The sequence below is a fragment of the Pezoporus wallicus genome, unplaced genomic scaffold (genome assembly GCF_028554395.1).
Source record: "Pezoporus wallicus isolate ANWC-B61680 ecotype Strahan unplaced genomic scaffold, APGP_CSIRO_Pwel_v1 contig_3952, whole genome shotgun sequence".
NCBI classification, from domain to species: domain Eukaryota; kingdom Metazoa; phylum Chordata; class Aves; order Psittaciformes; family Psittacidae; genus Pezoporus; species Pezoporus wallicus.
Genome location: NW_026635034.1, coordinates 472,933 through 610,727, shown reverse-complemented (window position 1 = coordinate 610,727; position 137,795 = coordinate 472,933). Strand labels below are relative to the sequence as shown.

Here is a 137,795-nt window from a genome sequence, read left to right as displayed (position 1 = left end):
TCTGAGCCAGCAAGCTGAGCCATGCTTCATGCTGCAATCAGAAAAATTAAAGGCAGCAAAAGGTTACATCATCCAGGTCTTAATCCAGAGATACATGGACTAAAAAACTGTGGCACATGGTTAAATGCTTTGCTGGGTCAGAGACCTAATTTGCTCCCTGTCACTGGGGCTGTCCTCTATCATGGACATTCTTTGGGCTAATTAAGACTCTGCTCCTAGCCACTGCACGAGTAGAACCCAGAGCATGAATCCTTTGGCACTTCTAAGTGCTGTCAGCGCTTTGCAGATAACAACAAATAATAATGATAACAACCTTTGTGTTTGAGGTTTGTGCTCAGGGTGGTTTCAGGGGTGATCAGATGTGGCAGAGAGATTGCCAAGCCAATCAGGACAGCCCCAAACAGTGCGAAAGATGCCCCAGATACAAATCTGGATAAGGAGTTATTTTTGTGCACTTTTTTACCTCCCCCCCCCGCCTCCAACTTCGAAGTGTTCTTGTGGATCATCCCTCTCCTGTTCTTGCACTTTAGATGCTAAACTGTGTCTTTGCTGGGTCTGATTTTATGCTTGCAAAGTACATTTGCTATTTATGACTGATCTGCATGCACAGTTAACTTGCATGCACCTACATGGTGGCTCATGGCCATTAAGGTGCTCTCTTGCTCCTGGATTCACCTTCTCAATGCAGCTCACTTGCAAACTTACAAGGAAGGGACCATCCATCCTGCAGTGCTCCATGTGCAGTGCATGATCCCACTTCCCTCAGGAGCATGCAGAAACACCACTGCCACATAAATAACATTAATTATGCCACAGTGCTCACTGCATGTGCAAATCTGACACATCGTTGGGCATACATTTTGTGCATGAAATTCCACAATTGCTTTTCCAGTAACATGCTCTGCTTTGTTTTATGAGATCCAGATTGATTTTTGAACCCAGTTGAAACATCTCCTATTCCATCACATAGTAAAGAAGCTTCATTTACCTAAGTTACTACAAACATGTATTAAAGATCAGTAACATCTGGTTATTAGCAATTAAAGTTTATTTGCTTGTCTGCCTTCCCTTTAGTGCTCTTTTAAGCCTGCCAGGACGGTACCTCGCTGGCAGGCTATGGCTGTGAACACTAGATGGCACTTTGCAGCAAGAAAGGTTAAGAGCTTATGCAACTAAATTAAGACCTCATTTATTGCCCTTATTCACAGGGCAAGACTTCTTGCTCACCATGTCCTCGCCACCTCGTTGGTGCTAATTTAGTGTTTAGTCCACAGAGAAAATTCTGATCAGCTCCCAGACAAATTCTCGTCTTCACCAAGAGATAAATCTCTGCTGATGTGATTATTCCATGATGAGTTCTAGCTTGTATTAATATCAAACTACTTTGTGCTGTGCCTCAAGTTGGAGCATATACATGCAGCATCTGTATGATAATGACTAGGCCAAATACTCCAAAAGCTGTAACTCTTCCTCCTGATTAAAACACAAAAACGGACCCTGCAGTGACCTTGTTGCAATTTACCAAACTGCAGCATCAGAAAACAAGGGTGGGGCTTCAAGTTTATAGATTCCTCCTGCCTGTGTCTGGTACTTACTGGATCAGTTCAAAGGGCCAGATGTTGTCCTGTGTCAGTGCCTGGAATTCCCTGGCCCAAGGGGAGCTGAGCGATGCTGTTACTCACAACCATGCCATGACGGAGCAAAGAGAAAATAGTCCAGCCCAGCAGAAAGGAATCCTCCTGAAGTAGTAACAGGGAGACACGCAGGTTTCCCTTTGGAAAAGCTGAGGACAAGAAGCTGTCCTTTTACCTGCTGACACCTGGAGCTTGCACGAGGGCCAGCATTCATGTGAACGTGTCTCTTTTTATTTATCCCTGAGGCTGCACTGGAACAGTAACCCACAGCCAGCCTCAGCCTGCCTTGCAGAGCAGGTACGTGAACATGGTCTGGAGCATCCTCCTCTTCCTCTCCTGGAAGCTGAGGTTTCACCCCATCCTCTCCCAAGCCTGGCCTCCAGGCAGCACCCTGCCCTGCAAGCAGGGCAGGAAAACAGGCTGAGGCCACAGTAAACAACTTGCTGCTATCTATTTAGGTGCAAGAGTAAATGGCCATCAATTACACAGTAAATGTGATACGTAGAAGGCTTAAGGCTGCCCTCAAGACACAGGAAGAGCTGCAAGCACCCACCCTCCCAACATGTGGGCTCCTTTGCACAGAGCTCAGTCCCCACAGCATGTTCCAGGGTGCCACACCAATGCCAGATCACCACTTACACGGCAGTAATGGCAGAGCTGGCAAGTGCCAGCTCTACACCCAGAAGAGCAGAAAGGTTGTGTTCTGCTGTGCAGCGTACAGCCACACCACGGCCTTTCCTGGCCCTTCTTCACCTCTTCCTCCAGCCATCTCCCAGAGAACATCCAAGGTAAATCTCCCACTAGTGCTACTTCACCTGTTCTGGAAACCTTTTCATTCATTTTATAGCTGTTATTCCTTTAAGATGGAGCGCCCACCTTGGCTGTCATCTGTTGCTACTCCCTTAGAGCAGCAGTGCTCCTGTCCAGCCTGGTCTTTCCCAAGATCACAGCTACTTTCAGCACACACCATGACCTTCCCACCTTTCACAGTTTTAGCTTTCTCTTTTAAATAAAAGATTTCTACATTTTTAAAGTCCTTACATGGATTATGTATTTGTCCTCTTACCTGCACAGCTTCCCCTTATTCCAGAAAGAGCTGGATGATTCTCAAAAACAATTACAGTTTCTGATGCTACCACAAATACTGTCTTTCTCTAATTCAGTAGTTTGAGTTCACATTAGTCTCTATCTCTTTGTTCTGCTTTAATATCGTTTTCTAGCTCCTCAGACAAATTCCAGACAAATTCAAGAGGACTTTTGTCTAAGGACTGAATAAATATCTTAAATTGTACCCTAGCCCCACAGCCATGGCTGAACAGCACCAGTAACTAGCAGCACGCTGCTGCTGGCCTCCACTGTTGGTGTTGGCTTCATCAGAGATGGCTGAGACAATGAAACAGAGCAGGCTGATAACAAAAAGGCGCTGGCCTGGAGCCTGGATGGGGCCACACATCATTGGCACCAGTCCAACATGGGACCAGCCTGGCTAACCAGCTGGAAGCAGGACGCAGCGGATGGGGGCTGGCTTGGCAAGGGGCTCATTGCTGACACCTAACGCTCACAGCCTCCCATAAAACACCCAAATAGGGCCTCATCCAGCACAGTCTCTGATTAAAGAACCCTTCCAAACCAACCAACAGATCATAGCATATTCTTCCTCTCTTCCTCCTCACAGACTATAGCCTTATTAACCTAATAAAGACACTTCAGTCTCCTTTCAGTTCAGGAGAATTCTCCCCATTGTTTCCACAGAAATCTCTTGGGATATGCTGCCAAGAGCATGTTTGCTGTCGCATTCCAAGTTGCTTGAAATAACAAAGAATTATCTGTACAATTAAGATCAGGCTGTACAATTTAGATATCTGCTTTAAAAGAGTTATTATTCTCTGCCAGAGATGTATTGTTCTTCCCCATTTAATTTTATTTACTTTTTTAGTGGATGCAACAGTTATGCTGTCATTTATCGGAGAAGAAGGAAACAGCAGCTGCAGAGCTGCGTATATAAAATAAACATGATGTGGATGAAGCTATTGGAAGCTCAGATTTCAAGGACAGGAAGGGGGAGGATTGCTTTTAATAAGATCTCGTGTCAGTAAAGTTGTGAGATGGAACGGCAGGGTCTTACCCTATTAAAAATCAGAGTGGTAACAAATTCCTTTCTTTAATGGAAGCACAGTGTTAGCCCATAGACAGAGGCCTTAATTTGAAAAGTAAAAAGCAATTTGGTCATTCATGTTCAGACATCGTTGGGCGCTCCGCAGAGCATGCCGAACACACTCAGTTCTTCTTAACCCTTTGGCTGTGAGACCCATACAGCACAGGGGAGGCAAAGCCAGGCTCTATTTATCCTGTTGAAGAGGACTCTCTTCCTCTATCTGATCCCAGGAAGGCCTCCCAGGTGGGAGGCCAACGTCCCGCTCCCACCTCTGACGCTGCTTTGTTGTGTTAGCTCGGGTGAAGCGTTTCACTCGCCGTCAGTACAAACACAGATGCTGTTGCTATCAACGGCTGCTACTTGTTTGTTTATTCATCTGTATTAAGCTGGTGAGTAGGAACCCCCCGAGTACAACAGCACCACAGCCAGAGCCAGCTGCAGTGGTGTTCCCCAATAGGACATCACATGCTGTGACACGTATCTGCCCTATCCCTCACACACACCTGGCAGGATGCCTGGAGTGCTCTGAGCATGTGCAGGCAGTGAAAGGTCTGTCCTAAGCTAAGCAGAGGCAAATGCATACTGGGGCGTGGTGGCCTGACCCCCACAGCCCAGTGTGAGGGGCAGACAGTGGCTGTCAGATGCCCATACCTCCCACCTGCGTGCACCTCACACCGTGCATCACAACCGAGGGGCACGGGAAGCCAGGGCAGCCAAGCACAAAATCAGGCTGGATGAACAACCTTATCGCAGGTGGTTTATAATAAAGCCAAAACCATTTTGCAGTGGAGCTAGATTCACCCACAGGTGATAACAGTAATAACACACATGCTCCTGTGGTATATCACTGTCTGCTCAAGCAGCACCTCACTTGAGACGGAGCTGCATGAGCTCAGGACGACTCCAAAACAACCAACCACCATGCACACACACACAGGCAGTTCTATTGCAGGCATTATTTCAGTAATAGCATAATTGTGCAAAATATGTATTTTCAATAATTGCATAATCAGCATGTAATTATATAGAGTAGAAAATATAAACATATATTAACCAGGTGAATGCATTTATTATTCAAATATAAATTTCAGTGGTAACTGCAGTAGCATCAGTCTGTATGTGTGTGTGCAATTAATAGAGGATTAGAATGAAATCCGTTGCATTTGGATAAATACCTGATACAGGTCAAGCCACCTCTGCAGTAGGACTGAGGGATCACAGTGACAACACTGTAAAGGCACCAGAAGACTTCAGCGTTACATCTGCATTAGAGGCCTGCCACCAGTTTGAAGGATCTCTCATTCATTCTGCTGAAAGCCACAGCAGAAACAAAAGGAAACAGTAGGAACTTCCTTTGCAGAGCTGCAGCTGCACCATGAGACCGCCTCGTACAAGGAGCCCAGCGACCACCACATCTGACACTAAAGCTCACAAAATCACTATCTAGCCCTCCTTAGACCCAACAATCTGACCTGATAAAAAGTAGTACAGAAATTCTGAAGGAAAAGTGTTCGATCTTTGACCTTTCACTCCTGCTCCTCCTGACGTCAGCTGTAGTTGGCCACTGGAAGCAAAACTAGGCCTTTAAGGGTTTATGTCTCATCTAGAAGAGCCATATTCCAGCAAAACAAACCCATTAGCCTAAGCATCTTCCAAGAGAAATATTTTATCGTATGGAACAGCTCAGGGATTCAGCCTTCAATGAGGACTGTGCTTCGATCACAGATGGGATCTTGGGAACTGCACTAAATCACAGATGGTATATTTCTTCCTATCATTCACAAAATGGGCTATTTCCACTGCTTGCTGGGTTTTCTTCCCTTCTCTGGTTTTTATATTTTGCACATGGCAATTGCAACATGGATACAATTTTTTAAAAGGGCTCTTGAAAACATTTTCTTTTAATGATGCATGTAATCTTTCCCTCTTCAAGAAATCTAACACCAAAATGTCATTCTTTCCAGAAATTAAAACATACTTAATTTCAATAGTATTGCATTTATGGTTTATATGCTTTGCTTATTTATCTTCTCTGCCATTTCTGTTTCCTTGGATAAGCTCAACATTCCCTTGTTATCTCTTGAAATACTGCATCAGCCATGAGCTACTGCCTAGACTGAGACATGGCAGCTTCTGCTGCTGCCCACTCATGGGCCATGGGCAACTGGTGGATCACACATTCATCCTCCTTACAGTCTGCATTATCCTAATTCTGAATCACAACCAGCTGAAGACAGCAGCAAAGCCCAAATGCACACCATCGACTCCAGTCCTTGACTGTGGAGATGTATTTAGGCACCTGTAAAATCCCTGTGCAGTTAGAGTATGGAAGGAGGGAAGGAGGAGAAGGAGAGAAAGGAGCATCCCCTGGCACATCAAATTCTTTGGAGCAGCTTCTCTGTCTTTTGTCTATGTAGGGAGCCTAAGGCAGGCAGGTACTTCACCAAAGTTAGGGAAGGGAAAAGAATTTGGACATCCTCCAAACAACTTAGCCTTAAAACAACAGATGGAAACAGAGAAATATGGGGGTCCACAAACAGTCAATGAGATTGTGATATGAGTTTGCATAATACACGCCCGGCTCTGCACATCAGTGCATCTCCTCTTTCTAGCTGCTAAGTGACAGCAAAAAAAAGCCAAAATTACATCTAATACTTTCCTGAAATTGCTTCATTGCTTTTCCATGTAAACTGCTGCTATAGCTGGCACAGAGTTTTATTTGTTTGCTGGCAGGAGAGGACAGCCTATACAATATGAATAGGAGAAAAGGCAGCTACAAGCTGCCTCTCTCTGTTCAGCCACGATCCAAAAAGATTCAGAGCTCCACATGTTGCTATCAGTACAGTAACAACTGGGCTTCTACCAGCATCATGCTGTGATCCAACCTCTGGGGATCCTCTTCTATATCCATTTAACTTTTCCACCTCATTTACTATCACAAGATGCTCAAATGCTGTTGTCATTTTGCTTCTGTTTTGTATTTACTGATGTTATCAAATATTACACTTCACTGGAGGGTAATCTAGACAGCATTTCATGCCCTCTTCAATACAGAACTACTCAAACACTCGTGTCAACCCCAGAGCTGAACAGCAAATCAAACCAAGACTCCATGCAAGGCAATGGTAATTGTTCCACTTGGCTTTGAATCAGCCTTTTGAAGAGTATTTCAAATTCACACTGAATCAGGATTTAATAATCCTTTGGCACTGAGGTCAATATTGTGATGACAATAAATCATGCTCAGGCTGAGTAGGCATTTGTCACTTAACAATAGGTGTGCTTTCGGTGTCTTGTGCCCATCTTCCTGACCCTCAGTAAATGCCCACAGTGATCCCTCAGGGTCACAGACCAGGATTTTGACCCACCCAAGAGCAGCTCCAAGCCCTACCATCAATGCTGATGCCTCAGATGTTAATCACACTTACTAGCACATTCTAATTCCACAACCTCACCTCAAATCCTTGCCAACGTATGTCTCTCACAGACCTTTATTAGGGGAAAATGCACGCTCAACACAGGGTCTCAGAGGGAGAGCAGCCAGATTTGCCCTCAGATTTCACAGCACTCACCCAATACAAACTCACAACATGATAAAAAGCCTGACAACAGCGTTGCCCCCATACTACATCACAGCAAAGGCCCAGTGTCCTGTCTTTGCTGGGTCCAGTGCTCACTAGATGGTCTCCTGCTTTCTGTCTATCAGAAATTAGGGTCTTCTTGGATTAGGGGTTGCTTCTGAAGCACCATGTTCCAGGGCCAGGAAAGCATCCTTCCTCATCTTGCTCCTCATTTAACATATTTCTGTTGTTGGTCTCTGAGTTTTCCCCATGACTTGCTCTACTACTTAAACATGCTCGGGGTGAAATAGTATTTATTTTGCCGTTGTATGCTGCTAATGTGCCCCTCTCCCAACTCTGCCCTGTAGAGAAGAGGTGCTGTACTATCGATCTGGTTTCCTTTTTGGCCAACAGGTGAGAAAATCCAGGAAAGTGGCCAGGCATCTGTGTGTTTCGCTTAGCATCATAACTAGGATGCCGAATAGGGTGTACATTCTTCTGACTGCATCTCTAAAAGCTCCACAGCTGGAATAGATACTGCTCATGGATTTTAACACTCATGCACCCTCTCCCATATAGCCCAACTATTCAGCCTTTATGAGGGTGAAGTGAGTATGAGCCTAAACGGTTCAGATGCAGGGAGTCTGTAGTCATGCCACACATGATTTAGTGAGTAACTGATGCAAGGCAAAATGATGGCAGAGCTCTCTGATCTAGCAGCTGTGCAAACAGGCTAGAGAATATCAAATTCAGGAAGCTGTATCTCCAGGAAATCATTTAAAAAAAGGAAAGATCCCTAGTGCCACATCTGGTGGCATCAAATTGTCATTATGACATGGTATTTAAGATGATTTAATGGGTTTATTGCCGAGTAAGAACCTTGGAGTTTGCTTAAACTACTGTGCATTAAAAGGATGTAACACTTTAAATGATATTCTGACAAAGTACTGCCTAAACAGTTCATTATCCTTGAGGAACACACACGTATGTACACCAGCATGTGTGTATATGGAAATAAATATATCAATAGGAAGCTGACTAGAACTGCACATCTACATACACGTATATTTAATGATACACTACAGAAGACTCACATGTTGTTAGAGCTTTCTTCTGGAGAAATTCATTCACCCCCTTGCTGCCACTCTCTTCTACACCTCATACAGCCATCCAGCAGGCAAGATTTCTGTCCACCTTAATTACTTCTCACTTAGGGCACTGAATCAATGGGTGGTTTTGAAACAAAGGATTCAGTGACTAAAAAAAGCCTGAGAAAGTGCCTGGGAAAGGTTACTGATTATAGATGACTTCTAAGAAAAGGTGTCCTGCAAAAGAAAAGGTGTTTCTTTTCTAGTGGAGTATTTTTAATGCGACTTAGTGTTTCTCTCACCTTTAGTTCCTGGAACAGTTCTCATTTCCTCTGAATGTTCTGACTTCTTATCTCAGGCCCTTTCAGTGTGTTGATTTTAAATTCAATCTGGTTAATTCAAATTCAAGGCACGTGGCTCCTGAAGTCTTTCACCATCTTCTGATTACAACAGAATGGGGCTGTTAACGGTGTGGGGTTTTGTCAGTGAGGAAGAGTGAAAACTTCTTTTTACACTTATTCCTTTCTTACTAGATTGACATGACACACTGCAAGCCAGTCAGACAATCTTGCTTTGTGTGTCTGACTCAGGTGGTTCTCTCTCCACTGACTGCATACAGAAGGGAGGTTTCTGAACAGAGGTGCTCTGACGTGCACCTGGGATAGATGCCTTAAGTGAACAAAACAGATCACCACCTGCAAAATCATATACTGGTGCAGATTTGTCCAACCAGTCAAATTCTTGAACAATTCCATCACGTCACTGTGAGCTTTTCCATCATCTGTGGCCATTTTCCACCATCAATATGTTTGTCTTTTAGCATGCGAATAAAGTGTCAAAGCATAGTCTGTCTCTGCAAGGCAACTCTGTGCATGTAGCACACAAGTAAAAAAGGCAGTTTTCCTGTTCCAGCCTGTTTTAGCTGTTTAGATGCCAGAACTGACCTACACAGAGTAGCAGGGAGCTGCACACACGGCAAGTAAGCCCTGAGACCTCCCTAGTGCTGTGCCTACCCTGTCAATGCAGAGCTCTGTATGCCTGCCCTTGGGCCTCTGCTGACATCCCCTCTACACGGCACCACCACACAGCTCGGGGCTGGCTCTTACTGGGAGTCTGCCCCATACATTTACATCTTTGACTTTAATTTCTATGTATCTATAACATAATATTATTTTTTTTTCCCCTATCAAAATCCATCTCTTACAAAGCAGAAAGGAAGCTGGAGCTTGTTTCTTCTGAAAGCAAGTCAGCTTCATTTCAAAATGGGAAGGGGTCTTCAACAACCAAAGGGTTGTTTTTTTCCTCTTTTTTTTTTCCCCAGTAAGGGTTGGATAGCAAATAATTGGAAGAGGGAAAAAAATCACCTCAGGTTGTATATTGCCACTTCCTCTTGCATTGCAGTTAATGCAAACCTTTGATTAGCCTGCTGAAGAGACCACACATTCAATAATTTGAAGCAAAAGGTTAATGGTGTTATTACAACTATTATCCCTTTTAAAATCATTATCCTCTTGTTTTTTATGTCTATATTACCTTCACCTTTCCATGAACCCACTTTACCAGCTGTTTCCCTCTGTCATAAAGTTTGCTGAACATCATCCTAGGAATAGGATAAATGCCATGTTTTATCAATCAAGCCTAAGGGAATTCTCAGCTTCTCATAACCCAAACTGTAAAGGGAGATTATTACGAAGTTTCTATTTTGATTTTTAAATTGGCCATGAGTGAAATATACACTTAATGTCAAGGTGCAAAATGTTGCAATTATGACACCATTTTCCTTGGCAAGTTTTACAGTGCAGCAAAGTGTGAAAACTGAAGGCTTAGAAAAGACTGATCAATTGTAATTAACTTTAAATTGGTTATTTGTTAGGAGGACAAATAGTCCAAGCAAAAATGCAGCATGACCAAACCAAAGATAAAGTACTAAATGGAGGTGATAACCAGCCCTATTTCTAAAGCATCTTCCCAACTTAGGAGGCTAAATCCTACTGACTTTCAGGAAGCCTTATGCTCCTATCCCTCATACTGGAAAATGTGAATTAACTTCCTTGATTTTCAGAGTGATATTGACCTAAATCCATGGCACTGTCTGAGATGTATCTGAAAATGCTCCTTTCTCTCCAAAGACACTAGGAGGATCCAGATTGCCTAATTTCAGTCACCTTGAGTTAGTTGGTCCATCAACCTTTGCTCTTTATAACTTCCTGGCGCAGCTGTTTTACAGTTGGCACCTCCTGTAATCCACTTCTGTGTTCTTCAGCTCCTGTGGACACCAATAGTCAGTCTCCATCAGTTACACATCGAGCCCAAGATTTAACATTGGGCCTAGAAGAAATTGTCTACACAAAAGAAATTTCCAGTGAACTTACTTAAGTAAAACAATAAAACGTGGAGGAAATTAAAGGCCTTAAACCAATCAAGTTTTGTAAGTGCTCAGACTTCATTATGCCTTACAAAAATATCACACTTTTCCTGGAATTTGGAAAGAATCTGTTCATGATAATGCCTTGAGATGAAAATACATTCTTTGCAGAATGGCAACAGTGCAGCATTTTCTGAGCTCTTAGTAAAAATAAATGCTCTGTGATTGCTTCCTTTGAACACGGAAAATACAGGTAGCGCATACTAATGTTTTCCAACAATAGCCTTTATCAGGGAAAAGCTGTGATCTGGACAGATATTTAAGCAGAACAAAATGCAGGCTCTGCCTATGGCATTTTTATAATTATGGATGCACAGGAGAAGTTAATGTCTGTACAACTTAGAGCAGTGGTGGCAGCAGAAGTGAGATATTTTCTTTTTATCTTTTTTTAAATTCGGACCATTTTGCTCCCAACTTCTGAGTGGCAATTCAAGAAGAAAAAAAAAAGGGGGAAATTTGCCATGTGAAAGATGTAATAAGAAGCAAATTCCCACTACAAAAGTCCCATTATTGACGTGGTCTTGTCATTATCATTGAAAATAATCTTCCGGTGTGTTAGAATGACAAGAGGATGTGTAATGTTATTCTGATACAAGAAAAGACTGTGTACATTCATTGATCCAAAGAATTCTAATTCACCCCATGCAGGAAGATAAGAATCACCACAGCAGGCAGTTAAGAGTCCATCTAGCCCCATATCCTGGCTCTGACAATGCCTAATACTTCATATTTCAGAAGAAAGTGTCAAAACAGCAGCTTCATTGTGAGCACTTCTAAAACTGAACAGTATTAATAGTAGATGTGTTCTTATCTCCTGTGCTCTTCACGGCCTGCTGACCATTACTGGCTTCCACAACAACAGTTACCATAGCAAGTGAGTTTTATGGGTGTTTTCTTTTCCTTTTATACATATATATTTATGCATACATGAGTACAGGCATGTCTGTATCACAGATAATACATACACGTGCAATAACTGAAATGACAGAAAATCCTAACCTTCTTTTAAAAAGAAATACAGGCTTAAGCAGCTATTTCCAGCCCAGCTTTTTCATTTCTGTTTTAATCACAGCTTGAACTGGTTACTGACAAATTTCCCTAAGAAATGTTTAATTATTTTTAATTGTGGTGAATCCATTAATGGTTTTTAAAAGCCACCAGTTTAAACACAGAGTCCCAGGTTTGGGGAAATGAGCCTCAGGCGTAAGAGATTCAATTTCTTCAGCTTATCAAAGGAAAGGTTTGGGAGGGTGATAACTCTTGGTAGATAGCTAGAAAAGATCAGTAATAGGAATGATTCGACTGCATGGAAATCAGCAAAATTACTTCCTGTTTAGAAACTAATAATGGCTACCTTGAATTAAGACACTATTTCCTTGAAGAAAGATGAATAAAAACCAGAGGTGAGCAGAAAGAGCAGCAGTGTTGCCATGTCCTGGAACCCTTGTGGCAAGATTCAGTATCTTTTGAGGATGCATACTCTGATCCAGTGTTTGTGAGTCTTTGCTTGTACACATGTGAAGGGGAGGAAGATGTGATTCAAAACATCCTGGTCTCCCCAGGGCCTACAGAATGATTTGAGAGAGATTCCGATTCACTTCCATAATGGGACATGCTCATAAAAGATGCAGCTCTACCCTAAGACAGTAATTATAATCAGATTTCATGCCTTGCAGCATCAGCTGGTTACTCATAAATGTAAGAGGATTTTTTTCCCCTAGATTTGTCAGTCAGCTTCCATTCCCGGGGTGTTCTACCTCCCTCCAAAGCACTGGAGGCAGGAGCTCCATGTGCTCTGGGATACCAAGAATATCCTTGGATGACCTGGTGACATGCCTTGCCTACAAGTCCAAGGGTATTCTGGTCATCAGATTTTAGAGCAAGGTTGTAAGGAGCTGGCTTATTTTGGGGTATATTTGCTTTTTTTGGCACCTTCTGCCATCCAGAGTTGATTTCTTACAGCAGCATGTGAGGAGACCCCACCTCCCCACACCTTATCAGTGACGGTGCTCTGCTTTCGTTTGTTCCTCTCTGTACTACGCACTGCAGTTACATGATGCCTGAAATACTGGCTTGGCCTTTAAGCTTAAGCAAAAGCATGCAAGGAAAACTTAGGAAAGCTTGTGATATCAGGTTAACTTGAGGAGGTGGACTTAACTCTGGGCAGGTACTACAAAACTCCAAACCCTCCCTCAGAGTTATGAGGGAAGAGGTTCCACGTCATGGAGCATGTGGCTACTCCATAGGAGGTTGACTATCTGAATGGATTTGTACAACTTCCTTAACATCAGCCTTTCTCTTATAACACCTAACAACCTGACATCAAGTGGAAGCATCTCACAACACAAACACATTTTTAAGGACATACTGTGTTTGTATTCCAAATCATGCTGAAATAGCAGTAAAAGCCAAATATCACTGTTTTAAGTCAAATTATGTGTTCCCATCCACAGAGCTCAGCTGCGATCCCACCTGCTTCAGGTCCTACAAGTCACTCATGCTAGCTCAGGCTGCTGACTCCACATTCCATCCATCATAACTCTTACCCTGTATTCCCTTTTGGCATAAAGCATTCTACTACCTCCACTTTCGGCTGAAGTAATACCTTTCTCAAGCCCAGGCAACAACAGCAGCCATCAGAAGTGGTGGTGTGAAAAACAAAGCTCCATGTGGAGCACCTCTCCATCTGCTAACGGCATTGTTGGGCCATGCCAAGAGCCAAACAGCCACAAGGGTGACTGCTACAACTAGATGCTGTCCAGCAAATATGTTTACAACTTTTGGAACTATCTTCACAAGGATTCTGGATGTGCCATCCGTATTTTCTCAGAGATAATACTTGCTTGGTGTGAACTGGTAAGGCCACAAGGCACACATTCCTGTTTACAGGAATGCTCTACAAAAAGTTGTGTTCAGATCCAGGCATGCACTTCCCTTCAGTGTGAGATTTTCTGGTATGAGATTCAGGTTCATCCCAAGTTCAAAATTTTTCAGTTTAAATTAACAAAAAGGCACTTTACAAAGCCCTCAAAACCCTCAAATTACAGCCCATAGCAAGAACCAGCTAAAGCAGCACATAACTAAGAACCCAAATGAATTTGCTAATTCCCCTTTCCCTTTCTGGCTATTCATTCCCTTGAGCTGGAACACCAAACCACGATCCACACATGAATAATGCAGCCTCTGTTTCAGAGTTGATTCAACAACAGAAATCTGTATCCTCCCTCTGTGTCAGATATTTATAGGAGTATTTCTGACCACCTTGCTTTGAAGTCACTCACTGAAATGCAGAGGGGTACGCGTTACAATTGTAGGAAGCTCTTCCTCCACAGCAGCACTTCCAGAAGGCCACTCCAATCGTGCAGGCGCCACTAACCCCGATAAATCTTTCTGTCCTCAGGGGACACCAGGATGAAGCGATATTCTAACCACATCCATTTTTCTCTACTCACGCTCCTTGCAGAGCCTGCAATAGCTGTAAACATCCAAAGCCACCCTGAAGCAGTTCTCTGATGCCCAACTGAGCACTGATTTGGACCACTTTTATGTGAGCAGAAAGAGATTCTGCAATCTCATTCACTATATAAATATTTAAGCAAACAACACGTCTCTAGTGTCTTCTTTACTGGTACATGAAACAACATGATTGTCCATCAGATACCAGGATGCAATCCCAGTGTGTTGGTCTAGGATCTGGTGGGGGGACCCTTGTCCTGTGGGCAGGCTTGCTGCCACCGCCTCACAAGAGTGTCCATCTGGAGGTGAGGGGGAAGGTCCTGGCACTGTGCAGCTCCTGAAAGCAGACAGAATCCCTTGCAGTTTGCACCACTACCTTTTCCTCCATCCCAGCCTCTCAACACAGGGATGAGACACACTTTTCCCACCCCTTGGAAGGTAAGGATAGGGTAGTAGGCAGCTGCAAGAACCAAGAACTCAGTGCATGAGCCTTGACAGTTTGGGCCTCAGTCATCAACCTAGTGCAACCTACTCCCCCTCTGTCCTTCTTCTGCCTCAGATTTCCTACATCAGCTATCCCACTGTCATTTGTGGTTTTCCATTTCCAGACATAACCTTATAACAAGATTGGTCTTCTGACCTTCAAAACGAAGGTGTTTTGTCTGGTGGGCTGTGTGAACAAACACCTGCCCAGATAAAACCTGTGCCTTTAGATCCCTGGGCCTGTATCTCATATTTGTGTTTCTCAATGTACCACATACAGCATGAATCTTAAAAATTTGCTTACTGGTGTTTTACACACTGGGAGTAGTGACACATCAGACTAGCTGGGCACCGTGTTTGCAGCAGCCCTTGGAAAAGCACCTCTGGCTCCCTGAGAGCTCCTATCTGTAAATGTCACTTAATTGTCTAAGAAAAATTTGGCTGACCTTTCAATTACTGGTAATAGAATAAAAGCAATAAAAGAGTGTACGTGACAGCAAGTGTCACCAATAGCCATTTGCTGCCTTCTTGTGCTGACTGGGAGCACCAGGGAGAATTCACAGCCCACTCCAGGGCTGCTTTTTCAGGACAGCACCAATAAAAGGGCAGGAAATAGGGAAGAAAGGAATCATCTCACATCCCTCCCTGTCCTGATTCCACAAACAAACCCAGAAAAAGGATTTCTGAATATCTGGGAAAAAAAGGTCTTATATTGTGAGGGAACTTAAGAGTCCCTCAGGGTTTTCAAGGTAAACATTGCTCTCACCCAACCGCTTTGTAACATGAAGTAGTTGAAACTATTTGCAGCTAAAGTATAAGGTACATGGGCAAACCCTCCCTACTGTGCAGAGGGAAGGTCACGATGGAGCTTACACGCTGTTCACTGCCGAGCAGAGTCTATCTCATGGCTCCACCACTGAACTCAGTCACTGTTTTTTTGCCTGTTGTGTTTGGTACTTGATAAGACACTTGAACGGATGTTATAGTACAGCAATCTCAAATATAAAACCCAGTTTGTAAATTAGCTGTTAGCAGCTCTCATAAACACTTCTCAAAGTCCTCCTCCAGCAGCGGAAATAGCTGTTCACGCTAAACTGACAGTCTATTGATTTAAGATCAGAAAGGCTTAGTTGGCAAACTCCTCGTGCTGGTGCCTGACTCATGATTAAGAGCTCTCTCAGTTCTCTTCAAGCAGGAGGAAGACAGCAAATACTGATCAAGTTTTTCACTTCCTTCCCAGTCACCGCTGGGATTCCTGAAAAACAGAGACGACCTTGGCAGAGATCACTGTTGCTAAGACACCTTGGTATCTTGCATGTTCCTCAAACATGGTTATTTATGTATCAGGTCCTTCCTGCTGTGGAAACTTGGAACCTATATGCTAACTTTTAAAACACTTCTGGCAGGTTCAAGACCTGTTAGCCTATTTTCAATATGTGCACTGAAATGAGTTAAAAAAAATGTAGAAACTTACATGTAGAAACTTACACTGTCAGATCCATCTAAATTCAGCGAACTCACCCCAGCAGCCATTTACAAATTAACCAGCAGAGCCAGGACATTACCAGGTGCTGTAGGGAGATGTTCTCCTGATTCCTTCACCTTCAAGACTGTAATTATGGCTGTTCACAGATTTGTGGATGCTCTCAAGTGAGACCCTTCTTTATGTATTCTTTACTCTTACAGGCTAACTTGTGTATTAATTAACTTCTTCAGGCAGCTCTTTCTTATACAGTCCCGAATTAAGTAGCAAGTAAGTAAAATAAAAATACAACTGAGCATGTCAATGTATCTCTTCCTCTTTCACACATACACCTACACACAACTACCCCATCACACACACACACATTGTAGCTGAGTGTTCACCTCCTGTTCTTTTCTTCCAGCTTGTTACAGACTAAAATAGTGATAGTTTCCACCATTCCTGCTACAACTTTACTGCCTTGGTCAGTTAAAATGCCTCATGCACAAGAAATATTCTCAGAGGTGGATGAGAAAACCAATCCCTGACAACTACAAGTGCTGGTCTTTAAATCCTGCTGAAAAAAAAGTCTTTTAAAGAGCGAACAATCACCTGAAACAAGTACCACCTGATTGTGACCCAGGGTTCCTATTAACTGTGTCCTCTACAGGCTAATTGTTCAAGTTGTTCAAGCCTCCCAACTCTTACTAATTCTCTATAATGTTTTGTTTCATAAGCAATTGCCCATGTTTATTGATTTCCGTATTTACCTCATTTGCACTTGCAAAGAATAAACAGGAGGCAACATCTGAATGGTCAAATAAAACCAGGAAAGAATCAATTACTTTTATACAGGATCTAATTCATACAGCAAAAAAAGGAGGGATGGGATTTTGTTGTTTGGTTTGGTCTTGTTTGGTTTTTTTTTCCCCTCTTTATCATACTTCCAAAATCAGCTGCAAGAAATTGCATACACACATTGCACCTAAGCAAATCTAGCAAACAAGCAAATATCCAGTAAGCACCTCCAAGCATGTTCTGCTGACTACAAAACTAACCTGACACTTGCTAATGTAAAAAACTGGAAATGAGGAAAAGATTTATGCAAAACTAGGCCATCAAACTGTACTGGTTTAATTAAACTATAAAATAAGATTGCACAATCTTAAGGGCCTTTCCAACCCTAACCATTCTATGATTTTATATACCACAACTCCCAACTGTAATGTAAGGTTTGCAGTGTCTAAAAAAACTCTTTCAAAAAGCACAAAAGGATACCAGTATCCAAAAATTCTTTAAATCTTCAAACAATGGCTTTCTTTAGTTACATAATTCTTCACTATAACAGGGAACCCATGACCGAAAGTCCAAACAAACCCTACGAATTCACCCCATCTGTAATGACATTACTTCTCTCCACGTTATTACTGATTAACACCGAAAAGTGCATTAACTCATAGCAAACAAAAGGTGTTCAAAAGGCCTACCTGGCTCTCGGCAAGGACAAGTTCTTCACAGAAGTAACTGAGCCCGTGTTTCACAGGGCAGTGTATCACAAAGGCATGCAGGGATTCGGAGGAAGCCTGACGTTCTCTTGTCAGTTATTTAAAAACCAAGGCTCTGAGTCTGGAAGCCATTTCTGCTAATTTTACTAATTGCCTGAGTCAGCCGGGGATCAGCAGGCTGGTGTTTTCCAGAGCTCCAGAGGGATGGAGGAATGCAGGAAGGTGCAGCTAGCAGGTGACTTGGGCCGGGAAATGACTCCTTTGCTACCGAAGATCATTCACGGCACACACCTTCATGAGGATGCATTACAGCCAGCTCAGGCAATCACAAAACATGGCACTTCCTACAGCAAAACTGATTTTAGTACCTGTACAGTATAAGCAAAGCTTTTTAGGTTGCAGCATGGGTTAGATTGGCTTCTGTCTGGACCTGGGGCTTCTGGAGCTGGCTGTACCCCCCCTAGTGACATGTGTGCATTCCTCACTCTTCCTATAGACGCTGGGGGTTTCCCTAAGCTTGTACTTGTAAAAATAACAGCGAACTCTGCACGAATTCCAGTGGATAACTCTTCCAAATATTACCCATGGAGGATCTGTATGGGCAGGCTTACACCATGCTGCTCGGGCCTACCAGTGGTCAGCGCTGCATATCCATCAGCTACATGATCACAAGAAGAGGGCTGTAGAAACAAGCTTCTGACCAGGTTGGGTTACGAAGTGCGTAACGACTCGGTACCGGTGGGTGTGACAGCGGGGCCCGGGAGATCCAGGACAGGCCGCACCCCCACAGCCCGCTCACCGCTGAGGGCGCTCCTGAAGTAACGCCAGGCAAACCGGGGGGGGGAGAGAAAGGCAGCACCGCGCCGCTTGTGGGGGGTGGCGGTGAGGGCGCCGGGCCCGGGGCCGCGGCGGGAGGCGGAGGTGCGGTACCTGGACATCCGGCAGAGCCTCCTGCGGGACCCACCCGAAGGTGAGGGGGCGCGGGTCGGGCCCTGCGGGGATGCTCCCGCCCGGCCGCCGCAGCGGGGGTGGGACTGGAGGGCGGGCGCCCCCCTTAAGGAGGAAGGCGGTAGGGCCGGGGGGGGGCTCGGCTGCTTTACCGGAGCGGGGGCGTGCTCGGGGGTTGAAACGTGCTGCGGGGAGAACCTGGCACCGGGCCTGGTGCTGAGGAACGGCGGGAGGCCCAGGCAGTGCCCGGCCACCGGGACAGCATTCCCGCACCGCAGCCTTCACGTGTAGAGCCAGGACTCACCCCAGCTTTGTGCAAAAGGCTGGGACACGCAGGACAGGGCTGGAACGAGAGCTGGAGCTCGGGGTTTCCTCGCTCTGTTGGGTTTTCTGCCGCGGTTTGCCCTTTTATAAATGACATCGGGCACCTTCGTTCTCGCTGTGCTCTGTCAGCACCATCAGGGAAGGTACCTGTGGAAGCCCCTCGAAGCCTTCGGCCTTCCTTTGCACTGGCTTAGGAAAGCAGAGGCTCTCTGTTGATGAGTCTCCAGCTGGCAGAGCTGTCACTTAGACACTGCAGTACTACGGCAGCAATGAAGAATCACGGGGAAATGGTGTTTCATTCCGTAAGGGTGAAATGCAGCTCGAGTTTTATCTGTGGGAAAAGTAAATGTAGACCTTTAAAACTAGTGAAGCAGTAGAATATATTAAGACTATGTATATTAATAGTATTTCATAATACTGACCTCAAATTGCAGCTTTTTAGCACAAAAATTAGTTCGATTGTTAATTTCAAAAGCAGATTAATGGCCCTCCTGCTGGAAAGGAAAAGAAACTTACTTTATGCTTTCCAGAAGCCATTTTGGATTAGAAATTGGCAGAAGTCCTGAACTGAAACTCAAGGTCTCCATGTTTCCTTGATTTTTCCATTGAGATTGCATCCCAGCATAAATAAAGCATGGGCTCCAATCCAGAACCCACTGGGATCAATTAGAACTTCTCCTAGTCCCTCGCATCTGGGTGTTTTTATACATAAATAATTTATAATAGGGTCTGCTTTGTTCTGCTATTTATGGAATAACTAAAACATACCACTCATTTTTACCCTACAGGTGAGGAAAGCTTAGTTCTTCTCGATGGAAGACATGAATTTCCGTTCAGCTTTCAACTCCCTCAAGAGTAAGTTAAACAATCCACCCTGGAGGGGTTGTGCTGGACGCTGCTTGTTGTGGAACACTAGCTGAATGTCACTGGACTTGCAGCTTTTTTTAATATCAAACTGATAGATCAGCTTTATATGTCTGTCTTAATCAGCCACCACACTGACAAGTCACGTTTGCTTCAGTCTCCCTAAGGCCCTGAAAGCACAAGCTGTAAACTGGTAAACATTTATGTACACAGGAAATGTTGGTGCTTGGAACTGAATGATAAACTGACAGTTCTGCTTTTGTGCCTGCTCTTTTCAGACCTCTGGTGACCTCTTTTACTGGGAAGTATGGCAGTATTGAGTACTATGTGAAAGCAATACTGGAGAGGCCTGCAGCACCTGACCAGAGCGTGCAGGCAGAGCTTCAGGTCATCAGCCATATCGACGTCAGCTCACCAGCTTTATTGGTAAGAGGGTCCCCTCCACTCCTCCTCCCCCCTCCAAAGCCAGCTGCAAAAAAATCCCTTCCAAGAAGCATTCACATCCAGCCTAACCATTTCCATGTTATTCTGGAGTGTCATTTTCTGACTTCTGAAAGCATATAAGCTCCCTAAGCTTTTCTCTATAAATAGATGATCTTAGGTTGTGTGAATAGCAAACAGAGTGGGTTTTTTTTAATACCATTGATTACATCCCTGCTGGCAGAGACGCTCTTGCCAAAAAGTTATGCAGGCTTCAGATGCATAAATAAGGCTTAATAATAATAGTGCACAAACATAAAGTAGTTACTCTTACCAGAGCAACTACATTCACAGGGCTGCAGTGTCCTAAACTCTACAATAATAGTAGGTTGAGGAACAGTAATTACGGAAGAGTATTAATCATGCCCAGCCTGTCATTTATGCTCTGGCCATTATGTTACGTATCCTTCCATTTTGCATGTCGTTTTCTAACATTAAGTGTGTGCATGCAGCTGCTTTAGAGATCTTTTCAGTTATTTTCTTATGACAGATTTGGCCACATTATAGCTTTGAGTTTCTAATAATCACTAGAAATACTGTAGAGTAATAAGAAAGATCAGGCATTAAGTAATGAGAAAATAGGCAAGATGGAAGCTAATGAGCTGGATTCTTTTATCTCAACCCATATTATGAAAATAATATAAAATTATACCTTGCACTTTCATGATAGCAACTGGATCTAAATGGTTATTCATTTAAATATGAATGAGTAATTTCTATTTTATTTAAAATGCTAGGATAATTTTAACATTTCATCATGACGTGAGTGTAGCTAAGAGATGTTTTGAGCAGGGTCTTTTTTTCCCTCTTTATATGCTTACATTTTAATCTTTAGAGAGAACTTGGAGAACTATTTTGGCTGTGACATCTGCAAGCAAATACAGTCTTTATACTCAACGCTGTATGTTAGGAGTGTGAAGACAGCACATCCAGATACAGTGAGGATAGAGTAGACTACTGGTTACTGCACAGGAGAGGGCTGTGGGGCATGTAAAGTAGGCAGTGCCTGTCTTAATGAAGGCTACCACCAAAAGAAGTGCAAAGTATCACACATTCTTCTTGAACTTCATAATTCTATTGACTGGGCACCAGTGCCAGTAAATAAGTAGCTTGAATGCTACTTTGGACCCTGACATGTGCATTTATAAGTTTATTTTAATTATATGACATTTACACTGTATATTTTTAATGTGACCATCCTCCAGGGATAATTAAGCTGGTTTTTGTCATGAGCCTAAATTTTTGGGGGGTTATGTGGCTTGCAAGTTATGAAGATGCATCACCTTAACCTGGTGTGTCTGCATTTATCCTTTCTTCTGAAGGATACAACGGTAAAAACAATTCACCTGCTTAACTATTAGTTGCTTGCAGCTGAAGTTAATTCTGCATTCTTCTGCATTGAGGAACAAGGGCATAAATACTGCAGTACTCCATTAGCCCTTTAAAAAGTCACACCTGTAGAACTGGCTAAATCAAGCTTTCTGAAGCCAGATTACATTCCATTGCTCTCTGTGTTACACAGTTGGTGGGGTCTAAATGCAGACTGGGATTCTAAAATAGTCATATATTCAGACAGTCAAACCCTGGTTCCACTTTCTGGTGGCAAAACTCCAGTGCATTGAGTAATACAGCAAGTCAAATGCAGTGGATTTTAGGGCTAGACTGCAGTGATCGAGATGCATAACTCCAAGTGATTGGTAGCTTCATGCCCTAAATGAAAAATACTCTATATTTTATAGACACCTGTTCTAAGAAGTCAGGAGAAGATGGTTGGCTGTTGGTTTTTCACTTCTGGGCCAGTGTCTCTCAGTGCCAAAATTGAGAGGAAGGGATACTGTAATGGTAAGAGTAGTTATTATATCTCATAGGGTTTTTTAATCTCTGAAAGCCAACACTATAGCTAAAATAATAGTTCTGTTTAGTAGGTAGTAAACTGAAATCTATGTGAACTTGCTTTAACAAAAATCATCTTGCCTTTCCCCTTACTCTCCCTTTGAGAATACTATTTGAAAGGAAGTCTCCTGTTAGTAATGTTATGGAAGAGCCATGTACTTTTGAGTGTAAAGAACAACAAAAGGCTTTAATTTGGGATAAAATACTTAACCGGGGACATAATCAGGTGTTTATGTCCTGTTTGTATAGGTTTACACTTCTGTAAGAATGAGCTTAACCAGCTTCTTTGTGATCTTGGTAACATGAGCTACATTGAGGAAATAAAGCATTCTGAAATTCAGTTAGTACTGTGTAAGAGGAAGATTGGCATGTAATTTTGCAATAAAGTTTTTATAGCTGCTTCATATTATGCTTAATGTTTCAAAATTAATCATTGTTTATATATAAAATGTAGTAGGTGGCTGTAGTTCTGCCTGGATACCACTCTGCAGCAAAAAAAATAAGCCTAGCTTGAGGAAACTAACAAGTATTGTTCTCATAACATTGCAGATGATGTACGTGCTGCATAACATGCTTTGATACTCCCAGAGGAAAGTTGGTAAATACAAATTATTCACTGAACTTTCTCTGTCTTGAAGGGGAAGCCATTCCAATCTATGCAGAAATTGAGAACTGTTCCTCTCGTTTGATTGTTCCAAAAGCTGCCATTTTCCAAACACAAACTTACCTGGCCAGTGGGAAGACAAAAACCTTCCGTCAGATGGTTGCCAATGTCCGAGGAAACCACATTGCCTCTGGGAGTACAGATACCTGGAATGGGAAAACTCTGAAAATCCCACCTGTATCCCCCTCTATACTTGACTGCTGTATTATTAGAGTAGAATATTCATTAGCTGTAAGTATGGCTTTTTATTACAGATGTGCATATTCTTGACTATTGAGTTGGGGATAGAAGAATTTACAGAGCAACTGTTAAGAGTTTGAATTTAGGAACAACAATAAATATCATACACCATAGAAGTGAGGGACTGAAGATCAAGAACAGATTCTGAAATGGAAAGATAGGGATAATGGGTCAAGTGGAAGAATCTTTCTGAGAAAGAAGCAGCTTAGTTTAAGACCTGCAGAGGTTATTAGAGGAAAGTAGTTCAAGCTGAGTGGGTTCCTCTAGTGATTTGATTCAGAAGTGGGAGGATAGAACTGAAAGTCAAGTACATAATTATTTTTGTCAACCTTTCTTGTGGTTTTTTTTAATGCTACCTAGAGACAAGGTACAGAAAGAAGGAAGTTGCTGGAAAATAAGGAGAGCTGCTGGAGTATCAGCTAAACATAGCCGAGAGGAGAAAACCCTGATTTCTAAGCAATCTGCAGCATAGGGCAGTAGGGCAGCTTCTAGGAGCAGCAATTCAATTGGGTCTCATGATGTTTTTCTTCTTTCATTTGGGGGTTGTCACATAGGTGTATATCCATATTCCTGGTGCTAAGAAACTGATGATTGAAATGCCTCTGGTGATTGGCACTATTCCATGTATTGGATTTTCAAGCAGAAACTCCAGCATTACCAGCCAGTTTAGTATGGATATGAGTTGGCTGGCACTGACCATGCCAGAACACCCTGAAGGTAACACCTATTGAAATATTTGTAATACAGCACAGCACTGTCTATGTGGAAGGGTAGCAGTGCAGTTTAAAGGCATTACTAGAGATGTAGGCCATTAAACTATGACTCAGCGGAAGTGAGGCACATAAATCTAAGTCAAGATCCAGAAGGATGGGTGAAGATCTAACTCCAGCTTTTTTTAAGTCTCTCTTTACCCCTATCTATTAGCTGAGTCTTGAAGTAACTAACTTCTGATAGTGGGAATTCTGTGTTGGAGGTAGAGCCTTAAAGTTAATCATTGCTGAATATATCATGATAGAACACATTTTGTTGCTGGAGTAGCCCTAAGAGCATCTGTAGTATTCCTGCTGAATCACCTAAGCTTACTAAAAACATAGTTCTAGTTATTTATGAGTATAGTGCACTTCATACAATTTGATAATAGTTGAATATTTAATACAGTTTTCATGGTCTAGGATGCTGTAATCTGTTGTATCGCTGTGAATGAATAGTCTGAAATCTGACAGTAGCATCTCTTGTGTTTCAGCACCACCAAATTATGCTGATGTAGTGTCTGAGGAAGAGTTCTCCAGACATGTTCCTGCTTATCCACCACCAATAGACTGTGAGGAACAATTGTGTTGTCCTGTCTTTGCTTACATACAAGAGTTCCGGTTTCAGCCTCCACCTCTTTATTCTGAGGTAAAAAAATAAACAGCAGGTGCTGTTTTATTGTCAGATGGCAAAAAAAAGCCAACCCTGTATAAAGAAATGCAAATGTTACAGGCAGTAATTGTGGCCTTTCTTCTTTCTGTAGATTGATCCACATCCAACTGATGTAGAAGAAATTCAGCCCGTTTCATTCATGCTCTGAAGAGGATTTGTAATGAGTACTGTTGTGATGAATGTCTTAAATCTTTTTGCTGCTTAAGCTGATAGTGCAGCTAAAAAGGAAACAGTTTTCTTTTCCAAAACTTAAGTTTATCTGCAAGAAAGGCAAAGGACAATGGAGAGGGGAGGTATGAGCATGTCTGGTGATGGAAGAGAATCTGCTGGATTAGTCTGCACAGAGGATATTGTGGGAGCAGCTCTGCTTGGGATATTCAAGGAGTACCTGAAAATACCGAAAGCTTTCTGAAGAGTGGATATACATAAAGTATGAGGAGGAGATGCAAGCATCTTCTGAAGAGAGAATGTTTTGTTTGGAACACTTTGGAAGAATTTACATCATTATGTTGTGAACTTCCTTAGAAGAACTTACGTTGTTGGACAGAATGTGGGTGAGAAAACATTTCCAAAAGAATCCAGTGTTCAAGGGGCTTCAGTTGTGCACTGTCTGCATCCAAGAAAGGAACACTACTAAATCATGGAGTGAAGTCTTCGCTCTAGCTTAACTTTGTATTTCATGAGAACCTGGCCTTCTAACAACTGCCAAGTGGTACTATTTCATCATTCATAATGATCCTAAAGACATCATGGATGACAGAATAGCTATACGCAATATTATGAAGGCAGCCGTGTATTGAATGAAAGACGAAAGTATGCAAAAGAAAATGGAACTTCAATAAGAGCTTATGCACTATGCTTTCTTTCAAGGGATTTCTTAAGGGAATTATTCTAGCCTCTTCTACTGTGAGTTCTTTTTCTGCATCTTAAGCCTATGGATAGCATGACGAGGGGAAGCATGGCAAGGGAGAAGCCTTTCGCCAAGAGCAGGTATATTAGCAAAATGGACAATACTTATTTATTCAGAAGCCTTTATAAGCCTACCTCTGTTTTGGATATTTACTTATGGTCAGATTCGAGACCAAAACAAGTCTTGCTACAGCTCCAGTATACTTCAAGGTTCTCAACAGGACCCTAAATGGTTTCTGTGGTTAGTGACTGAGATAGGAGGCGTAGGGAGAGGTGTAAATATACCCAGAATAGACATAGCTTATAACTGAAGTGAAAGCAGACATCAGGGGAACAAAATCCTCTGGGAATGGCACAAAGCTTTTCATTCCTCCTGCATTTTTGTCTAGAGATCCATTGTCAGGGCTGCACTGGTCCTCCGCTATCCATACTGGGTTTTGTTAGTGTGTTTCCTTGTTTGTTTTTGCTGTTTTATTTTGTTTTGGTGCAATATTTTAATGTTTTCTTCCTCAGGTCATTTAGAACAGTGAGAGTTTGTTGCTGCTAAGGGTGAAGGCACAGCATTTTACCAAGCCCTTCTGCTGCCTTCATTAAAAGTAGAATGTTTGCTTCCTGCCAAGCATCAACTGGGATAAGTTACGGCACCATCAAGAGATCACTTAAAGGAGTAGAAACACAGCATTCTTGATCCGCGAGTTTACAGTCAAGTGTTGAAATTACAGGGGATTTTGAACTACTCAAACTATTCCATGTGTCTTACACAAAGGTTTGGGGTCAAAACCCGGTACTTCATGTGGTGAAACATTGTACTTTTTGGTAACTGCAAGAATAGTAACTGAGTTTCCTTAGCTTCACCAATAACTGCAGCTTAAACAAGTTTAAATGTTTTTTCTATTAAATCTAGCTTCATTTCAGAAGCAGGGATTTTCTACAGGCACACACAGATATATACGTTGGGTCTCTTAGTATACCTTCATACACTGTCTGATTCCTAGCACTTCACCTCAAGTCACTTTTGCACCAGTGTAAAAGACACGCTGAGATGCACGTTTCCAAACTCAGACTGCAGTTACTGTTTTCATGTGCAACTTTAAGTATTGTCCTCTACAGCAGATGCAGCTTTAACCAAAATGGGAGTACACGTGTTAGAAAGGTCACTCTAAAGATCAGTATTTACCTTAAGTCTCGAGATCAGATCTCATGCCTTTGAGTTCATGATGGCGTGCCCATACAATCAGTGCAGGATTCCCACTCACATCACCTGGAAAGGGAACAAGCGTATTCTCCTTAAACAGATACCATTATAGTTATTTGGGAAGTCATGTGGCTGTGTATTAATTTGCATGTTAATAATTCCAAATATTGGCTTAAAGAACATTAGGTGCTTCTTTGGACTGAAACACCTGATAGGTGGTGTGTGCTACCTGGGATAAACATGGTCAAGCAAACAAGAGCATGAAGGGTAAAGATGTGCTTTCCCCCTTTTCCCCTTAAAATCTTTGAGTTGTTTTGTATTATTTGCAGATAAACTGTGGCCTTAGATTGTTTGCTGCAAAAAAATAAAGACAACTAGAATGTGTTTCTTAGGAAGCACACGTTGCCCTTCAAAGGAGGGGTGACAACAAGATTAAGTTCTGCTCTCTGACACTTGGCTTAGTGCAGAAATTGATCCTTAAAATAATTACTGTTTGCACAATAAGTTCAATATGCAGGGGCTTTGTTTTGATAACTGTGAAACAGTTTAAAAGAGACAAAATGAAAAAATAAGAAAAACAAAAGCTGTTTAACCTACAGGAACATGATTGTATTTTGTACTAATGACTGAGCCCTATGGGCTCTTTGTTAATAAAAGTGTCAAACCTGCCTTGTGCTCTTCATCTCTGGTCCCATATCTCTAGGCTAAATGGCTGCAGTGTCAAGAAATACTTGTCTTCTACCAGCTGAGCTCATTCCTTCCTGATCTGGGAGCTTTGCCTTTCTCAGTCACTGCTTTAGGTTCTTGAACTATCCATAACCAAGAATTGGAACAGATCTATCAAACCTGTCCTTCCACTTACAGTTCCTGTGTACCAGACAGGACCTACCTGTGGGAATAGTGCCCATAATGATTGAAGTGGCAGGATGTGCTCTAACTGGATTTCTCATTTCGTGTATTAATCTTACAGGGTATTTGATTGGGTTTCCTTTAAACAAGATTATCTTCACAGTGTACTTGATTGATTTAAGTACATCAGAACAACCTTACAACCATAGTACAGAATGACTAAGGCAGTGTACCTGCCACTGTGGGACACCAGACAAACTGTACCTACCACACAGCTCACTGAAGCCATAAATGAAATGATGAAATCTCTGTCAGGGTCCTGCCTCCCAAAGATCTTCTTCCTGATTCCACTTTCAAGACAAGAAACCTTGGAAAATCCAGGTGGAGATGCTGTTCAGGCCCTGGCGCCTGCAGAATGGGTTGTAACTCCTAGAAAGGAAAATGCCGAACATCAAATTCTGGTCTTGAACTGGTAAAAGGTCTCTTACTCAATGATGCTAAAATACCGTATTGCTAAGTTCATGGTCTCAATTCCGCTTCATCCTCTTTTAAGCTTCATAAGGAAATTAATTGTCCTTAAAAATACATTTAGTCTTTACACAAGCAGTAGTAAATGCTGTGCTCTGCCACGGGGACAGAGCAGGTACTGCAGGCTTGTGTTCGCAGCTCCAGTACTGCTGATATTTGCATGGGAACACAACTTGCAGAGGAAGAGCTCTCACTTAATCAACTCCCAGGGCATGTTCCACAGCTTTACCACCAGATTTGAACACTGAAAGAAAGCATTGAACTCATTCTGTAAAATCTCTGCTATGTATAAAGAAAGAAGCGTTTGTGCAGTGTAATTTGCAGCCAAAGTAGATATGAAGACAGTCAATTGCTCTACAATCCCCCCAAAAAATCTGCTGTAGAAATGCCTGTTTTCCAGTAAAATTCCTCTGATTTTCAGTGCTCTCCTTAGGGGAATGAATGAGCACAGGAACACAGAAACCAACTCCTGCATTTTCTAAAGCTGATTATATGGCATGTTAACATCATCGTGGATGGATAGTAGAGGCTACTACACAAAGAACTAACTAGGTCTGTGATGAACCCAGTCATTCCCTTTAAATATTAAAACTTTCTGTGTAGCATAGATTCATTCTAAACTATGTAGTGGTCATAATTCCTAACCTAGTGATCTTAAATGAAAGTACACAAAAGCTGTACTAGAACATCACCATGTTACTGGCATTTCAGGACACCAGTAAGTCCGAAACCCATAAAGCACAGTTCTACGTGGAATGCAAAATGGCAGCTCAATTGGACTGCACTGGAGGAGCTGCTTGTACCAGCAACAGGCTGTGGGCCTTCTTAGTTACACAGGACAGACTCTATCTGATTAAGTACAACTGTAAACCTCTGAGCCCCCATCCCTTCCACAGAAAAGAGGAAATCCTTCTTAGTTTTAGCTTATAGTCAACTACCTGGCTGCCTGGGGGCAGAGGAAAACGTGAAATGCAAGGTGAGAGTATGAGGAAGTGCTCGACAGACACCTACAAAGAGATTGCCTCAAATAACCTGCAGAATGCAAAACAGCCCCAGAACAGGTTTACACAAATGCACAAGAGAGTTGCTGTGTCAGTTGATGGCAGGGCTTATTATTTGTGGTCTCAAATACAAGTGACAGTGGTCAGATTAAGGATACCTTAAGTAAGTATCATATCAGATATATTTTTACTTAGCACTCAGTGACTGTGACAGCCTAACAAAAACCATCACCCAAACATCACACCAGCCCTTCTGCTTTGCCTCTAGCTCTACTCAGTGTCCCAGACCTTGCTTGACACCCTGCTCTCCCCTCTCCAGCAAAACAGCTCCTCAGTGATCAATGGATGGAAGTCTCTGTAGGCTCACACAGATGGGAAAAGCAGCACAAAGATACTTCACATTAAATAGAACAGAGGTAAAAATGAGAGGCAGAAGCAGTATGGGGGTGTGCGATGGAAGCTGGAGGAGTAGGGAAATGGAGCGGGTGTGGGAAGGAGAAGCAGTTGGTGTCAGAGGACGCAAGCACAGCAGTGAGCACTCCTTTGGGAGGGGACTGAACCTGAGCACCAAAACCAACCCCTCATCTCAGAGTACTTTTACTGGCAGGACTCGGTATCCCTGTGGTGACACACTGCACAGACAGGACGTGGATCTGGAGGCTAAACCCAGCCAAGTGGTTTTGGCTGTGAAAACCTCTCATTATTTTACAGTGCCTTGGAATAGCATCAGTCTCCCCATAAATCATATGTTGGGCACAAAGAGGTGGCTTCCCACGACTGCCACAAACAACAGGACGTGACTGTACCTGTATTTCAGTACCTCATTCTGTGATATTCATACACACACACTAAGGCTCTTCCAAAAATGAGGAGCGTATCTTGCCTGCGTATAACAGCAATGTCTTACACATTCACTTCAGCAGATCAGACTGTGATTCTTACCGAGCCTGTTGTACACATGTTGCAGTGCCTGTGTGCTGTGACCAGCGGTACCTCAGGGGAAATGAAAGAGTAAGTGTAAGAGCTGATAGTGGGAACTGAAACGTGGGCAACAGGGTAGTGTTTTGACTGCAAGGTCTTAAACAGGATTGTTGCACACCCAGAAAGATCCCAGGTTTCTGTGCAGGCAAGTCCTAGTTGATGTCACATCTAGAGTCAGGCTGTGCCACAACCTATTAGACCACAGCATGGGGAGAAAGTGCTTCTTATTGCTGAACTCATTAGATCAATGCACAAAAGAGAGCACAAGTGATAAAAAACTCACATTTACATTTCAGTAATTTAAGCCCTGAGGTGCTTTTCACCTATGTCTTAATGTGATGTGACCAATGCATTAGCCTTAACAGATCCAAAAGATACTAAAATGGAAAATATTCTGCTGTCCTGAGAGTAAAATGAGAGCAGAAAGGAGAAAGCATTAAGTGATCTGACAGATTCTCATACTACAGTGTCCTGGAGGAGAGGTTTAGTGTCTGTACAGACCCATCAAATTGTACCCACTGTGTGCAGGGCTGGTACCACTTGCCCCAACAGCACATCTCTCCCTCCACCTGTAGATCCTGGAGCAGGTTGGCCTGATCCAGTATCTGCAATGCAGCAACCAGGAGCAAGATCAGAAAGAAAAGCCGTAACATGAAGGAGCCCTCCCAGGCTGCAGCCAGTCCCTCTCCCATCTCCCATGTGCTGTCAGCTGCAGGGATGGAGGTTACACACAAGCAGCACAACCCACTGCTCTGACCCTGTGCAGGAGTCTCACACATCAGGGGCAAGGAACCCGAGAGGTCTGTTTGCAGGTGGTGTTAAATAGGAAGGTCCCTGGGAAGGGCAGCTTTGCAGGCTTCTCCCCGTGTGATCCCACCTGCCATCGCTGCAAGAGGACTTTACACTCATCCAAACAAATTAACAATTCATTTCCATCCCTGACATGAAGATTAACCCTGCCAATTAATTCCTTAATCTCTTGCTGCCGACAAGGCTCACAGTTGCCATGTGCATGCTTGTCCACTGGGGCCTGAAGCAGGGCCAGTCTGTTTAATTAATGCTGCATCCAGGATGTGGTGTAGCTGATATTCAAAACATATTCTAGATACACAAACCAGAGCTGCAGCTTTAGCTCACACCTCACTGATGCGCTAGACAGTGCTTGATGGGTACCTAGAAAAGGGCTTATGGCAGCTTTCGCTGTGTAAAGGAGATATATGAACCAATATAGAGTCATTCAGCCAACATACAGTTATAGAAAATGCTTCCTGATCATTTTCACAATAGACATGAATGCATTACAAGTTCAACAAGATTTAAAGGGGTTTTAGGATGACTGTAGGAAATATTTGAAGTTTATGATGAGACAGTTCCGAGGAACTGCAGCCTCCTGCTGAAACACAGGCACACACCGCTGCGTTGGGAAAGGTGCTCACCCAGGTTTAGAATCACAGAACAATTAGGGCTGGAAGGACTTAAGATCTGGCAGAGCAGAGTTTCTCTCTTATTTTGCAGGTTTGTATACTGAGACAGAGACACAAAGAAACAAGGGACAAGACTGTGGTGAGATCAAGCAGCAGGTCTGCAGGCCCACAGGCATGTGGGTACTTTTATGCCTGCAAAGCATTAAGAGCCACGAGTGCAAAGTCAAACCCCAGCATTTTGCATGTTTCCAGTAAGCAGCAGGAAAGGAAAACTCCACCAGACTATGCCAGTGGTCTTCCCCCTGCCTAAAATAACTGACATGACACTGGGGTTTGGCTCAGTGCTGGAGGGAGAAGGGGCAACCACGCTGCATGCAGAGGCTGCTTCAGGAAAGGGAGGTCAGACGTGATCTGAATTGACAGGAGCTGGGAAATGTGTGAAGTGCAATAAAAGGGGAAAGTGATGCTCAGTCACCTCAAGGGCTCTTTGTAAACCAGCTGTAACAAATTGGGTCAATTTTCCTTTGTTTCTATAGGTTTTGCCATATATAATTAAGAAGACACAGCCCATTAAGTTGCTTTACAAAGTTAACTAATGCTCAATAAAATCTATGAATAATATTAAATTAAAGACTACTACTCTCTGGACATATAAACCAGGAAATTGCGGGTGTATAAAGTAAGCAAGCAACAAAACCCCCATCATTCAGTTCCTGTTACAACTCGTCCAGCGGGTGGAACAACTCAAGGAATCACAGAACTACAAGGAGCCTATGGATTGGATAAACACAGAAGGTCAACGGTGTTTACAGAGGAGGACTGGGAAGCAGGCAGTATACCCACTGGACAGGACGCTCTGTTCCACACACAAGTTAGGAAATGCCTGGTTTGGGGCTTTGGCTGGGGTTCTGTTGTTGTTATTGTTGTTCTTAACGTATATGGGCTCAATGCTCAATTATACACCCTCAAGCCCAGGCAGGATCAAGGTCTCCCTGATGCAATAGCCAGGCAGGCAGAGTGAAAAATAAAGCGTGGGATTCCCTAAGGACCTCAGCTCAGCAGCTCCTGATGAGGTGAGAGAAACATCCACTGCCTGTGAGGGGGAACAACATTTGATGCTACAACTGCACGTACCTGATGGGAACAACCGCCGTACGGTACCCACTTCAGAGGTCACACTACGGAGGTTCTGATGTTCTATCTTCCCTAGTAGATCCTCCTTTCAAGACATGTGGCAAAACCAGGGAAGGTTTGAGGACCGGAGGAGTCTGAAGCACAGATCACTGTTCACACAGTACAGGTGTCTTCAAAGGCACTGTGTGTGTCCATGGAGAATGAAGTCTTTGTGTCCTAAGTGTTTGTTTCCACAGGGTTTGAGAGAAGGACAAAAAAGCTCCTGGGATCTCTCCTATGGGCTGTTGCTGGTGATGTGGCATTTCAAGCAGGACTTTCAGGCTGCCCTTGTTTCCTTCACCTTCCTTGGTGTTTTCTTCATTAAATCACTTGGTACGGATTCTCACTGGGATCTGGGGCTATTGGTGTGTGTGGCGGGGGGTTAATTCGCTGCTCTCTACAGGATTCTTTAGCAATTCCTTGCTTTCTGAGGTTTCACACTTTCTTCTAGGAACTCCTGCTATAAATAGGTCTTGGGTGCGTGCCAGGTATGTACTTTTTTCCAGGCAGAAGCCCAAGGCAAGCAGTGAAACACTTAACTATCAACACGGAACACCGCAGAATGTACTGGTACATCAACACACCTACTGGTACACGGACACGGGGAGAGGGTGGTCATCTGTCAGGTATGTACTGTGGGAGTTGGTAGCAAAGCCCAAGCAGTGCTAAGAGCACATCCTTCCCTCTTGTATTCAGTTTATGCTTAAAATAGGTATTTATCAGATGCAACCTTTTCAAAGCCACACCAAGGGCTGGCAGAGCTCAGAGTCCTGCTCAGGCCACGTGCCCCCACCTCGCACCACCCCAATGCAAAGCAGCTCCATGAGAACTCAGCCTCCCACTTCTGCTCAGACCATGTCCAACCAGCAACCATAGCAATCATTTGCATCTCCTGTCATTAAGCGGCCTGTCTGATCACAGCCAAGCAGCCCTTATGGGGATCTGGCACACACGTACCATCCAAGCATGTTGGGAAAATGACTTCATGGCTATTTAGAGAGGATTCCCATGCCTACAACAGTTCACAGTTCAAGGGGATCCCCCATCCCTGCCTGTACCACACACTGTTAAACATACGCTGCCAGAAAATTGCACTTTGGGAGGGGAAAAGCATAAGAGAGAACGGCGTGACAAGAAACTCAACATCACCCTTGGCCTGGGATGTTTTCATTCAATGCAGGATGGCAATCCAGGATGGACCATCCTCTCGTACTCTCCATCTCTTCAGAGTGGTGCCACTTTTCCCAAGCACAAGCTGGAGCAGGCAGCAATCCCTCCTACTCCTTCAACTTAACTACTCCCTTCTTTCCAGACAACTGCAGCCAATCACTGTTATCTTGGCTACACTGAAACTACAATCCCTGAGCAAAGACCAGCTCTCCTATTGCCAGCCCCAATTGTCCAATCCTTCCCCCTCACACCTAGATTGTATTGATCTGAAAATCCCTGCAGAGAGCAGGGGGAGGCAAAGAAGCAGGAGGGAGGCAGGGAATGCAGCTTCCTGTGCTCCTCGCACAAGCATTTGCCGTCACAGCTCTCCTTGCCAGCTCAACTCATCTGAGCCAACAGTGGGATGAAACCAATCAGGCTGTGTCCCAGGCTCTGCTGCGCTAAGTGAGAAGCAATCCTGCCATTGCTGGCTCGCATTCCCGGCTCCCTGGCAGGCAGAGCTGGCGGGAGGCACTGCAGGATGCCAGGAGATGTCCCTTCTTGAGTTACCCACCGCTCCATCAGCAGCAGGGCAGCCCTTCTGCCTGGGGTCTGGCACCAGGACACGCAGCTCATACACCACAACCACTGCTCCTGTGCCAACACTTGTTTGGATAATGGTAGTTTCAAGCTGACGCCTGCAGAGATGTTTGCATTTTGCTTCATGCACCTCAGAAGTGTTTTCTTTTAATAGAGCTCGCAGCCTGGGATTTTCCTGAAATACTCAATGGTTTCATGGCCTTGCTTCTAGGAAGACTTTTTTTCCCCTTGAGCAGACCTCAGTGCAGAGTAATGTGTCCCTTGTTCTCTTGAAGACCTCAGGCTTTCTGGGCTCTAGAAATCCAGATGCTGGTTTTCGTGCTCTCACCCCCTGGCATCCTCTTCCTCCTCTCATCTCTTGGCAATGAAATTGAACCAATTTGCAAGAAAATCTACTGCAGACATTATTGTTTTGAGCTGAGTGGAAAACTCCCAGTTCCTTTTGCTGTTGCTGGCTTAGGAACATTTGTGGTTTCTGGCATGTCCCTAACAGGTATGAAACTTGTACAACTGCTGAATCATGAGCTGTGCAGGGACTGATGCAACACAGCACGCAGTCAGCTTCCAGAGGTGGCCCTTGGCTGAAGATTCACTGGGAGGAGGGAGAGATGAACACCAAAACCCAGCGTGGGGAGGTGGAGGTGTGGGCTACCGGGAAGAGGTGGCCCCAGCCAGGATGGGGTGTGTGGCTCATGTGGCTTGGCCAGTGCAGGGCTGGGCAGAGCCACTGGGGAGGAAGGCTGATTGTAACACGGCTCCTTCCCTGTGTGATGGCTGCAAAGGGCAAATGGTGTCACACCTGTGTGACAGCCCACAGCAAAGACAATGTCACTGTTACTCACCCAAACACACACGTGTAACGTCCCACTCTATCACCCAACCATTCCTGGTCACTTGGAGCAAATTATTAACGAATATAATTAGAAACCCTTTCTACAAAGGAAAAAGGCAGGGTAAGCAACATTGGGTTTGAGCAAAGACACGTATGGAGGGAATCTGGTTTTCAGCATCAATTCTCTAATAGCCAGAAGGACCTGCTCTGCAGAAAGCACTGGAGAGCAGCAGCTGGAACTCAGAGCTGCTTCTGTGCCTCTTAAAGCAGAAAGGAAGAAATTGCTCCAGACAGACCCTACCATTGCTAGGCAGTAAGGCAACATCTGGGCAGCTGTGCTGGTTTTGGCTGGGATAGAGTTATTTTTCTTCATAGTAGGGGCTGTGTTTTGGATTTGTGCTGGAAAGCGTTGATCACACAGGGATGTTTCAGTCACTGCTGAGCACTGCTCACACAGAGCCAAGGCCTCTCCTCACTGCTCCTCTCCACACCCTAACATCAAGCAGGTAGGGTGTGCACAAGGGGCTGGGGGGGGTAACCCAGCCTGGACAGCTGATCCCAACTGATCCAAGGGATGTTCCACACCATGTGGCATCATGCTCAGCATGTCATGTCAAGCCGGGCAAAGAGGAGCAAGGAGGGACATTCCGAGTGATGGCACTTGTCTTTCCAAGTCATCATGATGGAGACCTGCTGTCCTGGAGATGGCTGAGCACCTACCTGAACATGGGAAATGGTGAATGGATTCCTTGCTTTGCTTTGCTTGCATGCTCAGCTCTTGCTTTACCTATTAAAGTGTCTACATCTCAACCCACGAGGTTTCTCACTTTTACCCTTCTGAGTCTCTCCCCAGTCCTGCTGGGATGGGAGTGAGCAAGCTGCTGCGTGGGGCTGAGTTACCAGCTGGGATTAAACCAGGACAGCAGCTCCTGTTGGGGAGGCACATGCAGAGATACTCTATTGGATGAGCAAGGCTGCTGTCTTTTGAAAGGATGGAGGTGTCATACAAAATGATCAGCACCATAAGAACTTCCTGGCCATGATGATCTGCTGGTAATGGACCGCAAGTATGCGGTGGAGTTTGTATGAGTATAAACAAGCAGCCTAGTAAATTTATGCTGTGTTAGTCATGACAACAGCAGTCACAGCCTATTGTAACATCACCAGCGTTCATTAGGTGCTTCCCTGTCATCTGTATGAGTAATAATAATAATAACAACAATTAATACTTCAAACATGAACAAGTCCATCCTGCTCTCTTAAAAGCAAAAATATTGCTGCCCTTATTTTAAGGATGGGAACCTGAGATAAGCAAAGAGAGTGACCTAATCGCTGTTGTTCTCTGGAGGACATGATCACTTACGGTGTTTTGGCGCCTGGTTCATTTAGGTAATTATTTTTGTGATCCACCCAGAAGTAGAACAACAGAGACAAAGATTTGGAAATGGAGAACAGACGTAAGACCATGCTGCTTTGTGGGATCCTGGATACTCTGCCTGAGGGCAACAGATACAGGAGGTTTTGGACAGAAAGGCAGAATACCATGTGTGAATGCATCCCGCTTAGATCTTGGCTCCAGACCTGGTGGGCACAAATGCACATTTTCACACTACCCTAAAGCTCTTGGTGTCAGGGACAGACACAAAAAATGGGGCAAAACTTTTAACATTGGTCTGGAATTTAGACTCTTGGGTCCAGAACAAGACTTGGGGTCACTGGGGCTGGATCTGGAAAGGACAGAATGCCACCCAGCTCAGTTCCCACAGCTGGCATGTGAAAACACATCCCACCAGGCAGAGTCGAGGCAGCAGTCACCAATCATTCCATACTTCTAGTAAGCCTGTCCTGGAAATCTCTCCAAATATTGCTTACCAATCAGTCTTTACTACAACCTCCTTCTTGTGCTGAATTCACCAAGCACACAAGTTTGCTACCACTTTTACCTACATCACAGTTATTTCAGATGGTAGAAACTTCTGCTTTTAGCTTCAGACACCCAAACACAATCCTCTTAGAAGAATCAAAAATACCCAAATCTCCAAACACTCACTAGACACTACACTAATTGTCTAACATATCAGTCCTAGAGTCAGTCTAGAATTAGTACATATCAGAGTCATTTTCCTGGGGATGCAGAAGTCGCTGGACTTCTAATTCCCTACCTTGCCCTCTAGCACCAGTGCAGAACAGGGCAGAGGTCAGAAGCTGCACTAGTTTCTGCGTAGGGAAGGAACCACTTCACTCTGTGCCTGCACCAGTCATATTTCAGTGACACTGGAGGCTGCCAAGCTAGAGAATCCGCAGTGAAGGAGATACTCAGAAAGCTCCTGACTTAAACCAGCTTACTCCTGACTCCGCTGGGAAGGCCATTGCTTCTCACCACACCCAGACCTAAGTCAAGATCCCGCCAGGGCGACAGGATGCAGCTCACAGGGATGTTTCTCACATGGGCAGTTTCATCCTCACGCTACGCTCAGTCATCCCCAGAGGTCACAGCAGAGATCTTGATGCTGGCATATGACAAAGACAGGCAGCAGCTCACGGAAAGATCCAGCCTCTCCTTGTCTGCACCTTTTCCCATTCACACCTATGCCCTTACTTCAGCCTCAGGCTTAGCAGACAGGCAGACAGCTGCCTGGTTATCCAAACAAGTGGCCCAGGCAGCAGGATGCTTTACCTTGGCACACGCTGCTCCAAGATTTGTCAATAGTATCCAGGAGGTTTCAAAGCTCTTGGGTTTTGCACAAGAGTTTGTGAAGCTACAAGAAGCCTTTGAGACCACAGCCCTTAACAACTCAGCTCAACCATGTCCGTTTGCTGACCAAAACCACAAAACATCACTACTGTCAGCTATGTACATGTGGAGCTATGCAAGAAACAGTTTGTTTTGTTCACCTTCCTGCCCTGTTATCCAACCTGACAGATGCTGAGGAGGATCATGTGCTGTCTTGCAGGTTGCGGCTGGCGGACAGAGGGAGGGAGGATGGTGGAATTTCAGATTTGGTTTGGACATGCAGCCAAGTAAAGAAATCTCATTGGGTTTGAGCAATGAATACCTCTGACAAGGAGCCATGAGAAAGGGAAACCCCAAAGGGAACTGGGAACACATCCAAACTCTATCACATTCAAGCACATCTTTTCCAGAATCCAGCAAGTTAAATCGCTGATCCCAAAGTTATTCCTACCCTGACCCCAACATTGTCAGTGTCATGATTTGCCCCTTTGTGTTCTTCCTGAGCCAGCTGCTCTACAGCAAAGGTGTGTGGTGATGACTGTGTCTGACTGCAACATCCCTCCAAGCCTGGAGATGCCACAAGTCTGGTATATCCCTAGAGCATTACCATCCCGTCCTCATTCCCAGGAAGCATCAGCTGGTGGAATGGAAGATGCAGCTTCTTTCCACTGCACTCAGGTGCCTTAATTCAGGAAAAGATCACTGTACCTCCCCCTCCTTTTTGTTTTCTCTCTTTCCAGCTTACAATCCATGAGTAAGAGTATGGACAGAAAGGAGAAGTATAGCACTTCATAAAGGAGAGTTTAATGATCTTCCATCCCAAAACCCATGCCAATCCCTGCCTTGACACTGTTTACCTTGTCCAGTTATGTGTGATGACTGACTTAACTTTCATCAGACACGTTAGAACTAATGCTTTTGAGGGGGGGTATTTCTATTTCAATATGCACTTAAAACCACTCCATTATTTGCAGAACTGGTGCTACAAAGGTCAGGTGAATCCTGCTACATCCAGACAACAAAGTATTCATTTAATGCATAAAGAGGTATTGCACTGCATCACACACCCTGTTCACAGCTTGCAGAAGCTCCTGGCCAGCAGCAGACCTCTTTGCTCAGCTCCTGCCCTGGCTCTGGTGCAGCAAGAGGCTGTTAATGATCTCTGCTCCACACACACACAACCTGGCTGGTCTTGCTTTGGAGATTAAGCTATGGTTTTGCCATGTAAGTGATATAAAAGAGCAGCCCCGTGTAGCAAAGGACTCTGATGGATCAGATTGAAATAGCAAACTAATGCTAGTGTATCCAGGCCACTAAGAATTAGAAATCAGATTAGAGAGAAGTCACTTACTGTACTGTCCTCCAAGCAGGCATTACTCAGGGGATATAATGGAAGTGGAAGGACTATTAGAAGTGAAATGACCAAACAATGCTAAAATACAGGGTGAAATCTCCACTAAGGTACATTGTGCAAAGGTTACATTGCTGGGTGCGGACTGAGAGCAGTATCCTCCAAACACAACACCTCCGTTCCTTACTTCAACTGTTGGAGCAGGCAAGGGTGCAATACTGTGCTACATAAAGGCTCAGAAGATACCACAGAATCAACTAGGTTGGAAAAGACCTGTATCTATTTTAAATAGTCCAGAACCCAGGTGCCCAATCCTTGCAGTTCTGCACATCAAGCTCACACTCCTGCAGGTTCAGCCCACAGCTAAGGTGACTGCTCCCAGACTCCTCTCCATGGCTCAGGGGTGTGAGGACCACCCATGGCTTCCCATTCAGAACAGAAACTGGCTCCCTGTGGAAGGGCCTTTGCTGTGCCCTTGCATCAAACATTAAGAAAAGCCAAGTTTCACTGGCTGTGTGTTGATCTGCCCCAGCTGACAGCACTGGGGCACACAGGGAGCTGGGGTGTTAGAGGGCTGGCCCAGTGGGCAGCAATCTCAGACTGGAAAGCATCAGGAGGAACAGACCAAATCCCAGTCAAACACAATGGTGCTCACTGTATATAAATGGCTGAACTCCAAACAAACTCTCAAAACAAATAATCCATCAAAGCTCTCCTCCTTTTACTCTCATCTATACTTAGGGTATAGGGGACCACAAAGCTAATGACTGGAGGGAATAAAACAGTTCTTGATCAAAATCCAATCCTATTATTTTCCAGCTTGTGGAACAGAGACAAAACAGCATTTAAGTGTCTGTCATTTACCACTGACCTTTGAACAGAAATGTTCTGACAGCCCTTGTTTGTGTTTCCATCGGCGATGGGCTGCTGCACAGACTGTGCTGCAAATGTGGTGGAGCAGCTGTGAGCCCACAGAGGTTTCGGTTTTGCAGTCATCTGAATCCTAAAGTAGTTCAAATATCGTTCCAGTCTCTGCAGTGTTAATGCTTTGGAAGTCACAGGGGCCAGCTGAGAAGACATAAATATTTCACAGGCTGAAGCAGTCCAGTCCCTTTTGGTCCTACAGAGCTTACAGCATGAACCCAGCAGGATTAATCCCCCCAGTGAAAGATTATAGAGAGTCAATGGTGCTTTCTGCAAGTGCCAAACACACCTCTGAAAGCAAGAAATGTACCCCAAGTAATTAAAACTGTGTATTATAACTATTAATTGCAGTCAGCTGAAATCACAAGGACCTGACAGAGCAGTGTAACAGAACAGCAAGGCTTCCAGATGTGACAGGCTCTGACACCAAGCAGTTAACAACTGGCTGGAAATAGCGAGATAAATCTTTTAAAAGATGTGAAATTTAGAAATAGCACTGCTTGGTGAGAAAGTTGCTGGGAATTTAGATACAATTGAATAATCTTTGGTAGAATGTTTTTTTAAAATATAAGATTTATCAAATATGATCCTCAAGAAGCCCTTCATTATGTCTTAAATATTACTTAAGAGTTGTTCTAAACACCCCACACCACAGTTGATGTTAAATAAGATGTTAAAGTAAGAGCGAGCCTCTGATTTTGAGCAATTTTATGCCACTCTCCTGGGAAAAGAATTCCAGCCTTTGGTCCTATGCCACTTTGTCCTGGTCTCACATGGCTTTTCCTAACGATCTCATTTGTGAGACTGCAGCAACTGGAGGCTTTGTGAAAAGAGAGCTTGTATATAAAAGGAAAAAGAGCTCCACCAAAAACCACAGTGAGACTCAGAGATGAGAAACCCACACGTGTCAGCCTCACGTGTTTAGATGCCCTGTGTGCATAGCTGCATCCCACCCTTGCTCCCCCCCTCCACTGCTGGGTTGGCCTCAGACATGCCAGCCACCAGCCCCATGGTCGCACAGCTCCTGAGAGCCCAGGAACTTCATGATTGTACACCCATACAGTGCCTACAGCAGTGACTTAAAGTCACTGTAAGTTAACTCAAGCTCACTGTAGGTGTGAAATCATGTGCAGTGAAAGGGGAACTGGAGATGGGGTTTGGAAAAAATGTGTTTACTTTTTGCAAGGCACATCTGGGAGGTTTAGGCCACCCCACGGAGATTTATGGGTGGCAGCCCCGCAAGACAACTACCTGTAAATAAAAGTCTGACTTCTGGGAGACCCAGTTTTCACTCCTGGAAAGAGCTAGGACACATTCAGATGCATCCACAGCAGCATGGTGTGAATCCTCTCCTTTCCAAGCCTACCGGCCAGTTGCAAACACAGTCACCTGAGCTTCGCATCCCAGAAACACTAACACTAGTAAGAACTGGCTCTTTGCTTTTCTAAAACAAAGCAGACCAAAGACACAGGAGGGACTTTCCTGGGGAAACCCACACGTTCAATCCCATGCTCAGCTCATTCCAGGAACAGCAATTGCAATGCTCCTTTACAACGTGCATGTCTCACCCTTCCCGTACAGCCTTTGAAGCCACATCCCTTCTCCATTCTCTTCACCCCATATGTGTAAGATATGTACAGAGACTTCAGGATTCTCTTAGAAGCACAGTAGAAATGAGATGCCTGCTTCAAATGCTGGGTTTCTACTATGCTATGATACATGCCACGGTTACTTCAACTCTAAAGTCACAAAGTGTAGCCAAGAGAAACTGTCCCTGGACCACTTCTTTGAAGCTGGATGCCTCTCAACAACCTTGTGGTTGTTATACAGAGTATGTTCTAGGTTTATTCATCTTCATTCCCTCTCCCCCATCTCTGAAGCGTTTTCTTCTAAATCCCAAGACACTTGGCCAGCGTGTCAAAGAATGAAGGATGCTCCTGGTGGACTAGGGGTCATTTTTCATCATATGCAGTGTGGCAATGTAGGGCAGATTCGAATTACACTTCAGACACACTAATCAGCCTGATCTGTGAAGAAACTCCTGGTCTTTCAAAACATTCACATGGTTTCCACCAGCAGATGCTATTGCAACAGGAGGATGTGTTTTTGTATTTCTTCATACTATGACACTGCTGGAAAAAAAAAACGTTTCATGACCTCAGGGTAAAGGGGGAGGGAATTAAAAACCCCTACATTAAACAAACAACACACACCCCACATGCTTTAGGAGTCTCCTTCCCCTGCTCCCTTTTTCACTTTCAGTATTTGCACTTGGATGTGCTCATGTCTCTCATGAGCTCAGAGGTTGCAGCACCAGCCAAGCTGCTTGGTAAAGCCTCATTTGCAGCCTGAATACCATCCAGCTCTCAGTAGACTTGAAGACCGTTGCCCATGATGACCACTGACCCTGCTAACAGACTGCTTTACATATGCTGAAGAGAAACAGAGACCAGCTCTACTATTGCAAGGCAGCGACGATGTCAGCAGCAATCTTTCTCTTCCTGCTTACTGGCACCAAACACGACAGACAGAGGTACATTAAATGTGGCTTTTCTTAGAGAGGAGATACTGCCTAACCAGAAACAGAAGCTTCTCAGCAAAACAGCTCTCACAAGGGCTCTCACCCAGGCTCTGTCACTTTGACTGCATCTCCCCAGCACTGCTGGGCGCCCCGACCCAGTGGTGAAAGGTTACAGCACATTCTGAAAGGTTACAGCTTGTTTTATGCCTCGCATGAATTCTGAACAGCAGCGTGCCAGTCCAGAGAGCTCCAGCTTTCATTCAAGAGAGCTGGTTCACCAGCCACAGCCCCCAAAAGCCTGCAGAACCTCCACACCTACCCCTGGGAGCCCCACAGCCAGGGGTTTATCACATGGAAGCAGAACAGCATTGTAGTTTGTTTATGGCTTCACAGGCAAAGACCAGACCCAGCAATAGGACAGACATAAGGAGTAAAAAGGGACCATGAGAGAAGTTCATGTCCTAACTTGGAGTAATTGACTCCCAGACATGCACAGCACAGTGGCAAGGCAGTGTCACTTAGCAATTTTTAGATGGCATTTAGAACAATCTTCCCCTACAGGGTAAATGGGATTTTGTGTTCCAAAAATACATTAGTGAAACATTCCTGGCAGTTCATCTCCTGTTCTGGGTGTAGGAAGATGTGGTAAGCTAATTTCCTGACAACGCACACTAAAACAGACCAGGAAACCAGCAAATCATGGCTATAAATGCAGGATAGAGCTTTTTGTTATATCTTTTGGTTGTACCTACAGGAAAGCGATTTCTTTGTTGCCACCACTGTGTTTTCCAGTGCCACTGTTTTAGAAAGCCAGGTATCCAAGCTCCTGTAGGCACTGTCTACAGGTGAGCACCAGCAGAGGACTGAGATGCTTCAGAAGTCTTGTGCATTTGGACTCACTAAGTTCCTGAGGCCCCTCTGGGGAGTTTACTCACAATTAATGGGTATATGGGAAGCATATCTTGCCCTGGACACAGGGACTAAACTGAAATGGCAGAAAGAAAGACAGGGACCCAGTGCAGAGAGCACACAGGGTAATGGAGATGGGAATATGACCCAACAGGGAGATGTGATGGGTGCAGGAAAAGGCAGAGCAGCGTGAGAAGAGAACACAGCATTGCATACTCTTATCCCCAAATATACTCCTTACTTCCCTGAGAAAACAATTCAATCTTACAAACCATATCAGCATTAGAACTAGGTTTACAAGCCTCCCTTTACATAGAGATATTAACATGCAGCATTATTTCCCACATTGTACTGGGACTATAATGCATATTCCCAAAGCATTCAGGACTGTCAATAAAACTCTGGTTTGAAAAGCTTAGAAACAGTCCACTTTGGTTTTGCTTTCCATAGATGCCCAGTGCTCTGATCCTAGCACATGACCTAGATTCTTTGGAGAAGAAATTTAATCACTCACAGGGAGCCCGTGCTGAACAGATCCCAATATTTGCTCTCTGATCCAGTCACAAAGACGTCACCAAGCTTACAGCATGCCCACTTCTCATGACTAATCTGCACAGAAATATCATCCAGGAAGCTCTTTACAGGGAACAGGAAAGCGCAAACCCTCTGCTCAGGTTCTCAGCTAAATGGGCATGTGACGCTCTGCTTTAATTTGATGTTCAATGTCCCACACAGAAATCTCATGTGGCAGCTGGTCCCGAGAAGTCTGTAATATGATAATTAAATGTCTGCCTATAAACTAAAGTGTTTGTATTACAAGTGCTTTCCCATGGCATTTGACTATGCAGCATGAATCAGGCAAGGCACAGAAGCAGTTTTTCTTGGGTTTAAGCAAGTCTCCTATTCTATCCCAAGAGAAATAGAATGGCAGTATGTGATTTGTCCCTAGCAGTGTGGCTTAGCATAGTCCTAGCAATAAAAATAATTAGATCTCTTACAGTGTATGTATCTTTTATTCCAAAGAATTCTCAAAGCTATTTACTAACTACATATCCACCTCAGCTCCTATACCATGGGTCAATTGCAACAGCGAAGTCTCATGTGGACTTTGCAGTCTCTGGCTCTCCTTTTGGAAAGGAATGCAAAGACTGGTACCAAAACCTCTGGCAGGAGGAAGAAGTTCCCATGCCATTAAAGCCAGCCACTTCTGGACAGCAGCTGTGTACAGAGACACGGGAGTCCAGGACAGATCATGAGAAAAAGTGGCACAGCCAGCTGGAAGCACATGGTGAATTCAGGTGGCTGGGATATTACCTCCAAGGACATGTCCACACTAGAGACTCAATCCAAAAAGTGCTCCCCACTCTCCTAATACCCACCAGGCAAAGGCTTGCAGAGGAACCTACCAGCAATTTTTCATTATATAGGTACTGAAAGGTGGGGATAAACCTGACTGCAAAAAGCAGTGACACAGGGACTCTGGCTGCCAGCTCTGACAGTGTCTTTCCTCTATCACCTCCACAGCCTTTCTCATGTGGGTGCAGCACAAAGCCGCCGTGGGCTGGACACTGCTCCGAGGCTAATAAACCCTCTTCAAAGAGGTGATCCGAACAGCTCCTTGCAGTTCCCTCTCCTCGCTGGCTGATCTGGTGCTGAGCCTGAGCTGACCCAGCCAAGCAATGTACTTGTGCTCACGTAACCACGCACGTGAGCTAACAAACTCTGACAGACAGTAGTGTACTGGCTGCATGTAACTCAAATAACCAGAGGCCTGACTCTGATCTATCAACACCAACCTTACTCCAGCGTAGTGCCACTGATTTCTGTTGAAATATTGCCAAGGTGAGACCGGTTCAGGAGAGTCCAGATGTAATTTTGCCTACTGGAGGCAGGACTGCATTTTAAGTGAGAACAGATTTAATTAGTGCTATTTTAGCATGATGAGTTGAAGAATTAGGGAAGGGGGGAGATAAAGACAGACTCCAACAACTATAAATTTTAATCTCCCCACTGTGAGCTGAGAAAATGCGGGAGGGTTGAGGACGGGAAGAGAAATTACCAAAGGGAAATAATGTCTCTCCTAACAAGATAATGCAGGGTTTGGGAAATAAAACCAAATAGAAAAAGCCTGGAGTTAAGAACCCTGCTGCTTAAAAGCAGCACTGAATTCCCATCACTGCAGGTTATAATGGAGTGGTTCTGCTTTGCTTTGTATTTAACATTCTACATTTCACTCCTGTTCACAGACCTCTGTGGAAAGCCAAGTTTTGATGTGGGATTACGGTGCAATGGCTGATGACCACATTAGCCATCTGGTCTCTTGCAGGTCCCAGCACAAGTTCCAGGTCTTTCTCAGCCAAGAGTCGTTGGCTAAACAAAGTGACACTTGCGATTTGCGTGTCAAGCTGTTTCCACCACTGCAGGCACGTGAGCCTGGCTGTGGTTTGCTGCTGAGCACGGCTGAACCGCGTTCAAGATCTGCAGGAAGAAGACTTCCAGCCGAGCCCAGCGCTAATGGCTCACCAGGCAGAGCTGCCGCCCATGGCCTCGGCAGCACTTGCCAACTTCAGACATGGCTTGTGATGAATGAAGAACACATGCAACAAGTCTAGCCACAGCTAAACAGACTCAAACACGTGGCTGGGAGCCAGCAGATGCAGCACCACACATTTTACAACACAGAGGGAGAGGGAGCATGATCATATATCTACAGCTACACCACTAGGCTCAGCGTCTTTGCTCACTTATTTATGGGTAAACCTGGCCTGCCCCAGGTTTGTGTTTCAAAGATTTAAATATCCACTGACATAAACTTCAAATTATACCTGAAATTAGACTGAAACACATTAATTGGCAACAGGCAAGAACTTTTATCTGCTTTAAATCAGAGCAGAAAGGAACGGAGCGGTTCCAGGCAGATCTGCTGGGTAGCAGAAAAGCCTTAAATGCCCAGAGGAGCACAGTATAAAAATGGAAACAGTCAGATACAAAGCCTCTGACGTCAGAGGGGCTGTTTTCTCCAGCCTCAGCCAACTCTAATAAAAATCCACTGAGAAGTAAGTTCCAGAAGAAGCATTTACTTTGGAGTCCAAAAGACTGACTCAGTGTCTGCTATCGCAATGATTTTGAGCACTTCTTTGCTGGAGCTGGGGGCAGCATTCCTAGTGCCTCCTGTCACTGCAGCAGACCCACAGCTGATAGTAACTGGCCATCGGCTGGGCACTCGCCCTCAGTCCCCTGCTTGTGGGTAAAAAGCAGTAAAATAATCAAGTGCATTTCCTGGAGGTTGCAATGCTCATTTCTCTCACAACTGCAATAGGTAAATCCCATAGACAAGGGCTACTTCTGTCACATCACACTGCTAAGCTTCACAGTCCCCCATGTGTTTCTCTGTGCACCCTCAGGCAGATGCAGTGACGTGAGGGCTGTTACATCTCACAGCTCTCCCTGACTGCTAGTAGCAATCCTGGATATCTTCTTCATATTCACATCCCCGGTGCTTCTCCACAAGATTCTGCTTGCTTACATCCGACCCAGGTCTGGGTGCTTTCCTCCCCACCTTAGGGAAGGACACCCATGGGGGACAGATGAGCTATTTAATGCCCTTCTGACATTTCTGTAAGTGTTTGGAAGGTGAAAAAGTAGCTAAATCCATCCTGCATGGCAGAACTGCCTGTTTCTCTCTGTGGTGTCTTGCAGCATCTCTTTAGAAAAGGAGGCAGGCTCTGGAACAGGTGAGGGGTTCCCTGCAGAGCACACATGTACACACACCCAGCCTGCACCGTGCCCACAGTCCTCAACAAGGAATCAGGCCGACTTCCAGAGTATTTATAGACCTTGAAAAGGAGCCAGAACCTTCTCTCCAAGAGGATGCACAATTTAACATTGCACAAAGTCATTAAGCCTCACAACACTGACTGTACAGCCCTGATTTGGGAACAGGGCATGTGAGAAGCCCACCAGACCTCATTAGATTAGTTCACATATTTGCAGGCACACTAAAATACCCCTACAATCCTGCTGTGATCGGAAATACAAACCAAAGCAACTGCTGGCAATGATACAGACATAAATGGTACTCTTAAAGTTTATCATAGGCCTTTGCTTATGGCAAAGAAGTCTGATGGTAGAGACATGAATTTGCATTTTGTATTGCACGACAGTTCTCTGCTTCTCCAGTTATTCATCACAAGGATGTATTTTACAGTTTCTCATTTCTATTTTATATTTTCACTCCCTTTTGCAGGAAGCCCAGGTTTAGCCCTCTGACACATGCCATACCGCATGCAGAAGCCCTCTGCAATCAGCCCTAGCTGTTAATGTGGATGAGGTTCATGGCCTGAATTAAAATAGTTCTCTTGTACCCTTGGACTTTCTTTAGCCTGTCTGTTGGAGGAGATTAAGGCAATGCAAGAGGAAGTAAAAGTTCACAAAGGGATGATTTGTCGAGGGATTTCCACAGGTTAGCTTTTATTTAAAGCTTTCTCAATCATCTTATCTTACTGGGCTTTAAAATGGAACAGTCACCTTGGCACCTCCATCTATTCCTTCAAGTGTAGTTATAAAAATGGCTGGGGAGGCCACTTGAGTTCCCAGGACACTGACAGCCATCTGCTGCACTAACCAAGGCGGATAATCAGGAGGCAGCCATTGCAGTCAGGCTGAAATAAGGTCTGTGCACTACAGCCCTTCTCCCAGGAGTCACATGCACTGGAATCCAGCAGATACCAAAGTTTCAGCTACTCCAAAGTGGGTTTTATCAATGTTTAGGTTTTAAGATAACCTTGAAACAAGAATTAAGTATAACAGGCAATATCTACTTGGCTCTACCACGTAGGTGAGATACAAGCTCCAAACTCTGACTTCCATTAAGCCTCCTGTGCAGCAAAGGAAGTCAGTGCCCAGTTATTTGCACTGTTTCCCGACTCCATCCCCACACACATTTCTACAGGGTCTGAAAATCCTGGATGAAGAATATTACTTCAGTTCCAAGGGGCATTACTGCTGGTTAGGTTAGTTAGGTCAATGCTCTGGGAGACTTTCACTGAAATCATTGGAGCTCTACTAGAGAAGAACCTGACCTGACATCTTCATTCAGCCACATCAACTGCAGGCCCTCTATTGCATCTTAAAGCCCAGGAGGACGTTTTTGACCAACTGACAAAAAGCAGTGCCAAAATGTGCCAGCACAAGAAGGCTCACTGGGAGCAGTTTCTGTGCAGACTGTGTTAGCACTATAACAGATGCTATTTGTTCTTTTCCTCTAACATCTCTACTGCAGTCTCGGCAAACTGCATTTCATCCCTGCCCACCACTGATTTAACAAAAACAAGTTCTTTTAATTAAAAAGTGGATATAAAGCCTGAAACCCCAAGTGATACATAGACAGATAGACACACTGACTGAAGGCTCCTCGGCTGTTTCGGTGCAATGCCAGTTTCTAACTCTGCAGTAAAGATCTGTCTCCCGAGTGGCAAGTAGTGAAATGTATTTGATGTCTGTGCTTACCTGCTGCTCAGATTCAAGTCATTCCAAATCATTCCTAGGACCACACTACGGAGATCTTTCTTTGCCACAAGGGGCTATATGCATCCCACCTCCATGCATTTACAGTTTGTAACGGTAGCTGTCTTGTAGTGCTCTACATACAGGTTTGAAAGCACATTATTGACAGCATATTGCTTAAACTGAGTGAGAAACTACTTCTCAACCTGGTTTTCAGCCTCATAATTCAGCAGTGTCCAAATTAATTTTATGATAATCTCATGCATCAATAAATTCAACTCACAGGTGGCTGCCAGAACCTAAGATTTGGGAAACTGTGTGCATTCCCCTTCAGGGAAAAGGCACGGGCAGAAGCAAAGGCTTGATTGCAGCCTGTGTATTTTTAGACACGTTAATTAAATCTGCCACATCATTTTAGATAGATGGCCCTGCAACTTTAATCCCAGGGTGCTGCCTTTCAGAGGGATTCCTGCGGGAGTCAATTATATTGTGTTTGCATAGTGTTAACAGGTGGTACCTGCAACTCTAAACTCAGGGCATGGAAATGAAAATCCAAAGAGTAAATTCAGTTCAATTCACTAAAACAAATGTAGTTGCAAGCAGATACCCAAAAGCCCTCCTGGGATAAATTCCCTTTCTTGAACTCCTCAAAAATACAGTTTGCTCATCTATCCGGCTGCTGGTCAAGCCTGGCTCCTCGCCCAAAGAAATCTGGGATTGGTTTCCCTTTTTCTCCCTAAACGTCACTTTCCTCCCTAGCACTGGTCTGCCAACATCCGAATCCTCTGTCTCAGGCATGGGCAATTGATGAATTATCTCTTACAGCAAAACCTTGTGAGGCTGAAGAGGAATTAAGAGCCAGAGAAGGGATTCAGAGCTGCCCTGCAGAGAAGGACTTGGGGGTGCTGGTTGATGAGAAAATGAACAGTGTGCGCTCGCAGCCCAGAAAGCCAACTGTATCTTGGGCTGCATCAAAAGGAGCATGACCAGCAAGTCGAAGGAGGTGATCCTGCCCCTCTACTCTGCTCTCGCGAGACCTTACCCGGAGTATTGTGTGCAGTTCTGGTGTCCTCAACATAAAAAGGACATGGAACTGTTGGAACAAGTCCAGAGAAGGGCCACGAGGATGATCAGGGGACTGGAGCACCTCCTGTATGAAGACAGGCTGAGAAAGTTGGGGCTGTTCAGCCTGGAGAAGAGAAGGCTGCATGGAGACCTCATAGCAGCCTTCCAGTATCTGAAGGGGGCCTATAGGGATGCTGGGGAGGGACTCTTCATTAGGGACTGTAGTGACAGGACAAGGGGTAATGGGTTAAAACCTAAACGGGAAATTTAGATTGGATACAAGGAGGAAATTCTTTCCTGTTAGGGTGGTGAGGCACTGGAATGGGTTGCCCAGGGAGGCTGTGAATGCTCCATCCCTGGCAGTGTTCAAGACCATTTTGGACAAAGCCTTGGGTGAGATGGCTTAGTGTGAGGTGTCCCTGCCCATGGCAGGGGGGTTGGAACTTGATGATCTTAAGGTCCTTTCCAATCCTAACCATTCTATGATTCTATAAATTAAAATAGAGGGGGATGTCCCAGGCAGGACATTTTACACACCACTGAAGCTCTGAATCTGTTAAGCTAGAACACAGGCATGGCAACCAAGAGGGCAACTGGAAGAAGTATTTGTGCATTGGTTGGGATTTTTGGAGCACCCAGTGGAGTCAGATCATACTCACAAATAAGTTATAAATCCCTTCATTTCAAAGGCCCTGTGACAGTGATGAAGTTCCACTGCCACCCAATACAACAGATGATTATTAGGAGGTGTATACACAATAACCACAAGAGTCATTAGGACTGATTAGGATTGTCCCAATAATGGTGGGTTGGGTTGAAGTCTTTTCAAAGTAACTTGACATGATTTGATTTCTGCTGCTGGTTGACAGATTTCAGGCTCACTTGATTTGACAATGATCATCCCACAGTGTTCTCCTTTGATTCTGACGGGATTTCCTTTCTTGCCTAAATTTCTCACCTATTTCCTATGTTAAACCTTGCCAAGCCCATATAGCCGAAGGAAGTCGTCTTTACTCGGTGCACACACAGCAGCAGTTACCTACTATGAGAATGAGCCTATGTAAGGGTTGTTTCTAAACTGTGATGGGGAAAGATTGCTCCCTTGTTTTCCTGTAGTTTGCAGTTTCTATACTGAATGAACACATTGGTTTTTCTGACACTCTCTTCGTTGGTTACTGCACTTGTGGTTTCTTCTCTGATCAGCCTGTGAGGGCTCTGTCCAAGCTTTTAAACATTATTATGAGCCTTGATTTATAAGGTGTGCATCTTCCAAGACCAAAGGTCTTCAGTATTGTTAATCTCTGCTAAAAGCAATGTGTTTTCATCCAAATTCACTGCCAAACAAGTTTGCTTGGCTGTAAAAGTCTGACTTCAGCCTGAGAACTTTTTCCATGTAGATGGTAGAAATGTTTGATATAAAACCAGGCATAAGTTAACAGTACAGTCATATCTCTCCAAATCTTACTGATCTGGAACACCTGACAGGGCTGTTCTCTGATAAGGGAATTGTTGAAACAGGCCAGACCTGATCATGGAAATGAGCAGGAAAAGACCAATGAAATGAATGAGGTTACAGAATCTGTCCCTTGGAGGAAGGGCAATATTCCCATTCACCACTGTACAGCTTTCAATGTACAGAAGTTCAGTCTAGCATTACTACAAGTGGCTGAGACAGTGAGGCACTGACCACATCCTTTGGGACAACATTCCGGTATCTCGTGAGAAGTTCAGTCTAAGTTCAGCTTTCTCTTAATTAACATCCTTTTATCTTTGCTTTTTCTACGCTCTTTAGGTCACCATAAGAAAAGCTGCTCTCCTCTTGCTGAAACAAGATACGCAATAAACCTTGTGCATTTCCTTCTCAATCCTAAAATAAATCTCCTCAAAAGATTATTCATTTAGTTCATTTTTGCAGCATAATATACTTCATCAAAGGGATGGCCTTGTGATAGTTTCAGCATAGCTAAATATGAGAAGGACCATTGACCTTATAGAGCCTTAGCTTTCAAACAACAAATCAGAGACTCGACCACATTGTCTGGCAACTTTGGAAGAAAACAGCCCACACAAAATCACTGCTTTCAATGGCATTTTTCAAACAGGCATTTTGTTAAATGGATTTTCTGTGATTCACCAGCCTTTGTGGTGACCTGGATTTGGAGCACGTGGACAGAGTCGAGTTGATCCCCATGAAAAACAAAAGCATAAACACCATCTGCAATTTAAAGAGAAAAAAACCAGCTCCCTGAACACTGTGGTAGGATAGGGGTTGTGCATGACTGCAGGGAATATCCCTTTCTGACCTCAGGTAAGATGCACTTCCCTCTCACTTTGTACCTAAGCACATAGCATCTGCTCAGTTTCTTCTGTGGGAGATGCCTTTTGGTTCCTCAGGGTTCTTCCTCCACACAGGTCCACTGAAGACCACTTTTACGGATTTTGCATCTCTTTCCTCATGCAGGCACTACACAGTTTCCCTGTTGCTTGCCCACTGCCACAAAAAGCAAGGTGACAGAACACAGGTGACAGCATCACTGACAAAGAGATGCCTCTTCCTCCCCACCACTCCCTTTTATCCACCCAGAGGTTCTTTAGCATGTCAGGTCTATCAGAAAGCTGCCCAGGCGTCATTCATATCTGCAAATCATCTGGGCTGATTGGTAAAAGATGTCCAACAACCCTTTCAGACCCAGAATCCAAACACCCCACAAGACTGCTTCAGGAAGGGATTTGGAGCACAGGCAGCATTATCTTATCAGCTCTACTGCAATTCTACCAACCTCCCCTCCTTAGGATTTCTTTTACTAAAACTTCCTCCACACTTAGATTTCAGTTCTGCATCATTTTTCTTGCATATCACAGGGCAAATTAAAAGCTTCATCAAGCGGGAAGGCAGATGCATACATGCAAACACAAACCACAAACAGCAAGTCCTCTGTACTTCACTGACTTTGGGATCTGAGGGGCATGAAAAAGCAGAATGAAACCAGAGGAGCAAAGTGCCCAGCCAAATTACATCTGTCTTCACACTAAGATTCCCACAGTGGTACCTGAAAACTCCCGGGGAAATGCCATCCCAACATAATTCGTTCTTTAAAAGAATGAGAATGGAACCACAAGACTTATTTCACCCATAGTATCACTTCAGGCCAGTTCCTGGCTCACTTTTATTGTCAACACTTTAGAGCGAGGCCCAAAGCACTGAGATTCCTTCCACAGAATCTGGAATTTTATTTCTGTTCCTATTTCAGGCAGCCACTGAAGCTGGGGTTCAGGTTTGATTCCTTAGAGACAGAAGACTTGGGGTGATCAGGCTTAGACTTCAATGACTGAGCCACTTGTCTATCCTGTACCTTAATAAACACAGGAATATAATCTGAAAGATGCTCCCTTTGACTTGCTTTCTCTGTCTCCAGTGGAAGGGCACATACATTATTAACAGATGGAGCTTATTTAATTTAATAAAGGCTGATTTTAATCAGACTTAGAGTCCATAGCAATTAACAATTAAGTCCTCAGTTTCTGCAGAGGTCATCAGTTGCTTGTGTCCCAGACAGCTGGGAGAGATGTGATGGAGTGCAGGGAGGTGACAGCCAGCCCACACTGGCCTATATGCTGGGATCAGGGAACAGCAGCACACTCCCTGGATGCTGTTTGAGGAGAGCAAGCTCCAGTAACCATCAACCCAGTGAAAAGTACTGCCCTCACCCAAAACCACTCTGCATCAGGATGCGACTTTTTCCTGAGCATGTTAAAAAGCTGCTCACAAACCTGGCAACCCACATAGGAAACTAATGCAGAGAGGTTCTGCTGTGAAAATGCAATTTTCCAAGTATATATAAGCTTTAGTTATTTATACATTTATACCTGGCACTCTCCATGCAGACTGATGCTTGCAAACCTGCTAGCTGTGCCTGCTTCACCAGTGTGCCACCAACAGACAACCCAGCTCAAGGCAGAATCTGATACGGTCAGCAAGCAAAGAAAGCAGAAGAGCCACAATTCTGCAACTGAAAAACCACAGCCTGCTTTGTGGAACTGCCAAAAAGAGAAACCTAAGCTACAGCTGTTTTCAGGAGCTGAGCAACTGAGAAACTCAAAGCCTCAGGTCACTTCTGAGATGACTTAGCAGGAGTACCTAGCATGCAAAGTGACCTGCCTAAATCATCCCAGCAGTTATTATCCTGCCTATTCCCCTGGCACTCACTCTTCTTGGCTCTGGATAACTTTCCTTCCCAACAATTCCACTGTTACAGTCAGTGAAGAAACTCACCAATACTCAAGACCAAGAAGGCAGCTTTTGAAATAACAAATGGAATTACTGTCCCAAAGAGAATATCGACAAAAACAACAGTGAGAACTTAAATACTATAAATTTGCTCCTTGTTTTCCCACTACATTAATAATGTTAGGATTAATGTCCACAAACCTGTGTATTTCAAATGCCTGTGAGCAAGGGGGATTGTGAAGCTGACCAGTTCCTTTGCCAAAGTCTTTCATTTCTGCATTATGCTTCCAACAGCTGATGAAAAATGTAATATAAAGCTCTAGATGGTAAACTGAATTCTACTTTTTTTTTCCTGCATTCAACACAATTCAAAGCATAAAAACAAAGCACAAGGTGGCATTTTCCCCTTTTGTAAAGGTAAACTTATTTCCCCCTAGAACAACAGCAAAAGAAACCCTTTTATTTCTGCTGCCTTGCTCCCCTTCTGGGAAGAAAAGGAGAGGTGCTGCTGTCCCATTAAACAGCATGTCCACCTGCTCAGATAAGGCAGGCTTGCCTCTTGAATTTGCATGTGAAAATTACCCTGCTTCAGCTCTGGAAATTATGCTTGTAGGTGTAAAGAGGGTAGCTTTTCTGCTTTGAAGTTTGCAAGGCAGCAACGATGAAGGCAGGAATTAACTCAATACCGATTACCAGCTCTTGGTCTCCTCCACATCAGACTTTTGAACACAGAACAGAAACACACCGAACAGCCAGGTTACATTTCTTTTCGTGATCCAAAGCCCTCAAAGAGAGGAGACGAAAGCTGTATTTGTTCCTGGAGCCCAGCCTTTCCTCTAAGCTGTCTGCTACTGACTCAGGCTTGTGTTGGAAAAATACATCTTCAGAGAAGTGCCAACATCAAACACACAAGAGATTTTACAGGTACATGCATTGAGGCCTCTCTGTGAAGTGCTGTTTCCCAATGAAAGCATGACCAGGGAAATGCACTGGAATATTTTAATACTAAGAGGGGCACTCACATTCTTCTCTAGGCTGCTGTCAAATATGGGTTAACCTTTTCCTTTTCTTTTTGCTAATGGTCCCTTAATTATCATCACAAAGTTCTAACTTGGATCCTCCACCAGGAAATCAGTTAAGCATGCACTTAACTCCATCTTCATTTAAGCAAGCAAACAAACGCAGCTCCTGGCTTCACATACTGCAAACATTTCCCATACTGAAATAGCTAATTATGCGCTTCTTCAAAGAGGGGATGCAGTGTCAAAACCAATCCTGAAATCCACCATCTCTGGAGCAAAAAGTATCAGTTAACAAACGCACAACAGCTCTGGCCAGCAGAGAGGAGAGGGAAGCACATCCCAAGGCTGCTGGCTAGACACACTTTCATGGTGGACAACTATAAGGTGTAGATTGAGAAGTTCATGCAGACCTTGCTGGTCCCCCAACCTAATCCACACTCTTCTGCAGAGGTAAGAAACTTAATATAGAGAGCCCTGGCCAGGATATGTCTTCCTCTCTGAAGATGCTGTCCTAATTTCTTGAGGACATCTGCATTGCTCTGTAATGGATATTAGTCTTCCTGGTGCTCTCTGGACTTGATAAATGCCACTCAAATGAAGACCACCTAGAAAATAGGTGGGAAAGGCTTGGGTCCACTTTAAGGTTTCCCCCCTCCCCATTCCCTGAATGCTCAGTGCACTTTTCAGCTGTGACTTACACACAGTTATGTCTCGTTCAGAATCAAAAATAAACCCATAAAGAATGAAAATTACATTATTCCCTGATATTTTAATAATGATCCCTGAAAGACAACTTACTGGATCAGTGCCTCTGTATCCACTGCAGTTTATGAAATTAAAACCTTTGCAAGATTTAATAACTAGAGAAAGAAGAGGTTTTGGGGAAAAGAGATGCCTCAAGCCTATAATTTTGCTCTTTTCCTTTTGATAATTTCCTCAAGCTAAAGAGGAAGAATATAAAGGAGCTAATTCTGTAGCTTGAAGAGTATGCTCGGGAGTTCAGTCCCATCATTAAGCAGTGAATTTCCTGACAGTATGTATCATGTAAGTTTTGAAAACATAGTGATTGGAGTCAGATAAGCCAATCAAATGTAAAATGTGCTGAAAAACTGCTCAAAATCTGGAATAAACTGCCATGAACTGACTGCTTGCTGCCTTCCACCTTTCTCAGTGTTTGCTCTCACCCATCCCAGTGTTCCCTGTGAATGTTGTCACTGAATATTGTCCCCTGAAGATTAGGCAGCCCACCTTTCTTCATGGCCATAATTTGCCTATTTATTCCTGTGCTTACCTTTGATGTACTCCTGACAGCAACTGGAGTTAGGCCCAAATGTTGATGGGCTGAATGATAGGAACTCTTTTGATCTTCCCATGCAGGTTTAGCAATTCCTGCCAGATAAGGATGCTGAAGGTCACACCAGGATGGATGTGAAGTACCTCACCCTGTGCCTCAGCCAGATCTGTGGCTGTGTTACACAGGCAGGATATTCAGGTCATGGTTTTGTGGAGACTTAAAACTACAGCAGCAAAAGAACCCTCTTAATCCTGGCTCTGTTATCAAAGTTAGTGACCATCTATCACCAGCAATCTTTGATCAGTGTGAAAAGAGGAGGTTAAACTGACCCAAGGGCTGAAAACTGCGGACTGTAGTAAATTCACAAAGAACCTAAATACTCAGGCTGAGCATCCAGCTTAAAATCCACACTGACACCTACTGAAATTCTGACAGCAGGCAGCCTCTTCCCTTTGCTCTGCAGAATGGCATGTGTTCAGAGAGCTCTCAAGGCCAAAATTCACTTCTTCAGATTGGCTAATTTGAGTTGGCCCATTAAGTATTCCTGAAACAGTCTTAGATAGTCAATTGTAATCTAGAAATGGTCTGTAGATGGGGCTCCAGCAGGAATCCTTGAAATAAACTGCAGTAAAAGGAGAAAATGATAGGCCATAATAGAATCACTCCATTCAACATAATAGAAAATAAAGCATAATCAGTGATTTGAAGAGCAACACACTGTACTAAGCACTACGCATTACTCATTCTCTTCAAATGATCAAAATTGCCAGGTTTTTCTCATGTCTAGAGACCAAGCAACCCATAAAGAAACTGCTGAATATCAAGAGGAAGATATTTCTCTACCAAGAAAAACCCTTTGGCAGCATTAAAGTCTTGCAGTCTGCATCTTAAAGGCTGCAGACAATATTCAAAGGAATCATTTTAGATTTGACAATAGCCATGAGTGAGTCCCATTACACCTCTCAGCCAGCCTCTGGACCTCACCAAAGGCTCATTTCCAGAATATAAGAGCACGAGGAACATTAGGCTCAAAGTAAGAGTAAATCTACCTGATGTACTGTTAAACTTGTCAGGCCTTTGTGATAAATTAGCAGTATCTAACCTAGAGCATGAGTCGCATTGTCAGAGAACAGCATTTGTTGCACAGTATGGTCTCGCTGCTTTGAGCACAGCGCACACATAAATCTTGTTAGGGAACTAAGCATAACTAATGCCTTCTGTAAGCAGTTATGTGTATGATTTGAGTATTTAGGAACTCAACCTTCTGAAACAAACTGGTTTCCACACATACCAATGGTGGCTACTTAGTCAAGCCAGGAGTCGCTGAACAGCCTTGTGATGTCCATTTTGAAGCAGATTTCCCCTTATGTCATGATGTGACCTCATGTAAGGAAATACAAAAAGAGGTCTCATTATTCTTAAATGCTTCATGCTCCAAGCTCTGGAGGTTTACAATTACTGTGCAGAACAGTGAGACTGATGCATTCATCTGGGAGAAAGCACACAGAGGTCTGGTGTTGCCAAGAAGCTGTTTACAACTGGGTGTAAAACAGGCAGCAATGCCATCTTCCCCCGACAAACTGCCCCCTCCTCCTACGAGCAAATCAAACACCTGATGGAGAGAGCACCCCAGAGCAACTGGCTCCCCTCAGGGCTCAACAAGAGCCTATCCTAGCATGGAAGTCACTGTGTATGAGTTAGCTTTTGGCATTCCTGTACCATAAGGACCTGAAAGCAGTGAGCAACAGGGGATATAAGAATGTCTATGGGACCTCTGCTATTAGCCATGAAAATCTGTAGGATGTGCTGCCAGAGCTAACTTCGCGCCTGATTTTCCCACTCCATGGATACCTTCAGGAGCTTAAGCCATCAGCACAGCTCCATGGTTTCATCCTAGTACAATAAATATTTCTGCAGCACTTGTGAAAACTTGCATTGGAGACACTTGAAGGGTTTAAAAGGCAGCTCTTCCTGACAAAACCGAGGAGAATGGATTTGCAAGCCAAATACGTATTTCTATCAGAGCTTTGGTAGAAGTGGCAGCAAAGACAAAGATCTATTGATGTGTTAGGAAACACCTGAGAATGGTCACGTAGGACTTTGGGCTTCTCTCCCCAAAAAGGTGGCAGGATGAATGGCCTAGCTGAAGTGCAGCTGCAAAGGCTGTCAAGCATTGGATCAGGTTGTCCAGGGAAACGGTGGAGTCACCATCCCTGGAGGTATTTAAAAGATGTGTAGATGTGGTACACAGAGACATGGTTTAGGGGGGACTTGGCAGTGCTGGGTTAACATTCGGACTCAATGATGTTAAAGGTCATTTCCAACCTGAACAATTCTATTCTATTTGATGTTTGCTACCAACCTCTGAATGTCCATCTGTCTTTTAATCAGACATGCATGGCTCATCTAATGCACTGCAAAGCAGTCCATCTTTGTCTATGTCACCTGTATGAATAACCTCCAAAATCTGAGCATCTCACAATCTTTAATGCATGAATCATCATAATGCTCCTGTAAGGTATGGAAATGATGTTTTGCTAACAAGAAAAGGAGGCCCAGAGATGATCTGTGCCAGACTTCCATTGAAATCAAAGTTTACCTATGAAGATCTGCCAAAGATCAGGGAGAAGATCCATAAAGTGAAATTCTGTTAATTCCCTTCACTAGTTCCCAAACAAGGGACAATTCCTGCTCCCATTTGGAAAATGAGATGAATTATTTTATTCTGTCCATGCAAAGTTGCATTCATTTGTTGCGAGGTCAGAAGCTGAGACCAAAACAAAGATGAAACAACCTAAAGCTGTTCCTTTGCTGCTCCTCTGTCCCCCTTGGTACCATGGTGTTCCCTGCTCTGCCTGCGCTGTGACACCTGATGGGCCCAGAGCCCCCCTTTGCAATTCAGCTCGAGAAGGGGATGCTCATGTTTTACATCAGATTGTCGAAATTAATCCCCGCTTTCTCGTCCTTCTAATGCACTACACGGCTCTTCAATCAATACGCTCCTCCCAGGGAGGGAGCAGGTACATGCTCCGAGTTCCGCTTCGCTGTGTGCCATTGTGTGCTGGAACCGGAGTCTGTCACCCTCTTGTCATGTTAAGAGAATAATATAATTTAATCTTTCCAGGCAGTTTAAATGAAGCTGTTCTACCCTGAAATAGATACACGGGTGTACAACATGCAAAAGACAGATCCTTCGATAAACATGTTACCCATGCCGCTGTCACACCCGGAGATGTTAAAGATGTCCAGGGTTGTGTTCCCCCTAGCACAGAAAGCTGTCGCCCCATATAAAGGGGACCACAAACAGCTGTCACCCCACACGAAGGGGACCAATCTACTATTTCTTTGTGCCACTTCTGGAGGTTAAACAAGACTGACCAGCAGGTTTCTCTTTCAAATGCTTTTACTTTAGCAGAGGGATAGCTTCACCTCATGGGACCTCCCTCACACACAGGGGTGTCCGTGGCATCGAACAAGACTGTCCTCTCACATCATCACACAGGAGAGATTATTCCCCTCCTCCTTGTGTTCTTATACAAGGTGTTTTCCACCCTTACACTTCTTACACATTAAAACAGCCATTCCAAACTCTTCCCATTAGACTACTTCCGCTCATTTAAACATTTCTGCTGTCATCACGCAGCGACTGCTCATCCTAGTCCTATATGATCATACATTTCCTGCTTCTCCCTCATTGCTTTGCTGTGCTGGGAACTGAGAGCACAGCTTCACCATTGGGCCAAGGACACTCACAGTGTGCAATCAATTGTACTAGAGAAATAATAGGCATAAAATATTAGTTAACAGAAATTTGGAGCACAGATTCATACCCTTCACATACACCGATTTCTGTTGTTAGAAGCACCACCTATCCCAGAAATAGCGGGTGTGTGGTAGGACTTCCCTGTGGGGAACATTCACAGTGACATATTTGCTGCCCATCTGAGGGCTTTCTAAAGATATCTTTCAAATATCATTAAAAACCTTCACTCCAATTTCCTTCCACTTCAGTTTACAGCCAGACAACACACTTGTCCCCTCCAGAGAAACAAAGAGAGCTGCAATCAGTTTGAAAAACCTTAGACATTTCTGAGCTGGAGAGTGTAATCCCTCTTTAAACAAATACTCACTTTCTATTGCTCTAACATTCTCTTGGCAACAGCAGTTAGGTTTGGAAACAAATTCTCCCTGCCACCTGAGAGGCATAGTTTGTGTGTTTGGTTACAGAAGGCCAACAAACGGTGGGCTTTCAATGCCAGGGAGACCCTTGGAGCCTTGGTGGCTTGTAAAAGAGTGTTTCTGCCTGGTGCTCAGTGGTTTGGGGGCTTTTATATATTTGTAAGTGATTTTGCATTTGTGGTCTTGCGGGACAAATAACATTGCTGGAACCAAGCAGCATGACTAAGTATAACACAAACTTCCTCGTGAGCCTCTTCTGGCACAGCTGAAAATTCACCTCCAACAAGGCAGCTGTGACAGCCAGCACTGGGGCAGATCTGAAATGAAGGCCAGGCACAGGCTCAGCTGTAAGAGCTGAAGTATGACAGTAAATAATCTCCCCAGGGATTAAAACAGATTGCTAACTGCAGAAAGCCTCCCGAGGCAGTTTTAGGGACAAAAAAACAGGGCAATTGCCCAGAGCCATGTCTGTGAAACAGCACAGCTAAGCCACATCAAGTGCTAGTCACTCAGGAGAGGTACCTGCCTTTAGCTGCAGCTCAGCATCATTTCAAGCCTACAGGCAACTCAAGCTAACCAAGACACACTCCTCGTTTTCTTCTAATGGAGGTTTCCTGATCATGGGCAAGACAAATCCCCCATCCTTGGTAAACTGTGACCCTCGCTAGAGTAATAACATTTGCACTCCTCTCCTGTGTGGAGTTTATGCACTTCAAGCCCACAGCAAACCGTTACAGCATTCATTCTGACATCCTGTATATCACAACTGCCTAAAAATCACCCGTAACCTTGTATGGAGGCCAAAGTTTGTGTGTGGGAAAGCTCCTCTGCAAGAGCAGCCGCAAGTGTTATAACTCCCATTCACACTGCTGACATTTGGCAGGCTTGGAAGTGATTCATGAAGTTGGTTGTTGAGAGAAGGGTCTGCTGAAGTGGTTTTGGATCTCGCTGCATTCAAAAATGAAAAGTGACAGTAACACTGAATGAACAGCTTCACAAGTGTCTTAGGTTCTGCCCTGTAAATCCAATACCTGCAGGTGTGGAGCACGTTGAGCCATGGGACCTGCATTTCCAAATGGATGGCTGCTGTCTGCGGGGTGCAGAAATCTGTGCTCACATCTCTGCCCTGTGCCAGTGCGTGACAATTGAGAGAGGAAAGGAAAGCCAAGAATGAAAGAGTAAGTGCTGCTCTGGAGCTGCCAGTCCTTCGGGGGTTGCGAGAGGCTGGAGCAAACGTTGCAGGTGCAAACAGTGCACGACGATACACAACCTTAGCGGCTGGAGCACGGCCCCATGGGGTAGTGTTACATGTCTGTGTAATACTCATGACCATGTTCAAACACTCTTTCCCTGCTCAACTATCAGAGTCTTTACAAGCAATAGAGCAGGTACATTGCAAGAATACAGCTTATTACACAGTGGGAGGGGACTGTAAACCAGCCTAGTGCTCAAGAGATGGTTGTACAGTCAAGGACAAATGAGTAGCAGCAGCCCTGTGCTTCACCATCCATCAGCAGAGCTGCCACAACTCCCCACCTGTGGCTCCTAGCCTGCCCTGGTCACACAGAACCGTTAGCTAAACCTCCACAGAAGAGAGTGTCAGAAAATACAGCAAGGGCTGTCCAGCTCCCAGCACAGAAGATGCTCCGTAACTTTCTGGTATTCATTGAATTGTTTTCCACATCCCAAAGGAATCAGTGCAGAACTGATCAGAAATTTTCAGGCAACACACCGCTTCAGTGGAAGATGCTCTTTCACTGAATCCAAGACGCTCTGTCAGAAGTGCCCTGTAAATTTCTATCACATCACAGTGGGCACACGGACGTGGATTCCAAGTGGGCTACTGGATGGAAATCCTGTTTTCTTCATGCTTTGCTAGCAAAGCTGGGCTTCCAGGCTCTGTGCAGTGCCACAGCGGCACACAGGAGCTGAGAGCTCCAGATGTGACTGTGGTGAGGGAGCACAGATGCGGAGCATTGCAGCACACAGGCTGCCACAACCTGGGCATCCCTGCTGCCTTCATCCTTAGACACATCATGTGCCAGGAGTTCTGGGTGGTTTTTTGACTCAGTCTCAAAGTTTCTGGGTTTGAGGCATTCCTGAACTTTCAGCTTCATTCTGTGACAAAATCAGTTTTCACAAAGAGGAGGTTAATGCACCACCAACAGAAATATTTCTGAGAACTTGGTGTTCTTTACGATAATAATGTGCAAGATTTGCCTTGGACTTTGGAGCTAGCGCTGGTGGTGGACTTCCCAAAGGAGAGGGAATTCTGTACTTCAGATCCCAAAAGACTTTGTAGGTACTAAAGAAGTAAGGAAAGTTAATGATGGCTAAAGCCACTGAAATATTGATTCTCAGAAGGAAAAATATTCCCATTTTTCTAGCCTCATCCTGCTGACACACACGAAGCTGTATTAATTCTCAATAAAATTAAGAGAAGAATGAGGTGTTTTTTATAGGAAAAAGCCTGTAACTACAATAGATACTGACCATGAATATAAATGGGAACATACACAAAATTAGGCCAGGCAAATTAGCTGGCGCTAAAAGCCCAGATATAGCCCACACATGCCAAATGTTACTCTGGAGAAATCTGGTAATTGCTCTAAGGGTAGGCTTAAGATACTGTAAGTAAAAGCCATTCAATAAGCAAGCAGAGTATGTAAGAGCCTGCTAGCAGGAATACCATCGTGTGGAAAATGCTTCTTTCCATCTCCATCTAGTGGGTCAAAGGAGCTATTGCTTTACCCCGTGATGCTTTCATGGCACCGTATGTGGAGATTTATCTGCATTACGCAACAAGCCTTGCGGCCCCTAATTCTTTCCCCATGGCTTTCTGCTATTCCCCTTGCTGCATCTCTCCCTGTCTCTCTTTTCATAACAAAAGAGTGATTCTTTAAGCTTCCCCATTTTGCTTAACGGCATTCATGGCACATTAGGGCCATTTTACACTGAGATTTACAGCAGTGTCACGAATAGGGAAAATTGTTGTAAAATAACCACGGACAATGTTATAAAATAGCAATAAAATCAGCAGTAATGCACAGCTGTATATTTATGTCCGCCACCTGTTCACTTCACTTTGGGTTCTTTTTAAGCCACCTTTAATCAGATCAACCAGTTCAGCAATGGAATGATCTGATAATGTTCCATACGAAAGCAAAGGTCTGAATTTCACGCAGCTCTCCCAGCCTTTATACAGAGACACAAAGAGAGAGCATTCACTGTACACATGTGTACATGTGCACCAAAACAGAGAAGATACATCACCCATATTGCTCATGTGTGACAGCAGTCAAATAACCATCTCTATATGCCACACATGCACAAAAACATACATCCACACCGACACACTATAAATACACATCTGATCACATGTTGTAGGCACAATTACCATCTGCTTTGCCATTCAAAGTCCTATGCCCTGTTCCCAGACTGCAATCCATAGGTCCCAGGTAGACAAGTATTTTGTAGCTGTGGCCTGCAGAGAGCTGGCTGGTCACTGACATAATTCATATATGCAAGCAGAAAAAAAGATGATGGCAACTCGATATCCAAGCCATTGACAGTCAGTGACATTGGGTTCAGTGTATCCCCATCATCGGGTGATAACAAGTGGCCAAAGAGGGTTCAGCCCAGCAGCCCTCTGGTTAGGTGACAAGGGCTGAAGAAGGTATAAAAACAGTGGGGCTGAAAGACATTAACTTTGTTCTTCAGACCAGCTCCCAGCCTAAACTATCCATGAGGGGCTACACTTAATACTTCCACTCCAAATATGTCTCCTACTTAGTACTGGTATAGCCTGCTAAGACCATCCTTCTTAAGCAAGTCAGAGTGGACTGAGACTAGCCACTACTTGCAGAGAGCGGATTTTGTACCATTTACAACTTGCTTTCCACCTCTGGCAAACATTTCTACATCCAACACTCAGAAATAATTGCTGTGGGATCTGTGAACAGCCTGGTGTACTTAGATATCTCAATTTGCTTTATGGATCATTTTGTGACGAACAAGGGCAGAACAGCCGCCTTGGGTAACATCCAACCAACAGTGATAAAAAGCAGCCCTGTGTGCTGTACCACCTAGGAGGAACGTGTGAAAGGCTCTGTCAAAAAACATTTGGATAAACTATCAATAACCCTTCTTGTGCAAACCCCAAAACTCTGTGGAATGGAAAGCACATGGACTGAATTTTCAATGTCCTATCCTGACACAGCCAGTGCTGTCACAAACCATTAATGGCTACACTTAAAGCAGTTTTGTTTGGAGGCTGCTGCTCTGTTTGTAAATGATGCTGCCTGATTAACACACGTTTTTAATGTCACCTCTGAATCAGGAGGCATTTCTCATTGCACAGAGACCCAGCGGGCAAAACATGAGAAGAAACTTCAAATGAAAGCAAGTGGAGAGCTGGTGAGAAGCTTCAACTGAAATGCAGTTTTCTGATGCTATCTCCCACGATCCATCAAAACCAGGTACCCACCGAGTGAATGCAGTGTGTTACAGCAAAGCAGAGAAAGGAATGGGAGATACAGTGCCTGAATTACAGCTCTTCTGAATTTCAGTCTTAATCATTTCAGTACCCAGCATCTTGGGTTTCCTCCTAAATATTTGGCACGTTCCCATTTTTAGCAGGAAAACTTGGAATTGTCCCAGTTTAGTAAAACTCAAACTCTTCCAGCCAAGAGGCACAGAACACCTCTTAGATAAACAAACAATAATGATATTACCACAGAGCAAAACACTGTACAAAAGAACTGCTTGAAGCCATATTAGCCCTGATTTTAGTCATCACTGAGTCACACATGGAGTGAGTGAGGCATGAGTTAGGCTCCAGGACCATTAGCGAACGCTTTCCTTTCTCTGCTCCTCAATTCACCCACCTCTGCCCTGGGCAAAATTAAACTTTCTTTAACTCCCAAGCTTCGTGGCTGAATACATTAATAATTGTAAAACACTCTGCCCTCAGTAGCTAGATGAAAAGGATACAGAAATTAAAACAATGTATACTGGATTATTATAACAGGGATGATACGAAAGCCCTTGTGGAAGTGGCTGAATGCCATAGGATAAAGTCTTTCAGTGATGACCCTAAAGCTATAATGAGCTTCTCATCTCGTACAGCTTCTCCAACTAATATAATGTGACGGTGGAAGAAAAGGAATATCAGGCTTTTGTGGACCAAAGCCTGAAGGCAAATCTTTCCTTATCTGAAGTTCTGCAGGTCAAAACGGGATCAAGATTCTTCGTCACCTGCAAGCAAATAATTACCCCAAAGGTGAAAGACAAGTAACTGAGGAACCATCCAAATTACACAGAGCTAGCACAGCACAAAGCAAAAGATTTCTAATGTGGTGATCTTTCTCGTGGTTATTTGTCACAAGTATTCCTTTATCTGATGGTTTCTGAGGAAAAGACAAGGATCAATTCTGGCAAAGAAATCTCTACCCTGCAGTTGAATTTTCAAAGCTACGATAGATCATATGGACATTGTATAGAAATCAAAAGAAGGTCAGGAAACACATGCAGCCTAGCAGTTAGTGTTGCATTTGAGATGCACGAAGGATCAAGCAATGATAAGCTGGATACGGTGCTGAAGTTAATAGGAAAGTACACAAAGCAATAATGAAGCATATACTTCAAAAGCATGACCCCACTCCTATCCGCGAAGGCACACAAATTAAAACTGAAGTTTGCAGTAAAGCCTGTGAGGAGTGTATGTGTGCAAGAAGGCAGGATGAAGACATTAAAATGCACTGTTTTCTACTATTTAAATGTCACTGTTCACAAATCTGCAGGAGAAAAGAATCAATTCACCTCAGTGCTTCTGACAGGAGCTTCCTTAATGCAAAAAAACCTTTGATTTTTTTTCTGATTTTGTTTTCAAATTTAAAATTCTTATATTTTAGTGCATATATATGCACTAAATAGGGGTGCGGGTGGTTCAAGGGACATTAAAAAAAAAAAAAAAAATCTATGAAATTCATTTTGCCATAGCCCTTAGTCTTTAAATACCATTCCTTAGGCAGAGAGCAAGCGACCCGACCAATTTCACACACCTCATATACAAGACTGATGCCCTTTGGTGGTGCTACCTCTTGTGCACATTAGATCACAGATGCATAGCACTGTAGTGGTATGAACAGGGCATCAGAAGATGGCTTAACTGCCCACCAAGCACACGATAATAAGGAAATTGAATGCTGAGTTACGTAGCCCGCTAGCACCAGTGATAAAGTACAGCTTGTGACAACGTGCTGCTCCGAGTGAGCAAATCAGGGTTTTATTGCTGTTTTATTTGGCTGCTGCAGAGGGAGGCTTTTAAAAGCTTAGGTCAATGTCAACCATTTTTAGAAGCGACAGACATCCGCAGTGAAGAGGAGCTTCAGCTGCAGACTCAGCTCTTCAAAGGCAGGCCATGAACACACTGCTCTGGACAGACACCCAAAAGCGGAGGCAATCAAATCCAAGCGCTACAGCTGGAATACTGGGCCCAGGTGCTTATTTCTCCCCGAGTCTCCCAAATTATTCACTGACACTAGAAGATGGACTGGTCAAGAGGAGATGGGTAAATACATGCTGTCATTCCAATCATGTTCCCAGTTAACATGACATCATTCCTTATCATGGCAGGTGACACCCTGAAGGAAAGAAAGAACTAAACTTCCACACATGCCAAGGGCCTGATTCACCTTTGCTTTACACCAGCTTTCCGTGTCACTGCAATCCAGTCAAAAACTGTGTGAATCAGACCTTTGGTTTTTATCAGGGACCTGGCTGGCTGGTTACTTCTAAAACAAAATAAAGCAGCATGAATTTAGAGTTACGATCCTGCCACCATGGAAGAAAACTCAAAGGAGTTGTATTCAGACCAGGTCTGAAAGGGACAGATTTCTCCCTGGTGCAACATCACCACACTGCTGAAGGCAATGGAGTCTGGACCTGCCTAAAGGACTGCAGAGATGACTTAACTCCGTCCACCTTCATCCCACTGCTTAGTTCCTTCTCCACTACATTTCTGCCCACCTTATCAACAGCTACAGATTTTGTAGTTTCAGCTGCTGCAAAAAAAAAGTGGCTTTTCCCTCCTGTTTTCCCTCTGGTAACATCTCCTCACACACTGGGTTGTCTCCAAGGTCCTGCCCTGTCCTGCAGGGCTGACTATCACTTACATCTATGTCAGAAACACAAGAAATACCTGCAACTATTCTGAGGCAACAAGGAACGAACCTGACAGATTTCAGTGAACCTGGTATGTCCCCATCACCAGGGTCACCATAGAGACACAGAATCCCCAAACCAGTAAAACTCAAGGTAACCCACCTGTAAACAGCAAAGAAATAAAGAGGGAGAGGACCACCCACCAAAGAGGTGGAAACATTCAACTGAGAACTGCAATGAACCACCACCACACACCCTGCAATCTACCCCATGCACTAGCAGCATGGGCTTGCTGTTGTTTTCCTCCTACATGTAACTGCAGCTCTGACTCTCAAAAATCTCTCTCCTCCTTAATCAGGAACCTTAACCACATGGAGTAAACAATGATCTTGGCCTAATTTGCAATGCTTACCTAAGATCTGTCTGTAAGTGCTATGTCAGTGTATTTGCAGTAGGTATTAAGACAGTCATCTCTGATGCTGAGCCTGCAGCAATATTTCTACAACTTCAAAGGCCCTTACAGAAAATAATATCTTTTGGCTAATTAAATCAGAATATAATGTAACAAAGGTTTTTTTTTTCCCCTTCTCTTCCTTGAGTTTCTGCTTTCATAACCTAATCAGGCATTTTACTGGGTGAAACATCTCTATTAAGTCTCATTTCTCAGCCACATGATACAAAAACAGGATGATAATTGAGGCTGCATAATTGATGTGCGCAGTGACAGAATATAGAAAAGGGCTCCATTAGCCAGGTCACATCATTAGCATACATTACGTTCAACAAGATTGCTCTCTTCACCTCCTATTTATTAATGGGTTAATCCAGTCCCATCAGCCTGAATACATCATTGTTTAGGTCCTTTCCTGTAAGATACAGTAGCTCAGTTTTACATTAGGAAAGAATTGCTGCCAAGGGCAATAAAATCCAGTAAGTGTCAGCGATGCAGTGGTGCTGCTTGCAGAAGCTCTCAGTTCCCCTAAAAGCCAAGGTTGCATTAAAGTCTGCAGCACCAACATGTCCTTGGCAGCACAGGCCTAAAAAGAGAGGGAACTCCTTGCAAGGACACATGTGAGCTGTTGCCAGATCAGCCCACTCATGGACTCCTCAAATGATGCCAGCATCTAGTCTGTCCTCAATTTCCTGCCTTGCTTGCCACATTTCTCAGCAAGAAGAGGAAGTTAATTTCCTCTCCCACTGTCATTTGTCACAGAGATATTAGCTTTGTATAAAGAGGAATTCAAAGCTCACACGTCGTTTCATTCTTACATGTGCTCTGCACCCCCCCACTGATGAGTATAGCTGGTTATTGCATCGAGTACCTCTTTGGGTGAACCTGCCTGTAGAATTTGCTATGGGGTTGAATGCAGCTGCCCATCATCCCAAAAGTGCTGGAGGAGTTCACATCTGCTAGCAGTGACGCAAAGGTAAAAGCCTGCTCTTCCACAGTACTCTGCTAGCTGCTGGAAGGAAAAGCTTAAGACAAACCAGAAAAAACTGTAGGTGCTATGGGAGAGCTTTCTACTTTGGTTATATCATGATGCTGGAGAAACTGGCCTTATAAATTTGGTATTTATTTAGGGGACTTCAGTTCACCTGTATGAATACCCATGATTAATTCACTGAGTCTGGGTGTCCAAAGGATAGATGGCATTAGTGGAATAATTCGATTGTCACAAGCAAAAAGTGAATCCTGCCTGCCACTTTCCTCCTTGTCTGATGCTCAGTGAGCCTGGTTACAAAGTCCCTTGACAATTCAGAGTCAAATCCTGGCCAAGTAAAATGTTCATTCCTGGGTTATCTGAAATAACGTGTGCATAATGTCCCAAACTGCTGTTATTACTGCACCTTTTTCAGTTTTTTAACACATGCAGAGATCAGCTGAGCTCAGAGCTCCCTTGTGCCAGACACAATATGGGTAGCCAGATAAAGGCCAGAAGCAAGCAAGCATTTTTATTCCTATTTTACATCTAGGTTCAGAAAAACCCCTACCTGCCTTGTTCAATCACACAGAAAATCTATAAAAGAAAGGATGTAAAGAGAGATATTTCTGATTGTAGCCATGCTCTTTACCTGTGCTAATTAACCTGCCTCAAGGCAATCACTACCCACTTCCTTTCCCGGCCTATCATGCTTCCCTCCACCAGGAACAGAACAGAACCAGCAAGGCCAATCTCTCAGCTTGCGCATGATTCACTTCTTGTTCCTTCAGGAACAAAACAGTCTTTATAAATTGATTTCTTCTTATTCTGGGAACCTCCAGAACAAGCTATTGCATTGCTTGTGTGAGTGACATCTCTACAATACAGACACTACCAAGACCACACAGTTAATCATCGGTGCCAAGTGCACTTCTGCCTAACAGTGCAGCCTTCTCGACTTAGCTACTTGAGTAGAGTAGACACACAAAACCATTCTCATTTTCATATCTCATTCAGAAAATGTCACAGAAAGACTCCTGGGCTCGAAGCTGGTGATGCATTGATATATTTACTAGCGTATCATCATCAGTACCGTGGCTGAGACATGAACATAATCAATCTGCTGTGTTGGATGTCTCAGACATGTTAGAATTATGTTAATAAGACAGCAGGTTGTCAGCTTCTCTAGTGAAGTACCAGAGTATTTTTTTTCACACCTAATAGTAGCAACTCAGAGTTCAGAAGCTCTGGAACAAAATAAATGCTTGTATCTCTTGACTAGCCTTTCCATCATTCTGTGTTCTCTTCTCTGAGTTGGTATGGGATACAGCACAAAATAATTACTTCAAAGATAAAGAGGGTTCATATCCAAAGCCAAATAAATCTTCCCTGAAAGTATTTTCCCTCTGAAAACTCAGTGATGACCAGACCTGAAATTGCAACCAGCATGAAAACGCACTGCAGGATTTCACTCTTCACCCTTCCTGTCTTGACTCAGATCCCTGCCTAGGCCAGCTATTGACAAGGGAATTGCCCCTGGGCTACTCAGGACCATCCACCTTTAAATCTCTCCAGCACTGCACTGACTGAGCACTCTATCAACACTCAAACTACAGCCCCTGCTCTTGTTTAAGACAGGATTACTCAGCAAATTGTGGCTTCTTTTCATGGCAGGTGGCCCAGGAGCTGACTGTTAAAATATTCAGAATTTGGAGATTTGGCTTGACCTAGAAAGGGCAGATTGGGCTGCTGACTGCAGCTCTGGCTAATGCCCACACCACTGACAGAACTGTATGCAGCAGAAAATAAGGGAGGCTGGATGCACAGCTTCATCTGCTTTGCCGCCTCCTTTGAAAGGAGTAAGCAACCAAGCCTATTTATTTGCCCATGTGTGCAAGATCCCATGTACTCACATCCTGGAGATGGCTATAAGGAGTTGGGATTTCTTACTCCCACACTGAGTCAGGTTTTAGTCCTGAGGAGAGAGGATTTAATCTCTGGTAAGGTCAGCACAGCTTACCCAGACAAAAGAGAGAGAAAGGAAAGGGCTCTTTTAATTGCATTAATTATGATACACTCTCTTTTGTTTCTGATGACTGTTGCGTTTTAGGATCCAGGAATGGTATCACTGAATTTTAATCAGAGATCTGAACAAGCTCCTGAAATATGATTAGTTTTTCTATCTGACACTGTGATTATTGCTTAGGAGACATCTGCTGTTGCATAAAATCAAATCTTCCTTTTCTGTCTTCCATTGTGTCAACACGGGAGCTTTTCTCTTTTTTTTTTAAAGTAGGTGGAGACAATCTCAAGAAACACCCAGCAAGGAAGTGTGGCTCTGCCTTTAGCTCTGAGTATTCTCCAAGAACACTCGGATAGACCCCTCCGATGACTTTTGCCCTTCGCAAGGCCTCAAGGCTGACAGATTGTCTGCTTTACAGTGGGGAAGAAAGCTTTATACAATCCAAGACTGGCTTGGGGTGGAAGGGACCTTAAAACTCATCCAGCTCCATCCCCCTGCCACAGGCAGGGACACCTTGCACTGGAGCAGCTTGCTCCAAGCCCCTATGTCCAACCTGGCCTTGAACACTGCCAGGGATGGCGCAGCCACAGCTTCTCTGGGCACCCTGTGTCAGTGCCTCAGCACCGTCACAGGGAAGAATTTTTTCCTGCTATCTGTATAAACAGTAATAAATATTTGCATAAAGAAATTCCCTTATCACTGTGTGTCCATTTGCATGCACAAGATGTGGCCCTTCCCTCTATGGCAGTGGGGCTGCCAAGTCTTCCTATCTCACGGCTCAACTCTTCTTTGTCCTTGTGGCACCTGGTCACAGGAATCGCTTGAACAGCTACAGCTGGGTCTCCATTCCTGCTAGCTTGTGCTGCTGAACCGCTCCTTCAAAACACAATATGTCCCTCTCATCTATGCAGGTGAAAAGGCCCTTTTCAAGATGACTTCATCAGAGGGCAGATGGTGGCTTTAGGCTACGTGTTAAAAGACTGATCTTCCGAGGTGCTGATCTCAACCAGGATTGAGGGCAGCACTCAGCACCTTACAAAGACAGGATGTAGAAATTAAAGGTAGCAGCAGAGATGGAGAGAAGAAGAAGAGGGAATAAAAAACCCAAGAAAGAATTAAAGAAAAAAAAAAAAAAGTCGTATTTTTCACATCTGACCTCAAAGCTGCTGGGACTGCTGGGAGGGATTTTTCCCACTCAGGTTAGCCTGTTCTAAAAGGCTGTGGGCATCAAAGAGAAAACATTATAAAATAGCTGTCTTCCACTCGTCTGCATTGTGCCTGTAATAGGTCTCCCACTTACACTGTTATTTTTTCCCCCCTCATCTCTCCACAGAACAGAGGATGGCTGCTCACAAGGCTCATTAATATGCATAAAGTGCAGTATAATTAGTTGCCACAGGTAACCCTTCCATAACTGTGCGAACTGAGCTAATGTGCAAATATATGAAGCACTGCAAGTAGGACGGTGTAAGTAAAAGTCCCCCATTTCATAAAAGGAAATATTTGAATAATATGCAAATGCACTGGATGTTATTAACAGGATGTCAAGGTTTGACAGTCCATGTTATTGTGGAAATAAATGAGTTTTGACACAAATAACTTAGATATGCATTGATTTTTGAGCAAATGTTGTAATGAGATGTTATGTATTGTAGTGCAGGTTTATACAGATTTCTGATGCCTATTAGGGGAAAACATAACAGTGGATCAATTATTAATGTATTCATTAATATGCTCCAATGTGTAACAATAATTATTTTCTTTCATTTCTCTCCCCCCCCCTCTTCAAAATGCAGTTCCTCTTGCATTTTTTATATACCTACTTGAAAGTATACAGAGCACAGTCAATACAGCATTGCAATCACAGGCGCTGGGAAAGATGAAATCGTTCCAAAAATAAAAGAGACTGTACCTAAGAATCATTGAAAAACACTACATGAATGCTCCTTATACTCTGAATTTCTTCATTATAACTCCCCAGAGGAGGCATTAGCTTTCAAGGAACCCAGTCTACATACTGAAGCCCATCGTCAGGTCAACACTTCTTAATGTTGGTCAGTGAGCTTATGTGAATTTCCATTGCGCTGGCATTTGCTCCTGAGAGGCAGAGGGAAGATGCATCCAGAAAGCATTCAACGCCTAAGGACAAACATCTGCTGAATAGCTTGCTGGCCAAGCTCACCAACAGGGGAATCTGCAGCTGATCCGTTCTGCTGAACCTGCCAGATGTCCCTGTTTTGTGCCATCTTGTCCTGATTTCTAAAAGGATTGTCACGGAGTCCCAGTAGGTGTTTTGGAGTCCTGCATGGAAGGGCTGTCAGAGCCCTGCTCGCTCTACCAACTGCCACATTTCAGAGTGCTCCTAAGGGCATTAGTGCGTGGAGGGGGACAGGCACGTCAGCAGGGGCAGCCCAGCAGCAGGAAATCCTCAGCAGTACAGATTTAGCTTGACTCGTTTTGGCTTTCCTGCAATGCTATTTCTGTAACACTGGACTTGCAGAGTCATTTGCCCTGGCACAAAGATGATGCAGTAGGTATGAAATACTCCTGTACTACAATGACCACAGAAAGGTGTCCTAAAAGGCCAATTAATTTTTAAGGATGAAGATAAGTGACTGAACCTTCATTTCATTATTAATTTCCCTGACACTTGGAAAAAACTCACCTGTGCAGTCATCATCTGTAACTAAGTAAATCTTACTAATGTTTAGGACCTCCTCTAGATTTCTCAGGTTAAGATGCCTTAAAAGGTTCCACCATAACAGGATCAGACACAAGAGTGAAACGGTCTTTCTGGACAAACTGCTTCCCAGTCATTTCATGACCAGTAACAAAGCAGCAGTTGTTCTGGAAGATGGCCACCTGATGACAATCTGCCAATCTGATGACAGTTGTTTCAAGAGACATTGGATTAGTTGGGGAGTGGTCAAGAGAGGTTCATCAGGAGCTTTACATTCATTACGCTTTCTCAGACTCTAATCCCAGAGAGAAGTTACCCTTGGAATACCAAAAGTTTCTCCATGACACTACAAGATTGGCCATATTGTCTATTTAGTCCTGCAATATGGACCCCCATGACTAAGCTTAATTGCTTTTAAACAATGACATATGTAAATGCTGGAGGCAAGGAGGCAAAACAGCCACAGAGAACTAACCTAAGTTCGGATATGCCAAGTCCTGAAAGCAAAAAAAAGGAAATCCAACACCAGACTAAAAATTGTGGCTGGAATCACATGTCTAGAAGAACTAAGCAGCACATCTGCTAATAGTGTGCATGTCATGAAAGCTGAGATAGCTAGAGACTCGCTGCTTGAAACACTCATTTCATACAGCCAATTAGCATACTACCTAAACCATTATCTAGCATTACTGTGGGTATCACAGTGCACAATCAAGAGGCTCATGTAATTATAACATGATCCAGGTGACCTTTTGTACCACAGGTAATACACTGTGCCTCTTATGCTAATACTGGCCCATGGACCTGAGACAACCCTGAACTGTGATCTACAGACAAGATTTCAAAAGGGTTTCCAGCCTTCAAGCATCCAAAATAAGTGACTTGAGGTCTTGTGTTTTTGAGAACAGGTACTGATTTTCAGGGGCACATGAGATGCCTGAACATTTGAGGCTTTTGCTTTGGAGATAATAACTCTCCGATGGATTTCACTCACAGACAGTCATCATCACTGGGTAAGTGAATCTGAAAGCAGCATGAGTGTATAATTGACTGCACACCAGGGTCTGTAGCTCAGCACAGTGATGTAACCAAAGAACAGTGAATAGCTTCGACTGCCAGAGAAGGAAATATTTTCCTTAGCCCATAAAACACAGTCCGTCTCCCCCCAAGCTGCAGGCTTTAAAACTCAAAGCCAAGTTTTCACATGACTTCTAAAGGTAACAAACTCCTACAAATCATTCCCCTTTTCGCTTAGATATTTACAAGATTCCAATATCACTCTCACACACAGGTGAAAAACAAAGCCATCCAATCCTGCCAATACCAGGAAGTTTATAGGCATAGCTTCTAGTGTGACAAAATGTGTCCTGTGTTCATCATTTGCATTTATTCATAAAGCTGTTGTCTCCCATCATGGGGTAGCACCACACATTGCAGATTTGTGTAATGCGGCAGAAGAGAGTAACTGGGATTCCTCCTAGAAAACCTAAAGAAATAATTTCATGTTGGTTATTTCCAAGCCAATAATAACACTGCACAAAAATACAGCGCTTTCCCTGCAGCTATATTATGAAGTCTGGAAAAGATCATCTCCCAGGGAATGGACTGACAGCTCAAAATTAACACAGGCAATGCCAATCAGAAACAGAAAATAATAACTCAATAATAACTCCTACTTACTAGTTTGCACTTTTTGGAAAGAGATATATTCAATTATTTTCTAAAAGAAGGGAAAAAAAATCTTGCCTGCTCTTTACAGGTTTCTTTTACAGGAAACCAAAGTGAGGAGAGATGAACTGAACTGCCAGGGCTTATCCACCCGCAAAGCAAGGACCAGATAACAGTGTTGTGGTCATCTCTGAAGAGAGCAGTGAGCAATGTTGCAACACGCTGCAGGGCTCTGGTCGCCACCCCTCCAGTCAGGGCAGGACACGTTCCAGCTTTTAATTCATGCACCCACATTTCTTTTGTTCAGTAGAAAGCAAAGTGCAGGTAGGGACAGAAGACCTGAGGAGTGATGCACAGCTGGGTTTTGCACCCATATGCAGCCTGGGAGCACCAAGCACCATCTCTACAGCCTGGATGATACCTCTCAGCTGCTTCTCCGTGCAGCTTACCAGCCAACAATATATCCCTAAAGCTGCCTTGTCTGATTAGAAGAGACTTCTGACTCACTGTTTGCTTTACCTGCGGCATCTCTCTTCCTACTTGTCATAGTGACATGAAAACGTAGGCTGTTTCCAGTCAGTGATATCATCACCATTACAGCTCCATCACATAAAGAAATTATGTTCCTTCATCCTAGCAAGGGCTGGTCCATAGAAAGCCACATAATTTTCCCTTCATTGAATCACCCAAAGTTGCTGTGTCTGAGGCCGAATGAATACGATCACTGGATTTTCAACATCCCAGTCCATCCTGTGGCTCCTAGACTGTTTCAGATCTCAGATCAAATAGACTCGATTTCCATGAGCTGACCCTCAATTATCCCTGTGGCTTGTGTCAAGGTACAAGGTAATTGCACGCCCGCAATGGAATTCCTCTAAGGAGGAGTTTCCAGATGAGAACAGATTAATTTAGAGCATCAAGAAACACTACAAGACTCTTCTTCCTACCCTCATTATTGTAGCTGCAGTACATAGCTACAATAGACAGAGCCTTGCTCTACAGGAGTCAGGAAAAGATTATGAACCTCAGCAGGGTTATTCCCTTGCCTGGGTAGTTTCCTACAGAAGGGTCATGGATAGACAATCAGAGCTAAGGACAGATCTGATCACAAATAGACCTTTTAGATAATTTTTAATTACTCAGTAGAATAAAATGCACACACAAAAAGATCTTTCAAATCCAGACCTGAAGCCTGTGAGAGGATGTCTGGTTTCATTCGAGCTGTATTTTTTTATCTCCCTTTACTATCTCCATATTCAGTTCAGAAACAAAATGATGACAGAAAAAGAACGGGCCAGTGCAGAAGGAGACAAAACAGGAACTGAAAACCAGGCCAGAAAGGTACATCTTTTAAATTCAAAATTGCTTGGTTTTTAAGTAAGCAGTGAGGCTTTTTTGGAACATTTTTTTTCCACAAAACTGATTTACCTTTTATACCAGCTCCAACAGACAAGCAGACAGGCAGCTGCAACCTCTACCTGAAAAGCTTTGCTCGGGTTCTTGCCCTCCCTAATGCGATTGCCAACAAGGAGTGACAGTTGGTACCACCTGCAGCACTGGTTTTTCTGATTTGAATAACTTCAGCTTCCAATGAGACAAACAGGTCAGTTCAGATTAGACATCAAACTCCACTGGCTTTCGGTCACTTCTGCCCTGGGTCACATTTCACTACAAACTGTCACTTGCAAGTCATCTATCAACAGGTTGTTCCCATCTCCAAAAACATGGAGTTCAAAAATGCATGAAGTAAACCACAGACTGAGGCCCTGTATATTTAAAAATACTTATTTAAATGAAGGAGGATATTTAAGGAAAACTTTTAGGGCCCTTTATATTAGTCTACTACTTCATAAGGAAACTTGTTTTATTTATTTGCAGGGGGTAGGGAGGGATTTGAAAAGAAATAATATAAACAAAAGGAAACTCTATTAAAAAGGATACTAAAATTCAGTGTCAGGCATAACAACATATGGTAATGGAATGCTGAAGTGCAGTTCAGACAGCTTTCCCCCCTTGTTTATCAGAGGGATGATATGTAGCCCTCCATTAAAAGTGCAGATAGTCCTCCTTCAGCTCATTCAGTAAGTGCAAAATAAGGGACTCAAGAGCACCCGAGCACCAAAGGCAAGTATTCGCAAAGGTGTAGTGACTGCCCATGTCATGAAATGCCTGCACTGTGCACAGCAAATGGTCACAAATTTGAGAAGAATGCAGAAGTGGCTTTATACAGTTCAATAATTTGAGAGTTATTCCTGTTCTGAAGCTGATAAACTCAGAAAACATTGTCAATAGAGAACCAGGATGCCCGCAGTGTCCTGTTTGCCCAGAATTTATTCATTACTATGTTAATAGGGCCCCCAAAAAGTTAGTGCAATGATGCTGGAACAGACCTGCCTTGCTTTCATGGCTGGCAGGTCCAGGGCCCATTTCTAGGACTGGCTCTGACCACCAGATCTCAGTCCTGCATCTTTAACATTGCATGTCAGCTTTAGCATCACACTTTGTCTTGGTTCAGTGTCTCACCCTACCATTCTACCTCTTTATTTCTAAAATCAAAACGAGCTCAGACACCTGAAGGAACTTCACATGACACTGTTTGCTTAATGATATTTAAAAAAAAAAAGAATTGCTTAAGTCAAAGTCTTCCGATGTGTTTCAGGACTTTCAACATCAAATTCCACATTCTTTCATAAACTCAGGTCTAACTCACTTGAAAGCCTGGAGTATAATAGAAGAGAAAGGAGAATGACTACCTAGGCCTGTACAATGCATTAGGGCCCTTCTCTTCCACCTAGTAAGAAAACACCGAGGAATAAGTATGTTTTTCAGAAGAGCTTCTTGTCTTGATATGGAGACAAGGGGAAAAAAGAAATCACCATTACCCTTAACATGCCACTGCTTATTTACCCTTGCTGAGGCAAACATATGCCTGAGTCATTTCACTTCAGCATCCAAACACTGGTTCCTGTTACAACTTCACTGACAGATTAAAGAACCTCTTACAACCTGGTGTTTTCCTGCTGTGGAGGCACTTAACACTGAAGACAAGCCGTCTTTCCATCTTCCTTTGATAAGCTAAAAGGATTGAGAGCATCTCATAGGAAAGCATTTTCCTCAGCCCTTGGATTACTCCAGGCATCTCTTCTTTGCATCCTCTCCAATTTACCAGTATATATTTCAGACTGTGAGCATTAGTAGAATCACAGACAGCGCGGTACCACTGGCTTCCTAAAGACAGGGGTGAAGCTGCCTTCCCACTTCACTGCCACCCTGATTAAACATCCAGGAATCACGAAGCCCTTGCAGAATTAGCACAGAAACAGGAGCACTCTGTAGAAACATCCATAGAGAAGCACAAGCAGATGAAAGCTGGACTGTGCCACGTACTCTCATAGATTCATTCAAGGTCCTTAAAAGCTGTATATTCTTGTGGATGGGATCTACTTTGCCCTAATAAACAAACTGCAACTCCAAGAAGGAATTTACTCACATCTCCCTTTACTGTTCTGAACAGCCCTGCTGGAGCTCCATGCTGAGTTTTCATACTGACACTGTTACACCCTTTTTTAGCAATGGGCTGACAAACACGTATCTTAATTGTGTTTTCATGGCTGCTTTTACAGTTTAATGGTGTGTTATAGTTTAAATGGTCACCAATTGAATGGGCCTTGTTGGTTTATGAAATAGCTGTTAATATTCGATTGCACAGTTGGGAATATTACAGTGTGCACTTGTGCATTAAATATTAATTTGTCTGGTGAGAGCTGAGACTATTTGAAGTGTAAGAATTGAAATTTGGGCAGGGCTTCAGTGTGTTGTTGCCAGTGGCTTAATGATGTATGCAGTATGCACTAGCCTGAGCCTTTGGGGTACCACAGCCTTCACTTAAGGCCTTTGGCCTGCATTTCTGTATTTTCCATTTTCTCCTTGTTCACAATGAATACTGAAATAAAGACATACAGATTTCTATTGCATGTTCTTTCCTCTAGCCAGTCTGGAGCTTTTTCCAGATGATCAGTCTATCCCTACTCCAAGTGGGTCATGAAACACAGTAGCAAACATTTTTTTGCTGCCAGAAACCTCTTCGTGGTAAACTATGGGTCCCTGAGGATCATCTATTGCCAGCGTATAGTCTTCTTCTGTGTAGCTCTTATTACAGCAGTCAACATGAGGTTGTACTCTTCTCTCAAGTATCACCAAGCAAGATACAGGAAAAACCAAAATCAACCACAGGAAGTACTCACACTGAAAGTATTTGCTTTATACCTGTCACTGTTCAGCAGAAATGGATTGGATGCATGTGAATAATTCATAAACTAGCAATTTTTAACTTTGGTGATTCCAGGCATTGCATATTAGCACACAAGTCGCTAATCTGTAAAACTTGTGCGACAGTGTAGGTACTGAAAGTCTTTTTACTGCCCAGATACCCTCAGACGGGCACACTGTAAACTGGAAACAGATGACCCCCTGGCACAGCTAAAAATTAACATATTCCAGTCCACAAATCCAGCATCTTGTTTTTATTAAAACCAGAACAAAATGAGTGAAATTGTTCAGAGTTCACTCAACTTAGCTCACAGGAGTTAAAAATGGACTTGGTGCTTTGGCTAATCCATGAGTTATTCCTTCATCAGCACTCCTTCTCCTGGTGTTTACCCACTCATGCATTCATGAATGATCTGAATCCTGTTCATGTAAAATCCGTATTTCTACAACTCCAACTACTATATATTTAAAAGCTTCACAGTATTTTACCCCAATGACATTCAATGATAGTGAGATTTCTTAGGCCACTGTGCTAAAAGCAGTTATAAAACCACGTGAAGCAATACCATTAGTGAGCTTCTGGAGCTTGCTGCCACAGGAGGCTGTGGAGGCAGGCAGCATGGGCAGAGTTTAAAGGGATTAGAGAAATTCACGGACTACAGGTCCGTCAAAGGGGTAGGCAGGAACATACCCTCTAACATGTTTAATCCAATAATTACAGATGGTGGAGGCATATGAAGGGGAAGAGTTGCAGTACAGTCACATACACCTCCTGGACAACAACATTGGGGGCAGCCTAAGAGACACAGGGTACACGAATGATTGGTCTGACCCCGACTGTATTTCTTAAGTCAGCTACTGCTCTCACAGCCTTTTTAAAAGGCGCTTTATTTTTTCTTTACTTTGCAGCTGAAGCCATTTTTGGAGGCACTCAGACCTGGCTGTACTTAATCAGTGCACTCCTGCCAGTATTAGAGGGAGCCTCGTGGGCAACGATCCCAGCATGGCTGCAGGTGGTTTAAACATCAAAACTGCATCAGCATTAGCAACAGGAGCACTGCCCACTTCATCCAGCTTCACCTCACTTCTGGGTTTCTGAGAGAGAGCAGGACACACACAGAATATGCAGAGCCCTCATACAGCTGTTCTGATTTCTCTCTCTGTCTGGTGAGTCAAAGTGCCTCTCAGAGGAGCTCTCTTAAAGACTACTATTTCTCTGATATTTCCTGATTAGCATTTCCAGGAGCAATTTTGCTGTATAAGGAAATTCAATGAATAGAGTTACTGATAAGCCTGGAACTTGCTTCCCATGTTTTCAAAAGTGACTGATGATTTTGAGTACCTCTGGTTGCAGCTGGACACTTCAGGATGCTTTAAAGGGCCCCTAGTTTTAGAGGTCATGAGTCCTATAAGGGGGAAAACTTTTACCCTCTGACACCTCAAATTGTGCACTGTACAAAGAAAGAAAACCAAAATCAACAGCCTTTGGAAAAATCTGTACCTCAGATTTTGAGATGAAGCACAGGAAGAATTAAAAGGGTAATTATATTTGCCAAGAGAGAAAAGACTTTAGTGCATGCCTTCAGGTGAGCAGATACTCCAGCCCTGATGAAACACATGGTTTTATCTCAAACACACCTTTGACATTTCTAGTGTATGTGTCTGGGTGGGGATGGGTGTAAGACAGAGCACAGTTCCTGTAACAAATGGAAGCAGACTTCAGAGCTCAATGGGAAACACATGGTGACACCAGATAAAAGAGACAGACAGAAAATAAAAAGAGCAGAAATTCTGCCAAAGGGGAAAATCACAACTCACATCCTCTGCTTTGGAGATGGCTCAGTGTGATTACAAATGCGCTGTGAATATGGCTGTCCTGATAAAAGAAGTCTGCACCAGTCATACAAGAAAGCTCTTCTTTGGGGGGTAAAATGTTCTTAGCTTTTATTTTTTGCCTTTCTTTCCCCCCTGCCCAGCAAAGCAGCTTTTTGAGTACAACCAGCCATGCAACATGCAAAGCCCTGCCTACAAGCTAATACCCAAATACACCCTGATTCCTAAGCGCATATTCATTTGAACCACAGTGACAGCCTCATTTAGAAACAAATTAGGGGTTAACTAAGAAGTCCATGACGGAGGCAGAATCAAGTTTCCCTTTTCCCCTCACTGTCTGTTAGAATTAGAAAGTGTCTATGAGCAGTGTGTGTCAAGAATATGAACATGAGATGTCATTTCTCCTGCCTCTAATTGAAGCCAAGATAAATGAAGTGGAAAGGCGGCGTCCAATCCAATCAAAACATGAAAAAGGTATTTTGACATGTAAATTACAAACTTCCTGTGTATTTTGTCTCCCCAATTACACCCTCCCCTGTCATGTTTTTTTAAATTATATCTTAATCTCCCAGTCTCCTAATAATTATGTCATCATTCTTGGGCCTTGAACACTATGTAATGGTATTTTATAGGATGTGCCATTCATTATTAACTAAACTTACTCTCTGTCCCCGGTGATGCTATTTCTCATGGTGTTCAAATATGCATTGTGTCAGTTTTCCCTTTGTAAATGTTAGGCCAGTTCCATTCACTGCTTCTTGATTAAATGATATGGAATAGGCGAGATACTTTCAGACAGTTTATTCTGCCCATCATTATTTTATAGGGATGCATGCTCCCTAGTATTTTTTTTAATGGAATGGGTAAATGGTTTCAAATGTAACTTCCCAGTCAGTTTGGATCACTGAAAGAGCTTCATAGCTTTCATGGTGTAATTGACTGTGTTTTCTCTCCACCTCTTGAAAGAAGAGACAGCATTGGCTCAAATTAAAATGCACAGTAAGGGATTGGAAATAACATCAATGCAGTATATATCTACACCTACATGAGAGTATTTCCATCAACTGTAACAGTCTTTACATCAGATCTAACAGAATGACACCAAGGATCAAATTCATCACATCTATATTTAGACGTTGTGAATACTACATCTAAGGTAGTCGGCAAGACCAAAAGAAGCACTCTTAGAATGCAATTCATCTCGTGCCTTTAAACGTCTATTTTCGGATGAGATTAATCACACTTAGAAATGCCTTTTTCTCTCAGAAGACTACAACAGGAGTCCTCATGACTTGTTCAAGCTGTAGAAGTCCACCAGAAGAGGAATCGTATCCCAAATCGAAAGAATCCTGTCCTGGAGTCAAGAAATGCCATGGTAAGGGGGGGCAATGACTGCAGGGAGAAGGAGAATTAAGGTACGTGTTGTGATACTTGATCCTGTTATTAATGCAATCGGTCACAGGTTATTGATGAACAGCACTCAAATAATAGTTGCTTCAGTTTCTGAGCAGAGTTTATCTATAATACCTCCTCCATCACCAAAGATTCAAGACTGGTAGCTAGTTAGACACAGTATCAGATATTGCATAAGCATGCCAGAGCTTTCTGTTGCAGTCCTTATTAGACACAAAAAGAGTGTAGCCTTTATGATGCAAAAGCAAATGTTCAGTTAAATACAGCTAATTCAGCAATATAAGTTACCTCCTGATTTTGAGAGCAGAGAAAATGCTCTCCAGAGGTGACTTGCACATAAACAGCTGGAAAAATGACAAAGAAAATTACTAGCTTGACTGTATTTAAAAGTGATGTTAAACAACTTCTGTCTACACATAGACTTTTATGTTCTCAATCAAGCCTTCAGTGAGACAGAAAAGCCTGTGAAATGCTTTCATCCCAGACTTTGTTATTGAACACAGCATACACACAAGTCAGTCCTGTTTTTCAGCATCCACCTGCATGACAGGAATTTTGCCCTGGGTTTGAACTGCTCCTCAGCTTTATCTAAGCTCTGTATAAGTGAGTAATGAGCACAGTATCAAAGATGCAGTTTGCAGATGGAAGTTTGGCTTTGGATACACGTGGGTGATCTCTTTTTATTTATTACTGTGGCCAGGGAGTGCAACAGAGGAGCTGTGCAAACTCCTTAGTGAAACGAGCTCAGAAGTGAAAGAAATGGAAACTCCCATTGAGTTTCAGCATCCTCTGTCTGCAAGAAGAGCCGTATGGCTGCAAGAGCTCTGGTCTACAGCTGCACAAATGAAAACCAGGAGCCTTCTCTGCTTCCCTTGGCAAATGTGCTGCCAGAGCTGGATCCCACCTCATCAGGCCTGGGAGCTGCCTTTTCCCAGGGCTTCCTAACACAGACTTCTCTGCTCCAACAAGGACAAAAAGTATTCAGCTCAACAAAAACTACCAGTTACTCCAGACTTACTTCTTCCTGGTGTGTTTTCTTCTATCATTTTTGTTGAGTAATATTTGACCTGAGGTGAGACTGCTGTAAACAGGGCAATCTCCTCTTCCTCCACACACAATTCAGAGGGTTCATACGTCTCTCCTCTACAGTGTCCTTTTTGATTGCGTCTGACCTAGCTGCTATAAGAGCCTGCGCTTCTGCTCACCTGTCTCCAGAGCACTTCAACAGAAAAGTCTGTTAAATTAACCAGCAAGCTGCCTTTAAGACTTAAATATCTAAGCAGAGAGCCCACCTGCTGAGGAGACCCCACTGTTCTCAACCTGCTCTGAGCAGAGAAGCCTAGACAGACATTATGCCTCAGAAGGCCCTTTGTAACTTCCATCCCCTGCTGGGAACTGGCTTTTTGTATATTTGCAGCACAGTGCTGCTGCCCTGCTCATGCTCTGGCACCTTGACTAAGGCCAGCTTCCCTGGAGCTGAGCAAGCCCTTTGTGTGCCATTGCAAAACACCTTCTCCAGCCTCAGCCACAAAGCTTGGGCCCTCTCCTGGCTGGCATATCCAGAGGCACACACACACCTTTCTTCCAGTTCCTCAGGGAAGAGCTCATCTTTCACGAGACTGAACAGTTGTTTTTACTGGAATAGGATTGAACTGCTTTAGCCATTGTGTCATATGAAGGTTCTGATGAATGGGAAGCAAGACTATTTGCATCTCCTTCATCTGAGCTCCTGCAAGCAGGCATCATGCTTCCAGCCACGCTGTGGTTTCACAGCACACCCGTTGTGTTAGTGTCAGTCCAGATGTGCACACACACATGCATGTTTGCTCTTTGGAAGAGAACAGCGAGGTTCCTGCCAAGCTGGATTTAATCCATTAGCACAAGATGCTCCACGTTCATGTAGTTGAGCTTCTGGCTCTAGATACAAACAGGCATGGTAGCACCAGTCTCACCTTCATTAAAGTCACTTAAAGTCTTTTTCTTCAGTTGCACCATTATTTTTGCACAGGGCTCATCTCTCCATCCAGGAAGGTTCCCACACAGACATAAAGAAGCCTGGGAGATGGATGAGGTTTAAGTACAACACATACCTCTACCCAGACAAGGGGTTGGGTATCATTTCTCAGCACACACAGTAACACAAATTTACATGCAGCCAGTCACAGTAAGCTGGGTTAGGTTGTCTATGGCCAATGTGTTATGCCCGGCTTTAAGCAAACTTTCCTATTTTTTTTTTAACACATAAAGACAATTCACTGGGACAATGATTAACCTCACAGATGCCAGAGCACTTGTCCAGCAAAACCCTGGACCTGTGTGTTGTGCATTTAGATGGAAATGGATAAAGAGAAGCTTTCCTGTAACAGTCTTTCTTGTGACACAGCCAGAATCTCTTTGCAGCATGACTTGCACTGCTCCTGTATTACACAGCCTGAGTGTCCCTATAAAAGCACTGCAGATACCAGGCAATGACTTTTATATACACTCTGGAATTCTGAAACGCCTTCATGTGTCCTTTTCCCTTTCCACATGCTCTGAATATATCTGCACTGCAATAGATTTTGTCATGTGCAGCCTAAGCTCGCTCAGCCACAGTTTACCAGACCCCTTCCTGAGCTGTACTTGTCTATTGGCAACAAACACAGGCAGGCCCATGGCTCTGAGCCACTGCCAGCAATGTACATGAAACACAACACAGGTCCTCTTGGGCATGGGGAAAATGCTGCTGGTAAAAGACCCCCCCTGCCTCCCCCTCTGGCTCTCCACAGCTCCTGCAAGCACATCACGTGTCTGGCAGCAAACCCTCAGCACAGCCCCCAGAAAGGCAGAAGCAGTGAGAGTACAAGGGAGGATTCAGCAAAATAAATGCAGTAAAAGCTTGTATAGAGCTTTTCCCACAGCTACTTTCAAAGGCACAACACACAAATAGCTTTTATATACGTACATACATACACACCCACCCATATACACACACACTGACCTCAACCCCTAACATAAGTGGGTGAAGAACCACTTCTCATTACCTCCCTACCTATCACAGTCTCCAATGGCAGAATTTGCCATGTTGCAGAGATATGGTCCCCAATACAAAACAAAACAAAACAAAATCCCACTGTAAGCCAGTCTGTGGTAATGGTCCTGGCTCTGAAGGCAAACCCCTGCTGCTGGAAGTTCAGGTTCACCACAAAGAGTCATCCCCTCACTGGAGAAGCACCAGGGCCTCCGCTGGTCTTCTTTTGACCATAGCATCCCCAGCCCTGGGCACTATGGGAAGGGCTTCCACCTACTCTGAAATCACAGCCCCCACTGCATAAACTTCACAATACAGTGGTTTTAATACAAGGACAAATTCTCAGCTCTCTACAGAGGGTCACATTCTACCTGCCTGCAGCCAAGGGCACCCAGCATGGCCCAAGGTGGCCGCCCAGACCCACCACGTGCAGAGGAAACAGCCTTTTCTGGCTCTTCTTTTTCTGTGACCTCTGATCCCAGACGATACTTCACCCACAAAAGATCCTAACCTTGCTATAAGTTGCAAAAACACATAAGGTTGCAATAAAACAGCACTGGAACTCACACCTCAGGCTTCTGATGATAAACCCTTCCTTCTTCTGGGTACGCTATTAGTGGTTTTCTTCTACTATGCATTCATACAATCACATTGTAGAACTGATTCTAATTCATGGATGCATTTATTAGAGTGGACTTAAAAATAGATAATATGTCTAATGTATTTTTGGCAGTAAAGAATTTAAGAGAGGGAGGGAGAAAACATGTTGGTGAAGAAAAATAGCATCGCTCTTCAATGAGCTACAGACCTAGTCACAATATGCTTGAAATCTGAAATCTTCAGAGATTCTTTTCCCCTTCAGAATTTCATACGGAAAAGCTGTCATTTGTCAACCATTATCAAATACATAGAGTCAGGCTTGGATTAGAAACCAGCTGTAACCAAAAAGCCCTTTATCTTCATCAACATCACCCCTACCATGGTGCTTTTGCTAATACGATGACATGAAGAGCAAAAACAGTGGATGCCAGCATCCCTGCAAATCCCTCCTTTTCTCTTCTTTTTCCTATCAAATCCTTGATTTTAATTCCAAAGCACAGAATTCAACACATAGAAAGTCAATACTACATTGGAAAGCAGAGTTTGCTCCTACTGGGCCAGATCCTATACTGATACAAATCAATACAGATCTCTTTAGCCTAAGTGCATTTACATTGTGCATCCTGCCCCTGGGATCCTTGAGCTCACATAGAGGAAAAGTCTGCTTTTAATTAGAAAATATATAAATAAAAGGCTTTGTAAATGTGGACTATGCAGGGATGAGGCCCCTCTGCAGGTTTATTCTGGTTTATTTGTATTTTCATAGCTGGAAGTTCATGGCCAAACCAAGAGCTTGCATGGCCACTGCCTTGTTTGATACATTCCCATGACAATTCAGTTCTAGCAGCACCCATCTTCTGGGAAGCTTGTCCCACCAAACTTGTTGCCTTTGAGATAGGAATGGAAACAACATTTAAAACCTGTTATTTTGATATGTACAAGCCAGAACTGAACTACAACTGGTTTGTTTGGCAATTTCCTTTACGTTAAAGGATTCAAACCACCCTCAAAAGCAGAGCATTTATGGAACAAAGCAATTGTTTTGAAGCGAAATAAAACATTTATTTTGACACAAAAGAGTCTGCTCCTTCCCTTTCACTGTTGGATTTCTGAACTTTTTATTTTGCTTAAAAAAAAAAAACATATTTATTTTAATGCTTTTTGCACTGCCAGAGAACAAAAATAATCAATTATTCACACTGCTGTAGATAAACCATGCATAAATCATGAATAAAAGCATACATTATTTCCCTCTGCTGTAAACTACTACTTGGTGAAAAGCAAAACATAACAGGAGTCTAAACTTATCCTCTGCCTCTCTTTGTCTTGTTTTTCACTTAAGATTCAAGTCTAACAGCTTGGATCTTGGGACAACCTTAGAGCAGCTATACTCCTTCCATGTTGTTATACTACCATCTACTGATAAAAGGATGCTACTTCTCTGGGCTCTTATCTCCTGCCTTAGTCACCTTGGTGCAACCAGCAATATTTCAACTCAATCAGAGCTCGAAAATGAGCATTAAACTGCTACTTCAAGCTGAACGCTCTTTTCTGCAATGCGAAGATACTCACAGAGTAATCAGCTACACATCAGACCCCATGCAGAAAATAAGCTATTGGGGGATTTCTATTTGTTACTTCCTTTGTTTCTCTCAAGGGGAGAAAAAAGCTAAAGGGATGGGAAATGATCATCAAAAGCCTTTTGCCAACTTGAAGGAAGGAGGCTCAGTTGGTCTGTTGCTAAAGTGAGGCAACAATAAATTGCTAGTTTAAAGGAGCTTAAAAATGCACTGCATTTAAAAACAAAACAAGTTTAGTGCTGGAAAATGATAATTGTTCCCATTATTAACAGCACGAAAGGCAGCAACTTGGCTTTCTGCAGTGTTCCCACACCCCTCTAGGGGGTTCTCAGTGCTTCCAGCGAGCTGTCCCTGGTCAGCATCCAGGGAAAACAAACTCACCTGGGATTACTATTCTGTTTGGCTAAGGAATGGAGAATAGAGAGAAGAGCTGAGGACTCTCTACAAGGTCTTCGAATGAAACAATTGGAAGTGCCAGTTAATTTCAGATCCTTTGCCCTTCTCAGGCATACCCAAAATAGAGAGAGTGGCGGGCACCTTTCATTTTAATCAGCGTGCTACAGTGATTTGGGGCTAATTAGATGTTAGTAATTAAGCAAAGACTGCTGTGACGGATGTTTTTACATTGCATTGTTGATTCAAGAAATAAGACTGTTCCCCTTTAAGTGTTGTCAGTCACATTACTTTAGCTGGGAAGAATTAAATGTCAATTTTATCTTGCTTCATCACTGCTCTTTAATCAATGTCGATGCATTGCTTCCCCCTATCATTCCTCCATCAAACACTGACCTGGAAATCTGACACTGAGCTTTCCAACACCAGCTCAGCTAATTAAGAACTCTGTTATTCCGCCTTCCGTCTTTTAAAGAGAAGTAAGAAAAGTGCCAAAGAGCCTCTTGCCTTCATGTGGAAAAGCACCAGCAGGGGGTTAATAATCATTATTAAAATGACTGGCAGCTCGGGCGACGCTGTGATTTGGCCCAGCCCTGTAGTCCTGCACTCATGGAAAGGTAAAAGCTACGAAAGTTGGGCCCTGAATTACTACAGTGAATAAATGGGATTTTAGGAAAGAAAACAGCTTCCTACCCTGAGACTACAGGAAGAAACCAAGATCGTCTCGTAACCTACAAAAGTGCTGATATTCATCTTTGCATCTAACCCTTTCAGCATGGTAGCCATACCCTCATTAAATCACTGGGTGTGCTAAAGATCAGAAGGAGCAATCAGAGCCTTTTCAAAGCAGACAAACACAGCCAGTGTGGGCCACTGGCAAGGAATTAAAACCTGGGCTGAGCTACATCCAGATGGGTTTACTGGATTTTCCTGCACACACGCAGAAGAGATTGTTTAATGCTTGCACCACCACAAATTCTGGGAGTCCTGAGCACAGATTAAGATAGCAATATTCTGAGGGCTGCAAGAAATGACAGTCCCAGTCCCACGGATCTCACAGCCCATGTGTGATAAATAGAAACACCACATGGAGGCAACCTGCATGTGACCAAGGGTGAAAGGGGGGGGGAACCCTAAAAGTAATGAAGAATTCTCAATGGGTAACGTGTCACTGCTTCTCAGTCTTCAATGGGCTTTTAGTGGGAAAGCAAGAGAGGAAAGCATAGTTTAAACACTCCAAAAATACATACTTTTGAATATATTCACTATCTTTCCCTGAGTCCATGGGGAACTCGTAAGGCCACATACTGCAAAAGTGTTTGCTGGAAAACTTCGCTGGTAGAGAATCAATTAGTTGTGGGTTGTCAGAAGTGGGCATAGATTTGTCAATACTGAGTAAGAGTGATAGGCAGGATGGATATGGGCTGTGAATGCTCTTCAATAAAGAGACAGTCAGGACTAGCAATGAGTACTCGAGAGGCAGAGGCAGGTCAAAGCTTCTTGGACGTGGAATCCAACAGCAAGGCAAATCTGGGCAAGAAATCCGTTTGTTTCTGCTCTGCTTTGCAGGAGAAATATTAGGTGCCTTTTCTGAACACGAGCAAAAAGAACAACCAAGGCACTTATTTGGCTGATGTCTGTGTTTTCTTATTCAGCTGCAAACAGTATCAAGGAGGTTCAAATTTGGTTGGTCTGACTCCTCAGAGGTGGGGGAACGAAAGCACAAGCACTTGGCACAAACTGTTGCTTATATTATCTCACCCAGAAGACTTTCAGACCTAACAGTTGAACCAGCCTCTGAAGGCTTTCACAGGATTACTCACATAGGAAAGAGGGGTTTCTTGCATAAGAATGAAAAAATCCGAACTCCAAATACATTTTAAGTGCCAGATTTCCAGTGAAAGACGAAGGAAAGATGGAGAGATGGCACTCTATCTCCTTTTCCAAGGCCAGCACTTTCTTTGAGATTTTTTTAGGGAAAAAGATTGCTACTGACTAAACCACATTCCTTAGAATGCTCCTCACCCATCCCAAAGTCCTCTCCTAGCTCCAAAGCAGGTATATGCAGCAGCTCCATCCTGACCCAGCCATCATCCTATGTCTCTGATTCAAGCAGGACTACAGGTCAATTCCAGCTCTGCAGGCATCAGTTCCCAAAACCAGGACGGGGCTTGCAGCAACCTGCTCTAGTGGAAGGTGTCCCTGCCTATGGCAGGGGGCTGGTACTGGACAAGCTTTAGGGTCCCTTCCAACCCCACCCATTCTGTGACAGTGAGCCCCCTCTCAGCTCTATTTAAAACCCACCAGATCACAACATTCCTGCAGGGCAGTTCAGATTCCCCAAGTTTTGAACCTTTTCCATTTCTGCAGTCCACGAGTGGGACATCTTAGGGATAAATGCTGAACAGAGCCACTGAGAGCCTTGTTCGAGTGATGGCACTGCCCCTCACACAACTTCTGAGGCTGCTTCATCTCTCAGGACCTCAGTCTCTCACCTGGGAAATGAAGGCTCCTTAATGCATAGATCAATTGTGAAAATCAATTCTCTAGTATCTGTGAAAAGCAGCATTAGAGTATCTACAAAGGGACCTCAGTAATACTGTTGTGTCTCCAGGACCACCTTATGGATTGCACTTTTCCCTGAGCACAGTGACCTTGATTCAACAAACTGTGTGAGCGTATACTTCAGCCGATTTCCTAATGGCCTGCAGAACCAGGGTTGATATATCTATCACAGACATACCCTAACACACAGCTGATGAAATAAATATCTTCTTAGTGCTCATATTATCATCCAGTGTTTTGGGGCCATCTCATAAAGGCGCTTATGTGCAACAATGCCTAAGCAAAATGGGCTGATTTAAGAGGGCTCAGGGAACACTTAGCTGAGAATTTCCTGGCTTCAGTTAGTTGCAGTCAGAGCGTTAAGATTATATTTCAGTGTCAGTATATTGTTTTTATTTGCTTTATTAAATTTGCTTTAACTTGCATTGACATTTTCTTTCCCTTGTTACTCAGTCTCTCAGCTGTAAAGATTCCGTTTGCTGAACTGTTTTGCCTTTTGTATCTAAAATAAACGTTAATGCAATAGGAATTCTTAAAGGTTTTCTATCCACTAAGAAGTGAAATCAAGCCCCAGGTGCTGCTGCTTGACTTCCAGTCTCAGCCTGGGTACATGAGTGAAGAGCTTTTGATTCCAAGGCAGCTGTGCCACCACTCCACAGAATTTGTTCTTTCAGTTCCTGCAGTTGGGCCCCACTGGCTGCCACCTAAAGTCCCTCTCTTGCAGACAGAGCAGTAGCACTGTTAGCAACAGCACTGCTGTTACTGACTGCAAGTATGGACAAGATCACATAGTGCCAAGTTTCCTAAAGATAACTTCGATTTCAGCACATGCACTACTGCACCTGTAAGTATTCGGGGCTGATAAGTGGAAGTGTGATGGGATTTGCTTACTGGAAGCTGAGTGGAAAAAAAAAATAATAAATAATAAATGTCCATGCATGATTCCCTGGCAAAATTCCCTGGCATGGGAGGTGGGTGAAATAGCTTACACTGGCTACCTGGAATCATCTTGTCTGTGCAGAAGGAGAGATTGGCCTCATGCCCCTGGGTTTACCTAGGTCATCTGCAGGTCTCACCAGGACATTCCCACCTCAGATAAATCCTCCTCAGTGACAAAGGAGCCCTCCCATCTGGCAATACCACTGCTCACTCAGCGATCTTATTTTGCAACCCCAGGCTCCAGAGACCTGTGGAGGATCCCAAATGGTCTTTACTTTGTATCAGACCCTTGCTGTACACGTGAATAACAAACCATCAATACAAGCAAAAACATTCACAGTAAAAATGTCAATATTTCCCCCCCTTCTTTGTGCACAGGGGCTGCTGTACTCCTGGACAGCTGTGATCTCCTGTGCTACTGATGCCAAAGTGTAACCCAGAGACATAGGGAATGAGCAAGGAACATGGCACAGCTTTCAGGTCTCTGCAGATACTGAGTAAATTGGATCTGTAGCTTTGATCCCAGTGTGCCATTTGTTACACCATTTACTCGGCCAGATGTTGCGTTCAGGTGTTCTTCAGTTCAACCCAATCCTCAATCCACTAACAATAAATCCCGTGGTAATCAGGGATTATTCAAGACACTCCATGGGAGATGCCCAAGGTTTTGAAGACAGAAAGAGTGAGGAAAGTTAACATCTAATTGTCTAAGGATATTTTCTGCTTTTGGGGGTAGGGAAGGAATATAACTAAAGCATGGTCAGGATTACTAATGACTGCTACAGAATCTACCCCATGAATGGGCACTGGTGCTCTGATGCACCAAACTCCGTGAGCATTCAGTGCTTCATCAACGCTGTGTCTCCAAATCATAGTGCAAACATTTGATATAATTTGGATATAAGGAGGAAGTTCTTTACTGTGAGGGTAGTGAGGCACTGGAATGGGTTGCCCAGGGAAGTTGTGAATGCTCCATCCCTGGTGGTGTTCAAGGCCAGGCTGGATGGAGCCTTGGGTGGCATGGTTTAGTGGGAGGTGTCCCTGCCCATGGCAGGGGGGTTGGAACTACATGATCTTAAGGTCCTTTCCAACCCTCACTATTCTATGATTCTATGATATGCTTCAGGCACAGTATTTCACTGTCACATTTGCCTGGGATCATGCCCAGCTGAGCCAACCACAGCGCCAGCCTCTGCTCTCTGCTCTGTGAATCCTGGAACCAGTCCCAGGGATGTAAAAGTCCTGACACCAGCCACATGAATAGGTCAAACATCAAGTGATCCTTCTGAAAGGAGTCACTGCAGGTACCTTTCATTCACCTTCTGCTTCCTGAACCTCGAGGGCACACTTGCTTTATGTTGCTCAGCTTTCTTTCTCAGCTCTAGAAGACTGTGCTTTTTTAAATGAAAACCGCAACTCCAGTTCCTTCTCTTGCTTCCAGCAACTACAGCTTTAAGAGACAGACCAAATATTGCAGTGAAATATCCAGGGTTGGCAGTGGTTTGTCTCTGGCCCGAGGCTGTCCAGGCAAGCTGCAATCTGCGGGCCATGTCCTCAAGCTGGCTGTTAACAGCTGCCTTCACAGGGATCTGCACAGGGGCTGCATGTGTGAATACAGCAGTTCCTTTTGGCCTGCCCTTGAAGGTGTTTGGATCCCTCCCACCTTAAGGACAGAGTTGTCTTCTGTAACTCCCATAAGAGGGTTTATTTATAAAGTACTGCTTGCTGGTAATGCCTGCCAGGAGGAACTGCTGGTCTTTTTATGTCATGGTCTAGAGCACTGATCAGATTGTCACAGACCCAAGGCACCAGCCCCTTTGGAAAAGGATTCATGCCATGATGTATGGCAATGAATACCCACAAACGCTGCAGGAGAGCAGTGTCAAATTTATTAGGAGGGCAAAACTGTCAACATGCCTGCTAGGCTACTCCTGCACGTCCCCTGCACTGAAGATCATTTCCAACCCATCAAAGGCTCTTTAAGACCCTGATTCAGACCCAACATAACCCTGTGTAGCACAAGGCCATTCTCAGCACCCACTGCCCTAGCTCTGCCCTGGGCAGCGTTGGGAGGTTGGCAGCCAAAGAATGGGATGATTTTACTGCTTGAAGGGAGTGCTGGTGTCCCTGCTCTGAGCCATCTCTTTATAAAAAGAGCAGAAAATCCCTCCTGGTCACTGCTGGGCTGAGCCCAGTAACTTTGGAATGGGGCTCTCCAGACCCACACAGCCCAGCCCATGGCAGAGTTCAGCTTTGGTTTCCCCTTAAAAAGCACCAATAGGAAAATACAGAAAGAATCCAGTTCTCAAGCAAAGAGGTCTCCATCTTCCGTCCCCACGCTTTGCAGAGCACCCCAAAAGGAGACAACCTGGCTCAGGCACTGTAAGGCTGTTAGTGAATTTGGGCATAACCATCTAGCTACCAAATTAGCCAGAACAGAGACCTACCGAGAGCACGCCAGCAGTGTATTATGGACATTTTGTTCAGACCAAGTCTACAGCCTCCTGCTTGATCTACCACAGCAGTCTAGACATTGCAAGTGAGACATGCCACTTTTTCTACACTAATAAACCCATAAGGGCAGGGAAGGCTGCAGGAAAAATGAGAACTACCAGAGCAGAACAGCCCCTGAGTTTTTGTTCATCACAGACTAATTAAAACAAAAAGTACACCATAACTCAACCCTTAATAATAGGTGACCAGATGTGTCTGTACTTGACCATGCTATATTGCAGCATATATATAAAGGCTATAAGATTATTTTTCAAAGCAGAGTGCAACAGCTAAAGATTTCCTAGGACTTTTATAACAAACTTAGCACCTGAAGGAATTCTACCTACCGAGGCTAGAGGAGAAGATTGCTAAACCTAACAAACACAGTCCTTCAACCCAGGAATGAAAGTGTTGGCATACATCATTGCATAGTACACTATAAGGCACCATTACTAGTAACAGAAGATACTTCCTCAAAAGACCATTACTCTGTTGAATTATATAAAATGTCCTGAATAAGGATAACACTGCCAAAATGCCAGGGGTGAGCAGGTATGTTTTTATGCACAAAGCTTACTCAGCCCCATCCAAAGCACAAACAAAACCTCAATGTTTACAGAGGTAGTAAGATATTGTGCTGTGAGTGATTTACCTGATGGCCAAAAGGAGCAGGAACAAAAGTAAAAGCAGAGAGTTAAAAAGAGTCCTAGGCCTAAATCCAATAAAGCTTGCAGGCTTCTAACACCCCACGGAAATCACTTTTCATTACATAGTTCTAGATGAGGGTACACTGCTTATGTCTGAAACCATGCAGCTGAAGAGCCCAAGATCCACACGTTATTAATTTCATCCCACTGTCAATCACTTTCTAATCCATCCCGACTGATGTTTTCCACCCTGATCTTCAATATCTCTTCTGTGGATTGAATTTTCAAGTGTCCAGCATTGATTGAACTCTATCCCCATTAAAGCCGTCATGGGGGAGCCACACTGAATGCTCTTGGGACTGACAGGCAAGAATCACCAGCGGCTGCAGCTGTGCAAAGTGCCTTCTAGCATGGTTATAGCAGGAACACAGCTGGGGACAAGCCACTTTCTGCAGCGGCCTTGTCTCTGCTCCAGAAGGCTACTTCTGCCCCGAGAGGAGCACTGCCACAGGCACAAGGCTGTGGGCAACTGAATGACTCCAGTGCTTGAAATGTGAGGGTTTGTGGGCCTGTCCTGTACAGCATGGATTCATGCAAAGAGATCCCTGTGGGTAACCTTATTTTTGGCTTGGTGGTTTATATTAGCAAAGCAAATAAACCAAACACACACACAGGCTTGGCTTAGAAACAAATAAATACCCACAATGATGCCTCGCACACACAAACCATTCTGACTGCCCAGAATCTCCTGCAGATTGAAACACAGGCTTTTCTGAACCATAATTAACATTGCTGCAATATTGCCTCAGAGTTCGCCCAGGCCATCTGATGAATCTGACTAATAGGAGAAGATGCTTTTAACCTGTGGGCTGCCAGACAGCTGACTACCTCCTTGGCCACATACATTTGGCTGTCAGGTTGAAAGAAAGGCAGCAGATTCAGGGTTAAGCACCGTTCCTGTCATGATTGCCCTGAACTTGCCCAGTTAAATTGCAACAGCATGGGTCTCCATAATTATCTAATTGTTAGTGTTGTGCCTTTACGTAATTTATGATGTAGCATTAAAGCCTGACCTCTGGTTTGAGATGAAGTGCAGCACTGCTGACATCCAAGCTCAAATTAGTAGGTAAGTAAGCACCCAATTAACGATTATGCCACTGAGCTTTCATTTCAATCTGACCACACTGCTACACTAATCAGTTTTCTAAGCCTTTCACCTTCCCCATAACTAATAAGCATTTCTCCTGCTTTTTATGTCTGCAAAAGCCTTGTTATCCTCATAAAAAGCACTCCAAGATTGCTGCTTCCAGTAATTCTTGCATTAAGCCACTGCCCAGTGGCATATTACCAGCTCTCTAGCCACCTGATCAGTGAAACCCAAAGCATAAAACATGGGCAAGTTGGCACTCTACAGCAGGGAAGAGCAGGAACAAAATCCTGTCAGTTTAGAGGAGCTGCCTTAAACCCAACACTGTGCAATTCAGATGAGAATTTGGACCCATCATGCACCACATCATTTCATGGGAGTTTAAGGATGCAGAACAAAGGGATTGAAAGTCAAACCATATTTTGCATCTACATTCTGCCATATGAACAAAACACTGACAAGAACTGGAAGATCAAGGATCTGGAGTTTTGATTTGAAATCCATTACCTTTCATTTGCCATGAGCTAGGAGCACAAATGGAAGATGCCTACACAGACATCTCAAGCCACATGTTTGACACTGTATCACAACTTCCATTACTAATAAAAATGCCCAGCTCCTTGAAGATCTGAGGTGCAATTTCCTTTTGGAGTGAGACTGCCGATGTTACATAGATACAACAAGGAGCCAGGACTCAAGGCATAGGCAACAACATCTGCAGCTCTGCACGTTGACTGAAGTCAGTGCTGGAATACAAGCCTTCAGGGAGGAAGTAAATCCCACTTTACTGCACAGAATCACAGACCAGTTTGGGCTGCAAAGGACCTTAAAGCTCATCCAGTTCCAACCCCCTGCCACGGGCAGGGACACGTCCCACTAGACCAGGTTGCTCCATGTCCCATCCAACCTGGCCTTTCCTCTCTTATCCTGCAGTTTTCCAGAGCATCTTCAAGGCACCTTTTCTTAGTAGCCACCTACTTACATCTCATCTCTAAAGTACAAGGGACAGCTTTGAAAAATCCATGGTTTTTGAAAGGAGGAAAGCATCCCAGTCAAGCACTGCCACTGGGCCAGAGCAGCACTGCTAAAGCTGTGATTAAAACACAGAACTGTGCAGCAACACACGATTCCAAAGCAAGTGCAAGGAACCAGCATGTTCTGGATGGAATCACATGCAGTTAAAAGCACTAAGGCATAAACAGGTGCACTAAATAGTGTCAGGAGAAAGTTAAAAATAATAATAACGTGTAATCAGTGTCATGCTTAAGATTTGAATACCACATTGGGGGATGCAATATGAAAATAATCTCACACACACCAAGGGAAAAATACATAAAAAGGATGGCAGGAAAAGCAGCACATTATAGGAAATTACTTGTGTGAAACATGTAAAAAAAGCTGACAGTCATAGAGCCATAGAGACCAATTTCCTGTTCCAGTGTGGAGACAGCCCTGATCAGCTGGACTTAATATAGGCTTCACCATGGCAGCTGGGTCAAAGAGTGGCCTAAGCACTAGAAAATTGCCTGCCATGTGGCTGAGTTCAGTGCACAATAAGCTGTGTGGTAAATAAACACGTGTAGCATGCTCAGAAATAGGTAGCGAGCTCCAGAGTTTTATGACACATCCAGATAGACACAGCCAGAGAGTGGCTGCAAATTGGCTGATTCAGGAGAACTCATTCCTGTGACCCAGTCTGAGGGGCCCACAGGCAATTTCCTGCATGACACCAGAATGTTCTAACAAGAGCCACGCGTGCGAGGGACCCAACACCATCACCTCCTCAGGACTCCACGGATATACAGCAAACCTAATGGAATGCCTACAAAAAACAAACACCGATTTAGAAGGCATCACTGCAAACTCCCCTTGGCTGATGATGCCCCCAGGTCATGCCACAGTTTCCAGGAGCCTGTAAAAGCTACATCCTCCTTCTGGGTCTCACTCACATACAATATGGTGCTGATTCTTCATCTCATTTTTTGTTAACAGCTATATCCACCAGCTTACACCATTGCCCTTGTGTTTCTGCAGTGGCACTAATGAGCACCACAGCGGATCAGGGACTGGGCTGCCCACCCATCTCCTACAAATTACCATGGATTTTGAGGAGAAAAACTATTAAGGAATCTATAAGGACTTAAGCCTGGGTTTTATTGCTACCCTTGCCCTGGCTGAGTCAACAAGAAAGCACTCTACCTGACTAATTGGGAGTCACTCTGCCTTCTGACATCCGTGCCTTCAGCTCTTATTCCAAGCTGCTCAGAGGAGACTTGGGAATGTTTTAAATTATTGATGAAGATGGGAAACCTATCTCTGAAACGCCTTTGGCAAACTATTAATATTCTGGGATTTGGCACTGCAAAAAGACAATGCCTCCGTCTCACTCACGCTGTTGATGTCTCTCACCCATTTACCTGCACTATGAAGTTACAGTTTCTGATTAAGCCCATGCAGTAGGAGAGGCAAATGGAAAGTGCATTGTTTCTAGCTCTGAAAGCTTCCAGGTAATCCATCTTTGGTGCCAGAGTCGGCAAACCCCTCTATTTGCAGGGCTTTCATTGATGACAGGAGTCCTCGGAGAAGCCGACCCAAAGCAGTCGGTTGTCATAAACACATTGGATAATTATCTTAATTATTTCTAATAGTACCAGTCAGCAAAGCAGCACTGAACGCAGGGGCCTGCCCTGGACAGCTCATGTGTTAATCAGACAGGAACACAGGGTGCAAGATGCAAAGCAGAGATGATGTACAGGCTGCCAGGTGAGTTTATTAATATTTAAGAGAAGGGTTCATCAGTAAAGGAGTATTACTGTTTGCAGACCCTTTGACATGAGACTGTAAAACCTAACCAAGCATCACATGGCAAGGAGATTCCTCCCTCCTCCCCCGATATTTAAGGCAATATATTCAAACAAACTGCAATTATCTACTTATTTTCTTTCAGCTCACATGGTTTCAGATTCGCTGCTTTGGCTCAGGCTGTGCTGTGTCTTCAAAGTCAGCAAAGCTGAGCCAAGCTTGGCACCAAGTTACCAAATCCAGACGGGTTAAGAGACTGTTCACTTTCAGCCTTGGTGGCTCAAGAGAGCGTTCCTCACAAGTGACACTGAGGTCAATACACAGGTATCAATGACACCATCCTCTCAGAGCACCAGCTACACTTGTCATTATCAACAACATAGGAAAGCAGCTTGTAGCTACTAATAGATGATGCTTCACCACCACCTTTGAGGAGAGGAAAATAAAAAGCCCAATGGGAGAGCAAGAGCCTATCTGCAGTCAGATGGCAGCTTGGGGGTATGCAGGAATGGGACCAACCTCCCTCAAGTCCCAGCCTTGCTCCCCTGTTACCATACACTGGTTTGCCATTCAATCAACCTTCTTCAGGTATTACATGTGAACACAGTCTTCTAAAGCCTGCCTGAAGATGTAGTTGGCACACATACATACACAGATTATACACACACAACAGATTCTGCCCTGTCTTCATAAAAACACTTCTACATGCCTAAGGGCACCTGACCATATTGAGAGCAGTGACAGAGGTCGAATTTGTCTTTAACCTATGGATTTTGTAAGTGCTGACTGCCAAAATGTGTTTTCTCAGCTGGTTGGTGTGCCGGCCGTTTGTTAATCAACCATCTTTTACTATCCATTAGCGTACATTAAGCTAAAAAAAATGGATTTGGAGCGGGGATCCCATTCTTCTTGTCTTATCTAATTTTCTGTTCTCAGAGGAAGTTTATATTTTTCCAGTTGAAAGGGACAGAATTACTGCAAAAGGGTCTGTCTGCACTGACAGATCTAGCTCGCTTTTCCTCCTCAACAGCTGGGTTATTATTATTAGAACCGGCACAATAATTTATAATGAAGAATTTGACACCTTTTTCCATACATATATCACAGGTTGCCCACATTTATTTGTTACTCCGAATTATTAACCGCAGACTTTCTGCCAATAACTCCCAAAGGGGCATTAGTGATACAATATATTCCTTGTCCCCCCCCCCATCAGGAAATACTTACATTAAAGTCAGAGTGGGAAGCATTAATTACCCCTTATTTAATAGTAATAACTCATCATATGTAATCATTCCTCAGAGATAGATGCTGGTGTGATGACCCAAACTACTGCAGAGTTTGAATTTAGCATTGGATGCAGATGAAAATTCCCTGAGAACACAAAGAAGAGCAGTTCCAGCTTTCTGGGTCACATCCTTGCAGAAAGAAGCTTCTGTTGGATCATGATCTTTTCAGGACTGCTTCTGTCTTGCCTAAAAGCCTCAGAAGTCATGCCACTGGAGTGATCACTGCACTGTGTAGGCTATAGTTTGAAAGGTTAAGTGGGATTTCAGCAGTGAATAAACCTTGTTTTGGTTCCCATAACAAGGGTGGATATGATCCCATATATTTTGGCCAGTTAGTTTTCATTTGTAGCAGTACAAGTCCAGTATAGCTCCAGGGACATATTTCTGCTAAGCCCCTAGGTAAATCACTGTACAACTAAAGAAAACAGCCCATGGACACATCCATTGAACCTCCAACCTTGTGTCTCCTCAGAAGACAAATAAACATTTCTAATTATCTAAAGGATAGAGCTTGTTCCAACAGCATGTTGGTGGTGCGTATGAGAAAGAATCAACCAACACAGTCTTTACTCAGAGCGGGTACATTGCTCTTAACAGCTTAATACAGCCTCAGGTACCTAGTGGTATTAATGTATGCTGAAACCACACACACAATACCCCGGTCAGTTTGTAAACCAAAGACCAACAACAGCAAATATAAAGGGCCTGCTGGGTACAAACCGAAGTCAGCCTACTGCCTATAGGTAAAAATACAACAGCCAAAGGCCCAGTCTAGGGAACTGGAAAGTAAAAAAGCTCACAAAATCCACTGACTGTTGCCTGGCCCTTACTATGTGAAAGTTTTCAGTTATTTCAAGTTCAACAAGTGAGTTTAAACAACCTGCTTAACATAAAACATTAGGCTAAAAACCAGAAGTAAGCTAAACATACTGGCATTCTGGCACCTTATGCTGAATAATTCATACATAAGGTATGTATGAATTATAATAAGGCACTGCAGAAAGGAAACATACATTTTTGGTCCACAGTGACTTTTTAAGCAGAACATGTAAGAACCAACTTCAAATGTGTATGTCCAGCAAAAACCTTCTTGTACAGAGTGAAAAGAGATCATTACAACTGCAGTCTATCTTCACCATTTCCCATGGTGATTTGCATTTCCTTATTTGATTTTGCCCTGAAACAAAACAGGAACCCTTACAAAACCTCATCTAGAAGAAGATTTAGGGTGTTATCCTTGCTCCAGCACAACTGGGCTCACCTCATTTTGACAGGCTAATGGCAAATGCAGATTTGATGTATTAACAGACAGGAACTCCTGGGACAAAGGCCTCCCTTCCAAAAGCAAGCACCAGAAGAGGTCCAAACTGTCTACAGAAGAGTTGTCGTACTACAGTTATCAGTGCATCAATTCTCTCCTTGGTTGTTTTGAATGTGGTCTCCTACTGAGCACCATATGCATGTCTGATAGCTGCCATTAAAAATCATCATTGCACACACCAGTCCCTCAAATACAGGCAGTGGAAAATAAACTCTGAATCCCAGCAGGGCTGGCAAATGAAGACTTTTAATACCATACTCAGCCAAAGTACACAGCTACTTTACTCTTGGCTAATGCTGCATCCCTTCTGAGACACCTAAACCTACGTGCAAAGTGACAGCGTTGCTGCAGTTACATCTTTAATCACAGCAGTGGTTAAAAGCCAAAAGTAAGCTAAACATATTGGCATTCTGGCACCTTATGCTGAATAATTCGTACGTAAAGTGCTGCCGAAAAGAAACATATGTTCTTGGTCAATAGTGTCTTTACTGTAAAATATTTAAGAATTAGCCTTGGATGTATACATTTAATAGTAGCCCACTGGGATGCTGTCAGAAGGTCTATCTGTACCTGCATATGCTTATTCACTGTATTGATACAGCAGGTATCTATAGCAAAGATTCAAATCCATATAGCAATTGTTCAGGTTATTCATTTTGAACACTTCCTTATAGTGGATGTGGATGATAACCCACACTTTCTTACGAGCACTACATGAAGCAACATGCAAAGTTTCTCTTCCTCTCCAACCACAGCAACAGGGATGTCCAAATTTACATCCCCTTTATAGCATACAATCTATCTTGTAATGCTTTCCATTTACATAAAAGTCCTCGAATCCCGTCTCATCACATCCCTGAGATCAGAATTAGGTCCAGCAGATCTGGAAACACACCCAGACACATGCACACACAGAAGAAACCTTTTGGCATATCTGTGAAAAATAGGCCTTCCAAAAAAACATCCAGTATACAGATGAGCCCTCAAATTAGTAGAGAAAGCATGACGACTTCTGCAGTGGTGGCTGATGAAGAGACACACACAAATACACCTCTGCCACCAATCGTGCTGCTAGGGCATTCATCAAATTAAGTACCAAGAGGAACAACACCTCTGATATCTCTTCATTTGGGGCTCCAGTAAATGAAGCACTAGATTAGGCCTGACAGAGGCCTAATGCAGCTTGAGCTTTTCCTGGTGTAATTAATTGGAACTTCGCCAGCTTGACAAATTGGAATGATGAATCTATCTTGTATGAATAGAAAAAAAAAATGCATAATCAGTCAAAGATTTAGTTAAGACAGCTTCTCCCTGACTCCCTGCCATAGCTAAATCCATTAAGGTGAGGAAACATCACTTTAAGGAAAGGCACTGCTCTCCGTATGTTCAATTTATAACTTTTTGTTCTTGAATTTAATGGAGCAGTCAACCTGGACAGATCTGACTTTGGAGGGGTGAGGAAGGGGGAGGTGGGAAAGGTTGGTTTATTTTTAGCATTCTAATCTTCCCTGTGCCTTGGAAGAAAGAAAATAGTCACGTTGGTTTGAATGTGCATTCCTGGGTTTGGATTTTAAACCTTCGGTGTTGCACGAGAGGATCTAATAAGTGTGCCCCACATACTTTGCTACCGAGATGATTCTGTGATAAAACTTGCTTGTCAAGTATTTCCCCTCTAACTTCTTTAATTGCTGGTAACATTTAGGCTTTAGAGGATGTGATAGATTGACTGCTCTGCCAGCACTGTTTTTTCCTCTCTAATTACCACCTAGTTGTAAAGGCCCTTTCCTGACACATTTAATGGAGAGGCAGAGGGAAAACAGGTCTGCTTACTTTGAAAATGTATTTTTATCATTCCGCAGTTATTTTCCATATATTTAATTTAAACCATGTGCTTTCCTCCTCCCTCCATCTCACTTGTTCAGCCATAAGATCTGAATTGTGAAGAACCAATTAAGCAGCTGATATCCCCACTTGTACTCAATATTTAGAGAAACTTTACATTTCCTCTTCGAGGCCGTGGGTTGCAACCTAAGTTACTTACACACTGCGGAAGAAATGCTTAAGTGAGAGGTGACAATGCTGGTTTTCATTTCAAACAATCCCGAATCCCTCCTTGGCTGGCACACGTGAAAAGCGCCAGGCAAATGTTTAGCTGACATCATGCAAATGACTGGCCATAGATTTATTTGACAAACAGTTGAGCAGACAGCCCTATACTGCACTCACTTGTACCCCACACAACCCCAGGAGCCAGGAGAATTTTGCTGGCAGAAACAAGAGCAGAATGAAACCCAAACACTGCGGTTCACGCGTTGAGCCATTCGATCTTGGCCACTGGCCAAGCTGACAGCCACATTTAAATAAGCCACCTGCTGAGTAGGGAGTTTAAAGAGCTAAGTGCTAGGGGAGCTTTAGCTGAAAAGTATATTGAACTTCTGCAATAAGGCGTGAAGTGAAAGGACTGCAGTGACAAGGAGTACTAAAGGCCATATTATGGTTCTGACCTCTTGTTCTAGGTCAGATACAGAACAGTTTTGGGCATCCTCTGCTTCTTTGCCTATGCTACCTAAAATGTATCACAGAGAAGCTCTGTCCATACATACGCGTCTCAGGAACTGAACTATATACACAGCAGATGCTCAAATTTCATTATCTTTAATAATGCTGTATTAGAGATTAGAAATGGGGTATCAGATTAGATATTGGAAAGAAATTCTTCCCTGTGAGGGCGCTGGGGCGCTGGCACAGGGTGCTCAGAGAAGCTGCGGCTGCCCCATCCCTGGCAGTGTTCAAGGCCAGGTGGGACACAGGGGCTTGGAGCAACCTGCTCTAGTGGAAGGTGACCCTGCCTGTGGCAGGGGGTTGGAACTGGATGAGCATTCAAGTCTCTTCCAACCCAAACTATTCTATGATTCTATAGAACAGGAATGCTTGTGCAGAACATGTTAATTCCCTCTGGTTAGCTATTATTATAATTTTACTATCCAGAATTGTATTAGCTGTGTCAGAGGCAGAAGTCCTTTCCCAGGAAAGCCGGGAGATCCCTCTCTTCCCATGCACTACCTCACCACTAGGCCTTGTCCAAGTCACCTCATGATCTTGATTTGGTTCTTACCCACCTTGTCAATTTTCAAAGCTGTCTCTAAGCACCTAGATGCTGGAAGAGGACCACACTCTTTCTGCTGCTGATTATGTGTGAAAAAATAACAACTTCCTGCTATGACCAATCCAGTGACAAAAATCTCTCCAGAGAGAGAGACCAAACAAAGTGACAGGAAGGTGAACAATTCTGCTGTTCCAGCCTGTAACAGCAGCAGGTTGCAAAAGTGTTATTTGGCTCTTTCTTAGCCCCAAACTGTTCAAATCAAATGTAAGCAAGTTACAGCTGCAAAGACCCCTGGCAGAGAGGCTTACTCAGCTCAGCCCCTCCAGCACTCAGGCTCTTAAACTACATTGCTTTTCCTCTCAGCTTCAGAGGGTACACCTGATGCATCACATCCACGCAGGTAATTCAAATAGATACCCACACTCTTTCCTCGTTTCCAGTACTGCTGTTTAACTTTTCCCCTTCTCAGTCTCTGCTCAGCAAGCCCATGTATGCCCTTCTACCAGGGGAAGCTACCAGTTTATTTTTGATTTCTTTACCCTCAAACTGTCACACAAATGCCTTCTGACCTGGTGACATGGAGGTTGCCATGTCAAGTTCAGCAGCTGACTCATAGGCCATTACTCACACAACTGCCATTCTGCTTTTAACCTCCCCAGCCTGTGTTTAAAACCAAGTATCCCCTTAGCTACTCTGCTAGGAAACGCTTTAGGAACATAATTCAAGTAAAAGATGTTATTTTCAGTGTGGAAAACCTGCTAGTTAGATATAGTACATGACAAGCAAATAATTTTAGCAGCAAAGGACTTGAACACTCATTACAGTGTAATATGTCATGGCATTGCTCCATGCTATGGGCAATTAAGGGTTAATGGTTTGCCAATTAAAAAGATATAGCCAAAAGATCTAAAAAATACTGCGTGTCACAGAAGGTCCTGCTCTCCAAAGTGGTTCTGCAGGTGCTGTCCAGGAGAGATCTGAACATCAGGTCATGTGTTTCTGGTCACAGATCCTGCCCTGACAGTGAGAATGATGTGCCCAGCACTCGCCATATTGTGCAGTTTGCCCTTTGCTTAATAGGCAGAACAACAGAGATCAGTAGTAGGCTGCTTTACCATAACACAGGCTGTGGTAGTGTTACCTCACAGAGGACCACAGGAGGCTCAGAGACTACAGAAGTAACCTGCAAGCTATCTGTGCATATACAGCCCCCTGAGCAGCGCCTCATTGCCAATCCACATGCACATCCAGCATCTTCCTTTGCCCTTAGCTGCTTCTTGATGCAATCAGAGAAAACCACTAAAACACGTAACTGCAAACCGGAAGCCTGAGGTTGCAATGTCTCTTGTGTCTGGGTGTTTGGCTCCAAAGGGTATTTCAGCCTGATAGAACTGTAGAAATTTCAAGTTCAATTTTCCCCCTATCTCAACACTGGATACCTGATCCTTTGCACACATGCACATACCTGCCCTTGGTACAGAAGGTTTCCCTTCTACTGTAGAGATCTCAGTTCAAGCTTTGAGTTCAGTTTTTATTCTCCTCTACACCGAGTACCTGCTCCTTCATGCACATGCACACACCTACCTCCTGTACAGGTTTCCTTTTTGTTTGTTTCTTTAACTACCCTTTTTACGGGAGAATGATCAATCACTTCTCCCTCTTCCTAGTTATGTCCCTATTACAGCAGATCCTGTTCCAATAAATGATTAGTACGTGCAGAATGCATTAAAATGAATTATAATAGCAATCTGATCCCCAGTGCCTCAGCAGAACCTTTCCATCACAGGTGACAGCTTGGCTCCCCTGGGCTTAGCTCTGGAGAGAGAGCACCAGACCTCAAAACTCAATCCAATAACTTTGTATGAACCAAGTTCCAAGTACACGGAGCGTGCAGCTCTTCCATTGTCTCCAAGCTAGGAAACCTGTACCTCAAAGGCTATTCAAGAAGCTGGTACACACAACCTCATCTCAAATAAATGTAAATGCAGTTTTCCATATATTATGTGATTACAGCCTCTCCCTGCCTATGGTGCTATGTTTTATTACAGGCCACCAAAAATAATTAGTTGGTGACCCAGAAAACTGATATATAAAATCCTTTTAATCACCAATATGGCTTTCAATTATATAGTGTAAACTTATTAACCTTTTTACTGCTGAGATTTGATTTATGGAATTCCAGCTGCATTGACATTACAGGAGGAGATAGTGTCTTGTATGACGCACTGGGATTAACAACTGATAGCTGGCTTTGCTATCACAGAGCAAAGGCAGCATCCTGTGAGTCCCCAGGGGCTCATTGCTACCAGAGCTATGTGAAAAGTTTGGTCTGTGGAGTAAGGCTGTGTAATTCCTGTCACTCCCTATACAAACCAGAACACACAGGCCAGTTCTGGCTTTCAGAAGGAGCAGAGGTTGTGTGAGCGCTTGCTGCATTAATAAACAGAAAGGGCAAAGGTAGGGCTGCATTTGTACCTTTCCTCACTCGCATGGTCAGAAATAGTTGTATATTGAATTGAGACACTTTAGGGAATTCTCCTGCACAGGAATCCTTAACAGCAGCTTTATTCAAACAAAGGTTGAATGCAAAGAGGAGGGCTATTTGTGAGGGTGCAGTTATAAAAACTGATTTTCAACTATGTTCTTTACTCATTTTCATGGAACAGGTATTTTCCCTTTTTATAGAGAAATTTAGTGGATTTCCCCCTCCACCTCTGGCACTCAGAAAGTTTCCAGAAACTTAAAGATTGGTATAAGAGGGTTTGTTCACTTTGTCCTACTACAGAATGAGCATTTAGTGCTTTGCACAAGGTCTTAGACATTCCTGGTCATCTTCCCATGAGACTGTGTTTCTGATGCAGAGATCAGCAAGAGAGATAAACAGCCCACAGTGAAGCCCTAATTAAAAACCAGATTACTAATTTGACCTACATAATGCATCAAGATCCCATAAAGGATACAGGAATCCATATTGAAAACACTACCATACAAGACTTGATTGAATCAGCCAAGGATGAGAAGACCTGTATTTCCAGCCCACACATGTCATTCCATTCAAGTCTCAGCAATATACACAAAAATAATGAATCTTGCCATACCCTCCATCCACAGTTCCCTCATATTCTTGGCAGTTCATTATTTGCTGTTCAATGGCAATAAAATAGAATAGCAATGCTCTACAAGATCATTTCTGCTGTGAACACCTAACTGCCTCTTTTACAGTCTCAGGAGGATCAAAATAATAAATAGATCTGGGTCAAATTTTGCAAATAAATATCAGTTTTCAATTTCCAAACCTAACCTTTTTTTTTAACCTTAGAAGCCCCGTTACAGTTAGCCTGTTTTTCAGGAATTTTTAATGTGCAAGCATCCCTCAATGACACAAAACAGCAAGGTGAAATAGCCATAAACTGAAGCAAACCCTCATCGTTCACTTAGGTTTTTGTTGTTCAAACTTGAAAAGTCATGACAGACACAGAAGAGACTACGTGGGCAGGTGCTCTGATAACATGAGCAAAAGCCATCATCTTTACAGAAGGGAAATGCCAACGTTTGCCATCATCTTTCTCAGGATTAAATGTTAGTGAATGAGATACAGTTTCCCACACAGGCACTGCCTCGCCTGCACAATGCACAGCCTGGTTCCCTCTGGGCAGTTCTCAGGTCACTGTTTCTTTAGCCAATACAGGTTTGGAACGGCGCCCTGCAACACACACACTGGACAAAGACCCCCAAAGCCCCATTGGGCCATACCTGGACATCCAGCGGATTCATTCCCAGCTCAGCTTTGAGATGTCCTTCTCCATGAGCTGAGATTTCTGGTACAGCATAACAGGACACGTTACAGCCATCCAACTCATGCCAGCTCCTCCAAGGGCTAATAAGGCCCATCACAGAGATAGGAAGGTTTCCAAGCACATTCTATGAAACAAGGAGAATAAAAATCAATGGCACTGCATAATCCAGTCAGTGCTTTCCTTTGCTCACAAATCTTCATTTGCTCAGCTGGGAAAATTATGAACAATCTAGAAATAATAAAGTCAGTCAATGACAATTACAGCATAAAAACTAATAGAGAAGGTGGCACGAATCTGGTGTATTCAGTTCTGCTGAAACTCATTTATAATTTTTAATAAAAATAGTAACACTTTACAAGAAGTGGACATCATTTAATACTCAATTACTATAAAATTCCTTTGGCAATATATATTAAATGCAGCAAATCTGTATTTATACCAGGAGGGTTCCTCAAGATTGATGTTATCGCAGTGAATACTAGGAGAATGTCAAGTCCAACACCAGTGCATTCAATATTCTTGCCCTCCAGGTCAGATATCCTTTCCTCCCCCACCCTGACATTTGAGACAAGTCCTTATCTGTGTGGAAGGAGCCACATGAATTATATATTATATAAAAAAGGAATTTGCAACACAGACTGCAAGGCCTTTAGCAATGATTAACTGAGACATTTTGAATAACACCACAAAAAGGTACAGCTCCTAAACAGCCAGCTTTTTCTTGGAGGCCAAGAGGTTTTTAAACCCCTACATTAATAAAACAAGCATTATTTCAGATAAAGCACAGAACCTTTACAGCAGAGCCAACTTCAACTTACTGAAGATCTCTCTTTGCAAGAAAAACACCATGAACCTTTATCCTCTACTTGCAACAGCTCTTATGCTGTAACATCCTTAGCCCTACCTTCCATTAGAGGTCACCACGTAGATCTGAGCCCTTAAACTTGCTCAGCACAGGTGGGATCAGTTACCCTGAAAAGCAAAGCAGGATCTCCCTGATCCCCTACAGCTGCCTACATCTATGCTTTTAGCCACAGATGTTAGCACTGTGACTCCACACTGCTCTTCCCTGGCAGGTTGTGGGAGAATTTGTTTGTCTCAGAGGTATTTGTGAACGGAATAAATGGGATGTGATCACTGAAGCAGCAAATTGAACCCTACCAGGGTATGGCTAGACCTTCCTTGAAGCAGCCTTAAAACAGAGGCTCCCATATTTCGTTAAGCTCCAATCTCTATTGGGGGTGGATTGGATTTGGTTTAGGAAATGCAGCTTGGGAAGCTGAATCTGAGACCATGCTTTTCACCTGGATGTATTTGCAGCCAGGGCTCTTACCTGAATGTAATTTCTAATGTAACTTGGTACACAAAATCTATCACTTGAGGATGGCAGTTAACTGGCTTCCATGGGGTGAGTGTGCTGCCATTTGGGGTGCTGTCTTGCTTGTTTCACTGTGAAGACTAATAGGATTAGAGAAAGTTTGAAAGATGGCAGGTAAAGGTCACCAGAGCCTTCAGTCTGCAACACTGCCAGGATTCAAAGACAAATCTGAAGGAGTATGTCTCTTCCCGAAAAAGAAATACTATCGAGAGCTACTCAGCAGCTTAGGAAAAAGAAACACCAGTTGGAGGTAGGGGGGGCACCCTAAGTGCTCACTAGAACTAGCATTGTTCCATTTCATCTTAAATCATGTTCTGCATCCTCTGCTGGAACAGTACTTATCCCAGACCTCGGGGCAGCTCAGACACCTGGCATAATAGCTCATTAATTACTTCAGCATGGCAAATAAATTTTAATATCTTCTTGATGCTCGTTACTAAACACTTCACGCATTTCCAAATACACAATGATGGTTCATTCTTCTTCATCTTTGATACAATAGACTTTATTTTACAGTTTGACTTTAATCAACGTCTCCCTCAACTCTGGGTGGCACGTGATAATGTTATATCCTCCTCTGGGGTCACCAGTTCATTTAGGAACTCAGGACAAGGTATTTGTATTTTGCTGCACTCGTGTTCTCATCCTGTTAAAGGTGATTACAACATCAGGTTTTGTCCAGTGTTTCAGCATGTAAAGAGGAAAGGTGGCATGAGGTATAATGGTAGCAGGTCAGCACTTTCAATAAGCATCCATCTGTAAACAAGCCCCTTAAAATACTGCAGCAGAGGGAAAGGAAGCTGCATCTTAATTGGGCAGAGTGAAAAGTCACAGGGCTCATAAATATAATGTGGAGGTGATCTGTCTTGCCAAAAAAGAGGAGGTTCGTTACATGAAGGACACATTATCCTTTCCTCTTCCTATGATTCAGCATGGTAAGTAGTCATTCCTAATTGGCTTACAGCTTAGTATGAAATATTAGGATGCCACACAATGTGATGACACAGCTGGATTCCTAAGGGAAGCTGAAGAGTGATCTGAGAACAGAAGAGGGACAAGAGCAGATGCGGGTCTGGAAAAAAGAATAGTTGTAGCTCACAGAGTAGCATGTCATTCTTTATCCTCCTCCTCCTGTGTACAGCATGCTGTGTACAGCACACCACTCTCCTGGTTGAAAGGCAAGAGACTTGTCATTTCAGAGTTCTTAAATAAAACGTGGGGACAAAAACGTGATTGCTGGAAGTATTGAAACAGGAAGAGACAAACAAGCTGACTAAACCTGGGCAATAGCTGCAAAATACACTGTACAAATTTCACCTCTCTTTGTGTATCCAACGATGATTTCCTCAAATTTATTCTTGACTGGAAAGTATTTGCCAAATTACCCAGTCAAACAATCTGGGGGTCACTTACGGAAGCCCAGCATTCGGAAGATAAGCCATTTGAGTGGGCACCCAGGTCGTATGCTGGGAACTTGTTTCCTTGTCCTGGCCTTGATTCAGGAAGGTAATTAAACAGCTGCCCACCTGGAGTCAATAGGGCTATTCACATGCACTTAAGTGCTGCTGACGCCAGGCGGAGGGGAATAGACTTCTCAGGGGGAGATTTTTGCTGCAAATACTAGTGCTAATTCAAAATTCACTTTCTACAAAGTCCTTCTCCTGCAGTCAGCTGAAATCAGCTATATCCACTGTTGTGCTTGCCAGGAAACTTGACAGAATGTTGCCCAAAGTGAACATAAACGACAAATAAACACAGCAGAAATTAATAACAGGAGTTCAGACCAGTAGGTTGCAGAAGATGTGTTATAAATTTCATCCAGCTGTAATGCAAATTCTGCCAAATGATGGGGAACATCTACCTTTTTATATCACTGTTTCACTACATATTAATAGCAACCAGTTACTGATGCAGTACTAAAATATTAATGATATAGTCATAAACCTGAATCAGTGCCTAACTTGGCAGAACAACGGAGGGCAACTTTTCAATCACGTGTGAACAAAACCAGTTTTCAGAAACCATTTTGTTCCTGTGAGACCATGTGAATAGAAGTAATTGCAGGGCTATTTTAGGCCCCCAAATTGTTCTTCCTTGGAAAACCAACAGCCCCTTTGAGGTGTGCAGTATGGGTGCCCAGATATTTATGCAAGGCTGAGAGAATCTCAAAGCAGGCAGAAACAAAGTTCATGCAATTAATTAGTAAGATCTCATCTGTGATTTCATCTGCAGCTGCTATGACTGACTTTTATATGTCCATTAGAGCCAATAGACTTGAGGCCCTGGGGACTGATTGTTTCAGCAGGATTTAGCTCTTTGTTCTGGACTTAGGTGGAATACGTTCACCAAGCAAGGCAAGAAAGCCAAGGCAAAACCCAGAGCTTTTGTACCTGACTGATATAAGCAAGTAAGTTTATGAGCTCTGCATTGTAACATCTGTGACCACAACAAAAATTTAGGGATGTTAAAAGGACTTAAAAGTTAGGGACTTCCACCTTCTATATTTCCAATCTGCTCCCCAGGCCACCCTACTCAGGACAACTTCAGGGCAGCTGCCAGCTAAGGAAGGCAGCCTTTAGGATCCTTGACTGAATCTGTAAAGGGGAATCAGGTCTTGAAGTCTCCTTGCTTCTCACTTCAGCAACGTTCCAGCAGAACTGGGCTGGTCCATTTTATTATTCACATTTGTCCCTTTCTATCAAGATGAAGCCATGTATCTAAGCTCCTTTCAAACACCTTTAATTGAAGCTACAAATTAAGGGGATTAAGGACAGACACAGAAGGATTCTGTGTACTCTGCACAATTCCCAACAGCAGCTAGCACCCCAGGAAGAGCTGAATACTGAAAGAATAGTTTGTTTCTACTCTTCCAAAGGACACAGCTAAAGGCTCTCACTCATGGCTAGCATCACTCTCCCCTGCCCCTCACCAGGATCTAAAAGAGGTACTGGAGGAAACTCGTGTACAGCTGATGTTTTATGTAGGCGTATTAATACCAACCCAAGGTCTTTGCCTTAAAGGTCTTTCTCTTCTTCTTCTCTGAGTCACAAGTAAGCTGACTTCAATCAAGAATAACTGATTTTTCAGTTTAGAAGTGCAGAGAATGGCATGAAATTAATTATGTCACAAAAAAGAAGGGTCCTTTTCTTCTGGTTTCCTATTGCAGTCACATAAATGAGGATCCAAAATACCACTGAGATATCACTTAACACTGTTAGCACATGTGAGGTGGGTCAGATCCCTGCCACAATGTCTGTATTATTCGCTAACCAGAGTTGTTGCAGTGATAATCTTTTCTTCACTGTATCTGCAAGCAGATGCCATCAAGGTGCAACTAACAATCATCCCTTTCAGAGTAAGTGATCATAGGCCTTCCATTGCTCTCCCATCCACTGGCTCCTTGTTTATTAATGACAGAGTTAAAATTTTAGTGTTGCTTCTGCTTAGGTGGAAGATAACAAACATCTACTTGATTGACCCCTGTACTACAACTAGTAGTTTCTCTTACAGCTCAAGTGGTACATAATGTAGTCTTACTGCAAATCAAGTTGCCAAAACAAAGATATTTTTGGTTTACAAGTTGGGAGAGGAGGAGAAAAACTGCCCATGTTTGGAAACTTGTTCTAGCAAGACACTGGAAATGCATTGAGCAGCATGAGAACCTCTAGCAGTCATTCATTTCTGGTCTCTGAGAACCAGCATGTCAGGTCCTAACAAGGTCAATGGCAAATGTATTTTAGGGCACCTTCATATACCAGATCAACCAGCACTAGTGTTACACATGGAACACAATTACACCTCCAAACATACCTACTCTTCGGACGAAGTCCATGGTCAGCTCAGCTCCAGTTCAACTCCAGGATCTTCTTTCTCTCTGTATTTTCTGGGACAAAGACCTGTGGAGGACAATGAAGAGAAAGATAAGATTCTTCCAGACCCTCTCCCATATGTGGCGCAAAATGCAGGTGCCTATAGATGGGTCTGAGGAAGCTATAGGGCCTGCAGAGCTGCCATGGTAAAGCTACATCTTGAAACTGTACAGAGCAGCTCCCACAACATCTCCTACATCTAAAGTCTGCTCTAAAAAAACAAAAAAGAAATAGTCTCTTGGAAGAAGACAAGTCAAACATAACTCATCCCTTTATTCTTTTTCTCTCTTACCATGCTCTACAGATGATCGTTTCATCTCATTCTTCTGTTTCCAAGAAAGACCTTTCTAATTCCTCAGGCAATATTCAGAGCAGGCAGGTTTTTCTTTGAGCGTTCAAGGCTGATCTGATCAATTAGAAAAAGAAGGTTACAGTACATTTTAAACCAAATACCCCACAGGATAGAACCTCATTCTAGAAGAAAAATATTTTTTGTTAGCAAGTAAATGCAAGGAAATGGTAACAGGGATTCAGCACAACCCCTTTTCTCATGTGTCCTGTGGGATTTTCTGCATTGTTCTCTCTGTTTAAAGGGTTTAAAATACAAGGGTAAGGCTGCTGCAGTCCTGGACATGTGAGTTCTGTTCTCTGGCTGGATACAAAGTGCCACGGATCACACAAAATTCTTCCCAGCTGCTTTGCCTTCCCACATTTCTGCCCTTGTTCACTCATGAAAGCTATGAATTCTCTCCAACCACAGACTTTCTCCCAGCATGTGATGTACCACAGGGCCCCACAACCTTATCTGAGGCTGTTCGGGCCCAGCTGCAATGTAAAGATTCTGCACCACTGGGACTCCCTTACAGGGTTTAGAGTCTCTCTTTGCAACAGCAAACATCCAGTGAAATACAACCGCTTCCTCAAGGTGAGTGTTCCCAAAGGCCTCGGGAATCAGAGCTGACATAATGTGAAATTCGCTTCCTCCTTTACCAACTCTGGTTAAATAAACTCATGTTCTGTACAGTAGGACACACTTCATTTTCCTCTCCCTCTTGTTGATTCCAAAAGGAGACCACATAGACCAACCATCACAGCCAATTTGATTTCCAATTTTCTGGGTAGCTTTGCAATCACACTCCATTTGTCACCTAAATGCAGTATTGAATTTGCAGCCTGGGTGTGAATGACTTCTGGAATTATCTCCCTTGGACAAGACACCAGAGCAATTCAATAGCAAGTAAACAGAATACAGAAATACCCCTGAATAGGATTATGTCAGGTTTCTAAATCCTAACCCTGTTACTTCAGCAGCTACCCATTTCTCTTTTCTTTCTTCCTTTCTGGCTAACATTTTCTTTTCCAGGACTCAGTTCAGCATCACCAAAACAATCAAATATATTCTGTAAAGTTCTTAGGACTGCATGAGCATTTAGAGCTTGGCAAGCTGTATTGTAACACCAACCACTGACCCCAAAAGCTGATGTGATCAAACACATCCCCCCACAAACGAAAGAATCAGGCTGAATCAGTTTTACCATTTTAAGGAAAATAAATCCTAATCCTCTGCTGCTCTGTGGTATTCCTCTAATTGCTGTTTCCTTACACATTCAAACATCCACAGTTTGGTTCCGTTGTTTGAACGTCACTTGGAATCAAATCAGTGTTGCAGATTCAACATCTTTGAACCTTTTAGTCCAGCTGTGAACTTTGGGCTTAATCCTTTAGGGCGCCCTTGTCTAGCAAGCTTTAATGTATATTAAATTTTCTAAAAGGAGAGGAAAAGTGGTCAAAGCGAGATAGTGCAAGGTTCTGTGTTTCATAAATTAATAAGCATCACCAACTGCATTGCTTGACCCTTTAAACTCTGTGAAATTAATATAAGTAGACAACCAAAGTGCACTTGGCCCCTGAAGAGCCTTGGAAGTTCACTTAAGCAATCCAAGTTTCCTTAAAGTTTTATAAGCCAGCTTTTAAAGCAAGTCCTTTGTACTTATTACTGGTGACAGTGAGCATTACAACAGCCAATGAACCTTTGCTGACTCCCGACCCCAATATGGTAGAGCACAGTTATCAAGGGAAATATCAGAATCAAAGCTTGTATATTACATTGAGGTCCTGACTCTTGAAAGAGCCCCCCATAGACTCTTCAGAGGATGTCAGTGAAATAAACAGCTAATATTCCCAGACATCTACTTATGATGTACGGATGGTAGTGTTTACTTAAGCCCTTTTGGGTATCACCACCCCACCACCCCCAACAAAAACTGAAGCCTCTTAGGGAAGTAAGCTGTGGTACTCTCAGGTCCCTTGCAAGAAGACAAAACCTAAAGATCTTTTATTTAGCCAGGAAAAACTCTTCACTTGGCAGTGGTGAGTGAAGCAACGCTCGGTCTTCATCTTAACCGATTAATGGATTTAAATTATTAAGTGGCATTAGGTAGGCATGGTGAGGAATACAGTCTTCCCTCCGCCCTCCACACAGGGTGGGACTGCCTTGAACAGTGAGGAGAATGCATATGCACACCTCCTGTGCTTTGGCATTAATCTTGCAGTCACTTGTAATACCTGAGTTAGTGTCCTGTAGAAATAAGATACCTCACCATTGCCAGCTGATTATATTTTTCATAATGTAAAAGGTTCTTGCTGAATTATTCAGGTGTTTTCCCTGCCGCTTAACAACAAAAAAGAGACAGAAAAGCTAAGGCAGCCAGTGTCTAGGAATAAACACACTGAGGGGCAGTATTGCCCAGTATTAGTAATTAGTATTGAACTCTAAAGCCCAAGTAATGATGATGCTTGACCTAAACTTTTCAAGAGGAAGAAGAATTTCACCAAACAGGCAGGTGATGAGAGATCACAAGATTATCTGCCAAAGGCCATCAAACTCCACTGGCATGTATCCGCCCAGCAGTGAAGTCAGGAGGCAGGTGTTATCGCTTTTCTCCACCTGCTTACAGCATTTGAGTGAAGTTTTTGGGGCTATTTTATGCCACTGGTTTCCACTTGTTCATCTCATTTGTTTGTCTAGATCTGGGCACTGACAGAGACAATAATATCATGGCATGGAGAAAAATCCATTAACATACATCCACATTTTATACATATACCACATACAGTCATACATAAGAAATACAACTCAAAGAGAAAACAGAACTCAACTATTAGGAAATAATTGATGAAATTTCTTACCAGAAACAGAGATAACAAGAAGCAGCTGGAAAAACGAGGTACTTTCAAGGAATGTGGCTCACAGCTCCCATGCAAAGTGAATGCCTGGTGACAGGGTTGCAGTCCCTGCCAGGCAGATGTCTACGCTAAGAACAGTGAAGTTGATTTAGCAGCTCCCTGATTACTGAATATAAATCACTTTTTAAAAGTTTAGGGGTGCACAAATAAGTTCTAATGAGAACAAATACTGCTGGTCCAGTCCCATGAAAACAGCCAGAAACATATCTCCAATTGATTTCCCTTGATTCATTTACTTGAGGGTGCAAGCACGATTTTCTTGCTCAGAGTTAGCTCAGATTCCTCTATGCAGCACTTCCCAGTGATACAGACACAGACTTTGGTCCTTCCAGCCCACCAGCTATTGAGACCATGGGTGTTTGAGGGTTAATAACTCACTGGTGATGGCCTTGGGGTTCCACCTTCCTGCCCTGCAGCCATGCTCCAGCTGGTCTGCCCACCAATGAAGACTATCTTCACTTCCAGCCTCCTACCTCCACAGGAGCCAAAAGGGAAAATCTTGCCTAATCAACTGTGAAGAGGACAGAAAGCAATGGCCATTGTCCACTCTTAATCAGAAAAGTGTTTCCCTTCATGTGCCTGTCTGCCTTGGTTTCAGGGTACATATGCCTGAAGGAATGTGGAGCAACTCCAGATTCACTATGTGTGAGGTGGAAATGACCTGGGAGTAACCCAGGTGATTCTTTTCCAGTAGGTAAGGGAAGGTTTAAAATGGGAGAAATTGGAACTGGACCTTAACATGTCCCTAACTATTGACACTAAAGCAAAAGAGACACAGAGATAATATTGCTGAGGGGGTAAAACTTCACCCACTTGAAAAAGGTCTGGTACCAGCTACACGCTCTGCCAAATAGCATCTACTTAATCTAGTTCTGCCCATATGGGCATTCACCCCAGTGCTGCGTTCAGGCTACTGACACTGCAGCAAGCTCAAATACTGAATTACCCCCCAAAAGAAACCCCTTCTACACAAACCAAACACACTCTATAGCCCTGAAAAAAAAAAAAAAAAAGGAGACTTTTCCACAGCTCCAGAAATATTCATTTGACAGTTTCTCCTTCCTTGACTACAGCTCCAGTAATTGATCTGCTCTATTATTTTTCCCCATTCTTTCTCTTTTACATTTAAATACGTCCTTCATATTTCTGGAGCTTTTTTTTTTCCCCAGCCTGTATCTCCACTGTTACATTATTTTTTATCTCTCTCCTCTATTCTTCATGTGTGAAAAGGGTGCTCTGTTCTCTAATATTCATTTTTCTTTTTTTATTCTCCAAGTACTTTCTTTCCCATCTGTAACAGCCCCTAATATGCACCTCCATTCGATTTTACCTACCCAGCTTGAAACCCTCTCATTCTAATTACCTTTTCAGTTTTCTTCTATTCCTCCCTTGAGATGTCTCAATTAGTGTACTTTTTCTTACTGGCTGTCACCTCTGAGCTACAAGGTGGGTCTAACTCCAACTTAAACCATGCAGAAAATAAATGAGGAGCTGTTCTTGGCAGCCCTGCTGAAGGTGGTGTTACTTTACAAACTAGTGCACCTTTAATAGATGATAAATGGGCAGAAAAGTGGCCTTGTTAATGCAGCAGCCCTTGATTTGGTTGCCATGCTGTGTCCTTTCATTACTCAAAGATACAGGAAAGGCAACCTATGCTAAGTCCTGGGTGATGTAATTCCATACAAAGAGAGTGAGTAGAGGCTAATTAACATAGTTCTGGTCAAAGCCTGAAATTAACTCGTCTTTAAAGACTAAAGCTAAAAATGTCATTTGTCTTGCCCATAATTATGTTTAGAGGTAATTATGGTAGCAGGATAACAGCAAGCAAAATGAGTCTAGGAGTGGGGTTTTCTGCCCTTTCTATCTCTAGCAGAACTCTAAATTCTCTTCCTGTCAAAGAGAACTGGATAAAAATGCAGGTGACATCTACAGTACTTTTCTTTGGTTAAAACTGGCACTGTCATATCAAAGTTCACACAGAGCTTTCAGAATCTGAGGACTAAATGCTCGCTCTACATGCTCTCATATAATGGGAAAAGGAGCATGGTCCCCACTGCAGCCTGGACTGTGCAGGGAGGGGAGATCTGTGCCAGGCTTGGACCCGAGAACCACATCCAGTGGAACATGTCCTGCCACATGCATCTGACCCAGGCCACTTCAAATGACCCAAGATACCTACACAGCACAGAGAGCAGCCCTTGTCCTGTATCTGCACAGCATTACCTCCAAATTAAAGCATTTGCTTCCTGGGATAATTAATTTGTCATGCAGGTCTGATCAAACTGCACCCAGCTTTCAGCCTCATTTATCCAGAGCCAAGACAGCTATCTGTATTCTGCAGTACCCCAGGTGTTTGAACCCACTTATTAAATACAATAAAACGCATAGATTATTGTTGTTGTTATTGCTGCTGTTATTAAAATCACAATGGCTGTCACTGTTCAGTTGTCCTGAGATCCATCTACCTGCAGTACCTGTTTCACCACTCCCACTGAAATCTATGAGCACATTAGCCAGTAGTGGGTTGCAGGATTTATCTGTGAGGTATGGTGATACTAATTTAAAGATTTCAAACTAAAGTTGCTATATACTTGGATCAAAGCTCAACACCGAAGCTAAACTTCCCCCAAGGTTTATGACTGAAAGAAATTTCAAATACCTGATATACCTTCATCTGTACATACACTTGTTTTTCCAGTTACTGCATTTACCAAGGTGGCAAAAGCATTTAGATTTCTACTGCACTGGGCCTGAAGGTCTCCATGTGATACAAAATGCACATATACTGGGCATGCATTATTGGACTGGCTGCTGGCAAACACAAAGGTCTGTAACACAAACATGCAGAGCATATTCACTAGGTCCAAATTTGTCTGCTTCTGAAATTGTTAGACTTCAGAGTGTAAATTCAGTGAATTCACCCAAGGACCCATAATATCATTTTGTCACAAGTACAGACTAAGACATAGCCATGGTTTCAGAGAGATGATATCACTGCATAAAACATGTTATAGCAACTTGCCTGAAATACTGGAGGATAAAAAGATCACCTGTGCAGACTTTTCTAATGCTTCTACTGGAATTACCTCTGCATTTTTATTTGTATCCTTCATGGCAAGCAGGGAATCAGGGCAAAACTTCCTCTGAAGGAGTCAGCTCTAGAGGTCATGAAGGTATTCTCCCGTGATGTCCCAAACAGATAGCAGTCAGTCTTCAGAGATGGCTCCACTGCAGTACCAACTTAAGCACCAATTTAAGGACAGGGCATAGGATTTCCACTTCAAAAAAACACCCAAAACTATGGCACTCTTTGAAAGTCTCACTGTGCTGTCAAAGGTGAATTCCAAAAGATCTGTACATCCTGTGAGCTGTGACTTTCCAGAGCTCCAGCAAAGCTCCAGAAAGTAGGGCTCCTGGCCTCAAAAGTTCATCTGTTTTTCCCAACTGTATCCGCTAATAAAATGTATCCCTTCTCCCTATAGATGTAGCCTCACATACCTCTTCAGACCTTCACAGCTATTGCGTTATTACTACTACCACCCTTACAAGTGGTGAAAGTATCTTTACGATGACATCTGCCAGTATCAGCTGACAGATACAAGCACCAAAGCCCATCTGGAAAAGTTGCCTCTTCCCATAATATTTTTGCATCCTTCATGAGATCCTCGTGCAAAATTTTTTAATGATTTGTTTGAACACAAAAAAGCTTAAGAGTTGTACTTCATTCTGACATCTGCTACATCCAAACTCTCTTTGGGGTCCTGTTAACTGAGTTTTCATCCCTAACTAGGTGGAACTCCACAGCTGCAAACCTTCCAATGCTGCCATTTATGGGACCTTCTCGGATGTTACAGGGTACGTCTCTCCATTCTTTAGATCAAAGACACTGCAGCACACACAGCCTGGCTTGTACTCCTGGGGGAAGTGCAAAGCATACAGAGCACAAAACAGAAAACCATATTGTGCCCAAAGTGACCTGCAGACAGCAGACAATAACCCTGAAACTAAACCATATTCTGCCTCTCCCTGGCACAGCACAGAACTGGCAGATCCAAAGATGGGCTCTGAAAATAAAAAGCTTTTGAGTAGTCCCTGGCAGAGCACTTTCTCCTTTGAGATCAATAGGTCTGTGTCAGCAAGGTCATTCCACCAGTACCAGCACCTAGATTCACAGTTTGCAAGTCGTACTACACATATCACTGCATAATGCCATTCCAAGGAGACGTGCTGATACAAAAGGGCTCACTGCCTTTCCACTCATATTGTTTGTGCATGACTGATACCAGCTCTTGACCCTGAGCTCACAGGATCATGGTAGTACCCTCCTTAACATCAAGGAGATATATAAAATGGTAAAATACTTTTAGCAAAGCCCGCAACTCCTACTGAAAGCAAAGATGTGTATTACAAGGTGAAAAAAGGATAGAAGCAGAGGTCCCAGTTTGTGCTCAGCATCCAGCAGGATGAAACCCATCAATGCTGCCTGGCTTCCAGTTGTTAATTTAAGTAAAGGAACTCCTTTACTCCACGGAAACCTTCTTAAATCAGCAGGAACTCATTTGTTACAATCGCTTCCTTATTTCTACTGCTTTTTTGTGAGCACCTCGGTCTTCGCAGAGGAGCAAAACAGAGACAACTCTCAAACGTCTTACATGGCAGCTCCAAATGCTTACAGTTTATGTAAAGCCATGGAGCCAGCATGATAAGATCTAATTACCAAGCGAATTAGTTAAAAAACAGCTGCAAGGTTTGCAGAAATGTCTGCAAGTGCAGAGTAAATGGCCACAATTGACAGAGTTATTGCACAGGCATCCTGAGGGCACAGTCTGCGGTGCTTGAGTCCTAACCAAAATCGCTGTCAACAGTTGTTGTTTTCTCCATTCTGTTAAATGAAAAGAGCATGAAAATGATCCTGCAAACAGCCATTTAATATTCTCATGCACATGAACTGCAATTATCAGCAACAGCAACAACAAACTCTGCTGTAATGTGTTCATGGTTAATCAATTCAATTGATCACTGTTTATTAAATAAAAACCTGCTCTCTAAACAGTTCCTCTGGAAGTGGCACATTTTGGAGCTCTGGGTTTGTTTTTTTTTTCCTTAGCTTTCTGGCTTTTTTTCTATTTAAACATGTTGCTGGGAAAATCAGGAGACCACTTAAAGCTTTTAATTTAAATCCAAGCTAAGAGAAACATATAGTGCCTTTACAAAAGCATTAGCTTAAAGAAGGTTTGAATGAACAAAGCCACTCCCTGGAAAAACGACACTGAATCTGATTTGTTCCTATTTTAAAGGCTTTCAAGACATGTTAGCAACAGCCAGTGTATTTATCTGTGTAAGAGACAGTCATGACCAGGTCAGCTCAGGATATCAGGAAGTGGACCGTTGATAATGCAGATTAGGGGCACGCTTTATTCACATCAGCACTGTAGCATTGATCACCCCTATCCCACACCTTTAGAAAGCAGATTGGAAATCAATGAATTCCAGGCTGGAGAGATGCTGTAGATAACAAAAATCCTCTATAGACAGTTATCTCCCAACAAGGAATAATGATCTTGCACAGAACTGAATGCTTTAAATGTAGAAAGAATATACACCACATTACAAGTTCAATGGAAGATTGATACCTGGGCAGATAAGAGTCTGGGCATATCCCCAGTCCTGAGCTAACTGGAGTGCTTGAGTACTGCACTGAGAACTTCCACCTGTGGTGTTGGAGTCCCCCTTGCCCTTCAGGTGCTCCAAACGGTGCAGAAGGGAGGAGAAGGGGAGTGTTGACACACAAAAATAACCTCGTGGGATTTAATTAAGACTACTGAACCTGTGTCACTTGTAATTTATGGTGGATTTGAACCCGTGCCTCCAGAGGGAGAAAACGAAGGCATTTCCAGTACATTAGCTGACTTCAATAGCAAAGTCAAATCTGAAGTCCTGTGACCCTCCAGTGAACGAAGACTAAGGAGTCCCTGTTACCCCAATTATTCCTGACTAGATTTGTGAGATGTTTTCACTACCATGGAATCCAACCACAACCAGGTTCCTGCCCTAATGGGGGAAGTGCCATGAAACCCTTGTGAGAGCATTAGAAACCTCCACCAAAACTGGGTCATTAATGGCACATTCCAGAGAGAAAAAGGGATGTGGGGCACATTCCCTCCCTTGCCAGCAGACACCTGGCCTCACAGGAGCTAAGGGAAGGCTTACAAAGAAACCTGTGCTAATAACCACCTTATGGCCAAAGTGAAAACAATAAACTGCTTTAGGTCAACTAAAACGTTTTGTTCAGTCTCCTATCAGGTGTTTTACCTTTGATTCTTCGGGATGCTACGGGAAGGGTGAGAAGATGCTTTATTTGTTGGTCAAATCAACGCATATGTTGCAACGGAAAATGTTAAAATGATTTTTCTTACTGTTTTGGATCAGAATAATTGACAAACTATGCAACCGACATCTAAGTAGCTTCAACTGACCCAAAATTATCTGTCTTTTCAGGGGCAGGAGAAGAAAACATTGCAGTCTTTCGCTCAGAACAACTTCTAGAGCAGTATTTCAGGGAACCAAGCAGCAGAGATACCTTCTTTTCTGAGTTGCCAGAGTAAACAAGTTCAATCAATATTAATATTAAAAGGAAAACTTCTCACCAAGATGAGACAGATGTCTTGCAGCCCTGAAACCAATAACACCACCACCAGTGAGGCTGAGAGCAGCAGCAGCTTCTCCAGTCTGACCTGTTTGTGAGAAAAGGGATTATTAGGGAATAATATTAAATCCTTTTGATAAAGGATCCAGAGCCAGTGAGTTTAGCACACAGATGTCTAGTGACTGTGTTAAATCCATCTTTACCCCTAGGCTTGCCAGGCAGCATCAGCTAAATGAATTCCTGCCCATGCTGATAAGATAGCTCACAGCTGTGTGGAGGAGAGGAGTGGGACAGGTAGATGCAACCCGGACTGACACCACGGGGAACACTGCCCGGTCCAGCGCCCCCAGCCTGTCCCTAAAACACCAGCCATGCCCCGGGTGCCGTCAGGAACACTCCACTCAAGGGTGAGGTTTCTCCCCCGCAGGAAGCGGGCGCTCTGCAGTCAGGACAGCAGCAATGCCGCATCAAAGCGCTCCCTAATGAGGTACAAATTTCGCTTGTCGTTCAGCAATTTACACGGATTAGCAGCCGCTGACCTTCCCCAGGCCCCAAACGCCGCCTCCATCCCTGGTCACACAGTGACCTCTAGTGTTACCAACCGCCCAGCGCCCGCTGCCGAGGCAAAGGCCCGGCCTCTCACCGCTGCCCCCGGCCCTTACCACAGACTCCCGCCCTCAGCAAGGCCCCTGGCCCTTGCCCCTGGCCCTTACCCCGGCGCTCACCCCGGCGCTCACCGCGGGTCCACGTCCTCACCCCAGACTCCGGCCCCGACACCCACCCCAGATCCCGGCCCCACCGCTGGAACAGGCCCTCACCGGAACCCCAGCCCTCAGTCCGTGCCCCCGCCCTCACTGCGGGCTCCGGCCCCTGAGCCGGTCCCGGCCCTCACCAGGAGCGAGGCCCCTGGCCTCACCTGGACCACAGCCCTCAGCCCGGGCGGGAGCATTTTCGCCCTCTTTTTACTTCTTTATTTGAGAAGGGAGCGCTATCAAACCTCTGGGAGCACTGAGCCACCCCCTCCCCTGCTCCAGTGTGCCATGTCCCTGAGCATATTTGCATTTCCCAGAAAGGAGTTTGAAAATAAAGATCCTCTTGAGATCCCGCACACAGTCCAAGGGCTATGGCCACCTTCCCTGCAGGGATAAGCTGGTGTCTGCCCACTGATGCGACTGCGGCCAGGTTTATTTAAGCCAGATGATGACACTCTCCTCCCAGAGGCTTTTCCAGCTGTGCTGCACTTTGTACCGTAGCAGGAGAGAAGCAAGAGAGAAGTACCCAAAAGCCTGATGTTGTTGACATTGGTCCTTCCTGTCTGCTGCTTCCTCACTTGTGGAAGCAGTCTGCTGCTCTCGCTAATGGGCACATGGAAGTTTTAATGAAGTTTTAAAACTCTGATGAATTCCAGTGTGGAAAGGTCGAAGAGGAAGAAGTGAGCAAACAGGTTTGAACCTATTCTGTGTCTGTAAGCAACTAAATAGGCTGCTGTTCAACAGGATGCTAAATCAGCGCTATCCTCAAAAGGCTACTTGCTTATACATCTTTCCAACTCCAGTCAGGAAACCCAGGAGTAATGTCACACTGCCACAACGGGACAGGCACCTCTGTGTCTAAGAGGGGACATGGCTCCTCTTAATCCTGGCTTTTCATTTGAGTCTGGGTGAGCACTGAGCACACTCAAATCGAAGCAACCCTACCCAAGACATGAAGGTCACTGAATCACTGCACAGCAACAAATGCTGGAAGTGAACTTCATTTGTCAGGCACCTTGTGACGATCATTCCTGCAGCAAGAAATTTCCCCTGCAGCTTCCTTTGGGCTGGGGGCTCCAGTTCCGATTAGAAGAGAAAGAAATAGTTTTGAGTCTTCCTGCTTCTCCATCACTGCCCCCAGCAACCACGTGTATTAGACATCCATGGGGAAGGGTCAAACCCACACATGGGCACGTAACATGAGCACAGGTCAATCAGGTCTTACTCAGTTGACCACAAAATCAGTTTTAAAGTCCACTTCAAACCACTGTTGGCTCAGGTTCCTGAAGAGCTAGAAGCCTCTTGTGCTCCAGGGGTGCAAGCCTAGCACAAGATCTCCATGTACCTTTTAGTGATGTGCAGTAAGACTTCGCCTCTCCAGTCTCATGATGTTCACATGCCCTCCCTAAAAGCAATGCTAGTCAATAGCAACAGTTGAACAAGTAGTAAGTGAGGTGCCACGGCAGAGCTGTGTTAGATGAACTGCTGCTGGTCTGCCAGGCGTACTGCAGTGGTGGGGGGTCCCTCTCCTTTGTGTGAATTAAAATCAAAGGACAGAAAAAGTTACTACAGATGAGGTGGGCTATGGGGGCACATATGGTAGATAAAAGGCAAAAGGCAAATGGAATGAGAAGAATTAGTCTAAGGGTGGGAAGCTCAAAAAACAGAAGAGGAAAGAGCTGGAGGGCAGTGGAAAGGATGTTGCCAAAGAGGCTATTACTGTGATCATGTAATCTTACAACTTCAGTTTTCCTTGTATCAAAAATTAATGCAAGATTTTGACATAGATGGGGGACTGAGATAAGCAAATTTTCACTGTTGGAATGAAGTCAAAGTTTACAGATGCTTCTTTGGCATTTCTGATTTCTCTGTGCTTTTAGCCACTTTGTTTTCTGTCTCTCTCTTGCATCATCTATAAGCACATCTCAGACCACTGTGAGTTCTGACAGTCTACTTTAATTCATGGGCAGGCTTCCACCCTCCAGGGACCAGCAACAGCCTGTGATGCACATCTCCTCCCAGACCAAGGAATGAAGAGAACATTGCCTAAGAATTAATAAATAAAATAATCCTAAAGGTTTAAATTAAAAACCTCATATAACGTCTTTCACCTACACAAAAGAGTTGAAAAGGCAAGTGCCTATTTTAAGAAGGGAAGGGTAGAGAGTCCACTAGTAGCTGACACAGTGGCTTTTCCAGACGAAATGAAGACATGAACTGGAATGGCGTGAACGACAGGGTTGGCATTCCTTGCAGGCCATGATTATCACTTATTAAATTACCCATGAGCAGAGCAAGCCAAGTGGAGCAGCACATCACACTGACACACACCAAACCAAGGCCTGCAGGAAGGTTCAGAACTCACTGTCCTCAGCTGCAGGGAAGAAATGTTGTAGATTAGGCATGAGAGAGTGACTCCGTGTTCAAAATTACCTGTTGTCATCTCAGAATTATAAAAGCCAGAATAGGAACTAACTGCTCAGGAAATAATGTATATTCTGATAACATACAAGGATGAGGAATACAATAGAAGAAGGGTTAAGGAAGTGGGAGCCTGGAATACATCTGGTTATTGTTTGGTGCAGTGTTCTCAGGGCCCAATCGTCATTGGAGTGGTTTCCATCAATTTCAGCAAGCATTTAACACACAACCAGTATGACAAACCTATCTCCAGCACACCTCAGGCACCACTGCACCAGGAAGAAATCTCAGCTGAAAGCAGGTTTGATGAAGGCTGCAATTAAGGCTTGTTCAACCAGACACTGAGTTCACACAAGAGGGAGTAAAACTAAAGGATGCCTGAAGACTCCCTGACAAGACACAGATTCTGGAATAACAGTGCAAATAATCTGCATCCTTTTCCAAAGGGCAGTGGGCCCTAAACATAAGCTTCCATGGAGTGATAATCCAGACTTACTTCTGACTGGTATCTTCTGTACACAAACAGTTGTTAAAAGCAAAATGCAGAGTATTGACAGAAGTAAACTGTAGAATTCAGACATATTTGCTAGAGCTAAGAGAAGTGTAAACCTCAAAGATAAGATGAGGGAAAGTTTCTAGGTGTAACTTGTTGAGGGAGAAAACTAAAATCAAACACCACCAGAGAACTATCAGTAACCCAAACAACAAAGAGAGGTACAAAAGGCCAGAGAAATAGCAGCCCATATGGTGGTCATGTGTAAAAAACACATTCCACAGATTGCAAAGCACTTATTTATGATTACATGAGACAGAGAAAGATGGCAAAGTTAAAACAGAAGTGTGCTTAGGCCGCAGTCATATGCCAGTTGTGCACTTCTCCACTTTTGCCCCATGGTTTCTTGACTTATTTTTCCATCAAAATAACTGTCACATTTTGGGTATGTCTAGAAGAAAAAAACAAAATCTAATATGATAATTTACAGTATTGCATGCCAGAGTCCTGCAGGAAGGGGTGGTTTTATTGAGGGAAATTCTAAGAATATATTAAGGTGGTCAACAGGCACTTGCCATAGATCTGCCCAAGAAAAATACTACTGTTACTGTGATGAATGAAGTGATAACTTCACTGCTTCTCCCCATACTGCCCATGCTTCTGTGCCCTAACAAAAGAGAAGAATAACCATGTCAGGAACATCTCTTTGTCTTCATTAATTTACATTTTTGGCTGCATACCCCAGAGGTGTGCAGCAGAGAGGAATGTGCAGGCTCAAAAGGGCTCAGCTGGAACTGCAGCCCAGTTCTGCCGTAAAATGACTCAAACTTCATTAAATAAAATAAACCTGTTGTAGCCCAAGGATTGACTGACTTGCTGTTTCCTTTGCTCCTGGGTTAATACGGTGAAGTTGGCACATTGATAGAACACTCAGCAGGACAATGGGGTGTGCTGAATTCAAATGAGTCTGGTAGGACTGTAACAGGTACTTCGTACATAGCCTGCTGCTTGGAGGAAGGGAATGGAACACAGCTAAAGAAGGAAGAAAAGATGTCAAAATCTACAGTTGCGCAGTGGCATCTATTTGTCACTGAAAACAGAGGATCTTGCAGACCTTGAAGTGACTGCAAACTAGAGAAGATCATAAATTTCGTACTGGAGACCAGAGTAAAAGGATCTTCTGATTTAGATATGTCTGACTACAGATAAGCTCATTATAAAAGCTAACAGTCCATACATCCCAGTGCGACATTGTCAGAAACTTTAAACCAGATAGAGCCCAGGTATTATACCCAACCTACAGCATACATGCTTGAGCAACTGAATCATGTAGCAAACCAACACTACCAGAATGCATAAGCTGCCTTGGATACGTTCACATGCTCAGTTCACAGCTCAGCTGCAAATCATACTACACGGGAGATGTCAGGCATCAACCACACAGAGCTGATGATGTGATGTTGTGACACCTCTCAAGAGCATGCAGGGTGGAGTCTGTCCATGAGATCCTGTGCCCATCTGCTAGAGGTTTCTCCCTGTAGAGCAACCTAGTAAGAGCTACTGCTCCAAGAGTGCTGTCAGACATCTAGTAGTCAAGAATATACAGTGGATGGCCCATTAAGCCTAATGCCTTCTGCTGAAAGCAGTAAGGAAGTCTTTCTAAATCTTAATTCTGGTTCCAAATCAGTCAGGCCAGCACTCAAGAAAGGGATGTGGGCATTGGGCTATCCAGGCTTGAGACTAAAATACAGAATATTGAGCAAGGGCCCATACCTGTGCACTCTTGGCAAGGACTTGATGGGGAGACACAAGAGCCAACACAACAGGGAACACCAAGCAAGAGCACACATCTGAAACCTGGTCTCTTTGCATACTCAGACATTAGCTTCCTGCCAAGAGTAAGGCACCACTGTAAAACCTAAATTCAGGCTTGAAGCTGATTCCTACCATCAACAAATAGGCAGGTGAGGCTGGAATCCCAAGGAGGAGTACTTGGTGACATGACTGCTAAGACTAAGGCAGCAGATCTCTCAGGAGCCTGAATTGGCTTTCAGGAGGTACTGGGGAAAAAGCCCAGTCCATTCTGGCACAAATTATGTACAGAAGGGCAGGAAAGAGATTCTGGAAGCAAAACTGAGGCTCTGGAGAAGGAAACTGCAGACAATGAATGTTCTCTGAAAACACTGCCAGTAATCCCATGCAGGATGGGAAAGAGAGGCAGGAAAGCCAAGGTTTAATACCTGGTTGAGAAGATGGTAGAAAGAGCAGATTGGTCAGGAACTGGGGACACTTCTGGAAGGGAGGTGGCCCAAGCCAGAGGGACAGATGTCTCTAACTCATTGCACAATAGTCTTATTGGCACTTAAAATCAGGAAGGCACTTAAAAACGTGAGCAGCTTCTAAACTGGAGAGCGGAGGAAAGCAAACGAGTGCAGAGGCACAAACAGCTTTGGCTGATGCTTTTTGAAGGACAAAGCCATGGAAATCACTTATCCTCACGTAGAGGGGACAGCGTGGAACAGAATAAGTCAGACAGGACAGAAAACAGAGTAGGTGCCAGTTGTATAAAGTACTATAAGAACCAAAACAATGATACCAAATGCCAGCAATCTAGTAATTGAGAAAACTGGAATGTCTTCATCAGCTGAGGACATCAGCTAAATGCCTATTTCAGAAATCTGCAGGACAGAAGACAACCTGGGAGCTTCTCTCCACATACCACCCATTCCATTTACACACAAACCAGATAAACATGGGGTGATTTCCACTATGTTTGTGAAGACATTCTGGGAGAAATGCCCAATGGCCAATATTTATTCCATGCTAGACGCATCAGCAGTGTTCTAGCAGCAGTGTTAAGGCACAAAAACAGAGTTTGTGCCTCAGTGCACTCAGTCCCTCCCTTGGGAGAAGCTGCCACCTTTAACTACCATTTGGGCCATGTTCAGCATGCATAGTTTATCACTGCTGAATACAACATGCCTCCTATGCTATCAGGAGAACAAAGGCTAAATGCAATAGTGTTTCAGATGGAGAAGAGACTCTGACAGTTTTGGAAAGACAACAATCCCATAAACCAGAAACAACACACCAGGTAAGAAGTTAACATACCAAGGGGGCAATATATTATTGTGAGGTTCAATCAGTCACCAGCTGTCCTGCCTCAGGAGATGAGGAAGCAATACTTGAAATGGGGACTGACATAGGAAACTGAGAATCTACAAGTTCACACCTCTGCACAGGCTTGTCTTTGCACCTCTCCTCATGTTGGCAAGAAAAACTATTCTCTTTTGAGGAGCTTCTCCACTTGGTTTTGTTGGTTTTGCATCCCCTCTGTCCAGCAGTCCCATTATTTGGGTCCACTTTGCATTAACAATTACTTAAGCACCACTTCATTTTAATGCCCATCAACTTTCAATCTGTACCTCTATCAGTGTGGGGGTGTTTGACACAGGGCTGTACAATTCCTAGAGTAATTTCAAGAACGAACTGTACCAGAGCCACAGAAAGAGAGATCCCTAGGAGGTATTTGGGTAACATAATCAATTCACACAGAGAGCGGGTGTGTGAGTATGCATGTGAGTACAAAAAAAGCCCATGTACACATCCCCCCACATCACACCAGAAGATGCAGGATCCCAGACACCAGGAGTATAAAAGCCAGCCTTTTGCATGCTTTATTTCTGAAATTCCTCAAGCCCTCCTGCTTCAGAAAGCTGAATTATTTAAAATCAACTTGGAGAAGCAGGATTGCGATTTAAGGAGGAGAAAAAGAACAACATTACCTGGATCTGAGCAAATCAGGTTTTGTTTCATACTCAGTTGCTCACAAAGTTTATCATCCTGATTTCACCTCACCCAGAGCTGCAATTTTCCAACTCACAGGGTGACAAAACTAAGTTGAAACATGTATCTGAATACACCGACAGCAGTTTGACCCTGGCTGGAGTCAAACTGAGTTTTATATCTAAAGACAGCAATCACTTTTTGTGTCATCTGAAGTAACATGGGGGGGGACAACAGTGTGAGGGATGTCACAACATGCCGTGCTACGGACTGGAAAAAGCATCTCCTTGATGGGGTCCTCTGGTCTCTGGTGTGCCCCTGGTAAAATGATCTAAGTGATTCTGGCCCGTTGCCACAAGCCCTCTTCCCTGCTGTATGTGCAGAGAAATGTGTTACAGGATTATGAACATGTCACTGGCACTGTTAGCAGTGCAGAGATAAAACCTCACTCATCTTTAGTGCAGTGAGTAGGAAAACAGATCATTCCTTTAATTATTAAGCATAAGTGAGCTATCCTCAGTTTCCCAAAGCCAGTTTAAACTGGCCCCTGCGCTGCAGATTCATGGGTTGATGGTGCAGAGCTTTAACAATATTTTGCTCTCTTTCTTTAGCTGTTTCTTACTTTGTTTTTTTCCTCCCCTGAACTCCCCAGCCCTCTGACTCTGAGGACAGAAGCACCAGGATTGAACTCTGAACAACGCTGGCAGCTCTCCTGCCTCACAGTTCACCCTCCTGCCAGCCTGCCAAGTCAGCCCTGCTGAGCACGGATGCTCACAGGGGAAGGGTTTAAGCTTTCTGCACCTCTCACCTGAGTTTGATGCCAACACAGCTCAGTGGGAGGAAGGGCCTGGCTGCAGCAAGCGGTGCGCCCGACACTCTGCAAGGCATGGCGATGTGTTGTGTCACTCAGGATACCGTTGCTCAGTAACAGTTCCTCCAGCAAACACATAGACACTGGTACATTGGCTTTGTAGCCCAGGCTGTAGGCCCGGAAGGAGCCAGGGAGGATCTGTGAAATGAAAGGGATGAGATCTGACTTTTGCCTGAAGGACCCTTTAAAGTTTTCAGTGCAGCAGAACAATGCTGTCCAATGGCCTGGGCTGCCACCTGCAAAGATCTGTCCTCTTCGCCACTTGGCTTCTGCGGGTTGCTTGTCCACCATGAAGCAAGTCCAGAGGAGGCCACAAAGACAATGAGAGGGCTGGAGAATCATTTCTGGGGAGCCAGGTTGAGAGAGCTGGGCTGGTTCAGCCTGGAGAAGGCTTAGAGCAGCTCCAGTGCCTAAAGGGGCTACAAGAAACCTGAGTAGTGGCTTTGAACAAGGGCCTGCAGGGACAGGCCAAGGGGAATGGCTTTAACCTGCCAGAGGGGAGACTGAGATGAGCTCTTAGGCAGAAGCTCTTCCCTGTGAGGGTGCTGAGGCGCTGGCACAGGGTGCCCAGAGAAGCTGTGGCTGCCCCATCCCTGGCAGTGTTCAAGGCCAGGTTGGACACAGGGGCTTGGAGCAACTTGCTCTAGTGGAAGGTGTCCCTGCCCATGGCAGGGGTTGGAACTGGATGAGCTTTAAAGTCCCTTCAACCCAAACCAGTCTGGGATTCTGTGATTTTATGAATGGTCCTACTCATTAATTTGGAGGTCAGAAAGAGCAGCATTTTAGGGAAGAAGGCCAGATCCAAAATAAAGAGGAAGCCAAAATTAATTCTTAGACTAGAAGCCAGCCTAAATCTTGATATTTGGATAACGAATCAGGTAACATCCACCACACCAAAAGAATCATGAGTATTCAGGGCTCTAGTTTTGCATCTCTGGGTGTAAAACCCTGTGTTCCTTCCAGATTGTATGTTGCCATCTGTCTCTGCTTCTCACCACTCCATTTGGCCACATGCCGCTCATTAGGGCACATGCCAGTAAAAAGGAACATTAACCTGAGGTTTTCTTTTCCCTGTACTCTGTGTGTGCTTCCTTAAGGTAACCAAGTCTGATCTCTCCTGCCCTTGTATAAACATGGTGCTGAGCTGGAACCAACTCCAAGTTCAGGGTAGTTCACATTGTAGGTCTGATTTGATTTCACTGGTGCCTCATTGTGCATGCCTTGAAATCTGGGCATGAGACAGAAAAATAATAGAGGAGAAACAGCTACAGTGCAGGTAGTGGCAGACAAAAGAACCCTTACTTTAGAAGAGAGATCTGTGGAAAAAGTGGAGGAACAAATTCATCAACATCTGTGGTCTGGCAGGTGAAGTGGGTATTGATTCGAGTAAAAGTGGCACAACTGGGCTGCTAAGAGCAAACACAGCTACAAGACAGAGGAACATCTTGTATCTAGGTAGACATGAATGTTCTGATTCTAAAACTTAGCTCAAGGTCATCTCTAAGTGCAGAGTACAAACACAGTAACAGCTATGGTAGCTTGTGCAGCTCTGAATGACAGCTGAATCCCAGCAGTTTCAGATCAGACTCTACATACTGCACGACTTCCCAATAGCAAGGCTTTCCTCCAGGCCATAACCATCTTGCAAACGTAAAGCTGAGCCCAAGACACAGGGAGAACTCCCTACCAACCCCATCCTCTCAATGCAGCCCTCCAACATCTCACGCCTCCTTTCCCTCTCAGTCCCTGCTTGGCTCATTTGCTGCCTGATTTTGCTCCATGCCCACCCTATGCCAGTGCCTCCCCTGCCAGGCAGGGCACGAGCCATGTGGTCTGTACAGCCAAGGCTGCAGGGGAGTGCTGGGGGCACAGAAAAGATCAGCTGTTTGGTGGCATCTCATAGCTGTGAAGGGCTGGAGCTGCTTCATCTCAGATCCAACTGAGTTCTGAGGTCAGCAGAAGTTGTGAGTGTCTGGTATGTGGGGAAGCAAAACGATGTTCTGTGAGTAGTAGGGTCTCACAGCCTCTGCTCAGATGAGAATGCAACTGGAGGTACAAGTCAGAAGCCCCTGGCTATTCCCAGAGACAGGATTTTACTTGCATGAAAGACATATACTCCTTCCCATCTCCTGCTTAGCTAGGAATTGGGTTCCCCTCTTTAGGTAGTGCTTATACCTACAGCCCTTCTCTGCCTTCCAGTTATGTTCATATCTAGAGCCACACAGCTCAGCTTTCTGCTCCATCCTGTGTACCTCTGCTGAATCCCGTTGTACAGGGCTGAGGAAAGACTGTGAAAAGCATCTTGCATATCATGGATACTACTTGCAAGAGAAGAAACAAAGTGAGGACCAAAACCAGCCTTCAGGATTTCAATCAGTGCACACCCAGAGAGAATCTGAATCAACTTCTGGACTCTAGAAAGGTTTTCATTGCTGCCAGAAAGCTTCTTAGAGCCTTCTAGGGGGAGTTTAGAGTTATTTCAGAAACAGGAGGACATTTTTCAAGGGGAGAACTGTACTTTGGGGTATTTCTTTGTATTTCTGAGCCAAGGTGCACCTGCCTTCCATTGATCTCCTGTACAACTGGAAGAAAGCCAACATCCACCTGCAGAGCAAGCCCCCACCAGAGCAGCACGATGCTCCATCAAACACTGGCCACCTATCCATTGTCATGTATCCTGTATTTGTCACTAGCCAGATCAATCCCATGCTGTTCAGCACATTTTAGGAACTCGGACTAATAAATCATTGAAGTGCCTCTCACTTCACAGATGGTAAGTGCAGTTCAATGAAGGTAATTATAAAAAAAATTACTTCTGGAGAAAAAAAATCAAAACATGGGAATATCTGTCTAATAGAAAGGCCTGCAAAGAGATTTGGGAGTTCTAATAATTCTGAGGAGCAGGTTAAAGGTCTGAGAGTCTGACAGTAGGTTTTCCCTCTGATTGACTGAATCGATCCTGTCCTCATGTAACAGCTCTGGGCCCCTGTATCTCTGAGATTTCAGGTCCTGGAAACAGTGCTGAGGAAAAAGACTGTACCTCTCACCGTAATGTGCTGGGTTTTTTCTGTCTGCAAACACAATATCCATCACTACGAAGGCAAGATGATGGAAACGTGCAGATCCTGCAGGGAGCAGGGAAAATACTAAAGCAAGACCCGAATTCCAGTAACAGTGGCAAAACCAAAGTGAATTCCCAATTTTCCATTTGATTTTTGTTGTTGGATTTTGACATGACACGCTGTGACTGTGTCATTTCAACCTACTACTTACATGGTTCTCTCTAACGTGCCAGAATAAAACGCCTTAGTTCTTAGATGACACATATAAAAGGAAAAGGCCCTTCTCAGCCAACATCACTGAAGATGTATTTACAAATGGTCAAACCATTCTCTCCAGCTAAGAGGCTGCAGCAAGTGAAGTCACCTTTGCCCAGGCATTGAGGCCACAGCTACTACCACCTCTGTGATGCATAACCAAAGGAAAGAAGCAAGATAGACTAGAGGAAGCAGTATTTCTGAAGGACCTTTCATTCCAGGAGAGGTTGAGAGATCTGTGATCCACCAGGGCCCTGTCCTGACCCTTCATGTCTGGTCTGGTTTGTCTCTCTGACTTCTGACTTCTCCTTCCATGTCTCCTAGTTCTAGCTTCAGATCTAAGCACAGAAATGGGCTGCCTCACCTTTTCTGGTCTTCTTTATGTAGGAGAGATAGTTCAGCCAAATGTGGGGCTCCCGATATTACTGAGATACAGAACCAAATATTTCTTTTTTTATATGTAACATGCCAAAACCTAATTCAAGAATAACAAAATCCCTCCAGAGTTCCAAGCAGATTCAAAACAAAGATCTGAAGTTATCTGTTTACCACTTTCTTTCTTTTTTCACCTCAGTGAAAGATACATTCATGTCCCTCAAGCAATTTACAAAGTCAGTCTTCTTACTCTGCCTACTTTTGCATTAAGCTGTACACCCCATTTTAACAAACCCATTCAGTTTTAAATCACATAAGGCCTTCAACAGAGAGCCTTCAGAGTTTAGGGTGTTTACCTGATCCTCTTACTACCTACTCAGTTGTGATCTTCATCTTGATCTAAAGGCATTACATTGACTATCCCAAGGGCAAGGCTTTGTTTCCAAAGCACCAGGTAAACAGAAGTGGCTGTGTCTCCTCCTTCCAGCTTTCAGAACAAATAACACCTTTTCGATTGCAATTACAATGTGAGGAGCATGACATTTAGTGACGCATTCTGAGCGACCTTAAATCGTTATGTAAAGGAAAATGTACAGGCCAACTGTGAAATATGATTCCAGGGACTGTTAGGAGATTAGAGATATGAATAAACTTGTGGAATAAATACCTGCCTTGGAGCTTTCAGCTGGACCCAATAACAGCCAATCACAAAACCCTTTTTATTATGAAGAGTCCTAACAGCAGCATAAAACATACAGTGCAGCTACAAAAGAGAAGAGTTAAGGTGAGGACAATTTAGGTGTGCTGAAGGCAGGAAGAACAAGCTATATCCCTGAGACCTTGGAACTGCTACAAGAGACTCAAGAGATCTTACCTAAGATCCCTCCCTGGCATTTGAGTACACATCCAAACTGAATCAATAAAGTTCTGAGAGCTATCTAATGTGAGGTAGCAGAAGTTTCGTGATTTTGTAAGTGGTTGAAGCTTTCCTGTTTAGTTTCACTAAAGTCATCAACTAAACCAGTGTATAAACTAGGGAGCCCTGAACTCTTACTCCCTCTCCTACTTTAACAACCACCTCCATTTAATTAGCACTTTTATCAGGCTGAGACATCTCAAGGTGCTTTATGAAAGATGTACTATCGTGGAATCTGCAGTGCCAAGGTAACAAGTGAAATCAAGAAAGCAAAACCAAGAAAAGCCTCAATTTAGATTTATAAAGTGAAACAGGGAAAAAGGACAAAATAGGTTGGGTTCTCAGCAGGCATATACCAGCGACTGACTTCTGTTCTCCATCTGCTGATACTCCAGTACACTGACTTTAGGAAACTTCTACCCAAGTTTCACATTCACATTTCCACATGTTAGTTTTTTTTAATGTACCTAAGAAAGAAAATCTGGAAGCAAAGTTTTAATGTTGCTGACTGTTAACTCCTGACTTCCCTTTAAACTGAGCTCCAGAAGACTGTATGTGGAGAAATTTAGCATTGGTCACCTTGCTTCTA

General features: G+C 43.7%; 1 protein-coding gene and 1 long non-coding RNA gene across 3 annotated transcripts; one reads left to right on the top strand and one right to left on the bottom strand.

Moving 5' to 3' along the window:
- Nucleotides 1-21,576: 21,576 nt before the first annotated feature.
- ARRDC4 (arrestin domain containing 4) lies at nucleotides 21,577-27,376 on the top strand. Its single transcript, XM_057416229.1, has 5 exons — nucleotides 21,577-22,226; nucleotides 22,916-23,172; nucleotides 23,736-23,898; nucleotides 24,425-24,579; nucleotides 24,695-27,376. The coding sequence occupies exons 1-5, from the start codon at nucleotides 22,151-22,153 to the stop codon at nucleotides 24,749-24,751; spliced, it is 708 nt and encodes a 235-aa protein (XP_057272212.1). The 5' UTR covers nucleotides 21,577-22,150; the 3' UTR covers nucleotides 24,752-27,376.
- A 96-nt stretch (nucleotides 27,377-27,472) lies between these two features.
- On the bottom strand, nucleotides 27,473-132,711 carry LOC130603040 (uncharacterized). Of its 2 annotated transcripts, XR_008973056.1 has the most exons (6): nucleotides 132,536-132,711; nucleotides 114,676-114,789; nucleotides 114,325-114,410; nucleotides 109,093-109,260; nucleotides 40,201-40,397; nucleotides 27,473-27,985 (listed from the first exon to the last, which is right to left on the bottom strand). It is a non-coding gene; the product is annotated as an uncharacterized LOC130603040 (long non-coding RNA). The 2 variants fall into 2 exon arrangements; XR_008973062.1 differs by lacking the exon at nucleotides 40,201-40,397 and having other exon boundaries at nucleotides 27,930-27,985.
- Nucleotides 132,712-137,795: the final 5,084 nt, after the last annotated feature.

Bases quoted from the DNA above. Each gene is read 5' to 3' on its own strand.
- ARRDC4 (XM_057416229.1), top strand. From the start codon at position 22,151: ATGGTTGGCTGTTGGTTTTTCACTTCTGGGCCAGTGTCTCTCAGTGCC. The intron at 22,227-22,915 runs GTAAGAGTAGTT...TCTGTCTTGAAG, and splicing joins GAGGAAGGGATACTGTAATG to GGGAAGCCATTCCAATCTAT. The intron at 23,173-23,735 runs GTAAGTATGGCT...GTTGTCACATAG, and splicing joins GAGTAGAATATTCATTAGCT to GTGTATATCCATATTCCTGG.